Source organism: Larus michahellis, chromosome 1, assembly GCF_964199755.1.
Source record: "Larus michahellis chromosome 1, bLarMic1.1, whole genome shotgun sequence".
NCBI lineage: Eukaryota > Metazoa > Chordata > Aves > Charadriiformes > Laridae > Larus > Larus michahellis.
The window spans coordinates 40,234,280-40,377,743 of NC_133896.1; the positions used below are offsets into that span (position 1 = coordinate 40,234,280).

The following is a 143,464-nucleotide window of genomic DNA, read 5'->3' on the forward strand; positions in this document are numbered from 1 at the left end:
TTGCTCCTGAGGCTGGAATAGCAACAAAAATCAAGAATTATCACTGTGAGGTGTCTGTCCTAAATAGGAGGTACAGAAACAAGTTTCTTCTTGGCCTTTCTGGATCAATGGATTTTGAATGCTTTTCTGGATGGTGTCACAACTTCAACAGTATAGGCACGGTGTAATTTAAAGGCATCTTTTGGGATGCCCTTGGTTTTATGGGACTCCTGAATATCAGTAAGTGCCCCTGCCACATCACATCATATCTCAATGTGGAACAACACAGTCTGCACAATCACTACCCTGGCACCCTGGGAGAATGAAACCAAAGTACATAGCCTCAGTGTGTTATGGCCAAGCCCATGATGTGATCTTCAAGAGACCAAGACTGCAATGTTCACTTCAGAGTCCACTTGCCTGCATCCAGATTTGCCTCTCAAGCCAATGACAGCGATCCCAGCTCTTCCAAGTTCTCAGATTGTTAGTCCTCAAGCTGTTAGTCTAAGTAGTGAAGTAGATGGCTGTCGCACTATCAGCAAATGTGTAATCAAAGTAACACACTGAAATTTGAGGATGTCCCATGAAAAGGATTCTAGACCAGGCATCCAAGGTTAGAAGGACACAGCTTTTGAAGCTGTAAGTCAAATTTGTTCCCTCAGCAGAGAAACGAGATTCTCAATGTGTCCTTCTGGCCCTCTGTAGGAAGTCCCCTGTAGAGGCATCTTGCAGCTGGTTTTGGTTCATCCTCTCTCCCCATGCTCAGCAGAGCTAACACCAGCACTTAGCACAGGATGTGGGATCCAGTCTAGGGGCGTGGTGCCTAATTTTTAAACAGCCTTTAGTATGACTAGTCCTTAGGCTCCGAACTGGACAAATTGCCCAACTCTTATGAAAGTACAAGTGTTTTGTAACTTTCTGTGTTCAAAAGACACTCTTTAAATAACAGTCTGGGAATAAATTCTATGCTCTCCTTTTCTAGGCTCAACCTGGTAGTGTCTACAGTAGTCTGTGAGGGTTCTCGCACAAAAAGCACTGCAAACTGTTAGTCAGGAACCTATCTAATGCTTAAACTAAGGGAACCATGTCCTCACAGAGTGTTTAACTGAAATCAATTTAAAAATTTAAGTCAAATCAATGCAACTTGCTTCTGCAGGCAAAGATCAGGGCATGCTGCCCTGCATTTATTCTGCATATGCAGACTCCTCCAAAGGCAGCACAGGGCATAAATTCCCAGGTTTGAGAACAGTCTATTCCATATAATCCTGAATTAACTTGCAAAAAGGCCAGCCTGTGTTGGTTAATGCCATTCTGGCTACGGGTTTAGTACACACTGTTCCCTCTAACACTCTCATTGCTCCACATTCTTACTCCACTCAAGCACTGTGCATGCCCACTTTTGCTGCAACATTCATATTTCACTTATCATGCAAAATTCCTCATGGCATCACCAGCAGACCTACCAGGAGATCTAAGGACATTACAGCCCTTATACACAGCTTGAAAAAAGGCAGCTTGGTTTATTGCTCTGTCCCTTGCAAAATCTTTCCACTTAAAGCCACTACATGCCTGACAGCATGAGCTTCTAAAAACCAAGAGTAGGGATGCTAAAAGAGGAGGGAAGTCAACTAAGGTAGATACAGCAAAGGTTGCCTGTCTTCTTCTATGCATCACCAGTTATCTACGCTTGCATGAGCTGAAACACAAATTTTAAGAAAGATGAGTATTTAGAAATACAGAATCTGGTTGCTTTTTAACTGAAACTTAACTCATGTTTCATGTGTGGAATTAGAAGACCTTCATAAAACCTCTTGTCTGGCCTTGGATGATTCTGAGGTATTTTTGTTGGGCCCCAAACTCTATAAACTAGCCACTACTAACAGCTTCCTTCTGTGAGAGGCTCTGTTTCAAACTACAGCAAAACTCAAAGGTTAAGTCCAAAATAAACAGTTCCTGTAAAAGTAAATTGATAAATAGCTCCTCTGTAATCACATAATTAGTGGTACAATGTGTTAACCGCTTTTGTGAAAGCAATTTAAATGCTCACCATTCACATTGTCAAAAATATCATTGACCCAGTTGCTTAAAAACAATTGATGAAACAAATGCTGGTCTTTACTGTGGTTATTAATGCTGGGGCAGATCTTGCTGTGTGCAGACAGCAACAGACCCTCCGTCGGTATGCATCCACACTCTGTTTTTTTATTCTTTCCTAAGAAAATCTGGAGGTTAGGGCAGGGTGGCAAGGATCCACATCTGACCTACTGACTTATCCCCGGTCATTGAATCCACTAGCCAAACTTCCTACATACTGAGCATCAGTAGCTGTGAGGAAAAATGGTACCTCAATGAATTCAAAACATTTGATACCTAAAGCATTAGTAATACCATCATACTTCATAGAACATGAGATGCCCACAGTCAAGTGATTCTCTCCCTAAAGGCTTCCACATCAGTGTACACCTGAAAAAATTATAGGGATAGACTCTTACATTTGCAAACCAAGTAAAGCAAAAGGGATTTTAAGGAAATTTTCCACCCCTCATTGGGAAACAGAGATCAAGATGATTAGATCTGAGTTTGATTAGGTCTAAATTAATGTTGGAATTCAGTCAATAGAAGCAAATACCCTCATTTTAACTTTATCCAAGATCATCACCATGACTGCAAAATTTCTGCAGCCTGCAAAATATTTTATCTTTATAAAAGGTCTAGTCCGTATGTGTGAAAAGAGTTTTCCACTTTTCCACTTGCCTGCTGTTGAGCTGGTAATTACAGAATAACATTTCTCAATATGTAGAGCATTCCTTGGGATACGGACTAAACTTTGGTGGGGAACCTCTCCTAAAGAGGCTGAGCTGCTATTATTAAAAATTAAAGCTCTAACTCTTGCCCCTGTGAAAGGTGTGCCTGCAAAAAATGAAGCAATTGGTTCAGAAAGGTCTGCCTCCAACTTCTACTCTCAGGCATGCACCAAATCCACTGATTACACGAGGTGCTGATGCAAATACTGCTCACTATTTCATTACTGATGCATGTACAAAGGAAAAGGTATGTTAGTAGGTATCCTTACCCCAGTGTTTCTGAGGGTAAGCAGTAAAAAAATAAGGTAATAAGAATAGAATAGAATATATATATATATGTACGTATGTGTGTATGTATGTATGTATAAAAGTGTCTGACCTTAAAAGCTCATGGAAAAGCAATGAGTTTGATTGATTTCATTTTGAAAGTGGGCTCAGCTTTTAAAAGACCGAGAAGTACTGTTACTTGAAGATGTAATGATTTTACAATAACAGCAGATACCTAAATAGCAACAAACCACTGCACACAAAATGCCTGACTTGCTAGTAAACATATGTTTTGCTAGTAAACAATTGTGCAAAGAATCATATCCAGGGTAACAGCATCAGGGTTTGACGTATACATAAAGCAGTATTCTGGCACACGCAGCTCCTATGATAGACTTGGAAGCAGACAAACCAATTTTCAAGGAAATAGCGAGCCAACGGTATTAAATAATGGACATGGTGTTGAAGCCAGTCATTCAGTTCCTACTAGTTCAAATGTTCTTCCATACTGACAGGGCTTGGAACCCAAGTTGTACTGAAGAATGCCATTTAGCATCAGTGATGAAAATCATGAAAATTAAGATTGGAGCTGTAAAATCAACTGGAAAAACGTGATGTGAGATCGGGGTTGCCAGTGTTATTTGTTGTGGAAAATACCTAGAGAGTGACTTTGTCTATGAAATGGACACCATACATACTGTTACCAGAAAGACATAATAGAATAAAATAGCTCTAGATCAACAGGAACCACTAAGAAAGCCGAAATCTGGATTCTAGGAATTCAACCCTTAGATGAGTTCCATTCTACAATTATTCTTGTTCAAAACAACTCCTTTTCTGCAAGTCCATACTACTAAAAAGAACAATCACTTCAAAAGACCGTCACCTGATTGCTGGGTGTTAGCTCCCCTCATGGATCGCACAGTGCAAACACAGTAATTTCTGCCCAACCTAGAGAAACACAGTTTAGCACAGATTTAGGAACGGATGCTAAAGGCAGAACCAACATACTCTTACATCAAGCCAGTAATATTTCTGCTCGTTTGCTTTCCACTCCTTTGCTCACTTTGAGTGTATACCTCCTTTTAGAAAAACAGAATCAGAATCTATTCAATGCTCATAGTTTTGCACTTATAGCAGAAAACGAAAGTTAAATCCTTCCATGACACAGCTGCAAAGAACAGAGTAGGAGAAAACTTCAGCGTGTGGAGGGAGGCATGGGGGGAAGGGGAGGCAATAGACTTTCATTGTGTTGTTCCGGACATGCAGGAAGAAAGACAAGATGCAAGGGATGTGGTTTATTTTGGCTGCAGCTTTATTAACTCAACTCCTCTGGGAACTACCATCAATAACTTGTACAGTACAGGTCGTCATTCTTTCCGTAATCATTCCCACCTGCTGGAGAGCTGCAGTTGGCCTCCTTTCTCCCATCACTCCTCCCCTCCTCCCCTGCCCCACCCCCCCACCCCCCTACCCGCCTCCACAGCTGGTCACCAGCTCGCTACTGACCACCATATCCCCTAAAAAAAGGTAAAGGGGCTGGAAGAGGCAATTATCTCCTCGCTGTTACAGACTTTAGCAATTCCTGCTCCCCCTCTGATTCTCACCTTTCTCTAAGTCCTCCTCCAGCTCCAGTTTATCAGACATTCAGATCTTCATGGAACAAATACCTGTATTGCACATCTGCCATACGGCAGATGACTTTCTCCACCCCTCTACCCTGTTTCCCAGAGTTAACAGTTCACATTCACTGCTAAGCATAAAGTCATTATCAAACCCTGTGTATACAGGCCTAGCAAAGTGCCGCAAATAGAAATAAAAGTCACTTATCCAGAATGCTGATTATCACGACATTTAAGATTGCTGTAATAATATTTACTTAGATCACTATTTGAAATACCATTTTAAATAGCAAAGGAGGTTGTTTTTTACACTGGTCAGAGAAAATGAGAAGCAGAGAGCAATCTAATTTCCATGGTTTTATATATGCATCAGATGATCTGTTGGCCTCACATTCTTGACTTCATCCCCCAGCTCTAAGAATGGGCAGCAAAGTCAGAGGAACGAGGGACTGGAATGAGAGGGACAATGTGTTCCATAAGGGCCAAGACTGTATGGAAGTGGGGATGCGCCTATTGACTGTCTGCAGACGCAATCAATCCATCGGGTTGCTCACACATGAAGTTGACATGAAACGTGTGTCTGCGTGTATACCTGCTCCCCACCTGCCCTGGCCGGAAGACGGGCCCTATGTGTGCAAATCACGTGTGGATGAACAAATGCAGCAAGCATTACACTCCCATTAAAAGCCTGTCCTTTAAGAAAATAGCAAATGCATAATCAAAAAAAAAAAAGCATGCACAGAAAAGGTTTTCCGATACAACGTCAGCCATTTATCAAGCAAAAGGCACAAAAGTGTCTATGGAAAAATCCATCTGGTATTCCAATGGTATGACCACTGCATCTTAAAAAGCAATCAGTCTATTTTTATACTTCTGTTCCTCTAAGATTTTTTTTTTATTTGTTTTGGCAATGTATCTACATTTTCTACGAACTATCAGTGAACATAGGAAAGGCTTTCTAGGATCTTCAGTGCAAAAAATGTGTTTGGAAATACTTATATTTCTTAAGCTATTAAAATGCAGTTGTATGCAGTAGCTATGCTATCACAGCCATGTCATTTTAGATAATTATCTCCCTTCTGCAAACAACAGCTAATGCAGACCCACTGACCCTTCCCCCTTCTGAACTGATTCTCTTTTCTCCTTTTTTATTGCTTCAGTAACCAAATTAAAATCGTTAAAAGCTATACCAGTTGTAGGTGGGGTGTAAGACCAGAAATGGGTCTGCTTCCATTGACTTCAGAGAAAATGGGTCATCGGTATGGATGATGCTGACTCCGGGAATACAAAACTAGGAGGACTCTGCATTTCTGTTTTGGTATTTATTTATTTTTTCACACCCAATTAATAAGTAAAGTCAACTGCATAAAGGAAAAATGCGTCTATAAAAATGGAACACATTTTCATCTGGCTTTTTTATTTTCTGAATGAATTCCCTTGAAAATGAAGTATATAATTGAAACAGAAATTATATATTTATTGCTCATAAAAATCTATCATGCGCAAGATGTTGAATGTTGAACTACTTAGAGAAATTTACTCCTTTGCATTTTTCACAAGAAGTTCCATTATGGGAACTGATGGATCTGTTCTGGAATCGGGGACATTTGTCTCCGTTCCTGAATGCAGAATGGAAATATGGTATTCTATCATTTTGCTGCACTTGGTCCAGGTCCATTCATTTTTTTTCCTAATGTTTTGGAAACATACAGACATGAAAACCAATGTCTGCCTGGCCCAGCAGGAGACAGTAAAATACTTCACAAACACCAGATGGGATTTTAACAATGTTTGTAAAATATAAAATGCTCGAAGCGTTTGCTGCAAACCTAAAACTGAACATGTTTCATCTCATTATAAGCCTTTTTTTCACCTAGTGAATTCCTCTACATTTTCTGTTAGAAGACTGACACTACCAGACCTCTGATGTTTAAAAGGAAACCCCAATCAGAAACTAATATTCATACTTGGGTGAGGTCACCAATGTAAATCCTATGTAATCATTACAATGGGATTGCATGGTCTCGGTGCTGGGAAAAAACATAATGATATTTTTTGTTTCAGTTCTTCTATTAAATAACTAAGGCATTTGTGGGTTTTAAGATATTGTATTATGTTTATGTTTCTAACCATCAGGTAACACTTTAAAAGTAAAAAAAGCAGACTGCCTATCTGTCATCACATTGAAAGAAATAATAATGAGTCCCTACTCCTCCAGGATTAGGAATGCTGCCGAATGGAAAATTTTAAGAAATCTACTTTTGCCACAAGGTACAAAATGATTTAAACTGAAATTGTTTGGGGGACGTGAGCCAGCTTCACTGAATTTCTTATTAAAAAGGGAAACATTTCAAAAGTATTGAGAGGAGTTATTTAGATGATTTTCTAACTCATTTTCTATTTGGTCAGTTTTCCTCTCAAAACTTTAATGTCAAAATGTAAGGCAGAAATAGCTGAAATAATACACCTTAAAAACTGAATTATGTATTTAGAAACAATCAAAAAGAACAATTCATGTCAAAGCAATAGTTAAGTTCACAACCATTCTGAAATTCCAACATATTGCCTTGACAAGGGATGAGCAGAATCATCAAAATCTTAAAAGTTTTCCCAGGAAGGAAAATAATTTTAAACTATATGAAACAATTAATTAATTTACATGCAATATAATATAATATAATTCTCTAGAAGGAAACTCTGTCTATATACAACCAGCCTTGTAGCCTACTTGGTCTTTTAAATCCAAACAGTATTTGAATTAACTGAATATTTTAAAGTATATGCTACAGGAGTATTCTTATTTCCCTTACTAAACATTCCTGCTTGTAGGGTACCTGCACTTTCCCAAACAAAGGATACACGAGTCTCATATAATTTGATAGTTTTCTGCCTCCATCAGACAAAGCAGTTATTCCAAGGCTAGATCTGTAGCCAGCATCAACAGGCATTAGGTATGTGCTTTCCCGATCCAGGAGCCCTGGTCTCCCCGACTTGGTAAGCTGCAAAGTCAAACTTCATGGTTTCCTTTTGACAGCAGTCTCTTGTATTCCCAGCAGCACGGTGATCTGGGTTTAACAAAAGGACTCTCTTCTCGGCGTGCACTGCAGCACTCTCGGGGGAAGTGACAGCCAGTGACTCCAGAAAGCCTGGAGTTCCTCCTTCTCACTTCCCAGCTGAATGCAGATGGGACAGTGGCATGGGCATTGCTTTAGAAGGCGAGCGGTCAGGGCATGACCTCTGAGTGCAAATCCGAGGTCGGTTTTGGAGGGGGGCGGCATTCCAAACTCCTGCAACCCAGCAGAACTCAGGTGGGAGAAGAGGGCCTTTTTACCCACCCTGGGGGCACTTCTGCACGGGCCTGGGGGCAACTTCAAGGGCAATCAGGGTCACACTGAAGGAATTTTAGGCCGCACCAGATGTAGCTAATGGTGGAAAACAGCTTTTTTGGCTGCTTCTACAGGAATTAGGTACCTCATTTCAATGCAGTTTCAGCAATCTTCAACTTCAGCTTAGGGAGCTAAGTGGTGGTAATGCAAAATAGCTTAGTTTAGAAAGCTTTAATTCCAGAAATGCCTATTGACATCTGAAGGTACTTAGTAAAGTGTGGCAGTCTAGATATTTTTGCATCAGGTTTACCAGATTCTCTCAGTTGCAATTTATTTTTATCATTTAATTTTAAAGAGGCGTCAAAGGAATTGTGGCCCCCTAGAATATGCCCCTTTTAGTTGTGACTCTTGGATGACTTTATGCACAAAAGTGCAGGGTGTCGATTGAAGTAAAGCCACAAATGAGTTATGCATGGTCATCTTTAAATCAGAAGAGTATTATGTGCCTTTAAGTTTCCTTATCTGTTTGCATTGTAGGCCAGATTTTCATAAGGTGAAGCCTGATAGTCGTATATTTTATGAGCCTAACTTTTGCACCAGCAAGTGCCGCAGTTGCATCCTCAAATGTAGCTTTATTTCAAGAAAACAGACGGATATTTGGGTGACTGAGGGACCAGTGAGGTCTTACTGAATTCCGTGTGAACCTTTCCACCAACTTCAGTGGGATTTATGTTCACAGTAGAATCATATTTTAATTAAGAAATGAAAGATTTATGTAGATAGTTGCATAAATAAACAGCAGAAGGATGGAGTCAGATATGTCATGACCTCTGGCTTGCTTTGTGAAAATCCCACACTGAAGGTCATCCAAGGAAGAATGATTTCAGAACAGCCACTGCTGGTATAATTTTTTTTGTTATGCTTTTTGTGAAGTTGCTTGTTCTATTAATTTAGTAGCTGATATTACTCTAGCTACTGAAATGCTATGAATTATTAATTGGTAATTTTTATTCTCTTCTCTTGTGGTGTATTATTGCACTTCCTGAGGGTTTTATGTGAAGTGCAGTTGTGCTTTTTGGCTAAATATTTTTAAAACAGTAACACTGTCAGGATAAAGAAAAGCAAAAATAAATTCTACTCATGAAAATTTTATTTTGGTTAAGTAATGTATATGCATCGCCTACACATTTGGCTGCATCCATTTACAGACAAAATCTGCCTTCATAGAAATTTATGTGCAGAAACAAGGGACAAACTTTAAAAGCTGGAACACTTCAGCAGAGATCTTTTTACAAGGGTCCTGTAATTTGCATTACTCAGTTCCACATGTGGCACCCCCTTGAAACCTACAGCAATTGTGAGTGCGTACAGTCACAGAAAAATTGGGTCCTACATATTCCTTAGTGAGAAAGATATAAACAGTGTCCTGAAGGAATTCACAGAATAAAACCTATCTCCCTATGCAGTTGTGTACTAAAATACTCCTCTGTAAAAATGTGGTCCTTCAGGATTTTTATTTCTGACTGACCTCATAGATTTTGTATCAATTCTATTCAGTTTACAAGTTAAAATATGCTTGTGCATCCTTTTGTAAATGCCAACCCTCCAAACTAGGCCTGAAATGTAAAAGTCAAGATAGGTTTTCTCAATTTTATACTCATCAACATCACCAGTAAAAGATGTTCTGCAGCTGGAGCTCCACTAGAAATGCTATTGTGCAAGACTGACAACAAACCAAATCAGCCTCACTAAATTTGTTGGCTCTCCAGAAAGCGAAAAGCAGCTGAAACATACTGGCAAGGGCTATGCCCCCTTTGGAACAGCACCATGTGCTCCAGCTCCTGTCTGCCTACTGCTCACACAACTGCTGAAGGACAGACAGGCTGCAGGCTGCTTATTTAGCCCTGTCTGGTGGTGCAGCAGTTTGTATGTGGGCCTGCACTGGCTTGTTTTCTGTTTGATTTTATGCTTCAGGGTTCCTTGCTTGCTTGAGCACCTCATGAACCCTGAAGGAGCCTGTAACTGTAGACCATGAGCCCTGTGGCCCTCTGGGCTACATGAGAACTACTGTCTAGGAACGACACTCCTCTGTAGAGTCAGCACAGCAAGCTGGCAGAGCTCAGCACACAGTGGAAGCAAACAATAGGAGGAAAAACATGTTATTTTTAGTGGGCAGTTTTAGTTTATTCACAGTAATTGTCCTCAGAGTTGCCTACAAGGTGAGGAGCAGTCTCTGAATTTCAGTGGGAAATGGGAAGCTGTATCTCCCTTCACCTCCTTTGAAAACAGGTATCTGTATATTAGTTTTGATGCTGCAAGAAAAAAAAAAGTCAGATTGAGAGAAATATTTTTTTCCAATTTCTTCTTGGCCATAGAACAAAAGTGTCAATTATTTGTGCTAGTGTGTGTATGTGTCCAGATGCTGCTTTTCAAGTAACACATCCTACCCAAGCTCCACATTATGGCTTCATCCATATCTACTTGCCTACTGCCTTCAGCTGCACCAGGTTCTCAGTCCTGTCTTCCCTTTCTCATCCAACAGAGAAGTCTATGAGGTTGAATTAGTCCTGAATTATATTGCTTTTAATGGACCCAAATGCTAACTGCCCTTTCTGCATTTCAAAATTTACATCTGGAAACAATAATAAAGCCACTTTGCCTATAAGTAACTTTATCCATGCTACTTACAACTTAAAGAACATTTTCTTTGTATTTCTATTTAAATAATTTGACGAAGAGATGTCTCAGACGCTGGCTGATTCTCCTTGTCTTGGGTAAAGGGTGCAGTGCACCCTTTCAACCTCCAAATGTGAACTTTCTGTCTCTTCTGAAAAAAAAAAAAAAGGTTTCCCTTTGAAGTTGCTGAGGCAAGCCAGTGGTGTTGGTTCACCCGCCTGCTTCCATAAAACCTATTATTCATAAATTGGAACACCTACTTGATGACTGTAAAGGCACAAGCTACAGGCTGGGATTCAGCACATTTCAGCAAACATTCTTCCACGTTATTATTACAGCAGACAAACATAATGTGTAGAAGAAATTCTTTTAAAAGAATTTACGCTTGTAAAGCAGATACGCCTAATATAAAATGAAGTTAGAAAAAAAAATAGATTTCATAGAATATACACTGTATTTTAATGAACAGTGCATGCTTCTCCCAGGATTTTTTAGGCAGCATATGGAAGACTTTTTTCTCTTGCGTTTTGTGACAGGACCAAATAGGCTAAAACTCAGATAGAACTGAGACTAGGGTAATCTTATTCATATTTTCTTGAAAATCCAGGCATTCGTATCAACAGCATAATCTGTTCGCCAGTATATTGAAAATGTGATAGAAAACAAAAAGCACTTATAAATCCACACCTGTCCATGGCCTAAAGAACTGAGAAAATCACACTGGACACTGGAGTGAGGGAAGAGAAGGAAGTATTCACTTCACTAAGTTTAGCCTTCAAAGACCAGACTTGCTAGGCTACTTTCACTGTTGCTAGAAGGAGATAAGCTGTACCAGGGGGGAAAAATCAAGAATGCCTAATTATGGCTTCTGCTCTGAACCTTCTTCTAAAGAAGTCTCTCTCTCTTGCGAATATTGTATGTTTCCCTGCTTTCCTCTGGCACTGTAAACTTTTTGTTCATATAACCTATGTACTGCTGGTCACTACTTTGGGGAAGGATGGAGAGTTCACATGCATCCACCCTCTCTCCCACGCAGTGAATAGTTATGTCAAGCAGCTCTGTTGTAACTGTTGGTGACAACACAGAAGAGTTAAAAACATTCTCTTACTTTAATATAGCCTGTGCAGCCTTCCCTTATTGTACACATGTCAGAGACTATCACCTGAGCCCTCACTCTAAGATAGGATTCCTTTTTAAATGAGCTGTATGTGGTTTTCCACAGCTTTATTAATAGATATCAGTTGGTATAGGGGACATGCAGCCATTTTGCTTAATGCCTGAGGAGCTTCCTATCTGCAGCCTCATGCTCTGCAGTCTCCTCTTGCAAAGGCCTGCTGGTATGTTCAGAAAGTTCAGAAAGTGGATCCAGGCCCCTCTCTTTACACAGGTAGAATGCCATTTTCTACTGTGGAATATTAAAGGCCTTTCAGGATAAACACAGGATTAAAGGCTATATTATAGAAACTCTTTTTCATAAATTTAACCTTTCTCACATTTGGGACAGAAACACAGAACGATGTATTCTAGAAGGAGCTTACAGAGGTTATCTGTTCAACTTCCAGCTCAAGGACCAACTTCAGATCAGGTTGCTCAAGACCTTATCCAGTTGAGATCCGAAAAGAAATCAAAGGATCTTGAACTACATTATGCCCCTGGGTCTGGGGACGGCTAAAAAGAGAAAGATGACTTCTTAGTTTTCTGTTGAGTTTTACACAAGAGTTAGGATTGGTTAGACCACATCCTCGCTTCTCCACTACCCCCATCTCTTTCAGTATCTGAAATCACAGAAAGTAAAAACTTGTTTCTGCCTAGTATTTTCTTTTCTGGTCCGTCTGATGCTCTTTCACCACAAAACTATTATTACTTCAGAGTGTCCGGGCATTTCAAACACAAGTTTTATATTACTGTTTATTTTAAAGGCTAGATTAAATCTGTTTTATTAGCCACTTGATTATATTTCTGCCTCAAAGAACTTTTAAACTGTTTAAAATAAGCTGCAACTCGTGTTCTCAATTCTATTGTCTGGAGTGCCTGCTGACTGTCCTGAAGAAGGGCTCAGAGCAAGGCCAGCAGCCAGCAGAGGGAGCCCATGCTTTTAGCTTGGTCTTGGCTTACAGAAATCGGTGAGCAACGCAAAAAAGGCAACATTAAGCGTACGGCTTCCGTACAGATAAACTCAAGTCTTGATAACAGGTGGTAGCCAACTTACTTTTTAATTCAAACAGAAGTATCTATCTCTTGGGTGTGCGTGCTTTTGGCAAAACAATAAATAAAATCCACACCTTCCAGTAATAAGCAGTAAAAAAATTATTTGATGTGAATACACAAATGCATGGGAATCCATTCAACTTCTTCACAGATCAACTTGTAGATACGGTTGGAATCTTTTAATTAACCCTTGGCCTCGTATGCCTCTTTGTCACTGTTTTTTCAAAAGTCAAAATAACATTTTCATCTACTGCTTCATCTTCAGTTCAACCACTGCTTTAGGCTCCAGACTTGTAAACAAATACATACATTTATTTTGTCCATATGAAGAGTCCCAAAGAAGTTGTGCAACGTACAAGAAATACATTTATAATATATAACTGTGACTTTTCCAAAACTGTGACTAGTTTGTCCTTTTAATGTCTTACTGAAATGTAATTGTTTTTGGTTTTTTTTCAAATAGCTCTGTCATAACTCATGTTAATTACTCTTTGTGTGAAAGCGTTAATAAAAGGTACCATATTTTTCATCTGTTATGGGTATGTTTTTACGGAAATTCCTCTGAACAGTTGCAAGTCACCTGAACACAAGTCTAAACTTTTTAGGTTTTACTCTGGTGAGGTACTGAGATAGAAATGGGAGGAATGGCCTTGCATGCTAAATGCAATGGAACTACCACAAAAGCCTCTATTATTTGGACAGACCACAGTAAATAATAAGCTGCATTTGAGAAACATCTATGTACCTGATAATACATTTTCTTTGTATCTATCAACCTACAGCAAGAGTTGAAATAATTTAGTCTCACCAGATTACTCTGAACTTCTGCACCTCAAAATAATTTAGTAATAAAATTAACTTAATGATGAATTTGATGCTGTGTCTCAAATACATACTCTCAAGAAATATAACGTAAGAGTTCTCACTGCGTGGAAAAAGGTTCTCTTAAAAAATGCAGAGGGAAAAACTTCGCTGATATACTGCCGGACAACTGTAAAACTGGACGAAATTCTAAACATGAAAGCTCCAAAGTAAAATATACCGTAAACAATCTTCTTTGATCATCACAGTAAATCTGAATTTATGATTTAAAAATAGCTTACCTAGTCTAACTTTTGAAACTGTTTTTAGGTTGTTCTCAATTGGTTATCTAGTTGTCCAAAGTTAGGACCACAAAAACTTCCACTGTCTCAAAATTATCAGTTACATCTTGAAAATGTAAATAAATAGAAATACTCTATTCTGAAGATTTCTGAGCACAAATGAACATTACTAAAGAGTAGTATCTGATTTGACTCAAATTTGCTTGTGAATAATATGCTCCTGGCCTAAAAAAAGTTGAATACAATACTAATGTATACATACATATACATAACAGAATGCATAATCTGACAATTTATCCTAAAACTCTGACATTGTATGGAAGGGGCAGATTTTTCTCTGTGATACAAATGGGTCAAGCTGCAAGTTGTTGAGAGGACAGAAGTCTGAAGTAAAATAAGAGGACAGCTGAATTCTGCATGGCCACCCATGAGCAGCACAACATCCCTTTTTCTCTCCCCAAATAATTTCAATTGCGTTAAGTTACCATGTTCAAAGAAATGCTCCCTAAAATCATCAGCCAACAGACCTGACACTTGTGACTTCTTTTCATAATAACATTTTCTAAAATTCTGCATTCATCATCATTATTATTAAGTGCATTAAGTGTGTATTTGTTCTACAGATGAAGATATGTTCCCTGAAAAGGAAAACCTATAATGGAAATTAAAGTGAAAAAGTACAAATACATTGCTTTTGACTTGGAGCTTTTGAAACCCATTCCAACTGGTCAAACTTTAAAGTCATTATTTTTCAATACAATGCATTGCTTTCTCCTTTTGTCATTTTCTTTCTCTTTGTGTATTTTAAATTCCATCTGTTTTTACCATAGCTCACAGAAATATTTCAGAGAAAAATCAAACTTGACCAAATGCTGCTTTCTATGCTATTGCTGCTTCTGACAGATTCCAAGTGGCATTAGACCAAAATGATTAGCATTGATTTGCTTTCAATCTTCTGTTTCACCTATCTCAGGGGCTTATACATTGAGCCAAATGCAGTCCAAAAAAATGTACACAAACAGAATATACTAGGCCTGGGCTTTGTATATTAGTGCTTGTTTGCCAAAGTTTTCTCTTTCTTGCATATAACTTTTCAGGGCCCTGCTCTACTCTAGCAGCAACTCTAATCATAATCAATGCAAGGATACTTTTGCCTAGCAACCTTGATTTAACTATCCACAAATACATAATTAATATAGGTGCTTTGAACCACCTTCTGGAGGAGTCTATTACTCTTAATCAGCTTCAGAGAGATGCCTGGGAGATTAAATTTGGGTGGTACGAACACTCTCTCCTCATCTCCTACTGTCTCCGTTAATTACTAAAGAAAAGTAGCCAAACCCTCAGAGGCCTGCATTATTAACAGGAATAAATATACTGGCTTCCGTGAAACTGTACTGATTTTGTATTGCTGATAATCTTGCCTTTTCAGCTACTACAACAAAATGAACTTTACTGTGGATTTACAAGAGTTTAACAGATCTGAACCAAGCCTATAAACTATGAAGTTAAACTTCTTTCAGACATTCTTTTAAAAAGCAAGTCCTGCAGCAATCATGAGTTTGGAAATTTCAGTGCTAATGACAGCAATTGGAAGGACATTCAAACCATCCTGCACCAGCAACCGTATTAGCCTTGTCAGAGGCTCTGAGGTTCCCTGTGTGATGTCAATGGACAGAGATAAGAGCTCTCTTAGCTTGGAGCCAGGGGAGAGCAAGTGCCGTCTGCAGGTACCTCTGTCTTCAGTGATGACAGATGAAGCTGAACGATTCAAACACCCTGCTCCCCACTTTTGTAAAGAAGTTACAGGTCATGGGTCTATGCTGACACTCTGTTAAGGTGAGGTTTATAAATATAAAACTCTTTCAAATAAGTTGCTTGCCTCAAAGGCAAACACATCCCAAAATAAACATGCGTGCCCTAAAGTCAGCTAAGCAGCCTTGCCAAGGAACAGAAGAGCAACCCAATGCATGTTAAAAAACATGTTAACGTTATATAAAGCCCCGATTCTGACGTTCAGTCCAGAAATATATCTCTATATCTTTCAAAAACATTTAACGCAAATAGACAGCAATTCACAGACTATTAACGCTATCGGGGCACTGTTTGTAGAAGAAATGGCATAGAAACTTCAGAGTTCTGTATTTCAACTGGTTGAGTTTTTTGCAGGTACCATGACTCTTTCTCTTGCAAGTTTTTTGTAGTCCACCTTCCCTCCTCTTCTCTGTTAATGATCTCCCTATCATTCCCTGCTCTAAACTTCCTATTAGTTCTGAGTGTCCCCATTGTCTTTTTTCAAATACAAGGGCTCCTCCAACCCACACACTTTCATCTTCCTATAAATATCTGTGCTGCAATCATTCTTCCTGGCTTTGCTCCACACTTCCCTGAATAATGCTCCTTTTATCTTAAGCTCCTCGGCAGCTTTAGGCACTGAGTCCCACTTTTCATTCCCACGGCTTCATCAAGGGCAAATCGTGCCTGACAAATCATAGAAATGAGAAGGTCACAACATCAATAGACAAGGGCGGAGCAACTGACATCATTTACCTGGACCTGAGCAAAGCCTTTGACACTGTCCCGCATGACATCCTGGTCTCCAAGCTGATAAAATATGGGTTTGATGGATGGACAATTCAGTGGATAAAGACAGCTGCACCCAAAGAGTGGCTGTCAATGGGTCCATGTCCAAGTGGAGGCCAGTGACAAGTGGAGGCCAGTGACAAGTGGAGTCCCTCAAAGATCAGTACATCAGTACTTAACATCTTCGTCAGTGACATGGATGGTGGCATTGAGTGCACCCTCAGCAAGTTTGCCGATGACACCAAGCTGTGTGGGGCGGCTGACAAGCTGGAGGGAAGGGATGCCATCCAAAGGGACCGTGACAGGCTGGAGAGGTGGGCCCATGCCAACCCCATGAAGTTCAACAAAACCAAGTGCAGGTCTTGGGTCAGGGCAACTCCAAGCACTGATATAAGCTGGGCAGTGACTGGCTTGAGAGCAGCCCTGAAGAAAAGGACTTGGGGGTGCTGGTGGACAAGAGGCTCAACGTGAGCCATCAGTGTGCACTAGCAGCCCAGAAAGCCAATTGTATCCTGGGCTGCATCAAGAGAAGCATGGACAGCAGGTCGAGGGAGGTGATTCTCCCCCTCTACTCCACTCTGGTGAGACCCCACCTGGAGTACTGCGTCCAGTTCTGGAGCCCCTACTACATGATATGGTCGCGCTGGAACATGTCCAGAGAAGGGCCACGAGGATGATCAGAGGGCTGGTGCACCTCTCCTATGAGTACAGACTGAGAGAGTTGGGGTTGTTCAGTCTGGAGAAAAGAAGGCTCCGAGGAGACCTTATAGTGGCCTACCAGTATCTTAAGGGGGCCTACAAGAAAGCCGGTGAGGGACTTTTTAGGATGTCAGGTAATGGTAGGACTAGAGGGAATGGATTAAAACTAGAGATGGGTAGATTCAGACTGGACATTAGGAAGAAGTTCTTCACCATGAGGGTGGTGAGACACTGGAACAGGTTGCCCAGAGAGGTGGTGGAAGCCCCATCCCTGGAAGTTTTTAAGGCCAGGCTGGATGGGGCTCTGAGCAACGTGATCTAGTGGGAGGTGTCCCTGCCCATGTCAGGAGGGGTGGAACTAGATGATCTTTAAGGTCCCTTCCAACCCTGACAATTCTATGATTCTATGATTCTATCTATGATTCCTGCTGGTTGCTCTGTCCAAATTCTCGACCCAGTTCCCCTCCTCCACCTACAGCAGGGGCCCTGCATCATTGCCAGCAGTACAGAAGAAATAGCATTTCTTCTACATCTTTGTAAGCATTCTGCATTACCTGTGTCACTGGCAGGCTCTGGTGGAAGCTTTGTGCATGTGATGAAGGTCACAGACCTACATTTCGCTCCTTGCCTCCCTTTGTGTCATTTTGCATTACCAAAGGTGGGACAGCTTCAACTTCAAAGAGTTAACAGACGCAGGTAATGTATCGTGCCAGTTTATCACTGTGGTGCAAAGTGAGGATGAAGCATGTGAGCCACGGAAACATGGTCACTTCAACATCTGCTCTGATTAAGTATGTACTAAAAAGGTTTGTTGATTAATTTTGCACTGGGCAATATGCAAACAGTTTTCAAAAACTTCCTGAAAAATGAAGTCCTATAAGGCATTTCCTGTTTGATTTGTCCAAAGTCCCAGTCAAGAATAGGAAAAGCACTGCTATCACAATGATAGAGATGTTTGAAATGTTTTGGTTTTACTCATTAATGAAAAATTCTTGACTTCTGTCTCCACACAGAAATCTGCTTTTCCTGTGCTTACACCTCAGAAGCCAAATACACAGAGACAGAAATAAAAATACAGACCTCTCCCCCCCTTCTAGAGAGGAATTTACAGGAAAACAAGGTATTACACCACATCTAAAGCCTTCCTGCAATTTGTCACAATTAGGTGCTTCTTTCTTAGATACAATTCTTCCTTTTGCATGGCAGCTGATCCCAAAATGACTAAAACTATTACAACCACCACAAAAAAGAAAAAGAAGAAGAAGAAAAAAATTATTGTGACCTCCTTCAAACAACTACAAAACAATGTAATCACTCATTATACAGTATCATGCAAATACACTTCAAAAACCACAGGAGCCCCAGGGTGTTTGCCACACAGACACAGCGAGAGAAGGAAGGATGAAAAGAATTGGACAGAATTTCTGTATGAGCTGCTAAATTAAGAAATGCCTCTATGCATGCACATGGTATGTATCAACTCTTGTCTTTTACCCAGAGAAGAATGCAGATCACCACAGCACGTAGAGGACACAGAAATATATCATGCATCTCCACACACATGCATATTCAAAGGTTTTATGTTTTACAAGTGTTAAGGAAAAAAAACCCTGCAACCCTCTATGAACTGGAGTTAACTTCCTCACAGATGTGGAAGTATTGACTTTCCATGGGAGTGCTGAACTTGTGTTGCATTAAGTGAACAATATTTTGGAGACCTTCCTCAAAGTCCCCCTGACAGGCACCACAGAATGCAGCACTTTCTGGACTTACTACTGTGCTATAATGCACAATATTGCATTTTTAAATTTGTATCTCTGACACCTTCTATTATATGGAACAAGAAGCTATTATTTTTTTGAGGTGAAAAAGTAGAGTCCCAGGACTGTGCAATTCAGGAAACAGTCAAAGGGATTCATCCATCACAACATATCCTTCCAAAATTCACATCCATCTTCCAGTCCTTTCTGAGAAAGACTTGAGCCCACTTGCCATTTGGGTTCAAACCTACTATGTGTTTTTCTGTGCATGTCAAAAGAGGACAAATCATTTTGGAGACCTGTTGCAATGATTTACTGACTATCAGAAGGCGCAGTTAAGACTACAATATAAACACCTGACTAGGAGGCGGCTATAGTCGGTTTGACCTGCCTGGCTGCCACACTCCTATCTGTCACAGTTCTTAAGAAGCTGTATCGTAGCTGTTGATATGATTCTTTAGGGCTACATGTGAGACAAGCTTTGAATAGGCAGTTACATTTAGCTTGTAAAAAAAGACTGATGAGCCAGAAAGATAACTCTTGTCTCTTTTCAGCTATTAATTGTTCTGTTAAAAGGTATTACTCCTTATCTAATGCCTTACTATTCTTCATGTACCTTTAGCCATAGCTTACGTGTTCTTCTCTTGGATTTATGTGAGACATATAAGGATAAGGTAACAGACCAGTAAATTTTAGAGTTAAAAAACATCACTTGAAGTATTTTTTAGAGCACATAGTTCCTATGTTGGTGAAATATCCACTTAATGCTTTTGCAGCCCGGCTGCAATCCCCTAAATGATGTCACATCCACCTCAACTCAAAATAAGAGAAGGTTCTCTTCATAGAGGTTATTTCCACACCTTTTCCCTAACACATGGATTTTATTTCCTAAACAGAGAATTACTGTAATGGTCAGCTTTCATTCCCTCCAAACAAACATGCAGTGTATCTGCATCCTACGTATTTACATTTTTTTCTTGTTTCTTTTCCCAGATGCCTAGCTATTAAAATCTGCCTGGGTAATCCTGACTTTTCCACTAATGTTGCATGCTTTATTATCAGATATTTTCAGACTAAAAATGATGTTCATGTGAGCATTTGCTTCAAAATTATATGGATAAGTCAACTGTCACTGTATGAATTGTAACAGTAATAATAATACTGTTTTTCTATTTCTGTCCCTTCTTCCCATCAACAACTTGACTATTGAACATTATTTCATGTGAACCCAAGTAGATCTTACCTGTCAAATGTTTGATCTTGGTCCTACCATCACACTAACTACCAAACTGTTCAGGGAAGAGGGCAGCTAGGTGGCAGTGTGCCAAATAAAAGAATGAATATAAAAAGACTAAAGATGCATAACACAGAATGCCTTAAATAGCATGAAAACCTGGACAAAAACAAGTTGATGTCACATAATCCGTAATATTATTGGGATTGACAGGCTGCAGCCATGTGGTAAATTGGGCCAGGGTAATTAAAACTCCTGTTATTTCTTCCTGGTTCTAGGAGTGACTCTGACATCCTGCGTTTTGGGTACCACCATTTATCACTATGTAAAACAGAAATAGTGCTATCTGCCTTGGTCTGAAGGACACTGCATGGCTTAATAAAGTAATGTAAACACATGTGTTAGCTTAGGATCCTCAGTGAAACATGATGCAAATGAACATGTACTGATAGGTAAATATGCAATCAAATGAATACAGTATATAAATAACCTTCAGCTGTATCTATAAAAAACCTATACAGTGACAAATCTTAAAAGACATGCACCATTCTCCAGGGTTAGACAGAATAAAAGGACAAATTAGGTGTCCTGTAAAGACAAAAGGATCCTTCTGTATAGACCACTGGGCAGTTGCAGTACTGCTCTACAGTAGCACAGCCTAAGGGCTAGCGGAGCTTCACACTTGCCTAATGAACCCTTTCAATCTAATGACTTGGACACATCCAATGAAGAATTTCTTCCCCAATGGATGGGAAAAGAAATCCCACCCTGCACAAAAGCTTTATTTTCTCCACAGCCTAACCAGATAGTTGTATTGCCTTCTAGGAACTTACCCTTCATCCATAGACAGGGAAAGAAAAAACAAGCTACCTGCAACTGTAAACTTGCCGTTGCTGCTGTGCTTTTAACTTTGGTGCTGTATTGGACTAGCCTTAATATTTAAGCACTAACTGCTACCTTTGCTAGTGCAGGATCTGTTAACATTTCTGCTTTAAACTCCATTTTTGCTGGAATGACCGATCATTTCAGGATTTAGCATAAATTTCCATTGCTAAATGCTTTAGACACACTTTTTTTAAAAATCAATTCATCCAGCTTCCAAAACAGAAAGAGTGATAATTTGGATACCTGATTTTGGCTTAATAAAGTGATGTTAAATATATCTGATTTTTAAAATCAGATTTCACATAAAGTCTAGAATCTGTCATGCTATAAGTAGAGATCTAAAAGACGCCAGTTAAATATCCATCTGCTGTGCATTCTTGACATATGGACTGGTATGCTTTTTGTGTGCTAACAATACAGAATGTATTGTTTTGTTTATTCATACATAACATTCCATGAAGATATCTTTTGTACTGATAAACCTTAGGCTTGAGGGTCGTCACATTATATATCATGTTCAGAAGACGGGTTTTTTTGCCTGAGTATCAGGAAGACAGGAAGAGATTTGAGAGAGCACTCTCCTGAGATCCCTAAGGGGTTTGTTTACTACCTTGACGAAAGCTGAAGACCACTGATGGCTGCACCATGGATGTCACTCCAAGTGACATTATGCTGCGATGTCGGAACCTGCAGGAAATCTTACAGTCCCAATGGCCTTCTGGAACAGTAACAGCACCTCCCAGAGACGTTACCAAACCGACAGATGTTTTTCCTTTTCTCTTTATGGAGAACCAGAGACCTATGAGAAACATGAAAAGGAAATAACTGCACAGCCTAATTTAAATGTACAAAGGTAGGAATTATCCATATCCATTCCTATCAAATCCTTCTTTTAATCTTCAAGCCACTCTTTTTTCAAAAAATCTTCAAGTAAAATTGAATAGAAGTGCATTAAATATTTCAAAGAAAGTCATTAGCTGAACAAATGTATTCATGCAAAATAAACAACAGTCAAAGGAGGATTTTTACAGCTAAACCCTCACTACTATTAAAGTCTAACTTCAGATATCTTATGCAAGCTGATCAAATCCTCAACAGAAAATGAACAAACAGTATACACTTTGCTTTCTAAAACAAACAAAATATGTGTGTAATGGCCTCAGGTTATATAAATACTATTTCACTACAGTTATGAAAAATATTTACTTATTTGTTAACTACAACTATTCTGATGTCTTTTGGCAGTGTACACTAAGAACTCTTAATATCACGTGGTACAGACAGACAATAGCGGAATAGTAGAATATTTCTAATAGTAGAACCTATTTCACCCTAGAAGAAAGTATTCACAATTTATCAAGCCTCTAGCACGCACCTATTCCGCACAGTATGAAACTTCTTAAAAACCATGAAATTCAGTGATGAAAGTATTGCTGCTTCGCAGTAATATCAGACATGGGTAAGCACAGTCAGAGGGTTTTGGGGGAACAGGTCTCCTGGATGGGTATCATGATACATAATGAAAACTCCATTTCCTGTAGAGTTTTTCTTCTCAGCCATTTCATCCGGACAATGTATACTTTTAACCATTGTTTTTATTAGTTTAGGATAAGGTGATGCTTGGGGAAAAGCTTTCCAGCAGCCCCATAGGCCTAGATTCACAAAACATTCTGGCCTGTCTAACCAGCCGGGCTGCAGATTCCTTTCTTATTATTTTAAATAAAGCACTTGAGCTCCGGTGCAAGGTCCTTCTGCAGCTCAGATTACATCAAATGCTGGTCCAGAGGTGAGAAGAGGGATTACAAACTGGGTAGAATATAAAAGCACGTATATTTGCCGGGCCCTTTCATTAGGCTCTCGTTCCAGAATTAATTGTAGATTCAAAGACAGGGCAGCAGAAAACCTTTAACATAAACGCTCTCCGACGCATACCCAGCAGCCTGACCAACCGTTTAGTCACCAGCCTAAAGAGGAATTGGGCCGGGAATGGGTTATTAAGCTGGTAGGTAGGTCGCCTCAAGCCTGGAGCTTGTGGTCGACTTTTGTTTCGCACTGAACACCGATTTGGATGGGGAAAATAATAAATAAATAAATTGCCATCCTCACCTTTCCCTCAGCAATGGCTTTGCTACACTCAAAGGCAGCGAGGAGCGGCGTGAAGGCCGCTTTCCACGCAACCCGAGGAGTGGAAACCTCTGGCCCGAGGCTGGCTGGGGGGTAGGGGGGGACACAAGCTTCCCTTGAGGGGAAGGGAAGGTTCCGCCGCCCGCCCCCGCCGCCTTCCAGAAACCTCCGCCGCGCGCGCCCCGTTGCCCTGAGGGGAGATCATCGCCCTGAGGGGAGACCACCGCCATGAGGCGAAGCGCGGCCGGCCGCGGGCCCGGCGGGCGGGCGGGAGAGGCGGGAGGCGGGGGGACCCCCGCCTCCCGCCTCTCCCGCCCGCCCGCCGGGCCCGCGGCCGCCCCCGCCCGCCCGCTCCGTACGGCGGCGCGGGCAGGGCCCGCCGCGCTACGGCGGGCAAGGCTGGGGCGGCGTCAGCGGGCGCGCAGTGCCGGCTCCAGGGCTTTTAAAGCAGCGTGTAAGCTGAGATGCTACCACAGACAGCGGCGCGGCGGCGGCGGCCGCAGCAGCTCCCCGAGCCCAGACGGGCGCCCGCTTTTCCCCCCCGCCGCGCCGCGGGGCATGAGAGCGGCCGCCCCGCGGCTCTAGGTAACCCCCCATGGCGACGCCGCCGCGCTCTGCCCGCGTCTTCCTCTTCTTCCTCCTCCTCCTCTTCATCCTGCCGGGGCTGCGGCGGGGGGCGTGGGGCGGCGGGCAGCGCCCGCGGGGCTGCCCGGCGCCGTGCCGCTGCGAGCAGGAGGGCATGCTCGTCCGCGCCGACTGCTCCGACCTGGGGCTCACGGCCGTGCCCGCCAACCTCAGCCTCTTCACCTCCTACCTGTAAGTGTGGGCAGCCGGGGAAGGGGCTGGGGGAGGGGGCGAGGGGGACACCGGCGGCGGCGGGGCGGCCGGTCGGGGAGAGCCCGGGGCCGGGCCCCGGCGGTGACAGGAGGCGCGGCGGGGTCGGGTGCGTTTGCCGCGGCGCTGCCGATAGAAAAATGCCCGACTTCAAATAAGTTTCTAATCGCTTTTTAATCAGCGGGCGGGCTGTAAAACGTTTATAGGTATCTCGCTATCTCGGTGCCGGGTCCGGCGCCTGGAGGATCGCTGTGTGATGTGCCGTTCAGAGGGTAATTAAAAGCGATTGCAACAGCAGAAACCCGATTAGATCCGCAGGGACGTTATCTTCACCTTTGCTTCCCGGGACAGGGCTTTGAACTGCGGTTGCTGCTGATTTAATCTTTAACAGATCTCCCCTCGGGTTGGGGAAAGGCGATAAATAAAGGGAGCTGGCGGGCAGCGGCGGGGCAGCGGTGCGGTGCCCGGGCGGACAGGTGGCTGTGTGTGTGTGTGTGAGAGCCCGCCCGAGACCCCCCCCTCCGCCCGGGCATCCCCACCGGGAAACTCCTCTGCATAGGGACAGGGACGGCGAGGACGGAGAAACTTTGTATTAACCTAAACAAAAAAACCACCACCGCCCCAAACCGTGGGGAAACTTTTTCTTTGTTTCCTTATTTTTGGCAGAAGGGTCATCGTTTAGCGTCTCTTCGGTTTGTGTCTTGAAAATGTTGGTGCGCTAAAAGCGTCGGTTTAGTGCCCTCCTTACCGATTTCATATGGTTCTTTGTGATTGCGGGTCCAGTAGCTTGTTAATTTAATACCTACCCTCCACATCCATCATACAGTGTGACAGTTTCTGAATGTGTTTGTCCATCAGTATATTTTGACATGCTGTTGACATGCTGGCGACATGCTGGCTACTATGGTTACTGTAAAGATGCTTTTACGGAATTGTGTGTCTGGGACACTAAAGTGATAATTGTGAACTCACTTCTCTGTTCATACCATACTTCAAAGGACATAAAATGTACGTTGAATCTGAGAAAGTAGATGAAACTAAGCTAGAAATGGCCTTTCTAAGAGAAGTATAAACATGACAACATAGTCAAGGTAGAAATGAAGTGCAACCAATACGATCCAAGTACTAAGTATATGTTAGGAGAAGGCTTAGTTTAGTGAAAATAGGATTGGTTTGGAAAGAGGATGTGCAGCTGAAAAACTTTTCTAAACATTATGCATGTAAATACTCTTTTGAAATTTATCTTAATAGGGTCAGTTTTAGCTTATTTATCATAAACATTTCAAAGTCAAAGCTATTAGTAATGTTAAGAGATGGGAGTCAGCATTACTGAATGACCATTTACAGTAGAGCAGAACTTTGACTACGTAATTGAGATACGAATTACTATACGTAATTGAGATACAAAGACATACAAGGTCTGCCGCTGGTTTCAAAAGTAGCAGGTCAGGATTTTGGGTGTACTAGAGACACAATGTTTTCTGGTGCTTTGGAAAGCCATAAGCAGAAAGATAGTTAATGAAGGTATAAAGACATACTTAAGCTGTACCAACCCTCTGTCAAGAAGTAGATGCCGTAAATTCATGGTTGCTTAGAGGAATACTAAAACTGGAAATTTTAGCATTTCCAGTGCTAGAGAATGCACTGTTTTACTGTTTTATGAAGAAAAAGAGAACATAAACATGCACGATGATGTCAAAATACCACTGCTGGGGTCTTCCGTTGCAAAGATACATACCTGCAGTAATCTGCTTCTTGGTAGGGTTGTGATCTGCTCTGCACTTTTGTTTTTAAATCCTCTTGTCCTTCAGCAGAGGAATGTCTTTTTCCAGTCAAGAATTCCGTGCTGTTCAGTAGTGTACACCCTGAAGTAAATAAACCCCACTGTGGGACAGGCAGACTTTTAAATGGCCAAGGCTGCATACAGTAAAAAAGACATGCAGTATAACAGTATAAGAGACTGGTTCATACACATAGGCAGCTACACTTACCCTTTTCCAAATTTACCAGGCTGTTATCCTTCGATTGATTAATTATTGCCTAATTATGCAGAGTTGTAGCTCCTGCCTGCCTTCTGTAAAGAACTGTCAGGTCTAATTTTCTATAGATGGCTAAGCAATGGCAAATTGTAAAACATGCCTGCTTGTTATAGAGATGTTTGCCTCCCTGAGCTTGGTAGAGGCCAACCAGATGCTCCTTGATTTTTATTTTTTTGGGTTTTGTTTTCCACACAAAAAACAGAAATGTCTTTTTGCGCTGTGACAATTTTTACTTCAGATCAAAGCAGGAGATTGAAACTACATACTGGCATTACCTCTCTTTCCAGGAAAAAACCCCATCTTCAGCTGATTCTGTTCTTGCACAGTAGACATATCTGGCCAAAAGCAATCTGCAGTACTACCTTGTGTTAAGATTGGGCTTTTAAAGTGTTTTTCTATATTTTTGTCATTTTTATCTTATCTAGACACTCGCAAAGAAAAAAAAGGTAAATGTTTTCTTTGTGTGCACTGGAATTTGTGTGAAAAGCAGAAATATTGAGGCCATTATAGTTTATTTTATGTTGGGACAAATATGTACAGAACATGATATATTGTAGTGACTGAATTTTTACATGTATTTCATGATGGTGCTCTTGCAGCAGAGCTAAATGTAGTCTACAGATGGACCTGCTACACCTTTCTGCATTCTCATTTATATTCCCAGGCAGCAATTCTTGCCTCCCATCAAAAATCTTTTTATTTATGATTATGTGTTTGCTGCCATGAATTGTTAGACTTTTTAGGAGCAGACAAGGAGAATCCAGGAGTTTCTTTCCATGCCTTTTTCTTCATTTACTTTTAGGCTAAATAATGTACTCAGTGTATTTAATGCAATTCCTTTTGACATAAATGTGAATTCCATGTGTTGATGAAGGGCAGCACTGAGTCTCTGTTTCAAATTAAGAACATGTCACTTTCCTATCAGTACCTAGTAAAAAGAAGAAGCCAGAATCTACAGGTCTTTTGCACATGGGACCCTCATTAATTCTCAAATCAAGCCTGTGAGTTAGTGAAATATTGTTACCATTTACTGTGATGTGGAAAACTGAGGCAAAGAAGGGCTTGCTCAAAGTTAGAGGTAAAGTTTATGACAAAGCCGGTAATTAAAGCCAGAATGCCTTATTCTAACTCCATTCTTCAACCACAGGCTCACCCTACTTCTCCTAAATAATTACTCATTAAAAACAATGTAAAATCTGGCAACTCTCGTTCAAGAATATTTAGTATGATGAGTATATAAAAAAATCCGTTTCCATATCTCATATGATGACGCTATAGAAGATAGCTCTTAAAGATTTTGAGGGTCTCTGTTACATGCCTGGATAGCACAGAAAAGTAAATTCGTTATATATGCCAGGGCTGTCTTAACAGTTCAGATGCTGTCTTCTTTGTGATCAAAAACTCTCAGTGATAAACTTAGTGGAATATTTTAAGTGGAATATTAAGTGGAATATTTTCATAATGTTACCATCTTAGACTGACATAGACATGCATGCATACATGTATAAATGTTGCAGCATGTGGTATGTTGCCTTTTACATTACAGTTTACTTAATGAGTTACTTTGGGATATGTGTTATTTACATTAAAATTTTTAATTTTGAGTATATTGTAAATTTGCATAGTAACATTCGGGAAAATCCGATTCATAATTTTTAATTCTTCCCAGAAATAATTAAGAAAAAAATTTTTTTCAAAACTATGATAACATTGATAGTATTACAGTAAAACCTATGAAGAAGAAATCAATGCATATTTTAAGGTTCCTAACATATTAGTCTTCAAATCAATTTTGGTCTTCTGCTTCATTCATTGCCATTATATTCTATTTGATGATAAATATCCCTGTAGAACACAGTCAAAACTGTGTAGGCTATCTGAAAATGTTTAACACTACTAAACAGAAAAAAAATGACAAAAAATTTGGGAGAAAAAAAATTGTTTACTTTTTGAAGGTTAAAAAGTATATGCCCAGAAATTAGTTACACTTCTGAAATAAAAAGATAGTTGTTTCTGTGTCAGGAACACCCAAAAACATTAAGATCAACCCTTTGGGGTAAATTTGCACAGGTTTAGTTATGCTGATCTCAGTGAAAACTCAAGTCTCGTCTGCATCTTCATCTAAGGTATCTTGGGATTGACCATAGTTTTTCACAGAGATCAAACAGCAAGGTATCTTCTTATGAAGAAGTAAGCTTTACAAAGTCTCTTAAAACTTCCAGATCCCTTGACAAGATTTAGGTGTTAGGTAGTTAGTAAAATGTTTGCCTTTTCTTAGAAAGTACTTCTTTACATAGCTACAAACTTTATAAACCATTTTTGCACCTTTGGAGTTGTAAATAAATTGAACGTTTGCTGTGTGGTTGTTAATAATCTGAGTCTTGTCCCAGTTGAGGATGAAGGCGAATCCAGGTTTTAGATTTAGAATTTAGTGTTAAATCCCCCTTTTGAAAAGAAAACAGGGCATTTCCTCTCTAATCATGGCAATAGTAGGTATGCAAAGGTAAAATGTACTTATAGGTACATAAAAACTAAAGAAGTAACAAAATATTTAAAGTTCATATTTGACAGTTTTCAAGTGATTTGCTTTAAATTTCAAAACATAATATGTCAACTCAAAGTTAGTTTCTTTGTGAAAAACTTGGATTAAAAATGTGTTTAAGAAGAGAATGTCACCCTTCCAACTTGAGAATACAATGCTAAGAATAACTCTTAACATTGCTTCCTAAAGAGCCTTGTGCTGCTCAGAAGGGGGAAAAAAGGCACTCACACACTACCTCTCTCCTTTGTGGCGTTTTCTCGGTAGAAACGCTGCGTAAATTGACAGGGAAAAGGAAGCTGTCTTCAAGCTGGTAGAATATAAGGAGCTGGCAGGGTGAAGGCACCTTCAATTTGGTTTGGTATCTGAAGTGCATAGGACAATTGGCCGGGCAGAGGGAGCCTGACTCCAGCTGAGAACGCGTGCACTGGGCTGACCTTCCCAGTTAGCATGCCAGCGAAGATTAGGCTTTCCTCAAGTGCTCCCTTGTTAACCCAGTCTTTTCTCCAATGTCATTTGTCTTTCAAATGCTTAAAATTGCTACCAATTTTGCAGCAGTCCAGATTGCTCTCTTTTATTCTGTTTGCTGGCCAAGATAATATTTCATCTGCACTGCTTTCTGAATTCTCTATTGGTTATTTAAATGGTCTTGATTAATAAAATTTATGATATTTTCCCTGACTTCCTTCCTTGAACTGTCCAACAGATCTGATTCTTTTCCCAGTAAAAATCATGGTAAATAAGGTGTGGTTCCTTTGGCTTCAAGTAAACTGACTGACGGCAGAACATGATGTGGTGTTTTTGACATACCAAAACAGCTTTAGACTTCAGTTAGGAAAAAAATACCCTAACGTCTTTAAAAAAAATGAGTTGTGATCAAAGCATGCTTACTTCTCAGAGATTTAGCAATTCATGTGGCAAATCCTTATGCTACATGCTCCGTACTGTTTACCAAGAAGGCCTGAGAAACTTCTGTACAATTTTACTGATCAGATGTGAGAACTCTAATGCCTGGAGAATTATAAAAGAAAGAAATGGAGTTGCAGAGAGGTAGGGCCTGAAGTGATGTTACTGTTACTTGTTGAATAAGTGCTACCCTCCTCTCTCTTGGAATCAAGGTTTAAATGAAAATCACACAAAACTAAGACAATGAACAGCTTTGACTATAGATAACAGTAAATCATGGTACCCCCTGTTTTTAGTGCTTGCCAAGAAGCAAGCTTTTTTTTTTTTTCTAAAAGCCTAGGGACAACAGCTTGGAATTTTTGAATTAGAGACCTTGCTTGGAATGAGTATTAAAGCAGCAGCACCCAAGTAGAAATACCATCCTGGAGTGTCTTTGCTATTTGGACGAAAAACACCGAGAGGTGTGATCACTCAAGCTGAGACAGCACAAGCCAGCTAGTGTTATACTAGGCACCAGCAATACCTGGAACTCCAAGCAGAAATGAAATGGGATACTAGTGCAGATCCCCAGGAGCTGGTACGGTATGTCCCCAGCTTGATAAGGCCTTTGCTAAAGCAGTGCATTCTATATGACCTCCCAGTTTTATTATTTTGCTGTGTTTTACTAAGTTTTAGCTATGAGGTTTTGGTTTTTGGGGGTAGTGGCCACAGCACTAATGTCCGTCCCAGAAAGGACAAGTTGTATTTTCATGGCTAGACACGGCTGCAAAGAATAATGATTCTGAAGTGTCGTGTTACCCAACAGTGATAATTATAATAATCAGCCACTCCCAAATTAAGATTTTATTGGTAACAAATGGGCTCTTAGTTTGGACCCAATTGTATGATTTGGCTCCAGTCCTGCAAATACTTATCCAGATACTTAATTTTAGTGTCAGGAATGGTTCCACTGAAATCACATGTGCAAATGTTAGTCGGATCAAGGCCTTGAATAATTCTAAAACAATTATCCCCCTCTCCCAATTATCAACTGATTTGTGTGGAATAGTTTTACTAAGATGTTCTGCTACAGCGTCTCATTACACAGCCTAAAGCATTATGTATATCATAAATCGTTTAAAGGCCTTTCTTTCCAAATTTTTCCAAATCCTATGTAAAATGAATATTTAGTTTAGTCTGGAATGCACTGTCTTTCAATAGCATTAAGTTATGTAATTGCAATTAAGTAATTTTAAGGACACATTTTTGATAAAAAATTGCTAAAACTTTTTTGCATTACAGTATAAAAGTATAATCCTTTTGTACTAGAGATGTAATATTGTGCGTGTGGAGATATGTGTGTATAGATAGGCTTTGGGCAAATTAAAAAAATTATCTGTCAGCCTAAAGCAGTACGAACAACTACAGCTCCCAACACACAAAATCTCTCCCCTCTTTTGCAGACACTTGAATAAATGCTTTCTTTTTATTGAGAGTAACCATGCTTACTAATGTTACCAAGCTTACACATTAAATACTTAAGTAATGCATAAGTATTTGCTGGACTGGGACTTATTTCGTATAATGATTGTGTATAACTTAACCCTTTAGTCTTATCATTTTTTTGTGCTTGTGTCACACAACTTTTCCCATGAAAAGTGTAAAATAATTCGATGCTGGTATTTATGAAGGGGAGGTAGGCAGAAAAGTCAAGGTGGTATTTAGTACTACTACTACTACTCTATTTTCTTCAGGTTTTTTGCTGTTAGTTCCTTTACCAAACACTTCAGTCTGCTTTGCTTATGGATGGTATAGATGCAGCACTGGTATTACACAGAAATAAAGCTTCCCTAGCCCTTGTTTCTGCAGCAGTAGCCATCTTACGATGCCAGTTATACCATGTCTTCTGGATTCTGTGATAGCATAAATGCTAGTGTAAGTGAATGAAAGAGCAGATGTGAGATGATGTCAGCATTAAGGGAAGTGTAACCACTAATTTGGCATTCACTGAGTCTGTAAATGAGTCTCTCTGTACCCTGAGGGGAGAAGTAGGTCATAGCTGGCAAAGGAAGCAAGTAAGATAAGACAAAATTCTCTCTCACCCTTCACTGAAAGTTACCTGTTCTGAACCACCTTGATGAGTAACTTGCCTTTGGGTCTTTCATCCTTGATCAGTTTGGCGTGGAGGCTGCCTCAGAAATTAAATCTTTCTCCAGTTGGTCTCGCGCATGATGAAGTTGCAATTATGTTTGTGGTGGGGGGCGGACCAAGTTGTCCAGTGTCCACAAATGAGATTAAATCCTTATGAAGGCACAGAAACCAAAGTTTCTTAAACAACCTGGTTCACAGATTGCCATTTTGGAAGCATGAGAAAGGGGCAGGAGCTGCTTCTGGGAATAGGGAGTATGATCAGATAGCTGTAGCTGGGATCTAGGTAGCGAGACCTTTGAGTTCTGCTCCTGGATACAGTAATGAAGTAGTTTACAAATTTAAGCAAATCATGCAACTTCTGTAGTCTTACTCTATATATGTGATGGCTGGCACAACTACCTACAGTTGAGTTTTAGCTTATTTGGTAGTGGCTTATAGATGCTGGAGATCTGTAGATTAAAAACACTTAATGAGGTGCTAATTAGGAGTATGGCATGGTAAAATAAGGTGAAATCCCAAAGGATTTTCTTCTCTTCATAAGGATGTGTGTCTGCCTTTCAGTTTTGTTCATGGCTGTCTATATGGGCTGAACTCAGAGATATGTAAGATTCTTTTTGGAACAAGTGAAGTCTATGCAGGCCTCTGAAAGCAATATTTGACCTGCTGACAGCAAAATACAGGATCCATATGCTTGGTGCAATGTGGAAGTATTGCCTGCACCCGTGCTGAAGTTATGCAAAGACAGGGATTTGGAAAAGGGCCAAAAGAAGTGCAGGTTCAACCTTGTGACCTGACAAGGGTCCCAGGGAGTAAATTCCAGTCCTACAGTATCCCTGCATAAAGCCTCACTATATTGACTTCAACCTGCTATGGGCACACACAACTACAGGAAGATGAACAGAGAAACAAAAAAGTGCATTGTGAAGAAAGAGAAGGCAGATAGCTTGGGAATCCGTCTGTATTGGTGCTATAGAGTAGTAAAATGTGTCTCTCATCAGGCAGCTCAACCAATTTTAAACCCTCAGGAGAAGTGGCAGTAATGCAAATCACAGTTTACATTTGTGCCATGTGTCTGCAATAAGACTTTGTAGGGTACAGTTACCTTGGCATAGTTATGAGAAACGTTTGTGACTAACTGGCCCTAGTGGAGATAGGTCTAAGTATATAGTTGGGGTAAAGAGTAAGGGTGTGCAGTACTGCTGCTGGGTGTTTGTAAAAATTGGGTGTGGGGCACTGTGGAAGAGTAATTGGTAGCAGAATAAGGGGTTCACATGGTGTTATTTAGGCCTATTACTGAAAAAGGACAATGTGGAAGCTCATGATCTGAGAATAGCATCTGAGAAGGCTGTAAGTTCCTCAGCATATGGAGGCTTTGTGCTGCCTCTTACTGGTTGCCTAAGCATGTGTAGAGGAGTGTGAACTGCCGAGTGCCAGAACTTTACTTCTTTCTGGCCAAGACAGAAGATGTGAAAAGAAAGGGCAGGACAAGCATCTTGGAATATCCTACCTGCCTGAAGGCCAGAGACAGTACGGAACATAGCTGAACACATTCTTGAAATCTTGAAGTACATGTTTTTAGAATAAAACAAATGCTTTCTGAATACTGATAAGGCGAAAAACTTTCATCTGGAATAGAAAAAGCCATTGTGAAGAAGCAGATACATGTGGAGGAATATTGTAGCAAAAGTATTTCTTAGGTTACTTGGATGGAGTGTTTAAAATAAATCATTATAGGGAATGGAGAAAAAAGACCCAGTGCCAGATTCATCTCTACATGTCATTCCATGTGTGTAATTTAATAGACTTATGCCAAGAAAGACTTCAGGTAGCTTTTGCTCTGCTTATACTAATGGAACTAACTTAATTCTTTGGAATTGGTACTGCTTGAATAAATTTAATTTGAAAAATTTAAAGATTTTGGAAAAGCATTAATTAATATAATTACAATGAAGCATTCACTTCATTTTCAATATGCCAACTCTTGACAGAAAAGCTTCTACTATGCCATTACTGTGCATGGTGTCTGTCTTTTTGAAATAAATATAAATCAACTTCTTTTTTTTTTTGCAAAAAATGATTTCAGGCATACAGCCAAGTGATCATTATTACCTTGTTTGTGTCAGGGTGTAGACTCTGGCAGGAGAGTTGTATTGTGTTGTGTTAGGGAGCTGTGGTCAGCTGTACAGACTTCCCAGCAGTTTGAGGAAGGAGGGATTTTCGTTTGTTTTTCACTTTTGTTGTTGTTGACAACATTCAGTGAAAAGAGCAACAGATTTTTTTTTTTGGAGGATGCTTATACAGCCCTGTTTTCCTGTTTTTCATTCCATTTATCATAGACAGAAAGAACCGTCATACCAAATAGAGTTATCAAAATCACATTTCTGTACATATTGGTGCCTCAGCTGTTCTGCCTTCAATGGCTGTCTCTGGTCAATCTGTGAAGAATCCCATAAACCTGAAGCCAGATGTGGTCTGTTTTCTCCATTTATCATCAATCATGGATATAGCATCTTGCAGTCATGTACCTCTATGTTCTTGCCTGTCTGACTATAGAGGAGTGCTGTAAGAGCATCAGATTTCACAAGGAATTTGTAATATCCAGATTCACTGCATGGTATTATTTACTGTGTTGCATCTCTGTGTGGGAAGTGTATAGGGAAATGCTGCATGGTCTCAACATGCTGCTAGTTTAATCTATACTGATAAGGGTTTGTGAAAACTAATTATGAGCCAATTTGGTTCCCAGTGAAGCTAGAACTGAAACTCCTTTTGATGATATGGATTGAGCTCCTGATAAGTCACAGTTAGTTTTATTGTAGAGGGTTCTGTTGGGTCACGGTGAGCCTAATCTAAGGAAATTACTCACTCTTTGTCCAAATATGACCATATGTTGAGTACACAAACAGATTTGTTTTTCATATTTGGTGAATGAATAATTACCTAAGTACACAATGATAGTAATTAATTGTAAATGATATTCATTAGTGGTTTTGATTATCTCAGCATGGAGACCTTCCATTAAAGTGTTCACAGCTTTTATAAGGCAGCATTATGGTGATTGTTCAGTAAATATGTACTGATCAAGATTAGACCAAATGAAAACAAGCAATCCATGTATCATCATGTAACAATGTGAATTTGGTAAATGGATGGACGCCCTAGCCACAGGAGAATAATAACAGAAAGATGTAAAGGAAGAAAAAATACCTTAGCAGCAAAGCATTATGTCCATATTCCGTCAGCTACACTACTAGCATTAAAGATAAATGAAATACACATCTAGCTGTACCAGTGTGAAACAAAATCAGACATGAAATAAGCCTTCTGTTTGTTCTCTATGTATAAAATTGTATTGTTTATCAGAAACAATTCCACCGATTAAAACATTTGGTAATCTAACAGTTATTAGCAGGTTTAGACATTAATCTGAGTGTTCCTCTGTTCTATCAAGTCTGTTCACAATGAAATGCCTTGGAACAGCACTAGCCAAAGTGACTCTTTGGAAGATGGGTCTAAAGAGCTGACAAAGCAACTCATATTTGTATACTGTTTAACTCATGGAGCAGCTCCTGGCTTATTAGGCAAACTGGAGTCTTCAAACAGTGTTAGAGGCAAAGGCCTGAGTCAGTCCACTTGGGTGCAATTAGAGCAGACCTGTTGCTACTGCAGTGACCTTGGCTGCACTTTGGGAACGCACGGTTCAAGACTATGTAAGCTGACCTGAAAGAAACAGCCCAGGGCTGCACCACGTGGGAAGGATGACACAGAATAAAGGGAACTCAGAATTTTGCTTTATGAACTACGGCACCATTATTGATGAGGATAAAATATGAAGTGGAATTTCTCAGTAGTTACAGTATGAAAAAGAGGCTTTGAAGTTGCATACTGAGATGATTCTACAGTGCTACTTCAGAGCATATAATTCCTGAGTAAGTATTTTAATGGTACTATATATGCAAGTTTTTCGCTTCTAGTTAAAAAAGGCAGTTTTTGAATATTTTTGTCAAGTGTCAGGGCAAGTATAAAGAAATAACTGCGCACAGAGATTGATCTCAGTGCACAGGGGTTTAAACATGGACAGAAAAAAACCCAATAACATTCAGATATCTGTCTTTCCTTTTGCATCATCATCCATCAGAATAGATAATAACAGCTCATGTAAAATCAAGAGTTTTATTTCCTATTAATATTTTTTTATTTCTTTCATATTCATAAAATCATGTTGACAGGGTTGTCTCTGACTGCCAGATTTAGTAAAAATATGTAAGTAAATGTTCTGATAGGTGAGATGATGGTTATGTTTACTGCTGGCATGAGATCATAAACTAACTTTAGAATTGTTGTAGAGCACTCGGAGCACAAATGCCATTAACATAATATATTCAGTATTAATATATTAACATAAGACACAATATTGATGGATAAAAATTCAAACTGGGCAAAAGAAAGTACACGTTAGACCATGAAATAATCTTTTCAGACATACGACGTGGCATAGACCTGCAATTTTCTCTAAATAAATAAATAACACTTAAGCTTCCCACTGTAGAGAAGCAAGTTTGAGATGTCACCATGTAGGTATATACATGAGGCTGAGTGATATTAAAATGAATAAAAGGTTGATTTGAATACGAGTTCTGTACCTCATGCTACTCTTTCAGTGTTTCACAAAGCACGTGATGCTGTTAACTTTGAATGGTACTGATTAAGAAGAATTCAGTAAGGGATACTGGAGCAGAGTTTATGCTATTTCTAAAATCCAGGCCTGACGGGTGGCTAGAGGTACTTTTTGTCATTTTAAAATATTTTCCTGTGTACGTTACTTAGGACAGCAACGCAGCTCACAAAGAAATGTCTAAGGCTGCTTTTTAGAAAAGCACAGATCGTGGGAACTGTTCCACTAATCAGAACTGTTGGGCAAAGAATGTCAGTGTCCTTCTCTGGCTTCTGAGGAGGTTTGCCGTGTACTGTTGTCTGCCTCCTCCTGAGAGGGCTACTTAGAGGCAAGTGAGCCACATTCGAACTGATCCACAGCTGGGTCAGTGAAGCGCTGTTCCCCAGTTCTATGAAAAACAATGAAGATCTATCAGAACTATCAATTTAGTTCAGTAGTGGAAATCATTGGCTTTTCTTAGATCTTAAAAAACTTAGATCTATGTTCTTAAACTTTCACATTTAGAAGACCTGACAATATAACTACAAGCTTTGCTAGTTCTGGATATAGGTGTCTGGTAAAATGATTGGATTTATTATACATATTAAGTTTTCTGGAGACATAAACAAATGCAAGCTAATGCAAATGTGTGCATCTTGAGGCTAATGATTTCAGCTGCAGTGCTTCTTTATAGTGTAAAACCTCCGTACACTCATTAAGTCTTACCCTTAAAGTGTAAAATATATTAAGATGTAGAAATCAGTGTGTGTTTTTCTCAGTATCTGAATCTCTCATTCTGTCAGAAGTTCTGTTACACATTAATTTTTTCCTTGGATACCAAGGTATCCTATATTCATGGGAGTTTGGCAGTTACATACTTTTGGATACAGCTGCAGACCTAGCTGTTTTGTGTTTGGAAGGAAAGAGGGGTCATGGTGTGACTGCTGTGACATCAGGCAATCCAACTGTGGGAAGTATTACCTCCGTATCATCTACTCAGTGCCTGGTGCCTTCCTAGTAAGTCTGTGTTCGCTATCTGCATTTCTAGGTGCCTATACAGCTTTTAAGACCTCTATTCTTACCATCTTTAAGCTATTAAAGTAGGAAAGAGATGCCTTGCATGGGAAAACAAAGCTTTTTTAAGCTTCTTGTCTTACTATTCCAATATAGGAAGAGGTTTTTCATAAGATTTTTCTAGCTATTGAGTCTGAATTACATCTCTCACTTTTTAAGACACTAAGATAAGATGAGGAGGATTATTTCATTTCTAAGTTGCAGTTGGTAGAACACATACAGATATTGTATGTGGCTGTATACATGCTGGGAAAAAGGTTCTGGCAAATATTTGGGCCTCAGAATATTTATTTTTACATTAATGTTTGTATCCTGTGTCATTTAAATGTGCCTGGCAGTCACTTTGGAAATCTGCACACCTCTACAACTACATTGATTAACAACACGAGTGTGACTACAAGTGTAGAGGCAGTAGAGAATAAGACAGCTGGCTAAATCTGATCCTCAGATCACTGACTAGATTTCTGTTATGTTCCTAGGTCTGTCCTCTTTGTGGAAGGAGTTATTGTCAAATAAATCTGAAAATTGAGTGGTCTTGTTATCACAGTGAACTATGTAAGCTCGGATAAAATAGAATCGAACTACTGAATAGTCTACAAATTATAAAGCAATTAAAATAGGGAAAATCAGAGATGAGTTATTAAGCAACCTGTATTCTGAAGGGCAAAATAAGAATTTGCAGAATGGATCAGACCTAGGTGATTATATCTCATTCTATCAGCAGCCATGCCTGTTTTTACAGATACAAATAACGTGCTTTTTAAAGTATTAAATAATGATAGCTTTATGATTACAGGAATCTATTATGAAGAGGATTGTTTCTCATTTTGAAGACAAGATATATGCATAGTCTAACCATTGTATTCATCTTATCTCCAAAAAGATCAGTTGTAATCTTTTTTTGTATGCTCTTATGGTTTTTTAAATTCCTTTTAATTAGAGTTCTCAAAATAAATAGTGAATGTTCAGGGAATACAAAATTATTTTTTTTTTCAATTCTTTGCTTACCAAAATAAATAAAAAAAAACAGAGTAATCCAAAATCAGTGCAATTGCAGAAGCCAATTTTGAAAGCCAATTTTGTTCTTTGCTATAATGACTGTGCCTGAAAGGACAACAGAATGAGGATGTAGTGGGCTCGTTGGGTTCAGTCCAAAGATTGTACTTGAGGGTAAGTAAGTCACGAAATCTTATAACATTGATAGTTTAGTGAAAAAGATGAGAAAGAAGGCAGGAAAAGCCTGATTTATATGCTTTATTTTCTGTTATCTTTTATCTATACACTTTCTCGTCTGGTCCCGTCAGCGCAGAAATCTCCTCATACAAAAGCATAAGAAACCAAAACGGACTTTTTCTCTGAGCTGTGAAAAGTAACAGATTAAGGACTTGCTAAATCTGTGAGGAAAAACAGTTTAGGAGAAGTAGACCACCAAAAGTGGACTTCCAAGGTGCCAGCATGCGTACTGACTCCTGACACTCCCAGCTCAAGAACAATTCCCGATTTCACTTAGCAGGGCAGAGCACTGGGGAAAGAACTCACTTCCTCTGCAGCTGAATTCTTTGAATAGGAGCTGTTTGTCCTTGCTAGTTAAGTTTCTGAATTCACAGAATTGGAAGATGGTGCTCAGAATTTTCGGGAAGATTGGATTTGGAATAGGAAACTCAGAAAAAATGTGTTTCCGTGTTAAGAGTCCCTCTGCAACAGAGACAGTTTAAGATGTTCGTGTTGGCTTTCTCCCCTTCAAAGCCAGTTGTTCTCACCCTCCTGCTCTAGGTTTCATCTCTGTCGGCTCTGCTGACTCAGCTGTTTGTTGGGCTGTGCTTCTAAGCAGATCTGTGAATAATCCGGCTTAAAAAGAAACATATTTCTCGTCTTTGAAAAATACGTATCTCATTTCACTGATCTGTGTTAGAATGTAGCCAAGAAACAGCCAAACCAGCGCAGCTGAAGGGACAGGGACAACTGGTTGAGAGTACAGTGAGCGACTGAAGGGGAGTGGAAAACTTTTCAAGTATTCTTGTACCATTGCAGGTTCCAATACAAAAATGAACATACAGAAAACCATAGGGATGGGATTTTCTTATATTTGATTTAGTTGTAGTGATGTGCTGATTATCAAAACTCTTTTGCCTTGATTAATTGGGTATAGTTGATAAAGACAGCATTTTGTAAAAATTCCATTGGAGGTGCTTATAATAGGCACAATAAAAATTCTTCAGACTATTCCAGATGAGTCTACAATTCAGCAAAACTGAGCAGGTAAACATTTGCAGACAATTTGAGTTCATTTGCAGTGGTTCAATTTAGTAGTCAACCGAGGAAAAAAAATTTCACCCAGACATAGCTCTATAAAAGCAATCGCCCAGAGCAGCAGTTCTTCAATTTGTGAGTCAAATAAGTATGAAGTTTATACACCAAATAATTTCAAAATAATGACTGGGTAAAAAACTTTTATAAAATGGGGAAAAAAATATTACCTCCACTTTGTATTAAAGTACCCACAGGTAAAACATTTTGTCTGCTTAATGGCAAACTTTACCCGAGATAAAGATATCCTTAGCCTATAGACCACATGAGAGAGTGAAAGAAGACTTATCAGACATGAGCTTACAGTTGGAAATGCCACCTTACTCTGAAATAGCTATGAAATATATTGTCCAGAGCAGAACTTCAACAAATTAATAGCAAAAAGACTCTAATAATTATTATTAACGCTATGGAGAGCACTATGGCATGTGTGTGTATACTTGACATCTTTCTACAAGAATAATTCTGTTCCTTCAGACACTGTGGCACTATTATGATGCAATAACAGGCAAAAAGCATTGTAAGAAGTGATTACAGCATCCAAATTCAAATATATTTTCTGTTTTTACCTTATTCCATATGCAGAAAGAGAATATTCTCTTTTGCCTCCTTGCTTGCTTTGAAAATCAAGCCAAACTCTGCATCAGCAACCAATGCTGAACAAATAAAACAGATAAAAATATGGCAGTCACATTTAATAAATTATCATCTCATATATCACTTTACAAAACAAACCCCAGAAGATGGACATGTTTGTGTCTCTAAAAAACTCGAACCATTCTCCAATTTTATGTTTCGCTTTTCTAAAATTCAGGAATGTAGGAAATGGTACACTTAGGGCACTGAAGAAAATGTACCTTTATAACTATGAATCATCTCATTGTGTGTCTGTTACAGTAGCCAGAAGATGCACTTGTACATGAGACGTACAACATGGCAATCTTGATCAGAACTTTTCTTTTTACTAAGATTTGTGTTTTAACATTTTCAAGGCAGTTCTGTGTTTCTTGATTACCAAATAGCAAATCCCCCAAATTTGTTTTATAGTGACATTCTCTATATATAACATTGTAAGGAATTATATTAAACATATAACAAGATAAGTAGAATTGTATTTTAAAACTTTGCTCGTCCCACATAGTGTTTAAGCCAAAGAACACTGTTATATATACTTCTGTAAAAAGTGTTTTTTAAAATTGACTTTATTTGTTTTACAGTTTAGAAAACTCTGCAGGTAGCCTTAAGAGCCTGTTCAATTCATTATCATTAAATCAACAACCAGAGCTTCTTTCTGCCATTCCCTGGCAGGATTAATGGATTTTGGCATGATTTGTGCATTTAGCAGTGAAAGCTCTTGCTGGGTAAGCTAGCAAGCTTGACTAATTCTCAGTTGTGCTAACTTCATAAACCTATTTTAAGGTTTTAACTTTGACTAAAGATTAAGGTAATGTCTTCGTGCTGCTACCTTTGAATATATGATACTTTAATACGATTATGTTTAATAAGTGTAAATAAAATATCGAATATCTGTTGTATGCTACACATGTGAAAATAGGTATGCAATGGATATTTTACAACATCCTATAAACTGTCGGTTTTGATGGTTTAAAATGAGATTGCACAAAAAAATAGATGTATTAATATAAAAACACCTACATATATTTAAATGCTTGAAATACTAAATGATACACAGAATTAGTAAACTCCACAACAGGAACAGATTATTTGTATTTCCAAACAATTTATACTTGAATCAGAAAAGTGAGCAATTATGATTTGATTTGATTTGATTTAAAGCTGGCTTGCTCAGAAAAGCCATTTTAACCTGTAAAGTGTTCGAGTTACTGTTGGATTTTTCACCTTTCCAGACAACCCTAGAATCAGTATTCAGAAAAGCCTAAAGAAAGGAGAAAAGAGAGGAAAAAATATTTTCAGCCTGTCTGACAAGACTACATAAAAAGCTCATGATCAAAGGGTCTTAAATACACGTTACTGGTGTGACAAACAACATTTTTGTCCTTTTATTAGATTTATTTTTCTTCTGAAAACTGCAGTGGCCAGTGTATAGTTTGTGAAAGAAAGCTGGCAGGGTTGTATTCTTTGATTCCTAATTAACACCTTCAGTCTCAAAAGAGAACTAACAGAAATACCATAAAATGTTGCAGCTGCATTGTTATTCCGCTTGGTTGGTTTGTTAAAAGTCGGCTGGGCATTGGCAGCTGCAATAAAGGAAAAGCTCAATGGATGTTTTGTATTGTGCCCACTGAAGTGAAAGAAGGCAACCATTTTATTTTCAAATGGGCAGCTGCATAGTGATGTTTAAATGGAGCTAAATGTGAGATTTACTGTTAATTTATAGTAATTGGTTATAAATAAAGTAGCAGTATAGCTTGGCTTTCATCTGTTAAAGCCATAGAACACAAATTGAAGGGAAATGAGTTATGAAGGGTAAAGAGGGAATAGTAAAATACTGGAGTGATGTAACTGCTTTAAGTAGCATTTTCTTTAGAAGCAGTAATGGTATTCAGTTTTGCAGTGTAATGCAGCAGCCACCTTGGAAGCAAGTAGCCAAGCCATTCTTTAGATCGTGCTTTGAGAAGTAAAGGTAGATGTTGTTTTGTCCCACTGTAGTGAAAACCAAAATTTTAATGCTGAGATCAGAACTAAGTGCGAGTCTGCCTGGAGAGCATAGGTTTGTATTTTTGGTAGTAGAATAAAGGAGGCATTTAACTCTGGTCAGATAAATCTCACTCACATTCAAAAAATGCAATTAGGGAAATATGTAAATCTAGGTGTTTCATCAAATGCTAGCTAAGGGGTTACCAGTTCTTTCCTTGCACAATGACTGAACTAAAGAACTTCAGTGTCTGTGTAAGAACCATTGTCCCAGCCCCAGAGCCCGTTGGAAACAGAGTCCAGACTGGCCGTGGGAAATACCTACATATTTGACACAGGCCCCATTTCTGAGAGAAAAGGGGGTGGAATAGAAAGTATGGAGATTTTACTGTTGCATTCTAATCAGCCATGATCTGCCTAATTTGCTTTGATCAGGAAGATAAACTAATTTTCCTATAGGCTGGATAAAAGTAATTAGCAATCCAATGCTTTCATGTTTTTGAAAAGGGTAAAGAAAAGAAGAGCAGAAATTGTAATGGTGGGAGCAAAGTACCCCTTTTCGGCTCATCTGAAAGCACTGTTGGTTGAAAATAGGATGGTGCCACAGGAGAGAGGCCCTGATTAAGGTGCCTTTATGGGCTGGGATGTCATTATACACCATGATCTATAATGCTATGCAGCTAAATGTTTCTGAAGGTTAATTTCACATGGGTTTTAGTATATTTAGGTTCTGTTCTCTTTTATGGAAAAAACATATCCCATGTCAACAGTATGTCTGCCATTCTCTGAGGATGCTGTTTGATTTCCCGGGGCTTTTTAGTATCTTTCTCCACAACTGCGTTAGAATAATTTGGTGGTTAATTAAGGCTGGGTGGGCTGCTACCATAAGGCTTTAAGGTGAGCGTTTCTAAGTCCACATAGTGAATCAAAAACGCCAAAGCCAAATTACTGGCTATCTCCGTCTCCTGATTCTGTTAGGTAACACCTGTGTGGTTCGGTGGGCCTGAGCTGTGACTGTTGGCCTGACACAGGCACTACTATGTAGTGTGCCTCCGCTAAGTTTTCTGGAAGCTTTCGCTCCTCTTCTCCCTGGTTTTGGCCATTCCATTTAAGTATAAATCAAGATGCCTTGAAAGATTCTCTAAAAACCCCTTAATATGCAGACATAGTGAAATGCCAGGACACAGAACTGCTGCCTGTTCCCAGGCAAACAGTACTCATTCAGGTAATCTTACTGAAGTCTGTAGGCTGCAGAACTCCCCATTTTTAATCTCTGTCTTTAAAATTAAGATTATTTTAGAAATATTTATTAGCCATCTTAACTAGTATTAAACTAAGAAGCTTTCAAAGATTATGTGTTTCTGTAATTTTTTATGCTTGACTGCTGTCGATCAGCAGTCTGGTGCTCTGTCAGTAACATGCCTATTATCATAAGCAAACATCTCTAAATTGTCCATCATACATGATTTAGAAGAAATTACTGGACTGCATTGTTTAGCTTTTGGCTATGTCACTTTCGCAAGCTTGATTTACAAAGGTATAGAAAGTATTTCGGGGGGGCATTAGGGGCCTAAAACACCCATTCCTTGTGGAGGCCAGACAGACCTTGCATAACATTAGGGCCTCACATTTGTACATACTTTTGTGCTATGCAATAATAATGCAGAGAAGAATCATGTAACCTTAGGCTGTACTAAATGCAGGTTAAGGATTACATCTTCCCCAAGGTCTCCCCATCTTTTGTATGAATTGAGTCGTTCAGCAGGCAGTTTCAGCCAGCCTCCTTAATAATTCTGTCCACCTACCTCTTTGTATTTTGCAAGTTGTATTTAAAAAGTCAGATAAGCATAAGGACTCTGTTTATCATTTGTGTTACGGTTGTATTGCAGACTACAGCCATAATTGGGATTGTGGATCCACTCTGTCAGGAACAGTTAAAATACAGAGGCAGGCTCTATAAAAGCTTTCATAGGAAAAAAAACCTCAGCTATTTGTGATGAATGGGAAAACCATTTTATGGTGTGGATAGAGAAACAGGGGCATATGTTCTATCTCAAAGACACTCCTATTAAAAAAATAATATCCTTTAAAGACTGAGTTTGGAAAATTAATTTCCCCTGCCAGCAAGATGCATTGAATAGTATTTTTGGGGAAAAAAAATATGTTCCTGTATGATAGCACTCTTAAACTGAAGTAGATAACAGATTTTTCAGTTGTCTTTCTACATCCTAAAATATGTTGGCATTGTGAACATCTGCAGGATTTGCATTCCAACCCATGTGATGTCAGCTGCAAAAGCTATGTTAGATTGAATGTGAGAACATGGTCACAAAAATAAAAATTGATGGAAGAGTTATAAAGAAATGTAGAAGCATTCATTGAAATACCACTGAGAGTTGCGGTTAGCCTGGGAATATTTATTGGTTTTGCATAAGGAGACAGCACCACCTCATAGATAAAGCATTGATCTGAGATTCAGACTTATATTTTATTTAATTCCCTTATTGCATTGCTTAGTGCCACAGCAAAATTAGTTCGTCTCCCACGCTACAGTCTCCTCAACTCCTAAATAATAGTTAACTATTTCTTTATGTTGTTCTTTGAAAAGTATTGCATAATTGAATATTGCTGCACAAAAAGTGCAGGAGGGAAAAGGCAGCAAGCACGTTATTCCTTAGGCACAGAAAATTCTTCCCTCACTCCCCACCAGTACACATCCTTCTTGGATATGGGTTGGCAGAAGTTGCTCCCCTGGCACTCTCAAGAGAAGAGATAGCAATTTTGTCTCAGACCTTTGAATTACATCACATTTTCTGTAGGATGTGAGCTAGAGTGCAGATTCCCACAGCTGTTATTCACAAACCTGAGGAAGGACAGGGGATTGCTTTTATCCCTCTTTTCAAGTTGCACAGAAATTAGTTTCCTAAATCCTTGGAGTTTTTCAGAATGAAAACCATGAGGAAATCGGAGGATCTGTGACTCTTACAGGAGGAAGACACTGACCAACATTATGAAAGTTGTCCTTCTTCCATAGTGTTGTGTTCATTACAAGACCGAGGGTTTTTGAAATAACTTTCTCCTGGTAATACGGAAATAGACAACTCTCAAAATTGTGCAGAAAAATATTTTTACAAGGAATACTTCACACTTTTGTGATGTCAGTCATTTCTAGTCCCAAAGGATTCAGCACACATACGACGTCATATCTGCGTAGAATTTTTTAGGAAGATGTGTGTGAGCTCTGCCCTTGTTCTAAGCCATCTGGAAACCATCAACAAAGCACTGAGCCTGACCTTACCTGAGCACTAACCTTACCAAAAAGGATGGTTTTTATCTAGAGACACCTAAGAATCTGCATGGGAGAGAAACCTGCTCCATCTCATTGAACCTAGAGGAGTCTGCAAGATAGAAACTCACGTGAAGCTGGGCTCCCTGAGCTCTACTTTCATGAAACACATCCTGTGTTACAGAGAAGAACGATTTCGAAAGTCTTTTAAGTGTTGTTACAGCCTAACTTGCATTCACTTTCGTTAGGGTTTTACTAATTTTTATTAAATCATCCTTACGAAGTATTCTGTATTTCTAGGAAGACTTACCTATTTATATTTTTATAAAAGAAAGTCCAACAATCAAGTCACAAGTCTTAACTTATACTGACAAATGTAAAGACAACTTCTTACTTTCCCACATAAAGCAAACTAGTTTCTTTCATTAAAAGAAGAGCTTGAGTAAGCAACCAGGCATTACAGTATGCTTCAGATGTCAGAAAACTTAAGTTGTGTTGGTGCAGAGAAGGAATCAAGGAAGCAGATTTCTTAATCTAATTTTCTTGTACAACCACTAGTATAAATATTGTGCATACATTTTATCTTGTAATTTAGTTGCTCCTGAAGTCAGATGAACTGGTATTCCACTCCAGATTCACATGCTGATCGAAAATGCAGCTGCCTAGAGTAAGCATTGTCTCACTCCCCTAACAGTCAGTGTAGTCCTAGTCATTGCAGAGCATTGACCAAAAAAAGTCACTTATCTGAAGATGAGAGAAATCTTTCTAGATTAAACTGACTACACTAGGAGCCCAGAAGCCTATTTCACATGCAGACAGCAAACTTTGTGGTGTTAGGAGCTGAATCCCGGTCTCCGAGGTCAATGCAATTGCCTGAGCATAGGTATCTATCTAGTGCACTCGATTTGCCTTAGGGTATCTTAGCTGGCCTTCAGCTGTCCCTTCAAAAGGCAACAGGTCATGCCATAGGTCATAATGTTATATTTGCCAGGCCCATGGTGGGTGTCTCAGGTAACTGAGGATGTTTCGAATGACTCTAGATGCCTGTGTTTAGCAAACTAAATTGAATCTCCATTCTTTAATGCAGCTGGAGCTTCATTTAAATGCTCACAAATATGTACCTTACGCCATTTAAGGTACTCCAGGTTATCTGAGGTGTCTCCATGGGGTACATGTGATATGGCCTTTACAGGGTGTGCATCCCCTACTGTATGGAGAGTGTTGGTTGGAAGCCAGGTGGGATACCCTAAGTCACCTCAAGAAGTGACCCACAGATAAAAAAATCTGGCCTAGTTTACTTTTAATCAGGCAAGAGACACATGGCATAGTTCCCCTAGAAATCTTCAAGACATATGCAGAACTGCAGTATTATTAACACAGTAACTTGAGGTGGGGGGGAGGGGGCAGGTTTGGAGTAGAAAAAGCCTTCTGTTTAAACTTGTGTGATTGGCTTCATGTTACTTTTACAGTGAGTTGGGCTGAGTGTGGATGATCTGTTATGCCATGTCCAAGCTGCAGAGAGTTTTCACATTTAAATTGTGAGGTCTCTTCCACTGATAGCAAAAAATGGGTGGGACATGTTCGCACAGGTGGACAATAAGGCAAACAAAAGAAGCAGGTGCAAGGTGTGGCCTTCAGCCATAGTTCATGTGATTTCACATATATAAATCCTTGACTAAGCCGCTCCCTTTCAACAGTACTATAGGGAAGGATAATCTTTGTGTATCCATGTGAGGGATGTCAGGTGAACTTCACGGATCCCCAGGCTGGGTGTTCTTGATGTTCACAGTAAATTGTCCAGTATGGTGAAAAGGTTGATTTCTTCAAACAATGAGATCTATCTGTACTGGGAAAATTTGACAGGGGTCTGATTTTATTTTTTTTTAATATTAAAAAATTTGCCTAGCATTGCATCATTGGCACCTCAAATTTTGCCTGGAGCCTCCTGTGTATGATCTTGTTCCGTTTTTCTTCTTTTCTGTGATGCATAAACATTTTGACATGATTATTTCAACAATAATAATAACGAAATGCCTCGTGCCTGTCACAATAGCTCATATCTTGGCTTGGGTATAACTTACTGGATGCAAAATGCAAAAAAAAATAAAATTAGAAAGGAGAGAACACAAACATTGATAGGATGTAAGAACAGCCTAGAAAAAGAATTTGTGTATGTAAGGGACAGAGGCTGCTCTATTTGGAGAATGATAAATTAATACAGTATTGTCCTAAAATACAAACACAAGGCAGTATGTAACATATTATAAATTGTTAAGCCTTGTAAATACGTAACGTTTTTATAAAATATCGTAAAGTAAAAATGTTGAATTTTTACAAAGTTCTTGTCTTTACTTTCAATATAAAACAAAAAGTCTTCTGAAATCTACTTAAGGGAAATTTTAGACTTTCTTTAGATAAAGCAATCAGGTTGTGCTTTAATCAGTTTCATTGTTGAATTAGAAGAAACATACCTTCCACTCTTAAAATAGTAACATAATTGTAAAGTTGTCAGTCTAGAGTTCCTATTTGAACTGATTGCACTTGATAAAAATAACAAGCCATGACAAATAGCGGGGCTAGGTTTCAGTAATTCACTGAAGAATGTCTCTACCAAGTCTTTGTGGCAAAATGTCTTGTTTGCAGGACAAATGCAGAGTTGAAATAACAACCCATGAATACCACTGGTGAAATGGCTATGTACACAAGGTGAATGCTAAAGTTTTCCCTTCTGAATGGACCTTTTAATCCAGGCATTATCTAGCCTCTGAAAAAGTCTTCAGTGGCCTTACGTACAGATTAATGGGAAAAGCTGAGACTCAGAGTTGGGCTATTTGCAGAAACAGTTTTCAAGATTTACTGATGGTTGACAAATGCCATTTAAGCTTTCAAAGCCATCAATATGCTATTGAAAGAGATTTAGAGGGAAATCCTCCCACTATAGAAGATGAAGACTTTGAAGGATCTTGGTGGAAGCCCTTGGTCTCCCCACCCCTTCAAACCTTTCACTGGCTTCCTTCAGCATATAGAGCCCTGAAACGCGTGGCTATGGGAAAGGGGGGGGAGGTCCCTTTCAAAGGCGTTTGTATATAACTGAATGTGCCAATCTGCTTTTGTTCAGGCATGAGAACTGAATAGAAGTGTTTCCAGAAAAAGTCTCTTGTGCTCATGGTCAGCTTTTCAATAGGCTTTCTGCTAATAGATTTTTAATATGGGAGCTGGAAATGGCGAAATACAAGTTTGAAAATTTTATTGAATTAAAAAATTGCCCAGAGGAGGCTCTCTGCCCTATAGCAGTTGTTAACGATGCTACAATTTCCTTCTCTAACACTGGTTTTTGAAGAAAAGTAACCTCATACATTATACATGTGACAAGACAAATCACCTGAGCTTTAATTATTTCAAATAATGCCCTGTATTTTTTCTGCAGACTTTTTAAAACCTGTTTCTATGTTCTTTCTTTTCTCTGGTTATTTAAAAGCTCATTTTCAAATGACATGCCTTTATTAAAAAATGTCCATTATGGGATTAGGTTAGAAAAAAAGACACCTTAGATGATCATGTTTTTGTTAAAGGGGTTTTAATTTAGGATCAGGATGGGTTGAAGTCCTCGCTTTTTCCTGTGCTGTGCTGAATCTGCAGGATTCAAGATGAAAATTCTGAGGAGTTTAATATAAGTGCACAAAGGAAAAAGTGGCAGAACCCACTGGACAGTTCTGGAGAAAGGATCTCTCTGGAATCTCTGGTGGATCGTGCAAGGATATACCGGGGCTTTATTCAGGAAGTTCCGAATGGGTTTGTGTTTTTCAGTCAGAACTGATGCCCACAAAATCTCCTTTGTGGTCCTTTTAATAGCAACATGTCTATCCGTGTAGAGCCATGCGGTGCCATCTTCAGTTTGATGCAAGTATGCAAAAGTTGAGATCCACATGCCAAGACCATGACTGAGAGGGTTGTCCTTCACCTCTGTAATCTTCCACCACTTTCCATGTGGGACGGGAGAATGAAGCCAGCCTGTGGGCTGAGGTAGTCCGTTTATACCCTGCGTGTGGTGTGAAGAGCACCAGTCTGGATGCCACCAACTCCAGACTCCTCATGAAGGGACAGCAGGGGTGACTGGATTCTGCAGAGTGTGGAAAATAGGGTAACACCTCTCAGCAGAAGACCTTCTTCTTCTTAGTGAGTGCCTTGACTTTATTTCTGTCCTATATTTCATTTCTACCTGCACTACTTTCAAGCTGTCATCCATTTTGTCACCATTTGGGGGAGGAGTGCAGCAATAGCAGTATGTGGCAGGTACTGTCTTGTGCACTCTTGTGCAAGGCAAGACCAGTGGTCATCAGCAGTTGCTGTTGTGTAGGAGGTGGGTGTGGCTGTGTTCATTTGTGCTACTTGTTAATCACACGACAAATTGAGCCTATAAGAGAACTCCCAGAGTTTCTAAGCCTTCTAATTCCCAAATGTTGATTCATCTTTGCCCAGAAGGAAACATCACAATGCAGATTAATATGAGTAACCCTTCTGATTTCCTGATGGAGCTGACTGGAAAACTGAACTTCATGTGACAGAAAAATTGAGCAAAGGCTATGGAAAAGAGAGGGTGAGGAAGGAAAAATGAGCAGAATCAGCACATCGTTTTAGAAGCTGAACACCCAGAACGAAAATTAAGTACCCAGATAGTTGGAGCAGGAACGACAAACTAACAGAAAATAATGAAGGGCTTTAACAGTGAACAATACAGAAGTAAAAGAAACTGAAATAAACCACTTCCTTAGATTTTTGTAACCTCCACACTTGAAAAAAAAGGTATAAGGGTGATTCCGTCAGCAGAAAATCATACTTTCATCTCCTTAGTGATGCAAACCAACGTCATCCCTCCTTTAACTCGACAGATTTTAGAAACGATAAAAGGGCTGGAAAAAATATGTAGAAATCTTCCCAGTAAACCCAGCAGTACTACATTCACTACTCCAGGCAAAACGATGTGCTGTTGCATGACTTCCACAACTGTGAAATACTGCCTATTGGGTAGAACCTGGCATTAGGCACTCGGAGGCCTGGTATGACGTCCTCCTCCCATGGGAGTCAATGGGAGTTTTGCTACCAGCATCAGTAGAGCCAGGTGTTTACCCCCAGGCACTGTTGTAGCGCTGACATTGACTTGCTGTGTTATACGTTTTACGACATGTAAATAATAGGGTGGCTGATTCTTTACAGCATTTTTATAGCATTTGGAATAGCTAAAGAAAAGAGATCTTGGAAAGTTCATTTCATGTGCAAAAAAAAAGCAGAGAAGACAGGTGCAGTATAGGGGACATGCTTATTTCACAGATGCATGCAGGTGGAATAGAGTTGGCTGCAACACTTTACATTTGTTAAAGGTTTGGTTTGGGTACTGATGTTTTGTAATATTGTTCAATATTGTCTCCAGGAAGACCCAAAACTGATATTCGAAACCTGAAACTGAGACACAGCAGTGGACTTGACTGAACATCACCAGTTAATTGCTTGCCCTGAAGAGATTTTCTGTTGGTCATCTTAACAATCACGAGAAGTGGTGGGTCACTGGCCTCAAAATGAGGTTGCCAAACAGTGGACTATGTAAACACTATGAATAAAAGGAAGGAAACCGGGATCATTTATTGTGGATCAGAGTCTGCTGCCTCTACTCATACTAAATATTAGCTTATCCTCTGAACAGCACAGCTGATCTCAGTAGAAACAAGTCCTGAATATTTTGCCTCTATGTATAAATTGTACGGTTTTGATCCCAGTAATTTAAGTTACTGGAAAGGGAAATAATTTATCCAAAGAGATGACACTTTTATATTAGAAGGAGCACAACCCTTTTGCCTGAAGATTGTGCTGGTATAACCACATGAAGAATACATGCCAGCCCAGTCCAACACGAGGCCTCTACCGGAGACTTCTCTTTGGTAGAGTAAGTTAGCACATCTCAGCCCTGCTCCTTGACCTGAATTGTTTCAAGCTAGTTCAGGTTTTTTAGTATTCTGTCTCTTTGAAGGGCAGCTGTTCAGTTACAAGCAAACAAAATGCGTGGAGACCAGGTGTACAGGATGTCAGTATAAGATTAAGGACCTTGGTTTTATGTATATTCAGACTATTTTATACCAGCCCATGTGAAGGTATCTCATGATGAAAGTGAATTTTGAACACTTAAGCAAAAAAAAAAGTACCTGATGGTGAAATACAGTGGTTTTAAGTCTCTTATCTTTGTGAGAATCAAGCTATACATATTTCCTGGCACTTACTATTGCAGAAGTTTGGGTGTTCAAGCTGTCAGTGAAAAATTTGACAGCTCTGTCATTCCTCTGAGCTCCGTAGGAGGTGTTGGAAGAGGCCGTCAGCCAGCCAAGAGCTGGCAGATCTGGAGGCCCATTGTATTTCAATGAACAAGTTCTGTCAGACAAAAAGAGAAGATCTGCACGCAAGAAAAAAATCCACAACTTGTGTATCTGAAGAAGATTTACAATATTTACATCCTAGGTATAGGATCACCGGGCATTTCTAAGCCAACACTGCCAACTGAAGAAAATAGTTCTGCTTCACGCTCCTTGTTTGTTTCCCCTCTATGCTTTAGCTTGTGGTGCCATAAACAGCAACACAAGTCAGGGAACTGACTTGGATTAAAACCTTTTTTTTTCCTGATGGATTTGTTTAACCTGGACCAGTTGCCAGCTCTGGTTCAACAGCATCCTCAAAAGGATGTGCTGTTGGGTGAGGGGGAGGGGGCAGTGGAGATCAGGAATCATTCTTTTGGTAGCAATGTTGTATGAAACTGAGTGTACTGGTAATATGACATCAGTTGGGTTGTCCACGCAATAAAGAGAAGATTCTGTAAATAATTATTTCAACAAAGCAACAACACAAAAACAATCAAATTAGTAATTCAGAGCAGAACTCTAGTACTTGTGATATAGTGTAGCATCATTTTCTACGCTGAAACTCTTCAATTATTCTTCAACAACACAAGGTCCAACTAAACTACAATAAAAGCAGAAGTGACAGTGCTGTGTTAAAACAAGTCCAATCATTCAGCACCAGTGCATAGGAAAATGGGAACCTATAGAATAAGAGTAGTGAAGAAGCTAACCAGAATTTTACTGAAAACTCCTCTAAGATAAAAAGATCAGTTGGAATCAAAGAGGTGGACTCTTGTCTTTGCTGAATGATGTTTTTGCCATTTCCTTTACCAAGTCAGAATTTCACCCAATCTAGAGTATGTGTATTTTGCAGTGAAGCAGTTTGGGAATACCAAGTTTACATATATGACAACTGCTACATTACATCACACAAAGTAGCATTGTGCAGAGACCCTGCATTTTGAAATTAGTACAGTCACAGCAGCATCCTGCTGTACCTGAGATCATTAGCCATTTTGAGGGCACCTAACATGGTAATGTAACTTCCAGCTCTGGACCCAGCTCACTCATCTGTACCTGGGGTTACCTTGGACTGTGCAATATAGGATATATATTTCCTGCTGTAAATGCAGTTGTGTTGTGCACAGATTTCCAGATACCGCAACTCCGTCACTGTTAGAATGTGTTTGTAGCAGATGCTTTCAAAGCTGATTGCTTTTTAATTCTTCAAATCCATGCTGTGGAATTGAGTTGAGGCAAATTAAGACCAGCAAAATGACTAATTTATAGTGTATCTTGTTATGACTGAAATCAGGCTAATCCTGATTCATTTCCACCCTCAGGAGCTTCACTGAAGTGGTATTGGATATTTTGGTCAATGAGTTTTAAAATTGGTTTGTGCAACATGTAACCTATGCTGTGCATAATTTCCAGTGGGTATTCAGCCCAACTGGCTGTGTGGCCCATAACACTTGGTTTAGGAAAGTTGTACTTTATGACTTTAGGCTTGTATTTTGAGTCTTGGTCTGCACTTTTAGATATATTTTGAATTAGTTTCTCCTGTAGTCAAGGTGTAGTATGCTAATAAGCAAACTATGCTGTGCTTTTTGTAGATACTGTACTCTCATATAAATAACCAGAATTTAGGAACAGCTTCACTGAATTCAGAGGGATAAAATTGTAGACCTAGAATTAGAAGGAAATTGAACCCCCATTTTCTAAAATGGGTGAATGTGTCCATTCATTCAGAAAAAAAAGTTGTTTTCCTGTATTTCTGTCATTTTTATAACAAATAGTTGTAAAAATAAGTAACTTCTAGAGTTGCAGAAAACATTCTGAAACTAAGACAGACCAAGGAATTTTTGGTCACTTCTAATACATATCTTTTCTCAATTTAACTGTACTGTTCTTCATGAAAAATAAGATAATCAGTACCTGAAAAACACAGGTAATGATGAAAAACATTCTAGTAGTTGTCTTCATAAATTATGGTAAAAACTGATATATTTTCCTGTTGCGTATTTTTTCAGTATATGAACAATATGAATTATGTATGCAGTACTTGTATAATCTATTTGAATTAGTGTAGCAGAAACAAGTAATAACTCACAACGTAAAACAATACTAATACAATCTGTGGGCATGGGAGGAAGAGGAATTACGTTCAGTTGTCTTTTAATTGGTTCTGCTGGCTTCTGTATTATAAAATATTCCTTTAGTTATTTAAGCTTTAAAATATGTGAGTTAAGTACAGTAAATGATTGACATGTTGGAATGTTTTTGTAACTTACCCTGGTAATTATTACTTAGCAAACTGAGTCTTCAGTGCCAAAAGAACAGCCATGAATCAGCTTTGAAAGTAAATGGATAATTTCATCTGGGGAGCATTGTGAATTTGATATACAAAAAAAGCAGAGAGCCAGAATCTTTGTACCTAGAATGAAATGTCAGGTACTTGTCAGATTAATTCGGCACTGTGTGCGTTTGATCTGATCTTTGATCTTTACTTTCTTTTTGACCCTAATTGTTTGCTCTGCCCTGCTCCCTCTGCTGGAGTCTTGGATAAACTGAATGGCAAAATTGTTTCCTGAAAAGATTAATCATGCATGTACTGTTTGCTTTACAAATGTTCTACAGTCAAGATTTAAGTAAGTCTTTGATGGCTGTTTATATGACAGAATTGCCTACTATGTTCAGGAATAATGTATGCTGTTTAAAATGAGTGTTACAGAGCTTCTGCAGTGATAAGCCAAATTTTGCTGTCTGTGACGTTAGAGGAACCCACTGGCAGGTGTTGGGAGTGCAGAATTTTGGCCCAACCATTTTGTTAGTTTGTGTTGAATCCAGATGTGGCCTGTCAGTTTGGTTTGCCAGGTTCTGATGTTTAATAGCCATACAATGGGTTATTGGCCAAGACACAACAGTAGAGAAGAGGTATAGACAGAGCCCTCCTGATCTTGCTGGATCACCTTTGAGGCTTCCATAAGTTCAAGGTGCCTGATCCTTCCCATAGATGTCTATTTACAATTGCAGTGGTTATCATCTCTTCTGTAAGCAAAATGCACTGCTGGAATAAGCATCACTGGTATGCCAAGGAAGGGAAGGATGGTGCGAGGAGGACAGTGGGAGTACAGTCCATTTACTGGCATAAAGCTCTTCATGAGGTGCACAGGCACATGTACTCTCACTGCAGGGTCTATTCTCATGCAACCACGTCATTTGCTTTTTGTAAGATGTGTTTTAATGAAAAGGTGTTGGGTCTCTGGAAACAATGAACTTCAATGTCAAGTAACAGAAATTTTCTGTAAAAATGAGTAACAAGCAATCATGGTTTAGCCTTGCATCACTTCTGTGTTAATTTTTAAAAGCATAGAATGGGACCAATTGCTGATAATTTGCTATTACACATAATATTGCATGGGATAATGAATTACTGTGAATTCTTTGATAGAGAGATTACCTGCTCCATGTAAGATCTATTGTAACTCTCCCTCTTTACTGCTTCTTCCTGCAAATCTACCACATTTTTTCCAGAAGGCTTTTCCTAATACAAAGATGTACTGCTTCAAATGTGAATCATTTAGTGGAAATCCACATCTTAATCATAGTTTACTACAGAGTCCTTCAAAGAACCACAGATGAAGTTGGAAGCTAGTTGTGAGGAGAAATGCTATGATTTAATTGTCAGGAAGCGCTTACAATGCTTATTTATACATGCTCATACTCTGCCTTGTGCTGCTCTGCATGGGTGTATTAAACACGCAAATACATGACTACCAATTTTCATGTTGATTTTGGAATATAATGTCATCTAGGACCGTTAAAATGAAAATATGGTCATTGTTTTCTGAGGCTATTGACAGCTTATGCATCATCATTTGGAAAACTGGTGTAAATGCCATGGGGTGGACAGTGTGATTTAATGAAAAGGGCACTGGACAAATCATCATCAGTGTTTGGTTCCTCTGTGGCGTCTAACCTGCTGTTTGACTGTGAGCATGTCACTTTGCCATTAGGTGTCTTAGTTTCCCTTCTGTAAAATGATGGTAGTTATTATTCTATTTATTTATTGAGACCTTGAATGAAAACATGCTATAGGAATTTATTTGTAAAAAATAGGAAGTACTACTACTATTACAGTGATGGCAGATAGATTTATCTACTTCAAGTAGCTGTAGCAGATGAAGTTATTTTTAATATCCATAGTGAAGCATTTGCATTAGTAGCATTAGTAGCATTTGCACTTAATAGCTGGCATATTCTTCCATTGTACAGTGGAGCTAGTAAACTATTCTGCCAGCAGTAAAAACAAGACTGCTGTGTTAAAAAGATAGGCATAGCAAGGGGACAGCAGTAGTAATTCTCATCCCTTTTCATTATTTTGTATTGCTGCATATAAGATAGTGTCAAATTTTGCTGTAAATGAATTAAGGAAATTGTCTTAGTTCAGCTGGTAAGAACTCAGGGAGTACATTCAGTCTATTCAGTATTTTTATGAGTGCTTTGTCTTTTGAAGACTTCCATAAAAATAATCAGTAATACATCTTGTTGTGCTAAGGCAGGCCTAGAGGAAACATAATTAATAATCCTAATAATAAGTCTTGATAATTTTCTAAAAATCAAACATATTGCAACTGTTAAAAAAAAGATAGGCTACAAAATTAAAATTGTCTTGTTGTATAAGCCCTGCAATGGGTAGACAAGTTTGTACCATTCAGTATAATTGAAGTTTACCATAGTAGCAGATTACCAGGTTGGTGAAAGCCCACAGAAACCTTGCGTGTATCCCAAGACAGATTTGGGTTCTTGTCTAAAAGACCTAAATATAATGTGGAAAACTGATCTTCCAAGATGAATAGTCACTGAAACAACTCTTGTAATAATGGCTAATAACAGGTTAGTAACTTGGCCTCCAGACTCATCTGTTACATGTTAAGAACTAGTTCACTTAACTTGTTTTACTTGCTTTTGGGAATTCATTGTGAGCTACTCACTTTTAAGATGGTAACTGGATATTTTTTCAGCATGTATATCCATGGACGACAAAACTGGGGGAAAAAAAGACCTGATGTATTTGCCTTCTTGGACTCAGTTTTGCAAATGCTCAGAATTTACCCATCTAGTCACCAAGAAAAAACAGATGCATGCTACAGTTCACAGTATTTTCTGATCTTCAAAGATTTCATCACAGGTTGGATTCCCTTTGCAAGTCACCAGAGACACAGCGTGGTGATCGATTGGCACAGAGTATAATTAAGATATCATTATAGTGAGCCATGTTGCCAATGCAGTCATTGAAGTAAAACTTTTTATCTTTTGAAAAGATAAAAGTTTTGTTTGCTGGTATGTTGCTTTTATAGTGAGCAGTTGGAAACAGGCTGCAGGAGTACTGATGGGAGAACAGACGATGTGTTCATCTGACTGTTCAAAATAACCTATCGCCTTTCCAGTACAGTACGTCAGCTCATGGTGCAGGTACTTTTTATAAAGGTAGATCTGGTACTTTTGTTTAGAGTAGGAGCATTTTAAAACTCAGCATGTACTCTTACAATGCCACTCCTACTGATATAAGTGGGGTTTGCGTGTGCTTTGGTGGTGTGATATAGGACTAGTTCTGTTACACTAACTTATTTAAAGATTTTCAGTATTCTAATAATTGTAAGTTTTTAATCACTGTAGCTTGTAAGAGTCTACCAAGTTTAACAAGAAATGTTTGCAGTTTCAGCTGGTTTGGTTCTGAGTATACATGCACAGGCACACAAATAAAATATAATCAGACCATTCCACTGGGGATAGCTAAAGATCTAGTGCCTTGATCTTAGTATTTTTCAGCATTACACTACAAATGCTGACCTGCAAGCCATCTTTCATCTCCTTCTCTTTTCTAGAGAGAGCAAATTGCTGATTTTGACAGGCTAACACTGAAAGGAGAAATTAGAAAACCTGTTTGATGCCCTTTTTGGAAGGAAAACATTGCAGGTGCCAGACATGAGACATACCCATTACAGTTGTTTCTGGTTTTCATAGTAATAATATGTAAGCCTACAATTTACCAACTAGCTCTTTCTGGCTATTAGCTGTGCTTGATCTAGCTAATGGCCATAAATCTCACCCTAGCTATGTCTTCTTGGCAATATGGTTTAACGGCTGGCCAGTTTGTTGAGAACCTCCCGTATTTGTCTCTGGAGCACTGTGAGGAATATCTTCTCAGCAGCCCAAACTTTGCAGTATTGCTCACATGAGACCCAGTGACTGATCGCATTGCACTAACTCTTTTTCTTTGTCTCACTTCTCCAAACATCCCCCGAGAAGTAGCTCTGGGTGATGGGACTTCTCTGGTAAGTCCCTTAGTTACTCAGTGAACAAAAATTGGATGAAAAGCGTCTCCATGGTGATTCTGACCCAAAAGAGTATTCTGAATTTAAAAACTGTTAGCACAGATGAACTACTGCTTTGCTCGTGTAAGCAATGTGAGGATTTCAGGGAGAAATAATGTTGCCTATTTAGCCAATTGGTACAGTTGGAAGAAGTAGAGGTTTTTGATTTTTGTGCCTGAAAGTTTCTCAGTTTTTCCATCCGTATCAGCTAAACTCTCCCTACAGTAGCTTTCCTTATATTCTTAAACCCTTATAGTTACAACAGTACAACAATAACACATAGCCAACACAGACTGGAATGGCCTGTGTATTACTTACTAGCCTGTGAAAAACTAGTTTAGTTTGGGAAGACATTATTGAACAAATTTGGAAATAATTTCTGTTACCTCCACCGTCACTGCAGGTATTTAAAAGATGTGTAGGCATGACATTTAGGGACATAGTTTAGTGGTGGACTTGGTAGAGTGAGGATAACCGTTGGACTTGATGGTCTTACGGGTCTTTTCCAACCTAAATGATTCTATGAGTCTATGAAATATGCATAGGTAACGTTTAGTAGTTCTGTTGCACAAAACCATCTTCCTACTTTATGTTCCAAGAAGAAAATAATCTGGAAAAAAAAGGAACCTATCTAAAATAACGAGATTATTTAACTGGTAGGTTAAAAAGAGCTGGCAGTTGCTGCAGCATACACTGGGAAAAAGAAGAGGTTTTCCTCCATCATATGATGTGGAGCACATACTTTACCACATGAGTCGAGTCCAAAAAGGAGACTAGGACATTGGAGTTCACTTTTGGTAAATCCACCTCTATTTGGTAAATAGAGCTCTGATTTAAAGATGTTTTTAAGAAAAGTGGATGTATTGTTGATTTTCTCATTGTGGATCAAAGAATGTAATGAAAGCCACCATCTCTTATTCCGATCCTCTTAAGATATTAGGGTCTGGTCTGTAGATTTCTTGTGACTGGTGTCGTCCTGTGGGTGATACAAGCAGACAAGTATTGCTTACTACTAATAGAAATTAATATGCTAGAAAAACAGGCTTCAGGTTTCCCTGGTCAGCCAGAGCACTGGTTAATGCTGGTTTTCTAGAATCCCCTAAATATATATCTGTCTGAAGGTGAATCACTCCCATCTACCACCAAGGCTGGCTTTTTAAGTCTAAAATGTGATTTGTTGTGTTTACAAAAACGCATTAAGACAAGTGTTGAAAATCTCATGATCAAAATGATACTGTTAAAATACTGGGTTTATCTTAATATTCAGTAGTGTATGATTCACTACCTGGATGAGTTTTTCTTTTGCCAAATAAATCAATGTTTTTGTTCCTTTGCCAGAATAAATCCTTTGAGCCTTTATCAAAGTGAAAGGATAATAACGTGCTAAACAGTATGGAAGAATTAGGTGATAAAGTATTACAGTAAAGAATGAATTTAATAAGTACACAGTTCTCAAATTATACCTTGATTTTGAAGTGAATGCAGAAACCTTACCCAACAGTGATTTGATAATTGTTGTAAAGTATTAACACATTTCCTTTACTTCAAAATCTCTACGTGAAGTATGTTTTTAAATTATACATTTTAAAATTCAGCAAAAGATCAAACAACAAAATTAACTATTTTGACTAAAAGCATATATTCTGTAATGTGAAACAGACTGTGAGTAATAAGAACTAGATGGAATAGGAATAGGATGTCTACCCACCGAAGTACAGATAACTTATTTACCTTGTAAGCTCTCAACAGCTGGAAGAAATAAAGTTATCGAAATACTACCCAAAGTAGCTGGAAAGTATAAAAAAAAATATATATATATATATATATATGTTTAAATAGTGGGGAGTTTTAAATTATCACAAAATGTTTGCATGAAATATTCAGGTCTGATATTTTTATTTTAGCAGTCTACAGGAATTTTGATATAGTTGTGTAGTCATATCTTTCACATAGAATTTTATAATGCAGTCTGTTTACAGTTTTTATACTTAATGCAAAGCAATTATAATGATGCTGTGGGCCATGGGGAAGACAATGGAAAACAATGAAAAAACATGTTAAAAATAAAAAGGTACTATATGAAATTTAGTCTAAAACATAGCTTGAATGAGCTCTGACAGAGCTGATATGGCTGGTTGTTTCCTGTGCCAGGAACTACTGTGGAACCCCACCAGGAAGTGTGCTACAGAGCAGGATCACATTACACCCTTGTTTTATGGTTCATTTCACTTATTTAATGCAATTTGAGAACCTGCAAAAAAAGAGCACTCTAAAAAGGGGATGTTTATTATTTGAAAATATGTCATTTCTTTGACTGAAGTAAGGTGGGGTTGGGGGACACCTGATGTGCCTAATGTAAGGCAACGCAAATCAGTACCACCATGCAGCAGGTTGTATGCAAAAGCAAAATGTTTCCATATTCGTGAAATGTAAAGAATGATGCAGCTATACACTGTACGCTTTTGCTTGTCTACTTTAGTAAACCAAGTGTGCTACGGTGCTACAACAACAACAAAAACCGTAGTAGTTGCCCTTTACTACTCCAAGTAAATTTTAATACAGTACAGCGGTTTATTAAAATTATGTAGACTAAAAGGATTGTTTAGTGTTCCAGCTGATTTATAGAGCATGATAAAACATTCCAAAATCTTTGGAAGCAAGGAACATGCTACAACCTGTATTTGGTTTGACAAAGCTGTGTTCATAGGAAAGAAGAATGTTTAATGTGCTAACTAGATAATGATTCATCAATTCTGGCAGAGGAACTAATTTTTGTTAATGTAGTACTTAAAAATGCGTGGAATGAACAGCTGGATACCACAGTTGTGGCATGCCATGTTAAGTCTCTGTCTGTTTTCCCCTACAGTGATCTCAGTATGAACAACATTACTAAACTGCCCTCAAACCCTGTGCACAATCTCCGCTTCCTGGAAGAGCTGTAAGTATCATTGTATCCTTGATGGGCATAGTCAGCACTAGACACATTCCTGTGTTTGTCTCTCATACTTACTGTGGGAACCAGATAAAACGGTGCAGGAAAGCTGTCAGCCTGACACTTTTGGCACATGCGGAAACACTTAGCTGAAAAAAAACCAATTGCTCGTGATTCTGGAAATGAACTTATAAAAGAGTTACCGTGAGGCTACAACTTCTCTAAGCAGAGACAGAGCCAAACAAATTAAAATTTTTAAACAAGGGCTGTTTAAAAGAGCTGGATTGCTTTTTGGAAATAGTTAAGCAGCAGGATATTAAAAGTTTGAATACTGGCTCATGTTTATTAAAATCGCAAGTAAAGCTATAATCAAAACCAAAACCTGCTGCCTCGTTCTCCCTATGTCAAGGACAATTGAGCCCACATTTCATTGTATTGAGGCTTCTTGTCCTAATCACTTTTAATTACTGTTTCCTTGCTCTTAAATTTAGCATCCCTGAAGGCTGACTGTAAAATGCAGAATCCTGCAGAAAGCTTAGTTACGCTATCTAGTATGTTCACTGAGGGGAAAAAGTACACTGCGAAAACTAGCTAATCAAGCACAACATCAAAAGAGGAATGCTGGTTTGAAGTGATGGTGACTAACCAAAAGTGAAAAGTATTGTGCATTCATGAGACCTGGATTTGGCAGTGACCCTAGTTATAATGGCCTAAGCTTAAAAGAAAATTTAAGTTCCTGAGGAGTGATGGAGGCTCTGTAACTGATGTACCATAGATCTGGTGGGGAAAAGCTGGCACCTGCATTTGCATGAGTACCTCTGAAAGTTGATTAAAAGAATTGTCTAGGCATCCAGCCTCTTATGAAATGGGATTTATAAGCTTTTAAAAGTGAAAGCCTCCTTTTTTTATAGCAAGTTTAGCTGCTAACGCACCATAAAACCCACGTAAGATATGCAAAGTCATGGTGCTGCCCTTCTTGCAAAGTCACAGTCTATTTTAAGCTATGAAATATGTACAATCCTCCACTATTTAGATGGGTATTGCACTGACAACTTTTGGTGTCCTTCCTAATGCTCATTTGAATTTTGCCACCTGGTCTTTCCAGCTGGCATCTATGAAAAAAAAAAAAGAAATTAAAACAATTTTGGTAACACTAACTTGGAACAATACTCTTTTTGCAAGCAGATTTTCCTTTCATGTCTTATTTTTGTTAATGTCAGCATTTCTATTTTAAAAGCATTATTTCTTTTCATTCTCTCTCCTCCTTTACTTATTTCTTTTCTTTGGTTATCATTATCTGTATTGCTCTTGGTGGAACTTTCAAATAACATACAGATATGGACATAACAATGAGAGGTGTCGCACACCAAGAGTTAACAGAATCAAGTGCGTATGAAGTGAATCATGCCACAAAGACCTTGCTTGTGGATTTTTGCATCATGTTCATGTTTGCTTGTCCAGTCTCCTGTTAATTGTAATAACCCTACTAAAATCTTCCAACCCAAAGATTTCAGTCATTAAAGAAAAGAAGAAAAACAAAAGTTTGGGCTTTTCATGGAAGGAAGTTCTAATGCATTAATCCAAGTTACCTTCACTCTTTCATTTTACGGTCCAAAGTTAGAGGACCCAAATAGTGAGACTTCTGTCGCTGCTTAAGAAACCGTTTAGCAGTCTAATTCATCTTCCTGATGAAGACCTTTGAAAGTGTACTGACCTTATTCTTGTCTCAGGCCTACTTTTTCCACTGGAAATATTAAACCATTATCCTTACACCCTTCTGTTCCAGATTAAGTAATTCCAGTCATTCATTGCTGGTAGTACCAGAAAAATATTTAGTTAGTTGTGGTTTACATACATGCAGTCAGCTCCTCCATTTGTTTCACACAAGACAATAATTTCCATATCTTATTTATTCTGATGCTGTTTTGTGAAACCCCTCCATTTGGTATTCACTTTTCAAATAAACATAGAAAACTGAAGTCTTCAAAGAGTTGAGGCAACTGATTACCTCTTCTTAGTGCAAATTCATACCCATTGTGCTGAGAGAGTCTTCGGTGTTCAGAGGCATGTATTACAATTCAGTCTAGTATTACGTAGAAAAAGTATAGACGATGGAAAGGGATTTGGCTATTCAATTTTGAAGTAGGGGATAACAGCCATTGTAGTTCCCATGCTTCCCTTGTTCTCACTTCTGAGCAGTGGTTGTACGTTTGAAAAATATTTTGCCCATCCAGGCATTGCCACATGATTTTTATTCCCAGTTTACCTGGGAATTCTGTGTTTTGTTTATGTAGCTCAGTTAAAGGGGACTGTTGCAAAATATAACTTTGGCCCATAATGCAGACATTGTAAAAATAAGGTTTTATGAGATCTTTAGACCAAAGCAATGTTTCCATGAAATTAAAATGCATCTTAGAAATGTCTCTCCGCTCTTTGAAATACAACAACAGCAGGATCTTAAAATGCATTTTTTAGGGTTTTTTAGTGTTGAAAAAAGTATTACTAATCCCTTTATTAGAGGGCTGGTTCAAAAATCTGATAAAAGCAAACAGTTGATCCTCTGAGTTTTAGCTTAGATGTTATGTCCTAGATGCCTGGTTTGGCAATACTGGTGAGTCATTACCCCAAAAGAACTGAGAATTTATTAAGACAGTTAAACCAATTGTTTTGACTCCAAAGCAAGGATGTATGAGCCAGGTCTGCTCAGCCAGTTCTGACCTTCTAGGCTGAATCTGATCCAGTCTTCCAGACAAGGTTAGACACCTCTGCAAGCAGCATTCTTGCAATCCTGATGATCATGCCTGGTATTTATCCTTAACCAAAGACTTTGATCACTGTCACTGAAATACAACATATTGAAAGTATGCTGTATTTTCGAGGTGCGTGTTCCTCTAAAAATTTTGGAAAACATTGTGGTACTTTGAAAACTGAACTGTTCTAGCTCCTAAAATGTTTGGTTTTGTGCAAGATCTTGTATTTGTGAAAATGATGGCCTTTCAGGTGTAATTTTCTCTTAAAGTGCATATGATGGAACTCCCACCAAGAAAGAAATATGCTTCAGCTGCTTGATTATCAGCAAGTTGCTCTGCATGAACTTGTACAACACCATTAAGTCAAATTCTTCATTATAAATTCAAAATAACTGCAGATATTTATCAGTATGACTGAGTCCAAGACTTGATCTCATGTGGAGTATTCCTATACATATGCCATTCTACAATATGTGTGGAATGCCCATATTAATAGAGCAGTAAGTTAGAGTAGAGCATGAAAAAAAGATTTTTTAAAAAGTGTAAAGAATTACCTAGGGTGTGACTCTTAGGAGTTTAAGAGGCAACTGCATCTGAGTGTAGACATATCATTTTGTGATTACTAACACTTCAAAGCAGTGCCTGAAACTGTTTTATTTTATAAATTAATGTCTCTATGAAGAGTGAGGAAGAAAGCCAATAGTAATTTAAAACTATTTGAATCAGACCTAACTACAAATATCTCCAACTAGATATATCTCCACACACACATACATATGTATATGCATAAATATATGCACACACACCCACGCATGCACATATATAAGGCTTTTATTTTAATTTTAAGCACAGGAGCATTCTACAGATAAGCAAAAGTCCAAGTGATTTTTAGTACATTGCTATTTTTCAGCAATTTAAAATAGGTGTTTTAGTAAATCAGAAACAAAGGACTGCTTTATTACAGTTATTTTACCTACAGAGTAAGGCAGTTCAAAATAACTTGCATTTCACAAAATGAAGCATTAATTCATTAATTGCAAGGTGCAAGAAAGCTTACTGACACCTGTGTTATTTCTTAAAATAACCTTGAAGGGAATTAAATATATGTACAAAGTTTTGGAGATTGATCACAGTATTATTACAGCAGCTACTCATGCAGAAGTGCCTTTAAAAGTGCATTTTACTGCAATACTGAAGCGCAGAATTACAGATACAATACAAAACAGACGTATTATGTGAATCTCCCCATGATTTGTGTGGAAATCCCTTTACACTGCAGAAGTGGTCGAGAGGCCACTGTATACATGAAAATGAAGTCCTAAATTACCAGGCACAATCCATTACCATCTGTTCTTATTTACTGTTTTCCCTTTACTTCTCTCTCTGTTTGCTCTTTTTTCTTACAAAGAGGTTTTCAAAGCCGTTAATGGGAATTAGGTGTTCTTTTCCCCACTGACTTTGACCAGTGGGACTGAGCTCTCTGGTCATTTACATCTTTGAAAAATGAGAGCATTAGCTCCTGGGGTCTTGCACAGTCTTTATTTTTGTGCTGGTGCAGGCACGTTGTGGCTAGCATTGAAAACGGATTCTGTACTTTTTACTATTCTGTAAGTTAGTAGAAAACATAAAAGCGCTGAAACCATAGTCCAAAACTTTTTGGAGAAAGTGGGGGAATTTACTTCAAAGGTGTTTGGACAGAATGCTTAAATACTAAAATCTTTTCCAAAGATTAATCTGCATAGATTTAAAAACCTCCAAGGCAAAAAACTACAAATATCTGCAACTGACATTCGCAACAAAAGTAAAAATAGCATATCATCTAGTGGTCTCAAATTGTCCACACATGCTTCCTTACGATGTCACTTAAATACCAGTTTCACAGTTCTTGCACAGCAGGTTTTAGTGGAGCTGTTCCTGGTGGAAATTGGCTTATGCCACCTCTGTCAGCTACAGTTCCAAGAACTTTCACTGCTAAATGATTTACAATCCCATAGGTAATTTCAGAGCTGTGCAGCATAAGTTGTGAATTCAATTTCTTCACATAAATTGTGAATTTGGTTTCTTCACTTCATACACGCATACATGTAGAGGCGATCTGTTCAGACTATGCCACTGTGTTCGATACGTGGTGTTTGTCAGTGAGAAGTACCTGCCAGCAGCCAGGCAAGTGGCCCATGGCACATTGTAGATTCTGTTGCCATAAGACAGACTTTGTTGATAACTCAGGGCTGGGACTCCCCAACTTTGCTTTAATACAGCCAGGGAGGCACTCAAAGTCCTGACAGAGGGAATTGCAACAGTCATCTTTAAATTAACCATATGTTGGTAAAAACAGTAAGAAGATGTCTATCTAGTTAATCATTTGGAAGCAATTATGGTACATTTCTCCCCTAGCTTTTGCATACACAGTTAGTTTGATTTACTAGAAAAGAACAAACCCAAACACAGAAGATTCCTACTGTATGAGATAACAGCTTGTAACCTTCACACTCACAAAATAAGGGCCCTGATGTTCTGGAGCTGTCACTGCCTTTGTTGCTATCCCTTTGATGCCACCAAAGCGAGTAACAACAAAGAACTCTGACATGTGGATGTGTCAGCCTGGCACCCTCCAAACTGCCCTTTTTGCTGTCTTACCAAGAATGACAAGATGGGGAACAAAAAAAAAAAGAGAGAAACAACAGAGCAAATGCCCTTACTAAATTAGAGCTGCCTGCATTGCTTGTTGAATAGCTTGTGCTGACAGACAATTATTCTGGAAATGTTAATGCAAATTGCACAGAGCAACCTTGACACTGGAACTGCTGTGCATCTGTGGTGTAAAGGGGAAGAAGGGGAGAAGATGGGGGAAGGAAGAAGATAAAAGAGAAGTGAAAATAGTAAGATATGCATGCTCGTGGAAAAACTAAATGTTCTAGGTTGAAGTCCAAGTGCTGCTGCGTTGCTCTTACTGAGGGCATGTTGAAGTTTATTTTTGGCTTGTAGTTTGTAAATGCTTTCTGGAACTTGTAATTTATTATCCAGCAATACTCATTAGGAACTAGTTTAGAATATCAAAAAAAAGCCATAGGAAGAGCTTTTTGTGTTTTGCGATCAATACAGATAGTGAAATTATACTTAATTAAACTATGGTGAAACGGTTCTTTATTAAATGTGCTGTATATCTGTAGATCCTGAGGCAGGATTTTAATTTGAGTCTTACACATTCTGTGTGTACTGCAGTAGCAAGTAGGCAGAAATAATTTCTTTTTTTGTCAGTGGAAGTTCAGCCTGTTTGTAGACTTCTTGATTTCAGTGCAGTGAATACTTCTGTTACCTACGCTGTTCAATTTTCCACTTGCGAAGGATTACGGGTAATGAATTCAGCCAATATCACATTTATACCTAATAGGTTTACAAGCACAGTAAAACCAACTTCTTCTCTCTAAGTTGTTTTTTTGAATTTCCAAACAGCGTTAGCAGTAATTTCTCCAGTAGTTCTTTGGTATTGCTTCATTGTACCACTCAAAGCACGGTAGTAACCTCAAAACTTGGATTTACACAATTTCTGTCCTTTGCCTATCACACAGGAATGACAAAACAGTTAACACATTTTTCATTATTGATAATTTGATCATAGTGTGTTGTACTGCAGTACACTTCATCCAGTTCCTGTTATTAATGATTATTATTATTATTATTATTTCTTACCCTTTCTGGTGATACTGGCACTACTGGGATAAAACCGAAACAAAAACCAGCATCAGAAGTGTAAATGACACTTGGAAGACCCAGCCTAGGAAATGTAAAGTATATGCTCCACCATTTGTTGCTCCATCTTACTGTAACATTTAAACACTGCAAAAAAGAATTTTAACAAATTTAAGATTGATCTGTGAGTAGTGGTTTGGTGATAGCATTCTTCAAACACAGAAGTGAAGTTATGTCTCTTATCGGTTGTATCCTTGGGATCTGCTGCTGGGAATCAGCACAGGTATTCCTGGATGATGTTGGAGCACCTCCGGACAGTTGGCCTGGCTGCAATCAGAAGGCAGGTACCTGGCTGGCTGTTCAGCAGAAGGGTCTTGGTGGAGCCCTGTAGAAAGGCTTCTGCAGCGCCGAGAGCAAAACAGCTTGTCTCAGTGCCGGCCATGGACAGCTTCACGAAAGCAGAGATCAGTTGTCTTTAGCAGTTATTGGATCACACTCATGCCAGGTGCAGAAAGAGTCTCTGCCTTTTATAAGTGGAGAAAGAAACAGTACGTTTTAGACCACATCCTTAACTGACAAAAATCTATGATCTGTTTTATCAAAGCCAGCTCAAGATCAAATACACACTGATTTCATTCCAACTGCTTGAGCTCAGTTGGAGTTATTCCAGTTTACACCCTATGAGAATTTGGCACATGCATTTTAAAAGGCAATTAGGCCCTCAAGCAAGAACAGACTGTGTTATACTTGAATTTCCAACTAAACTATAAGTAGTAATAAATATAATATACAGCACGATTATGACTTGCACACTCCCCTCCCCTTTTTTAAAGAAAGGAGAATATCTTTACATTTTCTTCTTTGATCTCTCTGAGCATCAGATTTTTTAATATATCATTTGACCCACATTTCTTTTTATATTACTATAATGATTACAGTTTTAATTAATGTGACAGATTGAAATATAAAAAGATAATTAAAATACCGAGTAACATTTAAATTCCTAGTTTAACAAAGTAATTCCTCAAAAACATTTTGAAAGATATATGTTGATATCCTCCATTAATTAACTAATAATTAACACAGTAATTAATCACCCATTAATTCATACATTTCTATTGCATTGGCCCAAGCATAATCACTAATAAATGGCAAATTAACCTCTTCTCTCAAAATTTTAGTTGACTTTGGATAAGTGCTTGATGAGTATCCATATGGTCAAAGCCTTTTTGATGTAAGAAGCAGGAACATTTCATGTTACTTACTTATAGATGTATATGTAAACTGAAGAAAGTTATAGTCATAGAAATATAGAAATTATATATTGGCTATATATTTATATAGTTGGACTAAATATATGCGTAGTCGGGTGCTTATGTATCTTTGATTATGTTTGACAGGAAACAAAACTGAAGCAAAAGATTCAAGGTTGGTAATTCTTCCTTGAACAGAGGCAATTTTTTCTAACCAGAACAAGTTGTTTTAAGAAAAGATTTGGAAATTTATGTTTTCCTGTTATACATCCATGTTGTTCCTCCACAAACAGCCATTTCCTGTTTTAGAAATGGAGATAATAGTTTTGAGATTGGTACTAGTGTTATTGGTACAGCTCCTCAGCGAAGAGATAAGTTACTGGCAAATACGATACTGAGGTAGGATGCAAATGAGAATCCTGTTTCTCCTTGTGTCAGCACAAATTTTTCCACAGACATCAATGAGACTAAGATTTCACCACGGATCTTTATCAGTTATTCAGAACAATTATGGCAGTTGGAAAGGCAGATCAGGCTTTTAAGAAAGAAGTTTCAAATTACAAAAGAGAATTTCTTATCTGTACCCAAGATATAATAGACACAATTCACGATTGCATGAATTTGAATGGAATTTTCTACATGGCATACTAGAGTTTTAGCACCAGATTCAGGAAGTTTAATACCACGTAGCAACAGAACTGTCCCAACTGTTGGCATTTTTTCACTGTCTCAGGCCTTCTGTACTTTCCATTTCTATTCATAAAAGCAAAGATTTTTTTTCACCAGTCTTTAGGTTCTTCTGAATAATTCCTTTTCAATTTTCTGTCTGGAGTGTTTGTTAATTGTAATGAAACACCTGTTTTACAAAAAACAGGAAAATATAAAACTGATATAAAAAATATATTTATGTTAACCTACTCATCTGTAAATATACATATATATATATATAACTAAATTCATGGTAGCATACTCTTAGCACATGCTGTCTTTGCTGTCATTCCTTGAATAAAATCAGCAAACCAGTTAGTGAACAGAAGTAAAATTCAGAGTCAAAGGGACTTCGAGGCAAGACAGTAGTTTACAGAATTATTTTTTTAGAAATCCCTCAGTATCTACATCGTTGAAGGATGATTTCAGGCTGCACTCACAATTACAATATGCATAGGATATTGCAGTACATGTGGAGTGATTAAATATAATGCAACACAAATGATGCAATGATATATAACCTAATCTGTATTAAAGGGCATGCACTGGCACTAGTCTAGAAATATTGAGTCAGTCTGGTATTGCTATTACAGTTTACTGACGTAATAATGAGAGTCCAATATATTTATCATAAATTTGAGTGTAATGAAGTTCCACTTATCTGTGTCCGAAACAGAATTACAACAGATTTCACTGGATTTTCACTTAATAGTGGAGCTTCACTCGTTTAACACTGCTTTTTTCTGTCATATGTTGAGCCACACCAAGATCCAGAGTGCCACGTATTCTCCTACATTTCAGCACTTCGCAAGATTTGATCAGTAACTAGTTCCAGAAAATTCCATTGTGCTAATCCTGTTAGAACACGGCATGAATATTAATTAATGTAAACATATGCTTTTTCCCAAGGAGACTATTATCTTCCTTTCATGTCCTTCCTATAGGTTTGACACTAGATTTTGAAATGCACTTTACAGGTGCTTGTTCAGCATTTGCTGCCTAGATCTTACTCAAGCAAAGAAGCAGCCACTACCCATATCATATTGTCACTGTTTGCTGCAGACATTTGGGAGTAGCTGGGTTAGATTTGCCACAGCTTCTTTCCATGGTTAGTGGAGAGATGCTTTCTTTATTAAATGCCACAGTTTGTTAGCTGTAGAGAGAAGTCTGTAGTGAGAGTTCCATCCCAGCAGGTAATGAGGAGACGCTTGGTACCAGGCAAAGGTTGTCCTGATGTAGAAAACAACATCCACGCACAAAGCAGTTTTGAGTTGGCAAAGAAAAATCATTGTACTAAAAACATAAAGAACACAGTTGACTGTGCTCAGTCACAACTTCATGTTTATTTGCTTCTTTCTGAGGAATTAAGTTTTTCATTTTAGACATGAGCAACAATGGAAAGAAGACAAAGGAAAGTTTCTGATAATTTTCAGAGCTTTCTGTGGGTGTCTCATTAGTTGCATTGTCTTTGGGAATGTTCTTCTGACTTGGTGACCACCATTTGTCAGAACTGTGACACTGCAGGAGAGGTCAGAATACGCCAAAGGGGTAAACAGATGGCGAACGCTCAAAGGGGAGCCCGGACACACCTGAACTTCTTCGGGTTCGTGGGCCGTGAACCAGACCTGCAGCACTGCAGGTATTCCAGCAGTGAGCAGAGATTGCCACCTGGGCTGAACTGTGTTGAAAGATATTTTATAAATTGCTGCCATTTGAAAGGATGGAGGCAACATGCTTTTCTCTCGGCTCATTTATTTTACATCTTTTAGAAAGAAACATGCAGTAGTATAAAAACGTAGCCTATGTAAAAGCCAAACATATCCTGGTATCTTGACTCCAACAGTGGCAGGTAGCAGGTACTGAGGGAAGCATGTGGTAACGCTTCCCCATAAACATTTCCAGCCTCCATCAATTTGCAAGATTATATGAAGCAGCGTAAGTAAAGTCAAGTTCTAGAATAATACAGCTTCAAAAATCCAAAGCTCCAAAATCAGTAATGCTGTGTACTTTTGGTTACTTTTTCATTAAAAAGATGTGATACATTTGAGCCTGAATGTACTTAATGAGGTATTTCTAAAGTAATGTCAGAAATGCTGGAAATAAAAGAAACAACTTTTAAAAACTGCAAATCGAAGTTGTTCAGACAATAGAGGCCAACCATTTGGTTATGCAAGTGCTATAAACAAGCTAGTTCATTCCTGCTCTCGGAAATCATTAACTAAATGCTGAACTATAGGGACAGATAATATGTCCATCCTCATCTGTTCAGGGAATGCAGTATTTACCCATCCGGACTAAAAACACTACCCAAAGTCCATCCAAAGTTCAGTAAAATACTGGGCAGCTTCCCTCAAACAGTTTAGAGTAATGGAAAACACAGTCCCTGAAGTGAAGAAGCATAAACCCTGATAGATACTTGATAGGTACTGTAGTGTCAACAAGGGGATTAATTTTCACCTATGCCAAGACTGAGAATAGAAACACAGTAATAGCAGGAAAAACCCACAAGGAAGGCATTAAAATGATCAGGAACAAATAAGCCAAACTTAATGAGCTTTGCAGCATGCCTTAAAGAACTGGTGTGCTAACTTTCATCCAAGAATATTGAAAGAATTAGATAACAATCCCAGTGAATCATTTTTGCTGATTTTTACCAAATGCCACAATCCTGGGGAATTCCAAAGGGCTGGGAAGATGCTACTGTTGTGCCAGTGTTCAGAAGTGGTCTCGTGGAGAGCCTTGGGAATAAATAGGTGGTTTGCCTGAAGTCGGTTCCACAGAAAATCATGAAAAGTGCATCATGAAAAAGAATTTAATATGGTGATTGAAGGTCAGACAACATCATTACATAGAAGATAATTATTGCCTGATGTCTACCTTTTCTGACATTGTTAGTTCGTTTGGTGAGAGAACTACACGGACATGCATGTATTTTGGCATTTGTGATACATTTGATGTAGCCCTCTACTGAAATATGTAGGGCCCTACATGATGAGTGTGATCTTCTGCTGCATAAGCAGAGGAGTATCATATAAGATAGTATTAATCGCTGTCTGCAAAATTAGTGATAGCTCTTTCCAAACTGAAAAATATTCAAAGCAGAAATTCACAAATGACCTGAGGTTTGAAAAAGGCATCAGTAGTAAATGCAGAAGCTGTGTCTACCGAAAAGATTAACACATGGTTTCATCTGTCTAAAGTGTTTGTACAAGGCATTTAATAATTAAGAAGTTGTGATCTAAAAGGAAAAGAAGCAGAATATAAAACAAGGGTTGGAACCTGAAGAGGAAAAAAATACATCTCAGTTTAACAGTGCATGTAACTATCAGTCAGAACAGCTCAGGAACATGGCTCAGCATCCCTTGCTTACAACTGTCTGTCAGCTTTGGATATTCCTCTCAAAGGTGTTGCAGCTGGGGCCATGTGGAGACGTTGTGCTCTGAGGGTGGTATATTGTGGGTGGACAGATGATCCAAATGGACCTTACGGTCAGAATGACAACAGCTTACTCTGAAAAAAATCTTCTCCTGAAGACAGTTCGACAGAAAAGCTGGCCACAAAAAGAAACAGGGAAAAAAGTTACGTGGAAAAGTTTTAGCCATCAGAGACTAGCTCAAATACAGCCCAGTGCAGTACAGTCACACTAAAACCATCCTGACTGTCAGTGAGATGTGTAGCATGTATTGGTGCGTCTCTGTGTTTAGGTATTTCTTTCTAAATATATTAGATATACATTTCATAAAAATGCCTTTAAAATTGTGACAGTCTGTTTTCAAAAAATGATTTTCTCAGCCCATTTTAAGAAGAGTATTCCAGTTCAAACAGGCGGTATGAATGTGTAGTGTGTTTGGCAGTTTGCACTGCAACAATTAGGAAAGTTGCAGCAACACAGCCACTCTCAAGAAGGGATGGTGGCCTGACAGAGCACCAGCTTGAGTCTTCAGACATATGGGTTTAGTCCTCTGCTCTTTATCAATCTTAATGTATGACACTCAAAGCAACAACTTATAGCTGTAAGTGAAAATCTCAATACCTGTACCTAGTTTTTTTCCAGTAAAGTTTTGCAGACTCCTCACATTACGGTTCATGCCAGGCTTCTGTCCAGACTCATGTCCAGTCATGTCATTAAAATAGCAGAGCAAAAGGGTGCTGTGGGAGTGAAGCAGTCTTTAGTCTTTCAAAAAAAATTATATTATAAACTGAGATGAGTATTAGATAGGTCCTGAACCCCTACTAGTCAGCGATCCACAAATGGCATTTACTTTCAGGGACCCAGTTTGGTGTGCCTAACCTAGCACACACCTCCTTGATCCAGCAACAACCCAGAAGTCATTGCCATTTTTCTTCAGAGTGAAAGCTGAAGCTGGAGAAGCCCCTTACACATCTGAAAAATCATAGGCTCAGCCTGTGAGCGCCTCACCTCAGAGCAAAAGTGAGCCAGGTTTGGTTCACTTATCTGCCTGCAGGAATTCAGGTGCACGTACCCAATTCTCAGATGTCTGAGCATCAGACTCCAGTGTACTCCAAGGTGAGACAAGCTCAGCAGCTCTGTCTGAAGCTGAGTGCTTCTGCAGAGCACAATTAAATTAATTTAACAGAGCGAGAAGGAGCCACTTGCTCAGAGTTACAGGTCACATCGCTCAGCAGGTGTGTGTGTAGAGGGAAGAGCCTTTTCCACAATTTGAAAATACCTGAAAAGTCTTTGGAGCTGGGATCTGGAATCATGTTTTCTTTCTTTATGCCCCAATTTTTATTTTTATTTTTATTTTCTGTATGAAAGAGATTCTAAAGAGAAGGTGTGCTCAGGACCCTGTAGTTAGCTTGGGGCCACTAAACTCCAAAGGAAGACAACATTTAAGGGCCGGTCACTGCTGGATCTTTGGGACTTTGGGTGCAGTAATAAGCCCCCGGCCTTTTCCATGAACAGCATTGGCAACTCTGGTGCCTACTTCAGTGCTGTATGTTCCTCTCTGGCAGCTTGGTCTGGGTCTAGTCCTGTGGACTTTCCTAAGCGGCCAAATCAAATGTCAACTCTGTTATCAAATCATCTGGTCTATGGTAACTGTCTGCAATTTTGGTGTGCAGTATCTTAGCTGATGGGAAATATCAGTTACACTCGGCTTAACTTGGTCTGCAGATAAAAGAGGGTTGCATCGTATCAATCCACATTTGTTGCCAGCTAAGAGCAAACACTATGGCTCTACTGACACGGAGTAACTTGATGGGGAATCTGACCCCTACCAGTCAGTTTTCCAGCTAGGGTACAGGTATTACAGCACATTCACGCTGAACTGAGATGTCAGGAGGCTGAACACAAGATATTTTGGAGTTGCACTGATGGGGAACATAGAAATGCCTTTATTTCATATCAAATGCATGATCTCTTTCATAGACACAAATATTACAGAATGCATTCTATTTTTGGCAGAGTAACACACTCTACAGAGGTATTTGCTATGCTTACCTAGGTCTGTAAAATACTTTTAGGCATTCTGAGAAGGGAGAAGCAATAGAAGTAGGGAAAAAAAGCCTTACAGATTTTAGCAAATTCACTTTATGCTAACCTATTACACATCTGCTCACAGGGAAAACTATGATTCCACCAGTACAGCAGTTTTACATATAGTTATTTTTAAATGAACTGTGATTGTAACTATGTAGATATGTTTTGATATTAGTGCAAATGAGTTAAATATGCATAGACATCATACATGCACAATTCTAAAAGTGCATGCCTGTAAATCCAATTACTCTAATTGTTGCCAGTGTATCTGTATTTTAATTGCTGAGATTGCTCTAATCCTTAAAAAGAGCAATATAAAGAATTAGATGTGCATTCTAAACCATAAGCTCAGTTTGCAGTGAAATTGCATTTTCGTCTCTGCAATCCAGCTGTCAGTAAATCAACTGTACAGTTAAGGGCTTCTCTTTTTTTTTGCTTTTAAAAGTGTATTAATGACAAAACAAGGCTCTTAAACTACTGCCTCTGGCATCAGCCGCTCAAACATAGCTGTATTGCACTTTTTAAAAACCAAATTAATTCCACATGAAGAGAAAAAGTATTCACTCTCTTTCTTTCCCTTTTTCAAACTTTGCAGACGTCTTGCAGGAAATGGCTTGACATACATTCCTAAGGGAGCATTTGCTGGCCTTTTCAATCTTAAAGTGCTGTAAGTAAACTGTGTGTTGTTTGATATATTTCTGATTTCCTAAATGCTCCAGGGAACTAATTAACCAGTGAAGTTTTGATCAAGTAAATTACATATTTTGATCAGCTCATTTTGAACAACTCAACTGAAGTGAAGATACATATGAACATCATTAAATCTTTGTTTTTTCATATAGAAAATATCCTAAACACAAAAGTTGGAAAACTTTAATGGCATTCTAAAAACAACTTGCTCATCAAGTAGATGTCTCTGTACAATATCAAAGGTAAAAATTGGTCCAGTTAATAGCTTCTTTAATTGTCTCAAAAGTTCCGATTTCAAGTCTAAAGCTCTTAGTGGACTTTTCATGATCACACAAAACTGGGGGTAAATTGCCTTTTCCTTTTCTTGAGACCTGGGGGGGAAAACCATTATTGTACAACACCATGTTCTTTAAAATGCAATTTGTATTTTGTATCTTTTTCATTGTGATTTAATTACAGTAAGCTAAATTATAAAAAATATTACAAACCCTGTATTATTTGGAGTAGTAAGACGGTATATATAGTTACTAAAATTATTAGCAGGCTACATCTCATAATATTTATACTAGAGGGGATCTTTGCCTATGTAAAGTTCACAGAAACCGTATTATTAGCAAGAACGCCAGCTTCCTAGGCAGCGTCAAACCAAGCCAGATGCTACTGTAAGAGTATTCAAAGCTCTACTGAAAAAATACCTAAGTGGGAAAGAAGTATGAAGAGTTTCCCACTCCATCTACTCTTAAGTTGGCCAGCTGTAGCTCTTTTTGGCCTAAGGAGATTTAGGCCTGCCAAAAATCATTTCATTTACAATGTCCCATTGAGTATGCCTCATTTTGAAGGCAGCGTGTACTACTTCAGTTTTACCCATGTAGAATCCTTTTATATATGTGGGACTTTGTCCAAACAAGGACGTTAGGCCATATTCAAAGGGAAGAAAATATTATTTTGGAATGAAAAGTGATATTTCAATCTTCGCAAACTTAATGATGTGATATTTCAGAAAAGAGATTTGTCAGGTCATTGCTAGCAGCCTTCTGTTGGAGAAAATTTATTTCATTGAGAAAAATTCAGCAGTTTTTACAGAGATAAAATTTTATTCGAACCAAATCATAAACTCATACAGTTAAAAGTTCTGTTTGCCATAGTAACATTTTCCTGAGTAAGGATTTCAAGAGTCAATCAAGAGCTTTATGAGAGTAAGGAACTGAAGCACTTCCGAAGGAAAACAAAATCAGTACATGAGGATGACCATTTCAGAATCACTGGACGCAATTAGGAGCTCGAGTCCTGTTGAAAGCAAATGGGATTCATTCTTTTAACTTCCTCAGCTGCTTTGAAAATCATGTTCAAAGCTCATGTGTAGCTGCTAACAAAGCTAATATGCTACAGGTATTTGCTTTGAAGAGAACTGGCATTCGGCAGGGGCGGGGGAACAGAGTATTTGTGCAGCTTTGCTTTGTTTGTAATCTTGAAGTAGAACCAGTACAAAGGAGGTAAGCTTGGAAGAAGATGTAAATCGAAAGAAATTGTCTTTACTGTGTTGATTCTGGGTTTTTTGCTACTCACAATGTAGGATGCTGCAGAATAACCAACTACGCCAAGTTCCTACTGAAGCACTCCAGAATTTGCGCAGCCTGCAGTCTCTGTGAGTATACTTGATAAATCAGCTTGTATCCTTGCATGAACAGTAATGTATGATTACCTATTAATTACTTGTTAATATCACTTAATAATGTGCTGAATCAACTTTTTCTTTTAACTCTCTTTGAGCTGCTTTTCAAGAGAATTGTACTCTCAATTAAACTTCAAAAGTGACTGATTTCATTCCAGTAATTTCATGACACCAGCAGCTTCTTTGCAGCATTATAAACTGGTTCACCGTCTGAGAAGACACTCCTTGCTCTGCAATGCTTTCTGTCTGTCAAGAGTAATATGGTCCCTTGAGCACTGGTCTTTCCCATGGTTTCTTAAGATTCTTTACAGGGGAAAAGAAAGAATCCCAAATGACTCCCTTGGTTTTTTTCATTTGGTGTAATTTTTTTCTTTTTAAGCAGTATGGAAAACACTATTAACTCATGAAACAAAGTGTACTAGAGGATGCTTAATTATATTCTGTGCTTCAGGCAGGTCTCCGTATTTATAGTTCTGGACTGTGCCGTGCTGACTCAGTCCACGAGTTTCAGTTTTAACAGAACTCCTGCCAGAACTGCTAGACCAGGAGTGAGGATTGGCTGCTTCGTGGTATGAATGAAATTATTTTGATGTGCTTCTGCCCCATAACATAAGGATGGTTGTACCAGGTCGTGCTAAAAGCTGACCTAGCTCAGTGTCCAGTTCTCAATGGCAGTTGCCAAAGGAAAACTAGAAGGTCTGGCAAAGAATACAATAATACTCCTTTGGTAATCTGTCCTGGCTGCCAGAGGTTTGCATTCAGGGGCTCGCTGAGCCTATTGTGGCTTCTTTGAATGTAATAGCTCTTATAGAATTTTCTTCTAAGAGTCTGTACGATTGCTTTTTGAGCCAATGCAACAATCATGATTTTTTGTGGCAGAATAGCTGCTGATCAGCTAACCCTGTGTAAGCATGGTGAAGTACCTCCTGTTATTTACTTGGAACCTCCCACCACATTTGATGTTCCCTAAGCGCAGCATCAGGAGAAAATAGAAACAGCAGTTTTGCTATGCCAGCTCTTACAGACCTCTGTTGTATCTCCATCAGTCATGTTTTTCAGACATAGCCTGTTAGAATTGTTTCTCATGTGGGAGCTATTCCCTTCCTCTGGTCGTCCTTGTCACTCTTACTGAACATTTTTTCAGTTCTCGTATATTTGATTTGAGAGAAGTCAAGAGGGATCAGACCTGCACAGCCCGTTTAAAGTGTTTGCACACCATGGATATATAGATGAGAATTATGTATGCCTTTTTGTTCGCTTTCCTACTAACTCCCCAAACTTCAGTTTGCTTAATTTTTTTAACCTTTACTGAACACTGAGCTGTTATTTTCGTACTTACTACAACTGCAGATCTCTTCCTAGCATGTTAGTAGCTCCTCAAGAGTTTGTCATGTAAAGTTTGAATTGCTTTTTCCCTAAGTGCCTCACCTCACTAAGACACCTATCTAATACTGAAATTCATCTGCCATATTCTTGTTCAGTCAATCGAGTATCTTGAGTTCCTTCTGCTGCACTTGCAGTTCACGTTTTGCAACCACGAGGCCACGCCTGCTGTCTCAATGCAGGACGCAGAAAATAGAATATGTTTTTGAATTATCCACAGAATTCCACGGTCACCTGATACAAAAAGATGACTAAATTTTCTGAAGTATCTCATGATTTTGAATGCGCAGCATAAAATATCTATATAATTGAAGATAAAAAGTCAGGTTCTTTGGAGAGAGTAAGATGTCATCTGACTCTTCTCTGTGGTTTGGTTGACCACCTTATATTTTCACAGAATTATTTTGAAATAAAATTGTTTTCCTAAAAAGTTCCGAGATCCGAATGTGGAAGTCGATCTGGAAGTTCAAATAACTATCACAAAAAGTGTTGCTACAGTGTGTGGTCATCACCAGTGTCACTAGTAAAAGTCAAACAGTGACAAGGATACAGTGAGCATCTATACCAAGCTATCCAGTCTGGCTAGAGTTAAGATTGGTTGAGAAATGTACTGTATTGAACATGCTCTCTTCCTTTTTTGTGTATAAAGAAGTTCCACCAGAACATTAACATCTTTTGCATACATTCAGTTCAGCCAAAATCTGAAGAACAGAATTAATGAAATGAATTGATTTCCAGCAAAGCTATGTCATCTGTGTATAACTTACCACTACACAGACACACATTATACTGTATTAATTCCCAGGTTCTTAAGTCCGTCTTGAACAACACGTACCTCCTTAATATACAACGCATTCGTTAATGTTTCTAAAGGTGAAACAGCCCTAAGAATTAATTATCTTATAATTGTTATTTGGTCAGTGACTTTTTTCTTTATTGACCAGACACAGACTGAAATATCTCAGGCATATACTTTTGAGGTTACGGTTCTTTCCTTTGATCTTTGAAAAAGTCATGAGAAAATGCTGGTCTAGTGACTATATTAGATTTTCTTTCTGCTAAACAAACAAAAAAAAAAATCTTGCTGAGATCACATCACTCTATACACAATCTGGACCAAAACACGATAAGCCAAGCAAACAAGAGTTCCTTTGTTACTCTGAAAGAGACTGTTGAATTTTCAGTGCAGTTTCTAAACAAAATGACAGTCTCACTCAGGCTTTGTTGCAAATATTTTTTTCCTTGGGCGAAGAAGTTGAAGACGTAAACCAAACATAGTTTGTGCAGTCTGTGTAAAGGACTGATATTTTGTGACAGAATTAAAACCGAAGAAGAATAGGAGTGGTCAGTAGAAACCTTTAGACAGCTGTGTAGCAGACCCAAGATGGAATGATATGGGTTTGTACAGAAAAGCTACTATCACCTGAAAGACGATCACCAGCAAAAGAGACCTCTTTGAGGAAAAGAAAACTATTATTCTTTTGTTTGCTTAAACTGGGTTGTGCCTGTCAGATAAAGGTGTGCACAGATTCAATTTCTTGTTTCATACAGTCTAGGAATGTTCTGTTCACAAGGTGGTTCTTGCATTGGTTTCTGATTTTCAATAGGAATTATTTCTTGAAACCTTTGAAATAGCAGGGGTCTTTTCAAGAGCGTAAATAAGAGGTTAAAAGCCTTCACAAAGGCAGTTCCTATAAGATAGCAACTTCATGTATTTATTATGTTTAACTGTGCAAGTGGCACGATTTCTGGAAGCCTCATTAACCCTTTGCTTTAGGTTAGTATAGATGCAAAAAACTGAAAAGTGCTGACAGGACTCAAATCTCTGCTTTTTGTGGTTTTACTCAAGAAGGGCAGTCATGTAGAGGGGCAAGCCGTACTAACTGCCTTGCTACCTTAATCAATGTAAAGAGTACTACATTAAAATCATTTTTATATAAGCATACATATATAACTGTGTATGCACAAATTGTACATGCACAATATATGGGGGTATATATATGCACACACAAGTTTTCCATGTTCACTCGTAATGCAAGTTCACCACAAATTTTTGCCCAGAAAGGTATTTCTGAATGATAGGCTCTCCTTATTATCTAGTTCCAGGCTCAAAAATGAGAGTATATGTATAAATATTGATAGATACTTTAACTCATGTTAAATGGCCTGTGTCGCACAGAACAAGGACTGATGTATTGCAGGAAAGAGCAACAATTTCTTCCACCTTCCTTGTCCAAGTTGTAATATTGTTAGCATGCGGAATGGCTTGACAGGTTTGCGTGTCTTAAGGCTTGGCCGACGACAGCTGACATTATTCAATAAATATGATAAAATGATAAGTGGAAAAAAAAAAAACAAACCAGAAAACCCTACGATTTGAGAATTTCATCTTCAACAGCAAAAACCTATGAGAAAACCTTTGTATTGTTTCCTCAAAACAAGCAATGTTTTTTTCTGTCACTTAAGCAAAAAATAAGATTAAACAACATTACAATCTTCTCTAATTTTATAAAAGTCTTTGTAGTTCAATAGTCAACAACAGTGACTTGCTACATTGATTAATAAATGAGTTCAGCTACCAGAGCTTGGACAGTGATTGCGTAGGACTCCAGTTCCCTTTGTGACAGGAGGATTTAAGGAAGTAACCAGAACATGTTGATTGCAAGATGTGGTTTTGATCCTCAAGTTCTGCAGAAGCATATCTTCAACTTATTATATGGGCTATAATTTTCCTCTGAAATCTAGTGTGAATACAAAATATCTGAATTAACAGTCCTGAGAATTCAAATAGCGTTTATTTCTGTTAAGCCAAAAAGAGTAAAATATGTTCGCAGGTACCGTGATTGAAAGGGAGGAACACACAATCACTTCTGTGTTACAATTTAGATCTTGGCAGCAGAGTTTGAAGCGTCACTTGAATGTTGTCTTCCCTGTTACCTTGAGCAAATGTATTTCTTCAGAACCAACGACAAGCAGATGGTCTCTGGATTTTGTTTCCCACAGCATCAATACCTCCATTTTGCTTTTAAATCAAGAAGCGTTTCAGTGATTTGGAGTATACCTGTATAGTCCAAAAACTTTTCACATATGTATATTGATTTGTTTTTCAAATATTGCTGTTAATTAGCAGCTTGTTTTCTGTCCATTTTTTTCATTTAATGCATGTATTTGTTTAAGTAGGTGGGTTTTTTCTCTAGTATAATTGTCATGTCATTTCTAATGACATCCCTGATGTACCAGAATTGGCATATAATTTAAATATTTTTGAACAAGCAGGGATTGGCAAAGCAGGCAATGACATACCAATAATTTTTTTTCCCTGAACGTGTTATCAAAAATTTTCTGTTACTAGCAACCGATAAGTTGCAGATCTCCATTTGCGCATGTTGATAAATAAAGGAGAAAAGCGTTATTGGCGTTGCTGATGGAAAAGCAAAGCTTCTGCTGTTGTTTTATTGGTACTATTGTAGTACGACCCTTCGCAGTGAATACTACAGATGAAACTTCGTTCCCTGTTCATTTGCTTGTTGACATCATTGTTAATGAGCAGCTTTTACTGCTGCGTTGTCAGACCCAGAAATAGTCAAAATCGAGAACAGATCGGGTGCTGTTTCACTGCCCGTGCCAAACAAGTCATGAAGGGAATTTAAAAGCAAGCATTATTTACTGTATCACCTGCTTTCTTTCCTGTAAAATTTAAGAGGCCCTTTAAAAAGAGATGTTTTATAGTAGAAAATAGGGCAGAATACAACAAAGCCCATCTTCCAAACTGCTGGAAACAGTTGATAGAGGGGAAAAAATAAACGCACCTTTTCTCCCTTGACAGCCTGCAAAGTTGGAATTTAGTGAAGCAAATTAATTTGACTTTACGAGTAACAAGATAAGAAAATAGTATCAATTAAATTTGTTTCAAATTTCCCAACAGACTTTTTAAATTGCTTAAATTTTATTTTTAAGGTATTTCAGTATTTGTGGAGCACCTGATGGTGATACCAAGTTTAACATAAGAGATTATCTAGAAATCATCTTGGATGTTCTTAATAATTGCCTGTCTGGAACAGGTCAGCAAATGGATTTTTCATCTTCTCCTCACTCCTCCAAATATTTGGCATTTCAGGAGAAGTTTCCATTCTTAATCCAAACAAAGAGTTGAAGATTTTGAGGGCAGAGTTCTGAAATGCTTCCAGTTCAGGCTTGAAATGAAAAAGCCTTTTTTTCAGAAATGTTAACTTCAAGCGATTTTTTTTTCCATTTTGATGCTTGTGTTAATAATCCTGATTTTTAGTTAAAAGATTTCATCAAGCTTGATGAAATCACATTCTCTCAAGAGAACTGCTTTCATGAAAAGGCAGGAGCTTTAGGTGTGGTTTTCCATGTTACACCCCATGATAATGAAGCCTACAGAACTATCCTTCTGAGGAAACCAGGTACCTCAACAGGTACCCACAAACTCCCTGAGGAGGAATTTCCCACAGCTTAAAATCAAGCATGTGTCTCTACACATTTGCAAAGATGTCTCAAAACTCACCATTGCAATCTTCTCATTTTATTGCATGTCTTAACCATCTGAGCTACTAGGGCCCTGGGGCATAGTAGATAACAGAAGAGTAATTGAGCTGTGTAGCACTAGTACAATACCAGACCCCCGCTCTCAGTCACAGACACTTTTCTAGCTTAATAAATGACTGGGAGGAAGACAGAGGTGCAAGGTTCCCTAAAATACATGTGCTACTATTTCATTTGTGTGCAGTCCCTAACTCAACCAGCTGTGGGACCAGTTGCTTTCAAAGTCGGGTGAAAATTGGCTGAACCAGATCAGCAGTTACAGACCACGGAGTGACATTTTCTTTCATCCAGTAGAAGCTACTGGGCATCTGACTCTTTTCTGAGCAATTTTTTTTATCATGTTTGCAAGGGACAGAAAAATTTCTCAACCTCAGAACTACTAGCCAAAAATCATCCTGCATGGCTGAAGCCCACCAGGACATATGCCACGTGTGGGAGGAGGACAAGGACCTGCTGTTGGAGTGGTTAGCAGCGTGGTGGCTCACACTAGATTTCCAAGGAGATCCTCCTGGACACCATACAGTGGCAGACTGTGGCTACAGCCAGCCTAGCAAAGCAAACAGTGCTTCAGAGTGCTCTCAGGCACTGGCCATGACCGTCTGTCCTGCTGCACTGTTAACAGGGTCCTTGGCACACTTTTGACCTGTGCCAATTAACATTTGTCTGAACTTTTCGCCGGGGCCATCTGGCAGTTCTCACGCCCCTGGGACCGTCCCCAGTCGGTGCTCTGCATACAGCCATCTCATTTGGGAGGCTAGGAGAGGTCACTGGCATAGCGCAGGCCACTGTGAGCCAGCTGGCTGCGGGACCCGGGAGCGTTCCCAGCCACACCAAATGTGCTGGTCTAGCCGTGGACTCCTGATCTGAGTGTGCAGCCAGATTCCTAGGACAACCCAACAACTCCTGCTGGCCCCCACTTTTTCCCGCCGGCAGTGATTGAGGGTAACTGGTATCAGAGCCAATCTATCTTTGTATAAAAACAGCATTTCAGCTGGCTTTATGCAATGGGCTAGCAACCTGGCCCACCGTCTTGAATGGAGGTTTACCAGAACACCTGAGCAGCATGTTTGGCTATGAAGAGAAACACTAAGAATTGAAACTCCCAGAGCTGCAGAGACCTCCCCATGTGAAACTGAGCAGTGGGACAGAAACAAATGCTCCTAAACCGCGACTTGTGACTTTTCTTTTTTGGTCTTGCTGCTGCCACACAGGGTTTTCTGTATCGGTCCAGTAGAAGCCCATACAAGGGCAGAGCTGAAAGTGAGCTGTGGGAACTGCTGCACTGGTGTGTTGTAATTAAGCATTTACAATAGCCCTAGCATTTTCCCCTGTGGACTGAAGGGGATATCCTGTGTAAAGGGGCCATGTTTGAAAAGCATGGCTCACAATAGCCAGCTATATTTTCATTACATCCACTTTTCAGAGCCAGTTTTGATGTTACTTGCCATTACTTAAATGGGGCTTTAGCCCAACTCCTGTGAAGAAACGCGATTGAAGATGATGGGGCTGGCAGGTGACCGCCTCCTGCCCATTACGCCCGCTCCACACGGGCCCCCTCCCCAACCTCTTTCCATCATTGCTCCACACCTTGTGGAGTAGCTTGGCTGCGGCTCTCTGCATAACAGAGACAGGTCCGGAGAGGAGCAAGGCGGTAGGAAAGGGAGGAGAGCACGCTTTCGTTAATCTGCTGTGTGCGCTCACTTCCCTGCCTCCCCTGCCTGTTACATAGAGCCCCAATTCATTTAGTTATACCTTTCCTATTTTAATCTTAAATGTCAGAAGAAATATTTTGTCCTTGACTTCTGTACCTGTTTTGGTGGCTCTGCTCTTCTCCGGTCCCTTTGTTGTATTCAGGCCCTCATCCATTCCAAGGAGGGGCAATCCTTGTAGTAGCTGCTTATTTCAGAGGGGAGAATGACCTGGGAGAAATCGCCTTCCTGATCCCATATCTAGCGTTTGATTTAGCCCTGAATGAATGAGCAAGACACACCAGCAAGACATTGAGGAATTTCTTGATCACAAGGTACATCCAGGTTGTACCTGGGCGTGCTCTTGACAGAAGACTCAGAAAGAGGAAAAAAACATATATTCCGTTATAAATCTACCAATGGCATAAAACTAGGTATCCAGTCATACTGAACTGATAAAAAAATGCAAATCACATACTTTTCAAACATCTACCTTCACCCATTCCAGAGTACAAATAAATGAGTCCTTTTTACAATTCTGTATGAATAATATCTTTTCATAATTTATGCACATGGTTGTAGCATTCACAGTATGCCACAGGAAACACCAGTGGGATACAGGCCACATAGCTCAAGCATTTACTTTGAAAGGTTTGGACATTTTAAGTGAGCTCATGGTGAATTTCATACTGGCTGCTTTATTTACATGCTGCCTATCAGAAGAGATCAAGGATTTCTGTTTCTCTAAATTGGCTCTCTCTGGAATATAATAGCAGCTTTCAAACTCACCACATGTTATCTATATATTTTCAATTATAAACAGGGTCATGTTTGTGAGTTAATGGGTTTAGTTCTGGAAGTGCCAAAACTTTCATCAACACATGTGAAACAATTGGCTGAAAACAGTGATTTTGATCAATGCTTTATACATCAGTGTGCATTACCTACAGTACGACAGGAAACATAACCACTGCTGAAACTTTTTAATATCTGCAAGAGGGAAAACGGTACTTGGAAATTTTAAAAAGATTAGATAACAAAAGAGCACTTGAGGCAGTACTTCTTATGAGCACTTACAGGATATGTAATCCAGTTATAGGACCTGCAGCACAAGTCTTCATAGCTTCTTGGTTTATTCCAAAGTTTATTTAAACAATAATGCAACTACCTAGAATGTCATTTATATTACGGCAGTCCTGTTTTTCCGTCTATGCTGTGTATTTTGTTTACATAGCCAGTGATGGGTTTATATATGGAAACTACAGCTATAAACAAAATCAGTTACTTGATTTGCCACCGAATATCGGTCAGGTAAAAATCCTGGTCCTGCTGATGACAGGGGAAACATTGCCATTTCAGCCACAGGGTCACACATAAACAACTGGCTGTTGGCTTTGCCATGCAGCCGGGCATCCTGTGAGTAACCCCTGTGGAGCCAGTGTGGGCGTCAGAGCTGCCGAGGCAAGGTTCCTATTGAACAAGATCTTAGCTGTAATACAGTAACACGTTTAGGTTGAATAAAGCCTCCATTCTTTAATCAGTGTAACTGTCAAACTAAGGCAACTGTAACTTCTTAGTTTACATACCAGCATCACCCAGGGAAGAAATGTACTTCTGACTGAACACAAAGAAACCTCATCTACTCATTCAAATTATACCTTATTTGAAAGCACAGGCGTAGCAGGGTTGTTGCCTGGGGAATGGGGGAGGTACAGCATGAGTATTTCTAAACATTTCCAGCCTCACCCATTTGTTGACAGACCCTTGAGTTATTTTGGAAGCTCTGTCTCTGCTGCCTGCCATGTCAGTTATTATTTTGAAAATTTAATTGTACAAGGGCTTTGACACTGAACTTTATAAATTTGTTCCGACTGACCTTGTCTCAGTTATTTGCCAGCCTGGCACAGAGCCTTAGCAATCATTATTCGTTCTCGTGCAGTAGGTAGGAGCAGCATGGAGCAGGAGATAGAACGGACCTGACATTTTACATGACTGTAAATGAAGAAGCAGCTTTAAATAAAGAGATTAGTATGCCCGCCACAAAGAGTATTGGATTTCTCTCAAACTGACAGAATTTAGGTTGTACAGACTTACTTCTTTGTACCCTGGGTGTGTCTGTTTGTTCTGTAATGTTTTCAAACATCTATTTAAATTTATTTCTGTTTCACCATTCACTTAATTACTTCTCTGTACAGACATCTTCAAGAAAAGTTTTAGAGCGTGGCTTTCATGTTCCGAACAAGGTACACGTCACTACAACACATTAAAAGCAGAAAAAGTGTATCAGAATACAGATCACCAGCTGGATGTTTCACGAAGTTTCAGAAAGCTGAAGCACGCTTTTAAATATTTCCCTGAAAGCATCACAATGGGAAAGCAAAACAGCAAAAGCAAAAGCCAATGAATGTATGACATAATATTTGTAGTGCTACATCTGCAAAAGTTTTGGTAGATTTAATCCTTATTTACACAAGTGTGAGAGCAAGATATCACCTGCAGACTTTGAAAAGGTACCATGTGCAGTTGAGCTCCCTCTGTTGGCTCTGCGGCAACTGAAGTGTGTTTAATAACTTCTTTTTCAAAATAAATACATCGCGTTAGTAATACTGATCTCGATTTAAAAAAAAAAAACCACAACAAAATACAAACAAATATTTTGCTCCACTACTAAAAAATGTGAACTTCAGTGCTCATTAGAGTCATTGGAATAAACAATATGTAAGAAAAGGTAAAACGGGAACAGAGATTTAGAAGTGAGTTTTGTTTTTGGCTCCTAGAATGGGTGTCTAGCATATGGAAATCCAAATCATCCTGCAGCTCAGTGATTTATAGGTTCTGAAAGACAATCTCTGTCTGAATTTCTTATACTATTTTATTCCAGACTTTCAAATAATTGGGAAAGGAAACAAATTCATACCCGGTTTGTAGAGAGACTGTGCTCACGAATTATCAGTGCGTGCTCTCACTGAGTCAGTGTCTCCAAAGGAGAGCTGTCTGCGGAAACCCAGCTGACAAAGGGACCTGTAAATGAAAAATGGATGTGGCAACTCACGTCCATCCTTTGGTGTTATGTTCTTGGTCATAACTTCTGATATCCATTGTGTAAGTCCACTGTTCTTTTCTCAGAGTCAATTTTCTCTATTTCTTTTTCTCCTAGACGTCTGGACGCCAACCACATCAACTATGTGCCCCCCAACTGCTTCAATGGCTTGATCTCCCTTAGACACCTGTGGCTAGATGATAATTCTTTGACAGAAATTCCCGTCCAAGCTTTTAGAAGTTTACCAGCACTTCAGGCAATGACATTGGCACTGAATAAAATTCATTACATACCAGACTATGCTTTTGGAAACCTCTCTAGTTTGGTAGTTCTGTAAGTTTTATCAATTGGTTTTTAGCCACAATCTCTGCTTCTTTGCAGGGCTTTGACCATTTTGTGATAAATGACTTGAAGATGCAATGTTTAATTTAGACATTGCTTGAGACAACCTTTAATAATTACATGTTCCCCTAGTACTTCCTCAGTTGGCAAATGATAGGTAAAGAGGTCTGTACATGGTTTAATTAAACGTCTGTTGTATCTTACATTCTTGATATTAAACTGATATCTCGGGGCTATAAATCTGCAGTTTCCCTTCTACAGTTGCACTAGGCTTGTGATATTCCTTTACCAAGTGGTCAATTCCATTTGTCGCAGAAATATTTTTGTTTTAAAGATAAATTTTCTGGCTTGTATATGTGCTACAGAACAAAATTTTAAAAAATTATCTTGGATAAAACGATTTTTTACATCTTCCTACACTTAAACTAGCATTTGTTAAATTACTTGTTTTGATCTAGCTTGAAATTTTCCATCTCCAGTAAAGAACTACATAAGGAAACTAAAAAAATCACCCTATCTGGTCAGCAAAACAAACAGGAAGAGATGAATTGTGTGCCCTCTAAGACTGTAAGGCAGCTTGTACTGAATGAGGGAAGATTAGAAAAAGGAAATGATCTAAAAGCTTTCTGGGTGACTTGGAAATGCCATCAAGTGGAAAAAGTATGCATTTCCCTTCATAGAAAGTATATGTAGTTTTGTATTTTGTTATTTTTGCATACCAGTTCAACTGAATGAAACATGCGTAGCTCTCACCAAAATCTGGAAGGAGTACTATGGAGCGTGGTTTCAGGTTTTTATCTTCTGGGAATGTACCAAGTGGAAAAAATTCTAGACTGGCTGCAGAATCTTAGGAGGAGAACTGAGGTGGAGAAGTTATTTCAGGATACTTTGGAAAATGTTAGCATTATTAAAGAAAGAATAATATATTCAAGTTTTACAAGCTGTCTGAAACCATAGTCTGTAAGACACTTAGCATATTTTAGCATATTCTAGCCCCAGCTTGAGCACTGAACCTGGCATATGCCAGGGTTCTCTACTGACAGTTATAATCGCCATCTCTGCCTAGTGCTTAATGTATTCATATAAGCATATAAGGCACCAAAAATGGAGGGCAACAGCCGCCTTGTGTCGCAAAATATTTACTTTCTGTTTACACTAAGCATCAATCCCATTCAAGTTAAAGAGTGGATGGACTTGTCATTTGACTGAGCTTCTAGACTTAACTCAGTAATGCCAAACACAAAAGACTGTCTTGAACACCATGCTCTAGATCCCTTCCAGAAATACAGTGGTAAGAGGACGGTTAAGAGATGCAGGAGAAAAGTATTTCTTTTCATGCCCTGATCGCTTCTCCTCGGTTAGGTTTCCTTATTTTAAATCTGTCTTGCTCATTTCTAATCTTCTGGGCTTCACATTGATTAATAATTGAATCATTCCTTGTGATCTACAACATCTGACATATTTGGCGCATCAAAATCTTTGTGTGTGGTTCTGCTTTCTTTTGCTTGCTACTCTATTCAGTCTGGCAAATTTTCAATTCGGTGCAAAAACGCACGGTCAGTTGGAGCAGGTTTGAAGCTCTGTCATGACAAAGATCAAACATAATTGGAATTTGAAGGTGCACTCTTCACGTTAACTAAAGCATTAAAGGTCAGTGTAGTCATTAATAAAACAAGTTGATTAGATTTCTTCCTAGGAAAGAAAAACTCACAGAACATTTGCATTTTGCCATCAGAATCCCTGCCTTTTATGAACAGGTAGATTCAATTTCTGTAGGTTCTGCAGAATATTCAAAGAGCCTCTGATCTTTAACATTATTTTCAGAGCAGAATGAAGCATTGAAGGGGGAGTATTTAGCAACCCCTTGTTCACAGCCTTTATTTTCTTTTAAAGTGCTACTCCTGTAGTTTCCCTCCACTATAAGGGTAGAGTGTCAAGAATAAAATAAAAGGAAAAATCTGGGGAAAAGGCATCCTTTTAAAAAAACAACCTGAAGTGGCTCCAAGTTGTATCTACTCAACATTAATAAGCTTCACATAGCGTGGGGGTTTTCCATGTTGGTCTAAAAGACAGAAATAGGCAGCACTCTGAGCCTTCATGCAGGGCAATTGGTTGAAATATATAACAAAATTACTTTCAGTTGCTAAACATTTGAGAAAGTAGTTGTTGATTTTTATAGTTTCAAAGGAAGGCAAGTTGCAGCACTTTTAAGATTGGTTACTTTACTCATCTCAGTGAAGCTATGACTCTTTTGTCCTGTTGCTTTGTGTCTTCTTTCATTCTGCAAGCCTAATGCCCTTTTCCTGTCTGCTGTATTATCCGTCTCCTCACCTGCTCCTGTTCTGTGCCATACCCTCTAACACCCTCTGTATATAAATCTTCCAAATATACACCCCACACAGAGTTTTTAAGGCAACCTTTTGATTAACCGCCACTGAGAATATGTCTACAATTTTGCAGTACTTGATATGCAAACCCCAACCTGGAACCACCAATGCAGGTGGTTTTAAAACAAATCCCTTTTATGACACCAAATGGAAGCTTGCATGGGTGGGGAGATATTGGGAAAAAGCTAGGAGGGTGGCAGAGGTGCCTCCTACACATGCTTTTGCAAGAGCATGACTTGCATGTAATCAGTGCATGCCAGAAAATAAGTTTCTTGTGATTTAACCATCAAAATGTTTTGCTTAAGTCCACTGTGTGCAGTGTGCTTTCCTGACTGTGTGCTTAATGTTCCCCTGCAGACATCTCCATAACAATAGAATCTACTCCCTGGGAAAGAAATGCTTTGATGGGCTCCACAGCCTAGAGACTTTGTGAGTTGACCTCTTGTTTGTTTCCTTTTTTTTTCAGTGTTTTCATTAATATTCTGAAAGAATAAAAATAGCCTAAAAGCCAAATGTGGGTTTTGGCTTGCCTAATCGCAACAGGATCTAAGTGATGGTTTACAATGACTCTATGAAGCAAATCCTATTTTTGACTATAAAATTAGTTTGCCTTTTTAATAAGCATTGTCCAATTGATAAATTGTCTGAAGGACAGTTGAAAACTGTACTGAGCATTGAAAAAGAAGTGGCTATTCATGAACAGTTACGTTTGCATAGTTTAGTACTATTTATTTGTCTTGTTTAATCAGAAAAGCTAACAGCTAGATTGGGAAATTTTCACAAGGAAAAGCTTTAATGGTAAGAAACTATCTTGCCATAGAGGAGGGTTATAAAATCAGATGGTTTTATTTTTTTATCCCTGGAAAAAGCAAAAGTGCCAGATAGCCAAATTATGCCTGTGTTTTACAAGGAGGGGAAGAGCGGTGTTTCAGTTTTATCCAAGTTTTTGTCTTTAAAGAGCTCTGCTGAAGAATAACACTGGTAAAGACTGAAATTTCGTCAAGTTTTCCCCATAGTTCTGTTCAGACCAATGGAGTTTTCTAAGAAAAAATAATTCTACAGAAGAACGTCAAACAGGAACGCAGTGCTGATGGTTAGCGCAAAGCATTTCGCTACACAGTTAATGGAATAAAGATGTTGTCTGCTGGAGTAGACCACAGACCCCCAAAAATGCTACAGGGACAGTAAAACTTTGCATATCCTTCCCCTTGGCATCTGCCAGAATCAGCTGCATTGTTTTCAGAGGTTTTAAATATTCTACTCAACCCGGACAGAGGCTGAAAGGCCTGTTTATGAGGAACAAATAGACAAAGTTTCAGATATGAATAATGCTAGTCTAAAGGTGACTATTTGCTTTCTCATCCACAGAACTATGTACTGTCCACTTTCATGTTTCATTAAGATCATAAAGCAAGAAGTTTTGGGCTTTTTTTTTTATCACTAGTGTTGATTACATTGGTCCCTTGGCACTGAATTGCAATTTTACAATTTTGACTCTTAGCCGCCTGTGAGTTGAGAGGAAGTCCCTTAGTGTAGCACCGGAAAGGGGGATGGGAAAAGGAGAAGGAAAATGTAAAAATGTAATCATTTGTTTTGTTTTTTTAAGTGAGATTCACATGGCACTTGGTCAAAAATGGGGAAAAACAGAACAATGGAATAAGTAATTGCAAACCCCGTCCCAGCCACCTGGCATGAGAGAGATGGAAACACAGAGGATAGTCATGAACCTGGGAACCAGTGTAGGTGCAGCCACTTCGCTGCAATAGGAGAATGTAGCACTCGCCTCAAGCATAGTAATTGCATACTGTGTAGACTGTTTCCAGATAGTTTCAAGATAATCTAAAGAGATCTCGGTATAAATGATGGACGCCAGCTTTAAGATCATTTGTTTGCATCGATGCATAGGTCTGGAAATCACATATCACTGGAGGGCAAAACCAAAACATACATGCCTGTAATCTCTTTTTGTCAATAAGCAGGAGAGAGAGATTTACAAGCAGGAAGGAAAGCCTTGTTGAGTTCAGACAGCAGTTTCCTGCCTGCATTACTTCAGCCTGATACTATTTCAATTTCAATCTATTGTAAACTGTGATTTGGGTTTTGCCTGTTCAAAAAGGCTTTTGCTCAAGTTTTTCAGGCTATGTTCTTCACAAAGCAGTGCAAGAGAGCATCACAGTAAACTGACATACCTCAATTTTAGTTTCAGGTGTCTCCTGAATGCTAAAGGATGCGCATGTCATGTTGAGGGCAGAAGTGGGCTTATAGTCCATTCAGCCTACCAGAATAAAGTCTAATTACCACTGTGGCATGAGCAGTTCTTAAAGCAGTGGTCACTACCCTAGTTAAACAACCATTTTTACAATTTGCATGCTTGGAAACATTCTCCATATGAACACTGACAAATCTTAAAATTAACAACACAGTCAATGGTAACGTTGAACTTATTGTATGCTTTCCCACCTGTGTTAGGGTTTCCCCCAATCATTTTTACCCTCCAAACTCCAGTATCTCTTATCTTTACCACTTAACCATTGTGAAAAATCTCTTCAGAGATTTTTTCATCATTAAAAATAAAAGAAAGACTAATACAACGAGACAGTAAGACAGAGGCAAATGCAACCTTTATAGTGAGATGTATTAGCTAGGTAAAATGCAGTTCACCATACAAAGTTGTTGAATATTCTGTTTGAAAGATTTTTTTTTTCCTGTTAATACTTTGAAGTAATGAAAAGGATGGCCAATTTACAAAACAGCAAATTACTTACAGGTATCTGAATCCACTTATGTTTTCTTTATTGCAGAATAGCTAAGATATAACTAAAAATAGGATGCTGATAAATAATGGGAATGTTAATGTGCCTTAAATAGAATTTGTTGGAAAACATCCATACACTTTTGAGGATTTCCTGGCTTTTGGCTGTATGTATTTATTCAATGCATGGGAGATGATATTTCATTACAAATGCCAACAATTATATGTTATCCATTATGCAGTGCATAACCTAAATAATAAAATCTATTTTCACACAGAGATTTAAATTACAACAGTCTGGACGAGTTCCCCACCGCTATCAGGACACTAACAAACCTAAAAGAACTGTAAGTACGGAGCTCATATGAGGAAGGAGGATGTTTTGTCTAGTGTGTGATTATTTTTTTAATGCTGGTGATTTTATCAGTAATCCTTAAAAACTGATATCCTAGGAAAAACTAATAAACATGCCAACATGCATAAAAGATCATTTTCAATATTCAGTTTAGAGCATTCAAGTTCTGACAACTTTTACTTTTGTACTGCGTTGTGCAGTGAGTTTTTCCAGGAACTTCATCCTTGGAATACCTTAAATAATAAATACAATTAATTCACTTTGAGTCCTAAACACAGTTGGATTTTGCAAACAATCCAATTTATCACAGTCTTCTAGTCTAAGAAGAAGGTGTGGCACCCTTATTAGTCCATCAAGTTTAAATGTCTTCCTTCTTCCTTCCCTTCCCCCCATTAAATTAAAGCAGTTTCTTTTCAATATAAATAGTCCTTTCTAATGCTGTAAATAAAACAGTTCTGGATACACAGACATAATTTGCATTAAAAAAAATCAACAATGAAAAGAAACCAGCCACGTTTATTGTAAGAAACAGCTGAATTATAAAAACATGGATGACGTTATATTCACACATTGTACACACAATGTGTGAATGTACATCAGTGCATCTGTTCAGAATTCTTTCCATTTGAATTATTTACCATGTTACTGGTACCATCAGCATATTTTTTTGAAAAAAACAGGTAATCATATAGTAGTTGGACATGGTTGTACCCCTGCTACATCACAAACAGATCTTAAAAGCCGCTTTACAGAATCACAGAATCTTCATGGTTGGAAAGGACCCTTAAGATCATCAAGTCCAACCAAACAACCTACAATCTGTGCCCTTCAGAGCATGCCCTGAAGTGCCAAATCTAGACGTTTCTTAAATACCTCTAGGGATGGTGACTCAACCACCTCCCTGGGCAGGCTCTTCCAGTGCCTGACCACTCTTTCAGTAAAGTAATTCCTCCTAATATCTAATCTAAACCTCCCCTGCCCCAACTTCAGACCATTTCCTCTGGTCCTGTCATTATTCACCTGGGAGAAGAGGCCAACACCCACCTCTCTCCAACCTCCTTTCAGGTAGTTGTAGAGGGCAATGAGGTCTCCCCTCAGCCTCCTCTTCTCCAAGTTAAACATGCCCAGCTCCCTCAGTCTCTTCTCATAGGACTTGGTCTCCAGACCCCTCACCAGCCTGGTAGCTCTCCTCTGGACACACTCCAGCGCTTCAATGTCCCTCTTGTACAGAGGGGCCCAGAACTGAACACAGCACTCAAGGTGAGGCCTCACCAGTGCTGAGTACAGAGGCACGATCACTTCCCTGCTCCTGCTGGCCGCGCTATTCCTGACACAAGCCAGAATGTTGTTGGCCTTCTTGGCCACCTGGGCAGACTGCTGGCTCATGTTAAGCTGGCCGTCCACCAGCATCCCCAGGTCCTTTTCTGCTGGGCAGCTTTCCAGCCACTCTTCCCCAAGCCTGTAGCGTTGCTTGGGGTTGTTGTGACCAAAAGGCAGGACCTGTCACTTGGCCTTATTAAACCTCATACAGTTGGCCTTGGCCCATCGATCAGGCCTGCCCAGGTCCCTCTGTAGAGCCCTCCTACCCTCAAGCAGATCAACACTCCCACCTAGTTTGGTGTCATCTGCAAACTTACTGAGGGTGCACTCAATCCCCTCATCCACAGCATTGATAAAGATATTAAACAAAACCGGCCCCAAAACTGAGCCCTGAGGGACACCACTGGTGACCGGCCGCCAAGAGGATGTCACCCCATTAATCGCAACTCTCTGGGCACAGCCATCCAGCCAGTTTTTAACCCAGCGAAGAGTACACTTGTCTATGCCATGATTCGCCAGCTTCTCCGGGAGAATGCTGTGGGGGACGGTGTCAAAGGCCTTACCAAAGTCCAGATAGACAACGTCCACAGCCTTCCCCACATCCAAAGGGCAGGTCGCATGGTCACAGAAAGAGATCAGGTTGGTTAGGCTGGACCTCCCCTTCCTAAACCCATGCTGCCTGGCCCTGATCCCTTGGCTGCCCTGCACTTGCCGTGAGAGCTCACTCAAGATGATCCTCTCCGTGATCTTTCCTGGTACCGAGGTCAGGCTGACAGGCCTGTAGTTCCCCGGATCCTCCTTCCGACCCTTCCTGTAGATGGGCGTGATATTAACCACCCTCCAGTCATCTGGCACCTCCCCTGTTGACCAGGATTGTTGATAAATGATGGAGAGAGGCTTGGTGAGCTCTCCTGCCAGCTCCCTGAGTACTCTTGGGTGGATCCCATCCGGCCCCATAGACTTATGTACGTCTAGGTGCAGAAGCAGATCATTGACTACTTCCTCCTGGATTATGGGTGGGCTGTTCTGCTCTCCATCCTTATCTTCCAGATCAGGAGGCTGAGCACCGTGGGGATAGCTGGTCTGACTATTGAAGACGGAGGCAAAGAAGGCATTAAGTATCTCAGCCTTCTCCTTGTCCTTGGTTGCAACTTTCCCCCCCGCATCCAGTAAGGGATGGAGATTCTCCCCGGCTTTCTTTTTGTTGATGTATTTAGAAAAGCTTTTTTTGTTGTCCTTAATGTTAGTGGCCAAGCTGAGCTCCAGCTGGGCTTTTGCCTTCCTAATTTTCTCTCTGTATAACCTAACGAGATCTCTGTACTCCTCCTGAGTTGCCTGTCCCTTCTTCCAAAGGCAGTAAAGCCTCCCTTTATTCCTAAGTCCCATCAGAAGTTCCTTATTCATCCAGACTGGCCATTTTCCCCGCCCTTTAGACTTGCGACACTTGGGGACAGCCTGCTCCTGGGCCTTTAAGATTTCATTCCTGAAGAGCGTCCAGCCTTCCTGGACCTCTTTGCCCTTCAGGACTGTCTCCCAAGGGACTCTCTCAACCAGTGTCCTGAACAAGTCAAAGTCTGCCCTCCGGAAGTCCAAGGTGGAGGTTTTGCGAGCCCCTCTCGTTACATCGCTACGAATTGAAAACTTGACCATTTCATGATCACTAAACCCAAGACGACCTCCGACCACCACATCTCCCACTGGTCCTTCTTTGTTTGTGAGCAGTAGGTCTAGCGAGGCACCTCCCCTGGTAGGCTCACCTACCAGTTGTGTCAGGAAGTTATCTTCCAGGCACTCGAGGAACCTCCTAGCCTGCCTACTCTCTGCTGTGTTATATTTCCAGCAGATACCCAGCAGGTTGAAGTCCCCAACCAGAACAAGGGCTGGCGATTGCGAGACTTCAGCCAGCCGCTTATAGAATACTTCATCTGTCTCCTCATCCTGGCCAGGTGGTCTGTAGCATACTCCCAGCACAACATCTCCCTTATTTGCCTTCCCCTTCAACCTTACCCATAAACACTTGACTTTATCATCACTGGAATCTATCTGTATACAATCAAAACACTCCCTAAAGTACAGAGCCACGCCCCCACCTCTCCTCCCTTGCCTATCCCTTCTGAAGAGCTTATAGCCTTTCATCGCAGCATTCCAGTCGTGACAGTCATCCCACCACGTTTCTGTGATGGCAACTACATCATAGATGTCCTGCTGCACAATGGCTTCCAGCTCATCCCGTTTGTTGCCCGTGCTACGTGCATTTGTGTAGACGCACTTGGGCTGGGCTACTGATTTCACCCCCATCCTTGGCCCTTTATCCCTAGGCTCATTACTAGTGGGCCTGGTTTTATCCCCTTCCCCCTTCGATACCAGTTTAAAGCCCTGTCCATGAGCCTTGCGAACTCTTAGTAGCTACCTGGGATTTTTTCCAAAGCAGGGATCCCCAGGTAGTGTTGACTCCAGCTCAGCACCTCCAGTGCTGGCAAAGAGTGCTGCTCTGGAGGAGGGAATGAGGCTATGAGTTTCTCTGCCCTACTGTTGTCTGTCGGCTAAAATAATTGGTATGAAATCCAGCGGCCTCAAAGGACTGCCTTTTTGCTGACCTCCAGAGCCAGTAGCTAGACATGGGTAACCCAGGTTTGCAGGAAATGCACCTTGCCCAGTCCAGCAAACTGCCTGATGTGCCTACTGGCCCTGTAGGACTTCACTTCTTGGTATCAAAGTATTTGTTTCAGATAAGCTCCTAGGTGCAAGGAATTTTGGAGGGTGAAATTGCAACCTGACGTCCCAAAGCCAGCACAGACCATGAGACCATGTGCTTCAGTGCTTGCTTTGGGCACTGGAAGCCGATCTTATAAGCACAAGGTGTCTCCCACGAGGTTGTGCATGCCCTGCCGTTCTCACCCAAGTGGGAGCCCCGACCCACAAAGGTTCAGCTCATTGCAGGGCCACTTTAGTAAGGGTATTTCTGGGTGGCACCTCATTTCGCTCAGAATTTGTGCCTGGGCAGAAAACACAGAATATGGCTTTTTGGCTACAGCTTGGAGGCATCCAAGGCAGCCAGTGAGAGCTGGAGATTTCCTGGCAAGTGACCAGTGAGTCAGGGCCATATGTGTTTGATGCTACAGGCACACCGTTGTCCCAGATGCTCCACACTTCAAGGTTTCAGCTGTAGGAGTAGGTATCTCTCCAAAGTAAGTAGGTATAGCTGTTACCCAAAGTTAATGTATACATAATGTTTTCCAGACTGGATTTTGAAGATTCCTATAGAAGCGTTTTTCCCAATGTGGCCTTAATATAGTCTTTTTACCCAGGGATGAAGACAGATTTTACTGCTCTTTTGCTCAGTATGTGAACTGACAGCCTATAAAGTGCCTTCGGTTCGGACAGGGTGTATCACTTGGGTACAGTGCCCCACGACACAGGCTGCACCTGTAAGCATACTCTCTTCTGACCGGCTCAGAAGTGCTTCAGACTTTTCTGTGCATAAATGCACTGGAGTCTGCTCTTGACCAATGATGGGGCTGGTCCCTCACTCCAACTCAAGTCAGAACGGTGATGAGGGGCCAGATGCTGCCCTGGGAAGTAGTCATGCCATTTCTTCCAGCTTTTCTGCCATGCAAGGAATCCCATTCATTACAGCCACAAAACCAGTTTGTTTATGGTTTCTAGATTAAATGGGATCCTCATATTACTTAGAGTCTGCATCTGCATGGATGCAGTTTTTATTGCGTGCAAAAGAACCTGGGATTTAGAGCCTTGCTCTGTAGCTCATCAGCAGTAGCACAATGCCTAAACAAGGAAAACCAATAGTGTGGGACCTGTTCAAGTAATGGCCAAGCGTACTTGCATCAGTGAACAATTTGAGGCTTTCTAAATGCATAAATTTAAGCTGGGAAGCCTTTTTCATACCCGACTGAACTAATGGGAGTTTCCCACACAAATCATCATTGTTCTTTTGAAATCTTAGTTGTTTCTTTTGTTTTTCACAATGGAGAATTACTCATATGAATAAAATCCAGTAATTAATGATGAGACAAAGATTTGGCCCTCTATCCAGCAGGCACAACTACACTGGATAGTTTGTACATGTCCGCATTTAAAATATTTCAACAAAAAGGTGGTTGTGGGAGGCTCAATATATTACAATATAATGTATAAAGTCATTTACTTGATAAACTTGTGCAATCCATTATTATCCCAGCAAAAGAAATAGTTGCGGTTTAACAAGTATGGGGGGAAATATATATACTATTTTATTGTTATTTATTTTTATTATTATTATTTAACTATAAATGTTATTGATTCATATCTGTGTGTGTATTTATATCATATACATATACACATAAATTCTTAGATACATGACATACAGCTACAAAGCACTTTCCAACCGAGGGCATCTGAATTTCAAAATACCATTTTGCAGTTTACTTCATCTGAACAGTTTGTTCATTTAGAAAAGTGCAGAATTCCAGCTATTTCATTGCTTTTATTTTCTTTTGCTTTTTTCAGTTCTGTCTTATTCCAGAAAGCAAGGTCATACGTTTACATACAGACACTTTTCTTATTACAACAAAAAATTGTTGTGCATTGTGAATACAGATTGTGCCTTCACTTTTTTTTTTTCCTTACTGTATAAACCATTTTTCCTTTTGTAGGGGATTTCATAGCAATAACATCAAGTCAATACCTGAGCGTGCATTTGTGGGTAATCCATCACTTATTACAATGTAAGTGATAATAGCCTTTTCAATGACTCTTCTTGATAAAGAACGCGGAACTAAGTATCGTATTTGTGGCTAGTTGTCAAGTAGGTCTTCTTGTGAGTATACTGTGTAGCACGTCATTATGCAAGCAAACAAGATCATATCTTTCCAACTTCGTGCAAAGAATGGCAGTTTGCATGCCCTGTTGAAGGGAAGCAAGTAGTGGTCGCTGGCCTTTGACCTTTCATTCGAACTATTTTAAGTCTGTTAACATTACTGGCAATGTAGAAGCTAGCAAAAATTACTCTTGATGGATTCCAGTTCCCATTGCCTTACCTGAGAATGCATGTAATGGGCACACCTCAAAATAAGAAACTGCAAAATAAATGTAAGAAAAATAGTGATTCATCTTGAACAATATTATTCTATAAGCAAAAGCAGCATGGCTTCAAAAGTGCAAGGGAACCTCTTCTGAGTACGTGAAGTTCTGACTTACTCACCTGATACCTTAAATTTGTCTCGGGTCATAACAACGTTCTTCATATTTGGATTTCTATCTTTGCAAACCTGGGAGGAAGAGGGAATATTTTGTTGACTGGCTTCTGTCTTTAAAACCAAGAAAACAATGACTACTTGAATATTCAAGATGTGAAATGTGGTTGATGGATATAGATTAGTGGCTGAGAAAAGCCCAGAGGTGCACCTCTGCTACAACTGGAGGTGCACAGTCTGTGATTCATTGTAGAGAGTTTACTCATTTGCTTAGAGTATACTCATGTAATATATTTGCAATATTTTAAAATACTTTTCATAAATTGTCTTTTTATCCAATTTTTGCAGACATTTTTATGATAACCCTATCCAGCTCGTTGGAAAATCTGCTTTTCAACACTTACCAGAACTGAGAACTCTGTATGTGTTTACATTTTTATTTTAATTGATTTTATATATCACAATATTAGAGTTATCCCACACTTCCCTCACCACAATTGTACTGACACGATGTTTTTAAATTCTAGGACTTTAAATGGTGCTTCACAGATAACAGAGTTTCCTGATCTCACAGGGACTACAAGTCTGGAGAGTTTGTAAGTGCTAGAGAAGTATTTTTTCTTTGTTTTATTTTTTTTGCATAACTGACTTATTCTAAAGATTGACCTAAAAAAAATTTGTTTTGCAATCTTTAAACTATAGTCTTTTTTTGTCTTTTTTTTTTTTTTAATAAATACTTTCAACAGGACACTCACAGGAGCACAGATCACCTCTCTCCCCAAATCAGCTTGTGACCAGTTACCTAATCTACAAGTGCTGTACGTTTCAGTAAGATTATTAACATTATGTTAATGCAAGAGATTAATGGAAAAAATTAAGTCATTATGATTTCAAAATTACCCAATTACTGCTATTTCTGTGTATTACGTTACTTCGTAGGAATTCAGCTCAGGGAGCGGGCCCCTGTGTTACTCAAGAAGTTCACAACCCACTTATCAGTCAGGATTTCCCATACGTTGCTGAAAAAGATAATTACTTTGCATATTTTTAGGAAAGAGTAAAATGGTTCTTGATTTTGTTTAAAAAAACAACAGAACTACCTTATTTTCATTCATTCTCCTCCTACAATAGTCTGGGGGTTTTTTTCCCTCACTGAGGCAGATAATTCAGTGAAGTAAATGGAAAATATGACTGAGTAGGGAGTGCAGTTTGAGTCCTTGTTATGCTTCTCTTTTAGTTTCTTTTCCAACCAGACATAAGTAGCTGACTGAAATTTTAATAGACTATTGCTTGGCATAGTTGGGGCATAGTTTTTATACTAAATATCCAACATTATTTAAGCTTGGAAATTTCCTTGGAGTTTGCTTAATCACTAACGAAAGTAATCATTCTGTCTGCTTCTTTGAGAATGAGCCAACAGCACTTTCCTTTATGTATTACATCACTAAGAATGTATTTGGTATTAGTTCTCTGGCCAACATTGAAATAGTACTAATTCTAACACGTTATTGGAATACCAGCACGGATGTCATGAACATTTACAGAAAAAATTAAGTTTTAGTTGATGGACTCATTGTAATCATTTCCAGAATGATAAAAGACAGAAACAGAGTCTGCTGCCAAAAGAAAGTCTGCACACAGACTTAAGTTTAAATATGTCCTGTATTGTTCAAAAACAATAAATTATCTCAAAACAGAAGGCAAATAAATACTATAGTAATTAATAATTTGTACAGTTCATAGTAGAATAGGACTGTCCATGGAAAATTCACATATTTTATTATATATTATTAAAGAGGATACTTAAAAGGATGGGGAAACAATTTGACAGCAATTTCATGTATGCAGAGTTGCTCTTCCCCCTTTTCCATCAGATTGGAATGAGCCTGCCAAGCCCACATTTAGGTTTGTACATCATTTCTGCCTGTGCTATGAAGTATAATGGTGTGCTGAGCCCCACAAGTTACTTGGAGACCATGACCTTGAAGGGGCTTCCTGGCTTAGATATATGCACACACACTACAAGCGCTAACACTGCTTTGAAAGGCAATTTGTGCATCCTGCCTACCCATCAATACTTCCAAATGCGGATTAATGGACACAAAGGCTTCCTGGGTGTCTGCACACCTGCAGTAAAGGCGTATGTGAGAGCACGGTCCCAGCAGGCCTCAAGAGACAACCCTCAGCACAGTTGGGTACACACCTCCACACAGGAACCAAAGCCACTTGCCCTCTGTTGCTGCCAAGAGCCTCGTGTATTAACAAAGTGGGGAAGAAAATCCTTAAAAATAAACAAGAGGGGAGAAGGGTTTTGGTTTTGGGGTGGGTGTGAAGAGGGAGTGTCAGTATGCACAAAATTCAAGTTGATAACATACTTCTAAGAAGACCTAAGTCGCAAGTCTGCTCATGACAAAATAGCCACCGTCCACCAGACATACCAAACATCTTTTACCTTGGCCTAAAAGCCTCTAGCTCACTTGAATTCTCCTCTGTCACGTCTGAGTACCTGTGAAAAACACAAAAACAAAGGCCACAATCTTCCCTGTTGTAACAAAAAATATACGTATATTGATAGTAGCCTTTGTGCGTAGTAAAAGCAGAGTGGAATATTTTAAAAACACACACGGTCATTACTTGCACCACTTCCACAGATCAAATGTAGAATATTCTAAATGTCCCTGTTGGAATAGTAACAGTGAAAATAAAATTTTACCAAGGAAGTAAGTGGGTGGAGGTCAACCAGTTTTGAAGGATTTGAAATAAGACTGAAAAGAGATTACTCTTTTATGTGATAACATTGGATATCTGTGGAAAAGGATATTTTTCCTAATGATCGGCATAAACTTTTGTTTCTATATTCTTTTCCCTAGTAAATTTCCCATTCAGTTTTCCCAGAGCAAGATGTATATATATATAGGATGAGACTGTTGGGTGGTGGGGGCGGGTGTTTGGTTCCTTTTTTTTTCCCTCCAATTTCTGCAAATTGCCTGGGCTTGGTTTTGATTAGTTATATTATACTATAAATCAGTCCAGATGTTTCAGTTATTCTGTAATTTGTTGAGTTTTGGCTCAAGTCTTTTTAAGGTTTTTTTCCTCCATGTAGTGATTGATTTCAAAGTTAGTTCCAATTTTTTTTAACCACTTCCCTCAGTTATAAGATATAACAGTCTAAGGATCAGAGGCAATACTGCTTAATTAAAAGCGTAGAATGGAAAGCTGATTACAGTTCATTGTGATTATATACCAGAAAAATACAGGATCTTCTCTGAAAAAATATGAGCATATATATTTAGTAGATTATTTTAAGTGGTTTAAATATTTGTCAGAATTTAAACATGATGAATATGAAGTCTGTGATGCAAATCCAATATTCCCTATGAGCAGATGGCCAATATCATTACTGTAAAACACTCAGAAGAAGTCTTCACTTCAGGGAGGAAATCTTCAGACAATGCAAGGAATTTGCAAACGTGGGATATGGAGTTAATACATCATGCCTTTTCTCCTCCTTTCTCCTCAGTTAGAAATCAAAATCTGACAGATGAGAGATGGGAACTGAGTTTACACATTTCTATTCTTCTGTAAGTGGGGATAAGAATACGTTGTTTTAAATTGAGCATGAAGGTAGACAATGAAAAATCTTTCTCTTTTAATGTGACTTTGATGTTAATCTTTTTTTGTGTATTACAGGGATCTGTCTTACAACCTGCTGGAAGATTTACCCTGTTTTACTGCATGTAAAAAACTCCAAAAAATGTAAGTATCAAACTATCCTGAAAAGAGGCATTTATATACAAATTTGTTTGAGCATCATTAACGTTGTTATTGCTGGCCGATTTGACATATCCCAAATACATACCCTTACACTATATTGAAGTGGATCTAAAACAATCTAAAACATGCCGAAGTGTCCTCCAAGTGCCTTTTGAAACTGATGAGATTCTTATTGCTATTTCAGTGACTTACATCATAATGAAATCGGTGAAATCAAAGCAGACACATTTCGGCAGCTGGCTGCCCTTCGGTCTCTGTGAGTACAGCCCTAACAGCCATTTACCCGGGTTCTCAAAAACATGAGGTATACACTGTCTGCTCACTGTCTGCCCCAAAACATGCTTGTTTCTGGTTTTCTTTGATCTTTCACCCATTAGGTCATAACTGTGAAAGCAGAACAAACAGTGTGAAGTTCAGCATCTGCAGCAATGAATTCAAAGATATAAACTTACAGCTATAAAAGCTGTTACTTCTAAACATTCGCAGTTGGACTAGATGATCATTGTGGGTCCCTTCCAACTGAACTATTCTATTTTATTCTATTCTATGCTCTATTGAGAGAGATACTGAGCCAGAGCTAGTGTCTGTTGGCAGGTTCATGTAATAATCAGCTCTAGAGAGCGTGAAATCTTTTCATAGAGAACAGTGTCTTTAAGAAATAGATTCTAATAATGTGTCGGTTTGTAGTTTTCACACAGACGCATATGCTAGCAGAGTAATTTTGTCAAGAAATTACTCGTGGGTGTCAGCCTTTGCAGGATCAAGCCTATACATTTTTTTAAGAGTTCCTTTCAGTTTTTTGATTTTTCAGGGGCGGTGAAGATTGAGATTAGGAAGTTAAGCCTATTGACAATAGATCTGCTGTTCTTAGTCACACCATGAAGATCTCTTAGAAGTAGTCCATGTAGCCCGCACTTCTTTCTGCTGCCGTGAGAAGCTGTGAAGCAGACTGAAAATAACCGTGTTAGACTGCAGAAGGCATTAAGACGTTCTACAGAAAGTTGTCAGTTTAATAGCTAACATCATTAACTGACTAACATAATTAAAAAACTGAAAAAATATTTTGGACTGTGACGTATGCAGAAACTTATTGAAAATATTTGCATGTAATTAATACCTTTTTTATATTTAGGCCTCCTAATCAAGTGTATGAAAACTTCCATATTCACTCAGTGGGTATGTAATTTTCCACTCACTTTTCTTGTAGGGATTTAGCTTGGAACAAAATTAAAATTATTCACCCCAATGCCTTCTCCTCTTTACCATCTCTGATCAAACTGTAAGTATTTGTATATCTTCTACATTCAAATTTTCACATTTTTCTTGCAAGAGCCTACAAAAAATTTAACAACTTAGCGCCCCGCTCAGCAGAAATCGAGGCTTTCTCTATTCTGATCCTCTGGTCTGTTGAATCCATATTTTAATGCCTGCTTTCTTGTAGTTCAGTATTATGTCAAAGCTGCATATAACACTGTGTAATCAGAATGATTTGGGGTCTGTGAAGCATATCAGTGTATCTGCCTTTCTTCATTCAGTTTGCTAGCAGTTCAGTCTTTTAGTAGTGGAGAATATCTCCTGTTGTGTATCAGGACTAAGGAACTGGATTCAAAATTTAATAAGAAACATTTTCCAGTAGGCATCTTTATTTCATCGTTCCTCATTTCATGGAATAGTTTTTCTTCTTCAGTAACTTCAGCCAGAGTAGTTAGTGGTCAAAACATCAGCAGTCCAATTTTGCAGGCCTTGTTCACAAGCACTTCTCAGTCCTTACTAACTTATTCCTGTTTCCCACTGTCATTGTAATGCCTCTTCAAGGTGAATCCCTGAGGAACTGGGTGTATGGGAAAGACGTGAAAGAAAATTTCTCTGGAGTCATCCTGCTCCATGGTTGTCACAAAGATACACTGCTGGGCATCTGCTCACAGATAATCCGGTAGCTGCTGGGAAACCCAAATTTGGAAAGGGGTATTCATTTCTGTTGATGTGCAAAGCCTTCCTTCTGAATGGTGTACTGAAAAATGTCCATAAAGAGAATATTGCCTATGGCATCCCTTCTTGGGGACCCTCCTCAGGACTTTCCTACAGAAGAAAGGGTGAAGGAACATCATGCTACCAGCAATAAATTGTAGCATTGATCAACAGCACAGAATGGTCAGGGAGGGCTAAAGAAAAAGCCCTTTAACACACACACAGCAACACAGCGTACTAGTGTTTCCTGAAACACAAGTCTGTAACCCTGGTCTGACTGCAGACAGTGGGTTTTTTTGCTATTGCAATAGGACCAGTATTTTACCTTTTGTATATAACTGTGTTGTGAACAGCAGGAAGCACATGTGCACACGAACAAACACACTAAACCAGAAAAGGTAGAAGACCAGTCCATCAGCATACCTCTATGTCTAGCCCCTTAGGTTTCAGTAGATAGTCCAAGAGACAGGAACTTTGCTGTTAACCCTTGGGCATAAAAGCATTTCAGCAGCATCAGACTGCCCTTCTTCCTCCTTCTTGACTGTTGACCATCTTAAGTATTGCAGTGTAGGTAACTGTGAAGAGGACTGAAAAGCCTTATCAAGTAAATGTAAGAGAGAGGAGAAAAACAGAGAATAGAATACCTCTGGACTTCCCCCTCTTTGATTACTTTACCATTGCGCCTTGATCACAGTCACTTTTTCGTTCAGTGATTTTACTTTCCCTGTTACGTATCCGTGCTCTGTGCTGTCTTTCTTCAGCTCCTCAGACAAACCTCAGCTTAGAATTGTCACCTTCATCTGCTCCAGCCCAGACCTGTCCTACCCTGAAACACATGTTTTCCCTCAGAGCTTTAAGGGCAGCCGTGCCCTCTAGCATCCCACTGAGTCTTTTAAACTGTGGGAAGCTGTTCTGGTACTGGCTCCCTTTAATTCAAACAATCTAATGAACAGATTTTAAATTCATTTGCTAGTCTCAAAACGGGCACTATGAATGTTTGGAGTCAAAATTTGGCAACAGAGATTTAGCTAACTGCTAGGTATTACTTTTAGCTTTCTGTTGGACACATAAGTGCATACTCCCAAATAGTGCTGCAGCTTTGCCCTGCTGACTGGGGCCTCTGTTTAATGCAGGCATTTTTGATTGAGTCAGAAAAGTCTAACCTGTTTATCCAACCTGACACTTTTAGTGCGAGAAGAAAAAAAATGAAAGCCCATAAGCTGATTTTTATTTGCTGTTATGCAGGGATGTGTCATCCAACCTTTTGTCTTCTTTTCCTGTGACGGGGCTACATGGTTTAACTCATTTAAAATTAACAGGAAATCATGCTCTACAAAGTTTGATATCATCTGAAAATTTTCCAGAACTCAAGTGAGTATATCATTAAAACTAATAAGCCACATTTGTGTTCATGTGCAATGGAAGATGTGTCAGTGTGTAACGCATGTTATTTCGTATTGTCAGTCTTTGATCTGTGCTATTAAAACTAAAGCAAATATGATAAAAATGATAGACTTCTTTTATTATGCTCACTTTTAACTGAAGAAACTATGAACGGTTTTGAAATATTAACCCCAGTACTTGCTTAATACGAGCCACATCTGCTTCCTGGTGATATGTTTCAAAAGCTGTTAAAACAATACTGCTAGCAGCTTAGTGATATGTCCTTCTTCTACTGGACTGTGCTTATAGAACTTCCATTATATTTAACAAGAACACAGAAAATGCCAAGGGAAGAATATACTCATGAAGTTCCAAAATATTTGGCCTCTTTTGTTTGAACATGTCTTTTCTGTAATCTTTGATTAAGATTCAGATAATACTTTGCCATTATTACTAAAACATTTTGATGCTAGGAATTTTCTGCTGGATGCTCTGTAATACAGGAAGGAAATGTTCTCTAGAGATATTTGCAGCTCTGCCAGTCACTGGAAGACCATAGGGAAATCACAGTAAAGAGAGTTGTGCCTCTGACTTCAGGGTATTTGGGAGTGTCCCCTAATGCTCCCTTGGTTTTTATGTTTTAATTAGAGGATGACAAGTGCAACATTTTTTTTTTCCATGTTTTACTGTAAAAGGCTTGATATCATAAAATTTGGAACAATCAAACAGTGTGCACATAGTTACAGAATCACAGAATTGTTGAGGTTGGAAGGGACCTCTGGAGGTCATCTTATCCAACCCCCCTGCTCAAGCAGGGTCACCTGGAGCTGGTTGCTCAGGACCACATCCAGACAGCTTTTGAATATCTCCAAGGATGGAGAATCCATCCTTATGTCCTCCCTAGATTTGCCATTTGCACTGGAAAAGCCTCATGAGTATTAGCAGGCAGACAACTCAAGGAGACATTACCACTAATGAAAAGGACTGGAGTGTTTGGAGTTATCGATAAGGGATTCATGAGTAGAAGTGGGGAGATGATTAGGCCTCTTTGTACAGCACTGGAGGAATCCACGCTAGAACTCTTCTGTGATGGCGTATTAATATAAACAGAGAAGTGCTGCAGAAAATGGTTCCAAGGTTAGGAACTGTCTTAAAAGACTTAATAAACCCAATATTTGTAGTTTGTCACAGAGGCGATTGGGCAGTGACTTCATCACAGTGTATGAAACTATAACATAAACACTCAAAGTACTAGAGGCCCTATGCCTCTCTTACACTAGAGACCTTCAGGTGAGTCTCAGAGGTCAAGAAGCAAGTACCATAAGAAATCGTGAATGGATGAGGCTGAACTTCTGACATAGCTTTTCTTCTCTCAACTGACTTTGCCCACATGTTGAAGCAGGTGACAATTCTAAAATACCTGAAGGTTCTTCGAAAGAATGTAAACACAAGAAAATGGACTCCTCCAACCTAGCCTATATAGTGATGTACATACCATGGCCTGGAGGCATAAGAGGTGCTGCAGTAGTCCTAGAATAATCCACTATTCAACTGAATTATATACAATTAAGATTTTTTAATTCTTTTATCAAAATTATACTTGATATGATTTTTCCACCAGTAAAATTATGTACATTGCCCAAATGCAACTACAGTGTATTTACTCTGGGTGAGTAGTTAACAAGGATGTGTCAGGCAGTAGCTTAAGTCTTAAAAAAATGTATAAAAAGTATTATTAATATATCTAGAGTTGTTTAACATCTGCAAGAACAAATTACATCCACTCAGGAGAGAATGGGGTAAAATCCTGACCTGGAGTCTGCAGGGCTTTTACCATGAATCAGAATGAGGCCAGGACTTCACACAGGATCACTGCACAGACAGTGCGTGAAGCACCAAACTTGAACAGAGATCTGAAAGAAAATGAAATTTCAGCCTTTGTAATTGTTGGAACTAGACAGTGGTTACAACATTAAAGACAAATTCCTGTATAAAAGCTTCCTGCTCATCTAAATGGGTCATTGCTGTTCAATACACAGACACATCAAAGAGCTGAGCATCCTCTGCCCCACCTTCAGCAATGGCACGAGAAGGCTCTACAGAGCCGAGCCCAGCCTGCTATGGCAAGCTATGAGGAAGTAAATTCAGGCTGCCAGCCACTCCTTCCTTCTTTATCTGATGCTTTGATTCAACGCTGTAAAGAACTCATTGATTTGCTCCATCCATCATAACTGTGCCTTCCCATTCACCGTCAACCGCACACCTTTGTGAGGTGGAAAACGACCTTGTGTTCTCTGCTGCTTAATCTAAAAACAGAAAATAAAGGCATTCCTTGCTGCAGGAAAAAAATTATCAAGGGTACAGATATCATCAGTAAGATAAGTAGTATATAAAAATAAGTTTAGCCTGTGTTTCTAAAAGAGTTTAATTTGACAAAGTCCAAATCTAATCACCCACATCAAATAAGCAGCAGCCATAAAAAGCACTGCTTCCAGCACTGGATGGCTGAGAGTTGCTGCCTTTTTTTCTTTCTTTTTGTTAAAAGTAGCTTTTGCGAGAAAGAAATTCCTCTGTCACCAAGAAGGGCTGATACTAATTTCTCTGCATTGCAAAGTATATTTTGTCCTCTGTGTTCTGGGTCCCAGTCCAATTATACCTTGCACAGAGATTCAGGAGCATTCAGCAATTTGAGGCCTATATGTATATCCTAATATAAAAAAAAAAAAACAAAACTGTTCAAGTTTAACAAAGGATGTTAGACAGACCTGCAGAGAGGATAAGAAATGGGAATCTTGGTCTTTAAAGATAATTTACTTCATCAAAGCAGCAGACCAGCACAATGTGAGAGGTCCACATTTCCAGTGCATGACAGGCCAGCAGGCTGGTAGAAGTCCAACAGCATTTGGAAATCTGTCATTATTAAGCACACAGAGCTGTTTGAATAACCAAAGACATTTCTGTTAGTCTCTTGAGCCTAAAATGTTCACTAGCTGTTCATTTCCCCAGCTGTATTAATGTATTCAAAAAGGTCTGAAGCCACAAGTTGCAGTGATCACCTTGCAAAACTGTCAGTGTTTCTTTTGAAAAGTTTTTGTTGTTGTTGTTAGTAGGATTTTTTTCAGAAAAGGGGCATTTCTAGTTGGGGTTTGGGATTGGGTTTAGCCCAAGTGACTGACTATGGGTTTAATAATAATTTGTTTAAGGGCTTCTGGGAAATGTGTTCATAAATGTTTAATTGAGATAATCTCCTTATTTTAAAAGATGGCAAGCACAGAAACGAGTTAGAAATTAAGTATTTAAATCTGCTGGCATGAGGTTGCTTGATAGTTAGATCTTGGTTACCTTGAACTTTTATTGGAGTACCTTAAAAATACTTTATGTGGCTTTTTCTATTGGGTACAAGGGTACACGTTATTATTGCTAATTCCCAACAGAAATGGAAGCATATAGAATCTAAGTGCCCCAAAACGCACTCATTTAAAAATCACTTTAGAGCTTAGGGTTCCATTTGTTCCCCTTTGTACCAGGCTTTTAGCTAGCACACAAATTTAAGTCCTGTTGGCACTGGGCCTGATTCAGACTGATTTCTTTGCAGATTTCCCAGGGGGCTAGAGGTTGCTTGGAATGCTCATTATGTTAATTTACATGATTAACCTGTTGAAAGTAATCTGATAGGAGGATATAGTTCCATTTTATTCCTTTTAAGTTAAGTCAGAATAACTTTTAAGCATCTCTTTATCTTTGAATTTTTTGGTTTATTGGGCTTTTGGAATTAAGGTGAGTTGTTAGGTTTTACTAAGTACTATTGGCAAACCGTGCAAATTAAATATCTCTGCTTCCAAAGCATAAAGGACATCTAAGCAATGGAATTAGTAATTTACAGAACTTGAATATATGTTGTTCTTCCATGCTACCCCAGAATTTGCACATCCCCAACAGAATTAAATTCAAAACATACCGGAAATGAGCAGTTTTCTGACAAAAGACAACCTCCTTTTTGCCATCTTACTGTGAAAACAGTTGGATGTGTGGAAGAGTTCTCATTCTCGCCAGATTGGAGAAATTCCATTTGGGAAGTATTGTTTTGGTTTTGCCTCTTAGGCAGGTAGATGCAGGTGTCATCTTTGGATCTGCTTGTTTTGAAAGAAACCATTAAGAAGGTAACATGGAGAAACATGTTAGTTACATGGAGTTACACTGTAAAAGCATAAAACAGAAATACAGCTCTTAGAGTAACATTCACTCGACTGCAAGGACATATCTCCCACTTTCATATATCCCAGGAAATGCATAAGAAAACTTCATTGTGCCTTTAGTAAAACTAGCCTAGACATCGTCTGAGTTTCTGATGTGGAATTTTATTTGTGAGTCCTCATTTTGTATTATCATGACTGACCTTTACCCATAGGTATTTTAACGGTCAGTGATGGTTATTTAAACAAGTTCCTTTATGCTAACTGCAGCAGAGCAGTGCAATCCATTAACCCTGGTGCCAAACCAGTATCATGGCATGCTTCCTTATTCTTCTGCAGGGTCATGGAAATGCCTTACGCTTATCAGTGCTGTGCCTTTGGAGCTTGTGAGAGCCACTACAAAATCTCCAGCCAATGGAACAAAGATGAGAATAGCAGCATTGATGATTTGCACAGGAAGGATGCTGGGTTGTTACAAATTCAAGGTAATTGGCATCTTTGGCTTTTAAATGTACCTGAAGGCTGTGAGCAGTCTGTGATGTTAAATCCAATACTCTTTTACAGTCACAGAGGCAGCCTCTCCCTCTCTCTTGCACGACAATATGTTATTCAAGCATTCCTGTGCTTAGCAAACTCATTTTTGCAGGTTTGCCTTTCAAAAATCTCACTCGCTCATCTTTCTGTCCAAATAATAACTTAATAATATGGGAAGTGAAATCTTCCCTTTGTTTCAGAGACAGGGAAGTGGTGCTGGTATGTAACGCCATACAAAAGGAGGCCAGCAAAGATCCAGTTTCTTGCCAGCCTTGGAAGCAGCAATACATCCTTGGCTCTCCTGCTGTCCACATGCTTCAGGATGAGTCACAGACCTTATGTGGCTACTCTGGCATAGCTGCCAATGTTTTTTCCTGGCACGTCCTGGACACCAGAGAATGCATCTGCTCTCCAGGACAGAAGACTACTGTATTTTTCTTCCCCTTCAGCACAAAGTCTGTTACTTGACCTGTTACCTGTTATGCAGGTGCACACATACATGTTACACCATCCTGATGCTTTCTGTGCTCTCTCCGCCCCTGCAAACCAGTAGGTCTCAGAGTTCAGGGCTAGTCCCAGCAAGAACAGAGTGAAGTGGTAGAGTGATGACGTAAGAAACACAGAAAAACTTGGCTTAATTCACCTGTCAGCCTCACCTCTGTGCCTGGCAAGATCACAGAACAGCTGCTCCTAGGAGCTATGCTAAGGCACGTGGAGGACAGGGAGGTGATTTGAGGCAGCCAGCATGGCTTCACCGAGGGTAAATCCTGCCTGACCAACGTAATGGCCTTCTATGATGGAGTGACTACATCAGCGACAAGGGAAGAGTTATGGATGTCGTCTATCTGGACTTCTGTAAGGCCTTTCACATGGTCCCCCATAACATCCTTCTCTCCAAATTGGAGAGAGATGGATTTGATGGGTGGCCTGTTCGATGGATGAGGAATTGGTTGGATCGTTGCACTGAGGGTAGTGGTCAAGAGCTCAACGTCCAGATGGAGATCAATGACAAGTGGTGTCCCTCAGGGGTCTGTATTGGGACCAGTACTGTTTAATATCTTCATCAACGACATAGACAGTGGGATTGGGTGCACCCTCAGCAAGTTTGCAGATGACACCAAGCTGAGTGGTGTGGTTGACATGCCCGAGGGACGAGTTGCCATTGGGAGGGACCTGGACAGGCTTGAGAAATGGGCCCATGTGAATCTCATGAGCTTCAACAAGGCCAAATGCAGGGTTCTGCACCTGGGTCGGGGCAACCCCGATTATCAGTACAGGCTGGGGGATGAAGGGATTGAGAGCAGCCCTGCCGAGAAGGACTTGGGGGTACTGGTGTATGAAAAGCTGGACATGAGCCAACAATGTGCACTTGCAGCCCAGAAAGACAACCATACCCTGGGCTGTATCAAAAGAAGCGTGGCCAGCAGGTCAAGGGAGGTGATTCTCCCCCTCTCTTCCACTCTCGTGAGACCCCCACCTGGAGTACTGTGTCCAGCTATGGAGCCCTCAGCACAGGAAAGACCTGTTGGAGTGGGTCCAGAAGAGGGCCACAAAAAAGATCAGAGGAACGGAGCACCTGTCCTGTGAAGACGAGAGAGCTGGGGTTGCTCAGCCTGGAGAAGAGAAGGTTCTGGGGAGACCTTATTGCGGCCTTTCAGTACTTAAAGGGGGCCTATAGGAAAGACAGGGACAAACTTTTTAGCAGGGCCTGTTGCGATAGGACAAGGGGTAATGGCTTTAAACTAAAAGAAGGAAGATTCAGACTAGATATGAGGAAGACATTTTTTACAATAAGGGTGGTGAAACATTGGAACAGGTTGCCCAGAGAGGTGGTAGGTGCCCCATCCCTGGAAACATTCAAGGTCAGGCTGGATGGGGCTCTGAGCAACCTGATGTCTCTGCTCATTGCAGGGGGGTTGGACTGGATGACCTTTAAAGGTGCCTTCCAACCCAAACTATTCTATGATTCTATGATTTTTTTCTATGAATTCTTAGTAGCCTGGCACAACAGCAGAATTCATATTTTAAAATCCTTCCTTGCAGTTGTCACACTGCAAATTACGTAATGGAGAATGTACCTGTAAGTGATTAGTTTCAAAGAAGTGGTGGTACCAACTTTTTAAAGAATCCTGAGTACAGTAATTCAAAACCTAGTAGACATACGTCTGCTTCTGCTCACAGTTTGGCAGGCAAAGGGACAAGTCCAGGCCTTTAATGCCACAGGTGTTTTTGCAATTTGTACTAAAAGAAGTTCTCCTTAAAATTGCAGTATCAAATCTGTGTATTTTCTCCCCCACAGATGAGCGTGACTTTGAAGATTTTTTTCTTGACTTCGAAGAAGATTTGAAAGCTCATCATTCAGTGCAATGCTCACCTTCTCCAGGTAGGAAACTGCCAGACAGATGGGAATCCAAGCACAGTATTACCAGATAGTCTAGATGCAGAACAAACTCTGAATCTGATACTAGGACAGTAACATGATGTTTTGCAATAATTTGATGAGATTAATACAAATACAATGCGCAATAATATAAAATTTTACATTGAAGTCCAGCAAACTATTCAGCTACTAAATTCATTTCGGAGTGTAGCAAAAGTTTTACCCAGTCCTCAGGCGGATCCTCACTCCGGGCCCCTTTTCACAGGAATTGATTCCCGTATCAAGGGAATGAGAGAGCAAAGACTGTGTTCTACCAATACACAGATGATAAAGGGGAGCAGAATCTTTGCTCGCTCAGTCTTTTGCAAAGCTAAAAGTAATTCTTCTGAACGTCACTGAATTATTTTACACTTTAGCTTCTTGAACAGCATACAAGTTATTCAATGTGTAGGAAATACCAAACACTACTGTACTGATGTACGCAGTCCATCGCAAAGGACGCCCAGCACTGTCATTTTCTTTATAGAATAGTGCATCCCTGGCTTCACAGTGTGGCAGGAAGGAAAAAGAAATAGACTGATTGAATTGCAAAGCTACAGGCCATCAATGCCACTGAAAGTTTCCTTAAAGGCAAGGAAAGAAATATGTCTTTGGGAGGTCGCGTCTAGCTTTAGCAGCCATGGTCATAAGTTTTGCTTGCTTGATTCAGCAAACATTTTCCCTAGCCGTTCTTTCATTGTGAAACACGAACAAAAAAAACCAAGTGACAACTAGTACTTCAACACTCATTCCAAGACAAGATTCTTATTTGTAACAGCAAATAATAATAGATTTTTAAAAGTTATGTAAAGAGGAATAGAAAAGGCAGGAAGCTAAAGAATTTAGAACCATTTGACCATGTTCTCCTGTGGCCTAAATATAACTACTGAGTTCACAAAAACGTGGCTGTCTTCAAAGTCAGTTATCACCAGACCCAAGAGAAAATTTAGATTCCTTGTTGATCTTTCAAATGTTATCTTAGAAAAACTTTCAAACTGACACAATAGATGCTTATGCCTACTTGATGGCAACAGCTGTAGTGATATGGAGTGCATTTCAGCTGTGGGGTTTGTGTCTTCATGGAGAAGCACAGACCACTGCGAAGGACTTGCTTTGAGAGTGCGTAGCTAGCTTGTACCAAGATAAATAATGTTTCTTAGACTGCAGAGCATTCAGCTTCAACCACACAGCATGTGCACCTCAGTTGTATGAGAATACACTGCAGGCTTCAATCATAATGACCTGACTTCACCCACAGGTCATCAGAAGCCCCTCCAAAAAGGCAGCACTTCCAAACACAAAGACAGCCTCAGTTTTCTTGGACCGTGTTACAGGGTAGCCAAAGTGCATCTGTCCATGTTCATTACAACACACTGCACCAGGACTCATTGGCAACCTATCCTAGTTTAATGAGATGTACCTTTTTCAGCTTTTTTCACACACTGATAAACATCACAGCATTTCTTGAAACTACAGACTGGACATTCACATTGCACTTGGACTGCTAGGCAGGAAAAGAAACCCATAGACTATTCGGGTTGAGGGACAAAAACTCATGTGCACCAGTAACGCCACATGCATATGAGCAGCATGTTATCAAGGTCTTGGATTACTCCAAAGGAAGACCAAATTTCGAGCTCCCCTTTGGGACTGAAAGTCACTGCTTGGCTGTGCTGAGAACCTGCAAGGAGCATGAAATTTCGTGTCTTAGAAAGCACAGAATTGTTTTTTCATTTACATGGGTTTCTCTTGTCCTTTTTATTTTGTCATTTCAGGTCCCTTCAAACCATGTGACCATCTGTTTGGTAGCTGGCTGATCAGAATTGGAGTGTGGACCATAGTGGGTTTGACCTTTATTTGCAATGGACTGGTGTCTGCTACAGTTTTCCGATCTCCGTTGTATATGTCCTCCATAAAACTTTTGATCGGTTTAATAGCTATTGTGAATGCCTTGATGGGTCTGGCCAGCGGAGTACTGGCTAGTGTGGATGCATCAACTTTTGGTAGCTTTGCTCAGTACGGAGCACAGTGGGAAAGTGGAACTGGTTGCCAAATAACTGGCCTTCTTTCCATTTTTGCTTCAGAGGCTTCCATTTTCCTGCTGACCCTAGCTGCACTTGAACGTGCATTCTCTGTAAAGCATGCTACAAAGTTTGAAACAAAATACTCCGTTGCTAGTGTAAAAATTGCCATTTTCTTTTGCTTTGTGTTGGCACTAATCATTGCAGTGATACCGCTCCTCACTGGGAGTGAGTATGGGGTTTCTCCACTTTGTTTACCACTACCATTTGGGGAACCCACTGCCATGGGCTACATGGTCGCGCTGGTGTTGCTGAACTCCCTTTGCTTCTTGGTAATGACTATTGCTTACACAAAGCTCTACTGTAGTTTAGAAAAGGGAGAACTGGACAACATTTGGGATTGCTCTATGGTCAAACATATAGCCTTGCTACTTTTTACTAATTGCATTCTTTATTGCCCTGTCGCCTTCTTATCTTTTTCTTCCTTACTAAACCTCACTTTTATCAGCCCAGAAGTGATTAAGTCAATACTGCTAGTGATTGTCCCACTGCCTGCCTGTCTAAACCCACTCCTTTATATACTTTTCAATCCACACTTTAAGGAGGACTTGGGAAGTCTGCGAAAGCAAACTTTGTTATGGAGGAGATCAAAACATGCTAGTCTGATCTCTGTGAATTCAGAAGACATAGAAAAACAATCTTGTGACTCAACACAAGCATTGGTAACCTTCACAAGTGCCAGCATATCATATGACATGCCTGCCAGCAACTCACTAATGCCATCGTCTTATCAAATGACAGAAAGCTGCAACCTTTCATCGGTCGCATTTGTTCCATGTCACTAGTTTCAGTGGCAGTACAGAAAATATCTATGTTTACAAATTTTTTAATCCTGAAAGTAAGTATGGGTGTGTGTATACAAGCTAGAGAGTGCCTCTGAATTATTGTTACACACATCAGAAAACAGACAGTGACAAAATTTGCAGCAGGCTGAATATCCAATACTTGAGCCTTCTCAGCCTGCTTCCGAAACGCTGAGATGAAGAGAGAAACTGAAAGCTGCTGCAGTTTGTGCAGCTGTATCAGCTGCTCTCTTTCGAAGTAGCACCACTCAGAAAGGGCATCAGTTGGTCAAGTGCAAAAATGCCATGTTAAATTGGTAAGCTTTTTTTTCAAAGCGTCACCTGGTACAGTTTGTTTTCAGGGGTTGGGGTTTTTTCCCATTTATTGTAATTTGGTTTTAATAATAGTTTTTCAGTGCCATGATTGTTTCTATAAGCATCTGTGTATGGCCCTCATTCAGCAAGGTATCTAAATGGAAGAGTAGTCCTGGTGAAGTTCTGAAAGTTTCTGCAGAATAGACTTTGATGAAGTTCCATGTTTGATAAAGCTGATTTAATAGTTTAACTGGCAATGGGTTTGGTTTTTAGAAGTCATTTGTTTTGACAAAGCATTTTTAATTGTCAGATAAATCTACAGAATTAACATGGTGTGAAAGAAGTTGATCAAGATGCTGCTAAGCGCTTAAAATGTAATTGTAAATGGTAAGCCATTGTCACATGGATATTTTTCTGGTGAGGTTCTGCACGGTTTGGTCCTGAATTGCTACCATGCCAGTAGAATTACTCCCAGAATTACTGCTGATAAAATTGGCAGATGACTCATAGAATATGAGGGTGGAAAATACTACACAGAAAGTCATTAGTACAGAAAGACTGGCATGCTGAGGGCAACTAAAGGACACTGAAGACGGCTCACGTAGAAACATTCATTTAAGGTCATTTGTCTAGGAACAAAAACTGTAGTCCTGCTCATGGCATGATCTCAGTCCTGTGAAACAGTGATTCTAGAAAGCCTCTAGTTCATGGTCACTAGTCCATTGAAGATTTAGAGGCCACTGTGTCCTCTTAGCTAAGGATAGCCAAAATCCTTAGCGAAGGCAATAATAAGTAGGAGTGAAGAGGTTGTTCTTAGCGCTGTTGCAAGCACTACTGGGATATTTCAAACAGTTCTTGCATTCACAAGCTGAAAAGAAATAATGAAATTGAAAAAGATATGAATATCATAAAGCGGCTTAAGAAAGAAGTGATTTGATCCCACTTTATAAGTAGCTACTTCTGGGAAACAGAAGTTTGAGAGCAGAGGACCACTCAGTCAAGAGGAGAAGAGGCTGGTAAGATGGACTGGAAGTTGGCATTAGGGATGTGCAGCATAGAAATAAAGGTCCAAACTGTTGACAGTGATGTTTATTAGTGAGTGGAATTATCTGGCACCAAAAAGTCTAAATTCAAATTGGATATTTTGCCAAAAAAAGTTTTGGAGCAGCTATTGGAATTCAGGGACTTCTGATGGCTTTAGTTTAGGAAAAGGTTAGATTAGATTAACACAGAATTCCTCTCTGGCTTTAAATGTGTTAATAATACTTTGCTGAATCAAGGCATGTATGTTTACACATCAGAAGCATCCCAGTTAGAGAGAAGAGATTTCAGGTCTTTGCCAAGTCTACTGTCAAAATATCTCAGACAGCAGAGTCACCTTCACTTCCCTAGAATATCAGTCTTTTACCTTGGCCAAGCCATCAGGGAATATTCCAGTATTCTTTTCCCAGAGCTGGCACCTTTCGCTCAATTGAGCTGATCATTTAAGACACAGAAGTGCAAAAATTTACTTTCTTTAGTTGTTAAAAATAGCTCCCTGAGGAGTAACATTTAACAGCCCAGTACTCACTACTCAGTTAATGGCCGCTCAACCTCCAGGTGAATGAGACTAATTTTTTAACATTACCAAGGTTAGGCTAGCCCAGTAATTAAGGTAATCAGTTACAGATGATCTCTGTTGTTCATCAGTTACTGAATCTACAACTTCCTGGGACTCAAGGGATGGATTTTCACAATGAAGAATTTGTTGCCAACAATGGATATGCCTTGATTTTCTTGTCCATTCGCACTGGCATATTTTCAGTCTTGCAATTACAGATGGCATCAGTTGACTTTGGCTGACATGTGCATCCTTCAGGAAAAAAAAAAAATGAACCGATGCCGAAATTATGTATGATAAAGTCAGCTGGGTACTTATCTTAATCCTTTATCTCTTGTGGCTTTTGAAGCAGTGCAGCATACAGCTGGGGAACGATGCCTGAAACCACTTTGGATTAAACAGAGGATCAGTCAACCATTGCACAATACCTATTACCATGTTTACTTAGCTTTAATTCAACTGGGGTCCATCTGTGCTGCACTGCTTAATGTCAGTGAAATTCCTTTCAGCTCGCTATATTTAAGAAGTTTGTAAAGTGATTTGAGAAGCAAAATAATGTTATAATTCTAAAGACTAGTCAAAGAAAGCTTCTTTTATCAGAACTTTTTTAGCTTGCAGAAAGTCCTAAAGGCTTTGTGTCTTATTTTTATAAGCATGTTTGAAATATTTTGATCAGATATTTTAAACTTGAAATTGTTAAAATTCATTTAATAGATTTTTAAAGTAAAATGTGTAAATATAGAACTGTATTTATTATTACAGTGAAATGCAACCACAGTAAAGGACATAAGATTAAGCCCTGTACAGTTTCATATTGATATTTGCTATATTTTCTGCTCATATATATTACTAAATTCGTTATCTGTAAATAATATAATGTAAATGTGTAGTGATTGTAAATAGGTGACATGCTTCCTTTTCTATCAGTGTTCCAAACATATATAAGTTGTAATAAAATGTGACTACACAGTAAAGAGCACTTAATCAGGACCTAACACCTCACAAAATCGCGTGCATCCTCAATTAATCCTTCCCAATTTACTGTAATACTTCCACTAACCTCCCCAGATGTCCGAAATTCTTGGCAAAGTATAAATTACAAGTCGCGTGCTCTCATTAGGTGCCCAGGGAGCAAAAAAATGAAAAATAGTGTTTCCTTTCAACACAGACTAAGTCTTTTTACCAAAACTTCACTCCCAGACCCTTGTGAACACATCCTGCTCCCCATGCGTGCTGTCCCCATCTCAGTGACAACCTCTCACATTTGCCACATGCCAAACCGTCACCTCCAGCCGTGTGACGAGGGCGTGTATCAGGTCAGGCGATGAACACGCGTGAGTTACCAGCAGGCTTCAGACCATATTGGACCACATGAGAGGTGAGGTTCTGCTGCACCAGACTGCTGCTTCTGATGAGACAACAAATTCTCCCGCATGCTTCCTTATTTTCTCTCCAATCCCTAGTGTGGCGGATGAAGCAGGTCAGGGGATTTCCAAACAGCTGGAAAAGTTCATCTGATAACGCAGCAGAGAGGCAGTAACACCATCACGTACAAAATGCATAGGATGCAGATGTTAAGGGCAAATGAAAGGTGTGGCCCAAAACATGGGACTTTGCTCAGGCTGCAGTAGAAGTTACAGCTCACAGAATGGCAGGGACTGGAAGGGACCTCTGGAGACCATCTAGTCCAATTCCCCTGCCAGAGCAGCGTCACCTAGAGCAAGTTGCACAGGAACGCGTCCAGCGAGTTTTGAATGTCTCCAGAGAAGAAGACTCCACCACCTCTCTGGGCAGTTCCAGTGCTCTGCCACCCTCAAAGTGAAGAAGTTTTTTCCTCATGTTGAGATGGAATTTCCCATGTTCCAGCTTGTGCTCGTTGCCCCTTGTCCTGTCACCAGGCACCACTGAAAAGAGTCTGGCCCCATCCTCTTGACACCCGCCCTTTAGATATTTATAAGCACTGGTGAGATCCCCTCTCAGTCTTCTCCTCTCCAGGCTCAGCCTTTCTTGTAAGAGAGATGCTCCAGTTGCTCAGTTGCATTAAAGACCGGCAGAGCTAAATACAGTCATATCGTCATCGAGGCATCGAGGAAAGGTGAGGCAGTGGGTGCGCACTTGTTAGGAGGGACCGCAGCACAGGACAGTTACATGTGCTTGGTTTGCCAGAGATTGTGATTCGTAGGTCATTTCTGGGAAGTACAAGAAAGAAAAAGGTAAAATACCAATGAAGTAAGAACTCTAAAAAAACCAATCATTTCGTCAGGGATTCACTCCATACGGTAAGTAACAAATTACAAAGATTTAAAAAAAAAAAAAGAAAGTAAAACGTTCCTAGATGTAAACTGATTTTAGCAGGGAGTGTGCAGGTTCTCATCGTCGATAAGGAAGCTGGAGTGGATGGGCTCATTTCAGGCAGAAGGGCCAGTGGAGAAGAAGTAATTTTGGTGGGTGAGTTTCAGAGTCCTCTTACTGAGGTGGGACAGAACCAGCCGTGAATGGGGATGAGAAAGGCATTAGTTATCTGTAGGAGGAAAAAACCAGAAGCGTGAGAAAGCGTAAGGGAGTGCATAAGCCAGAGAGGAGAGAGGGCTTCAAGAGACAGGATGCAAAGAGGGGAAGAGTTTAATGGGATATTAGGAAGGGTGGTGGAGTTTTGTGAAGGATGAAGAGCTCAGAGTGGATAGAAAAGGCTGGAAGCGGTGTGATGGCTGAGGGGATTGAAACGGTAAGAAAACAGGCAGCGAAGATGCTTTCACAGGCACTTATTTGCACCAGACAGCGTAAGCAGTGTTAGAGCTGGGAGCCATAGGGGAGAAGAATGAAATTGTGTTAGGAGGGAAATACTACGGCTTGAACGTAGAAGGGAATGCGAGTAACTGCAAAGGAAGAATGGGCTGGTTAGTGAAAGCCTCGGTGCAGAAGGGAAAAAGAGGCATCCATGGTTCTACATCTTGGTACATGGAAGAAAGATTTTTATTAATTTATGTACCAAATAGTGAGCAGTAGTGCTTTGGTGCATCTTTGGTGTTCTGGGAAATGTACTGTCACACATAACTACAGGTGACTTCTCCCTTAGAGCACTCACAGCAGAGACATGAGGTGTTTTCCGCAATAACAACTGAGGAGAGTTCCCTGCCCGCTCACGCCATGGGTTATTTAGGCAGAGCAGACAGAGCGCGCCACCTGCTCACTCCGCCAGCACTCTAGATACGTTACTGAGTTTTATCTGGGAACTCGGTCCTCAGGGAAGTTGCACATGAATGGCCAAGGAAAATGAGGTAGTCGGAGATACAAGCAAAAGCCATAAAGACGGGACCACCTGTAAGAAAAATGGATGGGGATAAAGGCCAAGCCTTGGCAGACATCAGCAGAGGAGCACGGAGAATGATGCTGGAGGAAAAATGCTACATCAGCTGGGCATGCGGCTTCAGACCTTGTTCCCAAAAGCAGGGAGAACATCCCTGGGCAATCTGGTGGTCATACTTGATATCGAGTTGAGACCAACCACTTGCACAGTCCTTGCTGTTGCCGCTGCTCCATGTTTGCTTTCTGCCTTAGAAGCCTACATATACTAGACAGCAAGAAAGCTGCTGCACACAAACATTCAAACTGCCTCCTAGCCATATTACCTGTAATAGGAATTCCAGCTTTACAGTGTTGGGCACCACTTATTCCCTTTGACTGTTTTATGAAACACTGGAACAATAACCTGATAATCAGATGTTTTTCTGCCATCGGTTTAGGTTGCTATATGAAAGTTCAGGCCTTGCAGAAAACCTCATTGCTCAATGACTTAAGAAAGGCTCAAATAATTAAAAATGTTTGGAGCAAAATTAGCATTCTTCCTTCAGGAAAGCACTGGAAGACAAGGATGTGGAGAAAGAAGAGTAAGAACATGAACAGGGGAAAGCTAACAATAGAAGACCAGAACTAGGATCACAGTGGCAACAACAACAGTGTTAGAAAATCCTTTCCAGATCCATGAGGCACAGTAACTGTGCAGATGCTCAGGTGCTGCAGGAGAACACGGCTGTCAAACTCCCAACGGATCTGCACTCCTTCCACCAGCCAGGCATGGACCAGCATCTCCAACTGCAATAAGCAGCTCATGTTCTCTTTCAAGAGCGTGTGCCAGTCAAGGGGCAAATCTGTCATTGTCCATCAACGTTATTGTAAAAAAAAAAAAAAAAGGTATTATTGTATGTTATCTAAACGAAGCCTAGGAAATGGATTCAGCTCTGTCTTTGCTTGAACAGAGTCCCAGCTACATGAGATTAGAAATTTTAAAGAAAAATGCAAATTTACCTGTGCTAATAAATAAAATAGAAGAAATTCCAAGTGTTATACCTAACACTTGGAAGCGTAGTGGAAAGAAAAGGCAGCATCAACATTATGAACATCTTGTTCACATAACGAGAATCACAGATTTGTGCTCCAGTGACTCTGGAGACATAGGAAATATGAGTATGTTTCCTCCATAAAACAATTTGTTGTGGCATTGTCAAAATTATCTAAGGATCCGATCTCAGTCATAGGAAAAAACAAACATTAAGAATATTCCTCTTGAGAGCTGGCCCACAGCCAGGATTTCTAAAAAGCTCAGTCACAGACAAAGAGTCCACTCAAAATCCCTATTTAATCTTTTCACAGGTGGCAACATTTTCCACTTGTCAAGCAAAAAATACGCTTCATTAACAGGGGAAAAAACTGTCCATCTGTGAATCTCAAGACTTCCACTAAGTATTATGGATGCATATACCAAGAGTCTTCTCCAACTGGCCTTAAAAGTCTCAGGACTCCAAAACTAATACTTGAAGGAAGTTTCAAACATCTCCTTTTTCGTCTGGTGTCATTCTTGATATGTAATCATTGTTTTGACAGGTGTCTGCAGTTATTAATTTGGTTTCATGCATAACAACAGCTTCTCAGGACTATCTATAGATGTCCCTGCAGTTATTATCAGCATTTACAGTTTATGAACTGACCTTTTCCTGGAGGAAGGAGCTCTCCTGGCCTTCTAAGAAAAAAGTGAATGGGGAGATTGTTCTACCAGAAACAGGGGCTTCGTCTCCTGTAGGAAGTACCACAGCCTTCTGTGAAATCCTCTTAGGCCTCTTTTCTGGTTAACTATGAAAATGAACCCCAGAAAGCTTTGTGTGGCCAGGGGATGAATTCTAGGATATGAAATCAGTCTGAAGTCTGCAACGTTAAAAAAAATGCCTCAGCCCTTCTCTCCCTGAACATTGTCCTCAGTCAGCAAACAAAAGAGGAGCCAAGGTCATTGTTCCAGGGAAGTACGTAGAAGAGATGATTGATGAAAATACATCTAAACCATAGCAAAGTAGTCAAGTGGAAGAGCCAGACATCAGCATCTTAATCCATGAAGTGGGAAAATAGTTAATTGAATGCCCTACTGTGAATGCAAAATGTGAGAAGTTTTGCTTTATTTGATATATACTTGTCCCAGATTACAGACAATCCTCCATATTGGATTTTCCTGTGATGGGGTCTTTGCTGGGTTTTTTTCTTGTTTGGTTTGGTTTGGGTTTTTTTGTAGGTTTAGGCAACCGGCAATATTCTGGATTTGGTGCGATTTCAGCGTATTCCTCAATACACAAATGTAACTACATACAAATTTTATACACAGATTTCTCTGAGCTGACTATTCCTCAAGGAAACCGGCCATTGCTTGCCTCTAGGGTAGCCACAGCTCTACATGTTTGCTCTTTTCTTTGGTGATGACGTGATATATTTGAGACTTGTTAAATTCAATGTCGTAGGTGAGCAGGGTGCAAGGCCCATTTGTAGAATGGAATGAGGCAGAAAGCCATTTCCTAAAAACAGAGTTTATATACTTACCTCAGGTTTCACCTACAGCTGCTTGGAAATTGTAGGAACCTTGAAAAAAACAATAAAACATCAAATTTTCCACTGGACTTGTCTCCATTTTGCAAACAAATTTAACATCTCCAGCCTGTGGAATGTAGAGAGGCTTGAGATGCTCCAGCTGCCGGAATGCTCATCCCTTATGTTCACACTTGAAGATCTAGCAATTTGCCAACTTAATATTTTAAAAGGCAAAAGTAGGACTACATTTGTGTGAGTCCATTTAATGTCATTCAACTTCAGTATGAATCTCTTACGGCCAGGCCCTCATTCTCCCCACCTTGGTCGGGGTTCAGGCACTTCGTTTACAGGACAGTCTAACTTCCGTGACAACTAAAGTCAATCGGAGTTTCCTGTTGGAGAACGGGAATCCCCACGTGCCCCGTGTGCACAGAAACTCCTGTTCATATTTTAAAATGCCCTGATGTGGTGAACTACCCTGAGTGTGTAAGCCCGGTGAGGAGGGGCCATCCTCAGAGAGTGAGGATACCTTTTTGGCACTATCCCATTCATTTACTGCACACTCCAAAATGCTGTCGCTCTGTTACCTTCCTGCTCGTACAAAATCTGCTTCTCTGGGTGACGCTGGTACTTCCTCACTGCCGGCTCTACCTGCTTCTCTGGACCTCTCTTGGGTAAGTAATAGCCAAGGTTTAGATTCCAGAAAGCTTTGCAGTTTTGGGGACATGCGTTCTTGCTTGCGTTTATCCCAGTGAAGAGCACTCTATATCACCTCCTCGTGTCAAGTAACCTTCTTCCCAAACTACAGAATAATGGTACGAATTGCTAGAGCTGTTGATGGTATACGCTATAAGTCTTGGTGTCCTGCACACACGGAAACGGTACTGTCATCCAGTTAGATTAGGCCCATGCAGAGGCAGTGACAGGAATTGCCCAATCCTACACTTAAACAGGCATCGGTGATAAGAGCTTGTACAGAACTGAAATACAGGTCGAAGTAAATTACCCATATTCATTATTTAGTTCTACCGCTGAATACTGCATTTCTACCTACAAGAATTGACAGCCCTTCCCTTGAAAAACATTCTCTCTCCTTTTCCCATACTCTTGATGCTATTCTTTTCACAACATTGCCAATGTACGTATGCCTTTCCAGGTCTTCAAGCACTTTTTCCCTCCTCGGAGGGTTTTACAGCAGTAAGAAATCCATTTTGTGAGCCATGGGTGAACTGTTCTCAGTATCGATCTCTCTCCACTTTTGTTATTATCTGCGTTAGGAGAGCACTTCGGAGCTTTGGTCATGGACCAGCGTCCCACTGCTCTAAGCGCTGCATAAATACAAAAGGGAAAAGGCTGCTTGGAAGCTCTCAGGGCTGAACACTGAATGAAAATATGCGTAAATAGAAAGAGAGAAAATGGGTAAGAAAGCCCACAGGCCTTTCCAGTGTGGAATTCAGAGACTTTGCAAGGACCTTCTGCATTTCAGTGGATTTCAGCAAGTTTTTATTTCCATACCAGAATTCCGTTTTGCACAGTGGAACTTCTCACATTCCTAGGCAGTGAACTGCAGCATAGTCCTAAACACTGTTGCTTTGTGGTAGAATGAAGCATTTCTCATCAAATCTGGGACCTCATAAATGATACACTAGGTCTGATTTTTGGTTTTTTTCTAAGAAGGTAAATAAGTGACAAACAATAGAGCCATTGTCCACTAAGTACCATTCTTACACCAAGAGCTTTTCATAATGACAGCAGCATCATAAAAGTGCTTTGATCTACAAAGGATCAAATATCTTTGTTTTCTATTAACATAACTTTCTTTCCCAATGGAGCACAGAGCATTCCTGATAATGGCACTCTATTAGGATAATTAGAAAAAGATTGTTCAGCTCTATTTCCCGCTTAGAGCTCCCTGGCAAATTTCTCCTGTCGTGTCATTCAGATTTTCTACCCCAAATACCTCTGTCATAAGGAAAAAATTTAAAAGTTTCACATTTTATAGCTCAGAAGTTTAGGCTGCCAATGTGATGTTAACCAGCCATTAACAGATTCTGAAGAAGGACCCAGACTGAAAATTAAGCCACCACCTTTTAAAAAACCAATAATTTTTGTTTAATGTGAGCAAGAATTTCGATAACTATGTCATAGATCTTGTAATAAGGTAGCAGGAATGTGCCCTGGGTTTATTTGCAAGGGAGGGATGAGAAAGCATTACAGGAAAAGCTTGCCCTGAGGGATTCGTGGGTGTACTATGACCAGAAGCAGACTTCGTACGACAGATGACAGACGGAAGAAGACACTTGCTAAGAGAGTATTCCCAGACATCCTATTGGAGGCCTGGATTTCTTACTTTGTCTTCCCGTGCGATACTCAGGCTTTTGCCTCTTCCATCGGCGATGTAGATGTGAGGCCAGCCGGAGAAAGTCGGTCTTTTTTCACCAGGCACCTAGTGCCACCATGTGCCCAAGTGTGCCTCACTGCTGTTGTGAAACACTCCTTTTCAGTTTCTGGTTCAGTGAGTCATCCCTCTTCTGGAAGGCTCAGAAGGACAATTTGAGGAAAGTCCCTGTGTGGATTTGGGGAATTCTGGTGGAAAGGATGCTCCCAGGCACTCCCATGGTGGTGGTGGTGGAGACAGACATAACACTGGCAGTGGGATCCCTTGGCCTTCAATAGTTTCCCATCTGAAACACAGTGTCCTTGATCAGCAAGACAGATAGTTGCCAGTCATGGCAAAACACTCTGAACTGCAGAAAGGAAATAATCAATGAAGACATCATAGGATCATGGAAACAGAATGGTTTGGGTTGGAAGGGACCTTAAACAAGTCCCTCATCTAGTTCCTACCCCCGGCCATGGGCAGGGACACCTCCCACTAGACCAGGCTGCTCAAAGCCCCATCCAGCCTGGCCTTGAACACCTCCAGGGATGGGGCAGCCACAACTTCTCTGGGCAACCTGTTCCAGTGCCTCACCACCCTCACAGGAGAGAATTTCTTCCTAATATCTAATCTAAATCTCCCCTCTTCCAGTTTAAAACCATTACCCCTTGTCCTATCACTACACTCCCTGATAAAGAGTCCCTCCCAATCTCTCCTGTAGGCCCCCTTTAAGTACTGAAAGGCTGCTATAAGGTCTCCCTGGAGCCTTCTCTTCTCCAGGCTGAACTCTCTCAGCCTGTCTTCATAAGAGAGGTGCTGCAACCCTCTGATCATCTTCATGGCCCTCCTCTAGACCTGCTCCTACAGGTCTATGTCCTTCTTATATTGGCCCCAGAGCTGGACGCAGTACTCCAGGTGGGGTCTCACGAGAGCAGAGTGGAATATCAGCTTTGTCAACTGATAAAACTGATCAAAACGCTCCAGCCTTATAAGAGAAAAGGATCTCATCAGCCACACTGAGGAAAACGATGGCAGGAAAGCCAAAGGCACAGAAAACAGGCCCCAACTAAGCAGATCTGGGAAAATGAGGACTAGGAAATCATGCACACAGGACTCTCATGTCCATACAGAAACGTAGTCAGGAAATCAAGGCAACTTAGCCGTATTGGGACTTACTTTTGTTCATATCTATGCATTTATTATTCTGTAAGAAGCACGTGTTCCTGTTTGCTTCAGCTATATAAAAAGGTAAGCTTTAAACCCAAAGTATCTGGGAGTCTGGAGATGGGACAGGGATGTCCTGAATATGTTGAAGTGTTACAGTTCCCAATTCCAAAATTTTAAGGCAGGAGGGACATTAGAAAGTGTGCTGGAGAAGCCAAGAAAATGGTCAATACTGCAGCCCACGTTGACAACAGTCTCCCGGCCCATGTGTGCAACCCAAATACTGCAGCCCAGCAAGTGTGCAGGTGGGCACATTACAGCAGGGATGTACGATGAGACTTGCGCTCCTCAGAAGCAAAAACATCCTGGAATGTACCACAGTCTGCACACACTTCACTGCTCAGACAGGGGTCTTCACTGCCATCCCCACCACAGTTTCTATAAGCCATGTGGAAAAACAATCACTTTATTAGGAAACCATCCCCTCTCTCACCCTGCATAACTGTTTACATACTTGTCATTTAATCACTACAGCTCTGAGAAGGTTGACATTTCATCCTGGCTCAGGGGACCTGAAGGAAAGGAGATGTGAGCTGCACTGGAGGGCTTCAGCTGGAAGAGCACTCGGGCAGTGCCAGCGGCCCAGCTGCTGCCTCTTGCTGCCTCCGGCAAAAGGCATCAGGATCCCATCTTTGGCAGTCTGGGGACTCAGGACTTCCAGGATCCCAGCTCCATCCAGCAAAAAGCCAGGAGGCTCTGGTCGGTGTGCTTGGCTCTATGAGCTCCTCTGGCTCTCGAGTACCAGCACATAACCTGACTCATGCCTCTAGCTGCAGTGGCTACATCTGTACCGTGAATTAAACAACCCGGGGATGTTCTCCGCCCTCAGTCATAATCCAGGTCTACACACTTACACTCCCTCCAGTCCCTCTTTCCATCAAAATAGAGTGGTCTTCTCCATAATACACATTGGGAAGAGTGTCTGGTCCACGTTAATTCACCATACAATACCTGTGACAGATGCCGCGTGGGCCAAAGCCATGCCAGGGAGCCTGATAACAGCACGCTGAATTGTTAGCCTGTGCTCTAGTCCGTATCTTGCCCAATCACACTAATACAACCAAAGTTTCTGGAGTTTCTGGCACAAATCAGACAGTTCAGACGGACAAGGGGCCAGGGTTTCGGCTTAGCATCCTACCAGTGTGTCCAGCAAAGCTGGAAGTGCTAAATCCCAGGCAAGTAGGTGGATTTCTGACTTTGATTAGAGACTTTCCAGCCCACTCCATTGTCCAATTGCCTGAGATCTAGCAAACACAAAAACTGATTTTGGATAAGGCCCAGTAGCCCATCAGCGGCTCCTTTGTGACTGGCTTAGGGCTTCTTAACTCCAAGTTTCTACGGACCATATCTCCATTTTCCTTATCTCCATACTCTCCATTTGCCCCAGTTATGATTTAGGACTTGCACTACGCCAGAAAGCAGAGTGTGTACAATACAGGGAGCGAGGTCGGATCCTGGCACTGTGCCTCTGTGTTCTCCACGCATCTACACGTTGGGTGAGAGAAGGCCAGGCTGAAACAGTTTTCATTACTCCATTTCAACGAACACTTTTCATAACTTAAAGCCTCTGGACTGCTTAGTAGAACTGGACAGAAAAAAAGGCAGAAAGATATACAAACATAATAATCAAGCCTAACCTTTGATCTATGTTGATCTGATAAAGCCCTGGCACAGGGCCTTCAAAAACAACTCAACATAGCACTCTGGAAGGATTATGCTGAACAAGTGATAAAAGCACAGGCTTTACGTTCATTGGCACTTTACAGTCGCTGACCCATTTACGTGCTGAATTCAGACAAAAACATTGACTTTTTGCCTCACAGATGAATTCCAGTGGTCATTTTCCTACTTCCCATCATGCAATGATAAGTCCACTTACATTATTGATGGTGGGATACCTTTCTCTCTCCATGCGATTCTCCAGACAACCCGTCAGATTATACTGGGGCTTTACAATCAGAAAACGTGTGGCAACAGGAATTCCTACTTACCGACTCAAAACTGCTCCACTCAGAGTTGGTGCACAAGTGTCACATGCGAGTACCCCCCCAGACATTGCTCAGCTGGAGCAAACAGGCCCAGGATAAAAACAAGGAGCAGAAGCTCGGTGCAGTCTAAACAAGATGGTTGCCCACAGTTCAGTCTTTGGCTTTATCTAAGCCTCCCACATTTGTCTCCTGACAATTTAGCAGAAAATATGCCATGGGTTGCAGGCTGAAAAATGTTTTAAGGGCAAGACGCCCTTTTTTCTGTATTCAGGGAGGAGGAGTGAAAGAAAAGAAAGAAAAGAACGAAAGAATGGAAGGAAGGAAGGAAGGAAGGAAGGAAGGAAGGAAGGAAGGAAGGAAGGAAGGAAGGAAGGAAGGAAGGAAGGAAGGAAGGAAGGAAGGAAGGAAGAGCCTAACCCTTTCCCAGAGAGAATTACTGTCACCAAGACATGCTTGCTTTTATGATATTGTCCAACTTCCACTTAAAGAATATATGCGTCTACACAATATTCTTCCAGTTAGTGCCTTGTCTAGTCAGCAATGATTTTATCATATATTTTTGCTGCAGGGAGTACAGCAACACACCGCGAAAACCTTTGGTTTCAGATCAGCAGGGAATGAACGCACCACGAAGACCAACAATATCCTTCTTACAATAAAAGCACAGTATCTTCTCTAAATAGGGTAAGTTGGTGGCCAGGGAATGCTAAACGCTGTTGTGACTGACTGCTCCCAGTGTTGCACATGTATCTCAAACCCCTCGCCCACACACTGGAGTTTACCACAGCTTTCTGAGCCCATACTGGGGGCTCCTCCCAAAGACTCACTCCGATTCTTTAATTAGTGCCTCAGAGTACCCAGGTACATCTGCCCATTACCCTCTACTGGAAACTTTGGTTTCCGAGGCAAAGAGGTGTCCGTGCTGCCCACACGGTACTGGAGCATGCATCTGACACAGAATCTGGTCTTGCTATACACCATCTGCGTCCATCATCAAACCTTCAGCATCCCCTGTGCTGGGGTCTTTAGGTGTAGCCTCAGCTATCTCAAGACAACTTTTGTGAAGATAATTTTTTAAACCACTGAGTTTGTCCTCTGTGTAGGCAGATTTTTAAGCTGGCCTGCCATTTTACAGGAATGATGGTATCATACCTCTAATCACACTGTTTAGAGCCACTGCCCTTTGGAAAACATGCTTCAGTCTTGTTGGTCTATCCAGGGTGAAGTAAGGAATGTACCGCCACTCTTTCCTGCTATCCCAACAAGAGACGAGACAAAGTTTGGCTTCTCTTGATGGTGCAGGGATCGGAACAGCACAAGCCTTGGTGGTGACCTTCTACAAAAATCTACCTAACTGCTCCTGGCAGAAAAAGGTACATTACCATCTCTTCTAGAAGAGCGAGAAAGTTCACAGAAGACTTCGTAAGGAGAAGGAAGCCTCAGGAAGGAATGGTGAAAGCTGATGGGAAAGGCAGATGTGATTACAGAGGGCAGGGACTGAAAAATATGGGCTGTTCCTACATCACATCATCAGAACCAAAACTTCCTAATGCAGGGTTGTGAGGGCAGTTCTTCTGCCTTCCTACTCATGCTGTATTAACTCTGGTCAATTCAAGAGAAAACATCATTGCTCTCAAGACCTGTACTTCGAAGTACCCAACCATCGTTCCTCAGCCACGTGGTTTTCTCAAACTGACCAGAAAAGGGACTGACCAAACCACAAGGGTCACAAACGAGAGCCAGATTGACAGTTGTCATGAAAATAAAAAGCAGATACAGAAATCAGGGAGGATTATCATCTCAAAGAGCAAATGTTCCTTACAGATCACTTGTGGCCATCATGCGCTGTGGGAGAGGTGAGAAATTAATTCAAAATCATTCCCTTTCTCAAAGATGCAGAGGTTTCCCCAGCTCAGACTCTTTGAGGCAAGTCCCTTACACAACAGCATCACTGCATTTTCTATGCTATTTTCTGCCAGATCAGGCCCTGCTGTCTGCACTGAGAGGCTTCCTCCCGTTTACTCTTTATCAGCCTTTTACTGGGCCAGGATACGGTCACTTGTGCCAGTACCCCAGGTGCAGAACCGCAAACTTTATGATTGGATTTTATGCTCCCATTAACAGAGAGCAAACATACACACAGGTTTTACAAGGTTAAGTTTCAGTTACAAGCCATACTCTGCTTTATTATCTGCTGCTCAGGTGGGACAACAACAAATAGTAGTACGCAATAAAAAGGAAAAGTAGCAGTTAACGTCTATATCCAAATTTTGATCTTGGGTTCCTCGCAAACATTAAGTCACCTTACAGATAAGGATAAGCTAACACCCCTGCTCTGTTCTTCAGAGCAACAGATATCCCTTGGCATGAAATACTGACCGACTCGGGAAAACAGCCCCTTTCTGCTCTCACCTCGTTCCTCACCACTCCCTAAAACCAATGGTTGGGTGACCCCCAGTCTCGGGCGAAACAGCAGGACGTGTAAGGACATCTGCAGGCTGCGGTGGAGATCCCTCAGGTAAGACACAGCTCCATATCCTTCTATGCACTATAACTGCCTCACTAACCTACTTGGAATTTCTAAAGGATTTGAAAGATGCTGAAAAATTTTGAAGTCAATGCTGCTACGTCTTTGTTTGTACTCTATCCAAGCTAATGAGGAGCATCGCCACATCTACAATTACACTCTCGCTACAGAATAGAGATATAACTTGTATATCTTAGATGAAGTAGGTAGAGATATTCAACTAACAGTGTTTTCATTAGATACAAAACCCACAAATTCATTACCTTGTCACCAAACACAACCAAGACACAGATGCTGACATTCAACTCACTTGGAAACTATCTTTGTAATCTATCAGATGCGAAGACGTGACATAGCATCTAGCAAAATTATTCAAATTATTTCCTTTTGATATTCCCAGCACCAAGGAACTAAATTACTTTACCAGCCAGATGCTGAAAGGTAAGCTAGGTTTTAAGAAACAACTGACAAGGAAACTCCATGAACGTAAAAGGGCTTGCTTACATGCAGTTTGTTAAAAACTCTGTATTCCTAAAACAATGTAGATACCATGCAGTCTCCCCGTCTGGCCAAAATCAGCATCGGTGAAACAGCCTGTGGTTTTCTGTGGATACATAAATGGTGTCCTTCAAACCAAGAGGATGGAGTTCAGTTTGTTCCACGAGAGTTCAGGGAAAAAAAAAAAGACAAAACCAAAGCACAGAAAGCTGTCTAGCAGAGATGTGATCAGAGTCAGTCAATGTAAAACCTGCAAAGGGAAAACGGAACTGTAATTGGTTTGAGTAGCTGAGCATCACTTGGGAACCTTATATTTGAAATCCAAAGAAATATTACTAGTGGGGAGAAATTACATTATTGATCAGATTGTGTTTCCATGTTCATACGGAAGAAATCTGCTCATAATCCCAAAATGCTGATCAAATGACCGATGCACGCAGCCCTCAGCTGAATTGTTCCATGGTATAAATTTGGGTGATCAGACTTCTCATTTATTCGCATAAAACAGAAACTTTGTCATCCTGTAATTCTAAATGACATTTCATGAGACACAGACTCAAATTACCTGTAAGGAGGAGGGGGCTTAGCCAAGGTCTGACCAGTTTAAGGACAGATGCAGGTCTGTGGGCGTTCTGGAGCCTCTGGGACACGAACCCATCACGCAAACCCACCACAGATCTAGTGATGGGCAAGTTGGGAATTAGTTTTTTTCTTCTATCAGAAAATTCATCTAAGTCCATCCTATTAAACACTCTACTTGATAAATATAATCTATTTTGATGATTTCAAAAATCTTGACGTGGTCTTTTTTTATGGACCAAAGGAAAAACAAAACCAGGCAATGCCCAAAGTTGTTAGAAAAGAGCAGAAGAACTGACAGAGGGCCAGACCAAGTGGTTCTCAGCAACAGCTTCTGCAAGGAAGAGATTTTTTTTGTTTTGTGATTATTTTCCTCCTTCAGTGATGATTTACCTGCTTCCAACGGGCAGCTCTCTGTGATTGCTGCCTGTTTATGGCACGTGTTTTCTATTGCTCCTCCTCACTAAAGGCCGGAGCCTTTGATATTCCCCTCTGCATGAAGGGCTCCTCCATTTCAATCATCGTGTCAGTATCTCAGAGAGCAGAATTTCTCTAGAGACTTGCAGTTTCCAGATTTTGAAGAGTACAGCTGTGATAGCAACTGCGGTGGCAATGAAGACTTCATGTATCTTAAGGCCACATCAGGACCATGAATTGTTTCCTCAAACATGTTACAAATGAATTTTCTTTGATCAAGGAAATTTCAATTCATCCATACATTGCTATCCATACATTACTAGGATGAACGTGCTCACAGTCATTAACTCTACTGGGATAATCGCACCTCTGCAATGACATCATGGTTTGCAATTTTAAAACAGCCCAGCTCAAGCAAGGAGCTTCTGAAAAAGCTCAAGTGGAAGAAGGAAGTCTACAGTAAGTGGAAGAAGGGACTGACCCCTTGGGAGGAGTACAAGAATGCTGCCAGAGCGTGCAGGGATGAAACAAGGAAAGCCAAGGCCGCCTTGGAATTAAACCTGGCCAGGGATGTCAAGCTCAACAGGAAGGGCTTCTACAAGTATATTGGAAGCAAAAGGAAGACCAGAGAAGTTGTGGGCCCACTGTTGAATGAAACAGGAGCCATGGTGACGGAGGATGCGGAGAAGGCGGAGTTACTGAATGCCTTCTTTGCTTCAGTCTTCACTGCTCGGCCCAGCCCTCAAGAGTCCCAGGCATTGGGGGAAGTAACGGGGAAAGAAGAAGACTTCCCTTGGGTTGAGGAGGATCGAGTGAGGGATCAATTACATATTCACAGGTCCATGGGCCCTGATGGGATGCACCCGAGAGTGCTGAGAGAGCTGGGGGAAGTCATTGCTGGGCCGCTCTCCATCATCTTTGAAAGGTCCTGGAGAACAGGCGAGGTGCCTGAGGACTGGAGGAAAGCCAGTGTCACTCCAGTCTTCAAAAAGGGCAAGAAGGAGGAGCCGGGGAACTACAGACCGGTCAGCCTCACCTCCACCCCTGGAAAGATGATGGGCGTCATCTCAAGGCATGTGGAGGAAAAGAAAGCTATCAGAACTACTCAACATGGATTCACCAAGGGGAAATCATGTCTGACAAATCTGATAGCCTTCTATGATGTCATGACTGGATGGACAGATGAGGGGAAGGCAGTAGATGTGGTCTACCTTGACTTAAGCAAGGCGTTCGACACGGTCTCCCACAGCATCCTCATAGGGAAGCTTAGGAAGAGTGGGCTTGATGAATGGACAGTAAGGTGGATAGATAACTGGTTGAAAGACAGAGCTCAGCGGGTCGTGATTAGGGGCACAGAGTCTAGTTGGAGGTCAGTGACGAGTGGTGTTCCCCGGGGTCAGTACTGGGTCCAGTCCTCTTCAATATATTCATCAATGACCTGGATGAGGGGATAGAGTGCACCCTCAGCAAGTTTGCTGATGACACCAAGCTGGGGAGGGGGTGGCTGACACACCGGAAGGCTGTGCCACCATACAGAGAGACCTGGGCAGGCTGGAGAGTTGGACAGAGAGAAACCTTACGAAATTCAATAAGGGCAAGTGTAGGGTGCTGCACCCGGGGAGGAGTAACCCCATGCACCAGTACAGGTTGGGGGCTGACCTGCTGGAGAGCAGCTCAGCTGAAAGAGACCTGGGAGTCCTGGTGGACAACAGGATGACCATGAGCCAGCAATGTGCCCTCATGGCCAAGAAGGCCAATGGCATCCTGGGCTGCATCCAGAAGAGTGTGGCCAGCAGGTCGAGGGAGGTCATCCTCCCCCTCTACTCTGCCTTGGTGAGGCCGCACCTGGAGTATTGTGTCCAGTTCTGGGCTCCCCGGTTCAAGAGGGACAGGGAACTGGTGGAGGTGGTGCAGCAAAGGGCTACCAAGATGATTAGGGGACTGGAACACCTCTCTTATGAAGAAACACTGAGGAATTTGGGTCTCTTCAGTCTGGAAAGAAGACGGCTGAGGGGGGATCTTATCAACACTTATAAATACTTAAAGGGTGGGTGCCAGGAGGATGGGGCCAGGATCTTTTCTGTGGTGCCCGGGGACAGGACAAGGGGTAATGGGCACAAACTTGAGCATAGGAAGTTCTACCTAAACATGAGGAGGAACTTCTTTACTTTGAGGGTGGCAGAGCACTGGCACAGGCTGCCCAGAAAGGTGGTGGAGTCTCCGTCTCTGGAGACATTCAAAACCCACCTGGACGCGTTCCTGTGCAACCTGCTCTAGGTGACCCTGCTGTGGCAGGGGGTTGGACTAGATGATCTCCAGAGGTCCCTTCCAACCCTATGATTCTATGATTCTAAGAGTGCTCCAAGTCCAGTCACTTCTGCTTGTCTCAGGAAGGCTTCCTCTGATACTTGCTACACACCTAGAGTTTGGGGTGAGGGGGTGAAGGGGGAGTGTTCAATTTGCTACAGTTAGTAAGCAAAATATAGATGTGGATCTGTTCTTAAAAAAAAAAATGGACGCTAGGTAGTTCATAATTTTTCTCAGATAAATACAGATTATGCCATCAGCAACAGGTGGCATGGAAATTCCAGCAAGTTTTGTCTGGCATAGATAGTCTTTCCAGCATTAAGGGCTGAAGAACAGGCAAAAGTTTCAGACTATTTTGACATCTATTTACAGAGATTTGGCCATGATACTGATCAAATGCTGGAGTAAAAGGTTATCATCAGCAGATGAAGACCTGGCAGAAGGAGGAAGAAATGGCAGCAGGGACGACCTCTGCTATTTCTCATTGGATTTGTTTCTCACCACACAGTTGTTGTTCAGACCCTTAGGACTGTAAAACAATGATTAATCCTTCAGAGGATTTTAATCCCGGGCCCTAGGTGACAATTACAGAGAATCTTCAAGGCTGGGTAAGATTTTTGGTGACACTTACAGTAAAAGCCTGGAGAGGGGGAAAAAAAAAGGAGCTAATGCTTCCTGATTAGACAGAAATGCACACAGTCCTTCATTATCTACACAACCACAAGCTTGTTTATCATGGAATTGGTTCCAAGCATCCATCTGGATGTGGAATACACACAGGGCAGTACCACAGAGCAATGAATGTACCGAGGTTGAAGCCGTACTGTGCTCCTCAGGAAAGCTGGAGGATGTGGGAGTTTTCACTGCCCCTTTGCACTTAGCTCCTCTGAAGATGATGTGAATTTCTAATGTTTGGTGGGATATTGCCGCTTTAAGAAGTTAGCTACTCCTTTGAGTAGTAGCTAATGAGCACTGAGGGCAGCACCAGCACAGGCGCACAAGGAATATGCCTGAAGGACTTTGAGAGCAAGCCAGTTCTCCACCCGACTCTCGCAGGCCTGAGGCAGGGTCTCAACCACCTGCTGGGCAAGATCAACAAGCATCCTTAAGACTTCTCAAGTTAAACCATTAATTTTTTGTTTCTGCCCATCACCTAGTGTGATTGTTTTCAGCCTACCTCGCTGTCTGCTCATCCAGTCCCTACTTCATCAGCGTCTCTATGAGGATGGCATCCCACTTCCCATGGCTACTGCCCATGGAAGAGCTCTGCATCTTCCCCGCACATACTCCTGCAAGTCTGGTTTCCTCACAGACACCTGACATGGTATGAGATTGACCACATCACCGTGGCTGTTAAGTGGGTTGCCAGATATGAGAGAAATTGGGTATGAAATCTTTAGTATCAAATACCAGCATCCACTTATGTCTGCGTGTACCGGTCAGGTTCTGATGCACCGCTCTAACACCTCTTGTAGTCTCAATATAAATCAGTACTCCAAAAAATAAAGGTAGCAGGCTCTTAATTGTCAGCATGGATGTAATGTTTCAATCGGGTAAAAAGCCCTATTCTATATGTGATTATATGCTTGGTATCTTTGCGGTTTTATATAACCCAACCAGGAAAAACTGTCAATAAATTAATGAGTTAAGCCAAGGCTTTGTTTTCCCTCCCTTCACTCCTCGCTCGAGGCTTGTAATCTGGATAGAAAAGATAAAAAAGCTCGTCTCTGTCTTCACAGTATGTCCTAGAAGTGTGAAAAGGGTAAGATAAAGCAGTTCAAGAATCTACCATCAAAGCACAGAATGCAATTCATATGGGAATGGCATTAACTCAGCACTACGAGCAGAAATAAAAACCAACCGGGTACAATTATATGACCAACGACCGCAATTCAGAAGCCTGGATGCTGCTGCAAAACAACTTGCTAGATGGGGAGGCCAGCAGCTAGGAGTTAAAGCGTCCTACTGGCATCCAATGTGGGTTTAAGAACTAGCGCTTATAAGACAGACAAATACTTTTTACCAAGGCCTGTAGTGACAGGACAAGGGGCGATGGTTTTAAACTGCAAGATGGTAAGTTTAGATTGGACATAAGGAAGAAATTCTTTACTCTGAGCGCGGTGAGACACTGGCACGGGTTGCCCAGGGAAGTTGTGGCTGCCCCATCCCGGGGAACGTTCAAGGCCAGGCTGGGCAAGGCTTTGAACAACCTGATCTAGTGAAAGATGTCCCTGCCCACAGGGACGTCACTCTACTCAGCTAACCATGGATTTGCATCAGATCAGAGCCCATTCCCTTTCTGCACCACAGATACCAATGCCAAACGTTCAGAGATGATAAGCCCACGGCACAGTCACGCAGAACGACTGTATTCAACACCAGCATAGCCATCTCCGCGTCTCCCAGTACCAGCCCAGTGCTTCAGAACACCACTAACAGTATAAATGTTAGTGATGAAAATCCTGCTTGTGGGTGGGTCTGCTTTAACAGCTGAAGGCTGCTTAGCTTTCAGACTCTGATGAGTTGAAACCTTGGAGAAAAATGTCTTTTTTTTGGTGAATCCCAGAGAAAAGTAAGGGCTGGCAAGCAGCATCAAGCTCAGAGCAAAGCCAGTGGTTCAGAGGCACCTCAAAACAGTGAAACAGAGAAGAGGTGGAGATAACTCAAAGCCTGATACTGCTTTGCTCTAAGAAAAACTGAAGAGTGGAATTGAAGCTATGAGGAACCTTAGAACGTGCACTGCTTAAAAAAAATAAGCTGTCACGAAGGACGCCTGAAGTTAAAAGAGTAGGTGCTCCCTGTATTCTTTACAAGTACGTAACTCCTGGTGGGACCTTTCTTCCTGTTTTTTCATTTGACTTACTCACTGCTCCCTTTTGCCTTTCCCCTCGCAAAAATTTAGGAAATTTGCAGATGAACTGGAGAATCACATTCAGTAAAGGGAAAGGGACACGGCAGCGTTCTGCCTCACAGGCTGCAGTAAGAGCAGTCGGAGGCTTTTCTCATTTTTACACTTCGGGTAACAGGAGGCACAAGGGCCCCCAAACACAAGAAGCATGAAAGTGAAATTAATGAAAGTAAAATTAATATAATTCAATGAAAACGAGTTATTTCTAGAAGCACAGAAAAGAGCGGTTTGTATGTCACAGTGCAAGAGCCCTTTTTTCTCACTTACAGATGGTCAAGTAGGCCCCCGGTCCAACCCCTACCATTCTGTGATTCTGCAGTGACCTCTAATTGTAAGAATGTAGGAGCACCAGCTCTCCGCCGTGTTCAGGAGAGCACCAAGACTTGCAGGAGGGAGCAGGGCAGCGTAAAACAGCTAAAGCTAATAGCAGTTAATAAAGCTGGACAGTCTGTCACGCTTCTTGCAAGACTACGGGGCTCTTCTGAAGAGCTTCCTGCTGAGCAGCAGACCAAGAGGTGCCCAGCTGACGTCCACAGCACACCGATGGCGGACTGTTGTTACAGTACCGCCCGAATTCACCCACTGCTCTTGTCTAATCAAAACAATCTTTCCCATTTTGTGTCTCCGTGTTCTCAGCTTCCCGTACAGCTGCGTCGCATCTCTTAGTTTGCCAACCTCTTCAGACCTCTCTTAAAAGGTTCACCACCCTGTTGCTATCGAGATCAGGTAAACCTGCTCACTCATTCCTTTTAGGAAACATTCCTGTGACACTTAAAATTCCTGTATCTTTTTTGAGTTTTGTATATAAACACAAAATACACATTACAAGTTTTCAAATCTTTCACCTGAAACAGGGCTTGGGGAACATGAAAAGGAACCCACAGGCTTTTAAGAGTTGCCAATTCCCAATAAATATCGCTATATAAAATGCAATTTACCAGTGGGTCTAGGAGAATGAATAGGCTCATATTTGTATCCAGTGAAAAGAGGATGTGTCTTGCAGAAAAATAGGACTTCGTGTCCCAAAACTTAAAATTATAGGAAAAGACAAGTCTCAGTTACCTCAGAAAGGTTACGACTACCTTAAGCCTTTCTACCTAAACAATTCTTTAAAACTTTTTGGCTTGCCTCACGTTATCGTTTCCCTCTGCACTTACTTTCCAACATGCCTTCCCCTTGTACTTGTGGAGAACATACCTGTAACAAAGCTAGGTTAAAATTGAACTTTTGTGAAAACTAAACAGTGTGCCATCCCGTAAATCGATCATTATCTTGATAAGCACTAAAGAGATTAATAGTGAGATGATCTTCATGTAGTTCTTCTTTGTACGTACTAAACAAAACAAACAATATTCTCCGCTTATTTTTCTTCCTAATAAACACAGCTGAATGTTTTGTTCACATTGTTGTGTCTTTGCAAAAGCCAGGAAATGAAAAATACTGCAGTAGGAGGAGTTTGGTGCAGTACTATTAAAGACCTAGACTTTGCTTCCAGAAAGACTTAAACTAAAGGCCAAATAATCAGATCGCTATTCATAAAGTAGCCCTTCTGAGCATAGAACAAGTATCAGCCTAGTTTTATGTTAAAAATGACTGTGCTTTCCCGCTAACGTTATTTTTCCTCTTAATCAGTTTGCATTTTGCTTGATTGACTGCATTATCCTTTCTTCCCAGTTATTCACCGTTATTGCCCGTAATCTTAAATTTATTTCCAGTAGAACTGAGTCCTCAGGAAAGATCACTAATGTAAAAGACTTACATGTAAAATTAACTTAATACCCTTGCTTAAGTTTTATTCTTCCTGGTGATGACGTGATGAAGTTTTGCAAATGACAAAAACCCCACCTTGTTTGTTTCTTGGATACCGCCTTTGTAACCACCAGAATACCAGGGCATGGGAAGGATGCAACGCCAACTGCAGGCCTGTGGAAGCTCCAGATCCTTCCTGGCAGTTCTACATTTCCCAGCAGCGTGCTTTGTTTCTCGCTTGCTGAAAAAAAGAAGCACGTGGGCTGCTCTAAAGAAGACACAGCTTCCTTGTACTTCATTCCAGCTCCTAAATGAACAATTCCCGTTATGATTAGCTACTTTCACAGACCATCAAGCCAAGCAACATTGGGTCAAAAGGCCACATATAAAGTGGGAGTATTTTAATTAAAACAATATGGATTAAGGCCAATGGAAGACAGAACATTGTGGGGTTTTTGTTCCCCCTCCCCTTATCTCCAAGTATATGAGAAGCCATTAAGGCAGAGCACCTATGATTAATCCCTGATGAAAATTTAAAGCTTAAGATCTCCTTAGAAAGAGACACTAGACCTTTTATTATAAGGTAAGAAAAGTAACAAAGTAACAGTCCTAAGTATAAGACAAGCCTAAGCTAGGGAATGTATAAAGCAGCATTAAAAGTGCTGTAACCCTTGACAGTGTTAAGATTTTCTATTTTTAACAGCAGACTAGGTAAAATGGTGTCACACTAGAATAAATACCACAGGTGTTTAAGTGTCACTGCAGAAAATTATCAACTGTTTATCAACAAGGTTTTAAAGACAATTTTTGAAAGAGTATTTGAGCAGCATAGGTAAGCCAGCATTTACCATACTTGAAGTGTTTTACTAAAAGAATTAAATACTGCACTTTCACTGTCTACGCCTTTTTCATTCTGAGCTGTGCCACAGAAGAAGCTTGAAGAAATCAGGATAGCACTCTAGTACCAGGAAGAATGGGTTTGAGCCAGCTTTTGTAGTATTTTATAATTCATGCTTAAATACAAGTTTATTTAAGGTGCAGAATCGCCCTCCATTCCCCTAGGTGAAAACTAGCATTTCCCACTTTTCTCTCCTTTAAGAGAGCTGCTTCATGCAAGTAAGGGTTTTGAAAGTTACTAGAAGGAAAGGCAGTGGAAGTTGTATGTCCCAAACCATTTTGCTTCATTCTCAAAGATGAGGACGACTCCTTCACTGTCTTCATAGCATCTTCATAAGTCACCTATGTGAAAGGTGCTACAGCTCTCTTTTGATATGATTTGTCACAGATGGAAAAACAGGTGGAAAGCCACCCTGATGTGAACAGCCCCATCACCGGTTCCATGGGCTCACTGTGTCT

General features: G+C 40.1%; 1 protein-coding gene across 3 annotated transcripts; it reads left to right on the forward strand.

Moving 5' to 3' along the window:
* Positions 1-23,634: 23,634 nt before the first annotated feature.
* LGR5 (leucine rich repeat containing G protein-coupled receptor 5) lies at positions 23,635-118,334 on the forward strand. Of its 3 annotated transcripts, XM_074573255.1 has the most exons (18): positions 23,635-24,086; positions 61,279-61,350; positions 75,844-75,915; positions 77,512-77,583; positions 88,405-88,620; positions 91,374-91,445; positions 94,047-94,115; positions 100,096-100,167; positions 100,984-101,055; positions 101,163-101,231; positions 101,382-101,453; positions 104,326-104,391; positions 104,594-104,665; positions 105,617-105,688; positions 107,623-107,748; positions 112,293-112,438; positions 114,787-114,870; positions 116,682-118,334. In XM_074573255.1, exons 1-18 carry the CDS (start codon positions 23,866-23,868, stop codon positions 117,770-117,772), a joined length of 2,736 nt encoding a protein of 911 aa, XP_074429356.1. In that variant the 5' UTR covers positions 23,635-23,865; the 3' UTR covers positions 117,773-118,334. The 3 variants fall into 3 exon arrangements, with proteins under 3 accessions (XP_074429356.1, XP_074429367.1, XP_074429377.1); XM_074573266.1 differs by lacking the exon at positions 100,096-100,167; XM_074573276.1 differs by lacking the exon at positions 88,405-88,620.
* Positions 118,335-143,464: the final 25,130 nt, after the last annotated feature.

Excerpts from the sequence above, each read along its gene's own strand:
- LGR5 (XM_074573255.1), top strand. The coding sequence starts at position 23,866 with ATGGCGACGCCGCCGCGCTCTGCCCGCGTCTTCCTCTTCTTCCTCCTC. Across the intron at positions 24,087-61,278 it reads AGCCTCTTCACCTCCTACCT|TGATCTCAGTATGAACAACA; the intron begins GTAAGTGTGGGC and ends TTTCCCCTACAG. Across the intron at positions 105,689-107,622 it reads TTACCATCTCTGATCAAACT|GGATGTGTCATCCAACCTTT; the intron begins GTAAGTATTTGT and ends GCTGTTATGCAG.